The following is a 108,208-nucleotide window of genomic DNA, read 5'->3' as shown; positions in this document are numbered from 1 at the left end:
CAAAAAAAAATTGTTCCCCCAAAAACCTGTTAGGAGTACGTTTCAGGCAATTTAAAGTTGATTGGTAGTGACTTTTTTTTTGGTCCCTAACATTCATCGAGCTCTGGACTTAGTAATTTTTTTTTCGTTTTGGTAGTGACACCATTGTGTCAAAAAAAATGTGTTCCCCCAAAAACCTTTTAGGAGTACGTTTCAGGCAATTTAAAGTTGATTGGTAGTGACTGTTTTTTTTGGTCCCTAACATTCATCGAGCTCTGGTCTTAGTAATTTTTTTTCGTTTCGGTAGTGACACCATTGTGTCACTACCGAAACGAAGTTAAATCCGAAAAAATCACTAAGTGTGGAGGCCAAAAAAAAATGTTCCCCCAAAAACCTGTTAGGAGTACGTTTCAGGCAATTTAAAGTTGATTGGTAGTGACTTTTTGTTTTGGTCCCCAACATTCATCGAGCGCTGGACTTAGTAATTTTTTTTTCGTTTCGGTAGTGACACCATTGTGTCAAAAAAAAAATTGTTCCCCCAAAAACCTGTTAGGAGTACGTTTCAGGCAATTTAAAGTTGATTGGTAGTGACTTTTTTTTTGGTCCCTAACATTCATCGAGCTCTGGACTTAGTAATTTTTTTTTCGTTTCGGTAGTGACACCATTGTGTCAAAAAAAAATTGTTCCCCCAAAAACCTGTTAGGAGTACGTTTCAGGCAATTTAAAGTTGATTGGTAGTGACTTTTTTTTTGGTCCCTAACATTCACCGAAACGAAAAAAAAATTGTTCCCCCAAAAACCTGTTAGGAGTAAGTTTCAGGCACTTAGTAATTTTTTTTCCGTTTCGGTAGTGACACTACCGAAACGAAAAAAAAAAAAAAATCCCCCAAAAACCTGTTAGGAGTACGTTTCAGGCAATTTAAAGTTGATTGGTAGTGACTTTTTTTTTGGTCCCTAACATTCATCGAGCTCTGGACTTAGTAATTTTTTTTTCGTTTCGGTAGTGACACCATTGTGTCAAAAAAAAAATTGTTCCCCCAAAAACCTGTTAGGAGTACGTTTCAGGCAATTTAAAGTTGATTGGTAGTGACTTTTTTTTTGGTCCCTAACATTCATCGAGCTCTGGACTTAGTAATTTTTTTTTTCGTTTCGGTAGTGACACCATTGTGTCAAAAAAAAAAGTTGTTCCCCCAAAAACCTGTTAGGAGTACGTTTCAGGCAATTTAAGGCTTCGTCCACACGTACACGGGTATTTTCATAAACGCAGATATTTCGTTTTCGTTTTTGAAAACCTCCGCGTCTACACGGCCCTGTTTAAAAAAATCTCTCTGTCCACACGACAACGGCTAAACGTTAAACGACCCATGCAAAAACTCCGTTTACCGTGTCCACACGGGAACACATAGCCGGAGTTTTTAAAAATCTACACTGTGGCAGGAGTTTTCCAAAAGATGCGTTTACATGGAGCAAAAACGCGTTTGCGTGTGGACGAACCCCCCAAAACGCATATAAAAAGCTACGTTTATGAAAATACCCGTGTACGTGTGGACGAAGCCTAAAGTTGATTGGTAGTGACTTTTTTTTTGGGTCCCTAACATTCATCGAGCTCTGGACTTAGTCATTTTTTTTCCGTTTCGGTAGTGACACTACCGAAACGAAAAAAAAATTGTTCCCCAAAAAACCTGTTAGGAGTACGTTTCAGGCAATTTAAAGTTGATTGGTAGTGACTTTTTTTTTGGTCCCTAACATTTATCGAGCTCTGGACTTAGTACATTTTTTTCCGTTTCGGTAGTGACACTACCGAAACGAAAAAAAAATTGTTCCCCCAAAAACCTGTTAGGATTACGTTTCAGGCAATTTAAAGTTGATTGGTAGTGACTTTTTTTTTGGTCCCTAACATTCATCGAGCTCTGGACTTAGTACATTTTTTTCCATTTCGGTAGTGACACTACCGAAACGAAAAATAAAAAAAATCCCCCAAAAACCTGTTAGGAGTACGTTCAGGCAATTTAAAGTTGATTGGTAGTGACTTTTTTTTTGGTCCCTAACATTCATCGAGCTCTGGACTTAGTAAAAATGTTTCCGTTTCGGTAGTGACACTACCGAAACGAAAAAAAAATTGTTCCCCCAAAAACCTGTTAGGATTACGTTTCAGGCAATTTAAAGTTGATTGGTAGTGACTTTTTTTTTGGTCCCTAACATTCATCGAGCTCTGGACTTAGTACATTTTTTTCCATTTCGGTAGTGACGCTACCGAAACGAAAAATAAAAAAAATCCCCCAAAAACCTGTTAGGAGTACGTTTCAGGCAATTTAAAGTTGATTGGTAGTGACTTTTTTTTTGGTCCCTAACATTCATCGAGCTCTGGACTTATTAAAACTTTTTCCGTTTCGGTAGTGACACTACCGAAACGAAAAAAGAATTGTTCCCCCAAAAACCTGTTAGGAGTACGTTTCAGTTAATTTAAAGTTGATTGGTAGTGACTTTTTTTTTGGTCCCTAACATTCATCGAGCTCTGGACTTAGTAAATATTTTTCCGTTTCGGTAGTGACACTACCGAAACGAAAAAAAAATTGTTCCCCCAAAAACCTGTTAGGAGTACGTTTCAGGCAATTTAAAATTGATTGGTAGTGACTTTTTTTTTGGTCCCTAACATTCATCGAGCTCTGGACTTAGTACATTTTTTTCCGTTTCGGTAGTGACGCTACCGAAACGAAAAAAAAAAAAAAATCCCCCAAAAACCTGTTAGGAGTACGTTTCAGGCAATTTAAAGTTGATTGGTAGTGACTTTTTTGGTAGCACTTTACAATAATGACCCGTTATAAAGCATTTATAAACGTTTATAAGTAGTTTGTAGACTATTAACAAATCATTAACAACCTGTTTGTTGACATTCGTAAATGATTACTAAAACCTTTATAACTACAGTTACAAATCATTTGTAAAGTATTAGTAAGTAGTGAACTATTCATGAATAAGCCATTTATATACATCTGCAAAATATTATTAAATCATTTGTAACGACCCATTCTAAAGCATTTATAAACGTTTATAAGCAGTTTGTAGACTTTTAACAAATCATTAACAACCTGTTTATTGACATTCGTAAATGATTACTAAAACCTTTATAACTACGGTTACAAATCATCTATAAAGGTATTAGTAACTATGCATGAATAAGCCATGTATAATACATCTGTAAATGATTATTAAATCATTTGTAACTGATGTTACATAATATATACAAGCTATTGGTAGCTTGTTCATGTTTAACATATGCTTTGTTAAACATTCCTTAAGTATCTATAAATCCTTAATACATGTTATTATGTGCCCTATAGTAAAGTGAAGACAGTTCATCATTTACAACTGTCTGTTAATGTGTTTGTTCATGATTAACATGCTTTGTAAAACATTCCTAAAATATCTATAAATCCTTTGTACATGTTATTATGTGCCCTACAGTAAAGGGAAGACAGTTCATCATTTATCTGTTAATGTGGACTTTCTCCTTACCTGTTGCAAACTACCTGGCTTTCATGAATGCAGACACCAAACAATTACTAGAATTATCATTCATGTTAAGCAAATGATGCGTAAGACATTCGTAAAGAGTATGTAAACCATTTGTGGTGTTAGGGACCAAAAAAGTCACTACAAAGTACTACCAATCAACTCTAAATTGCCTGAAACGTACTCCTAACAGGTTTTTGGGGGGACGATTTTGGCCTCCACACTTAGTGATTATTTCGGATTTAACTTTCATTTCGGTGGTGACCAACTTTCGTTTCGGTAGTTTGATTACAAAATGTAAGTTGTGTAAAAAATAATCTGACTATACTAAGTTGTTATTTGTTTGTTTAAGTCAGGCTATACTCTACTCAGAGTCATAAGTTTACAAAATGTACTAAAGTACAGTGAACGTCTGTGCGGTTTGTCTTCATCACTGAAAATAACGTACATGTAAACTGATGTCATGTGCAGTTGGGGTGAAGAAACACAACCATTTCACTCCTAATAATACCTATTTGATTTAACATCCTGACTTGCTGCTGGAGCTGAGGCTTGAACCTGTTACCTGCGGCTCACTAGTTAGTGACTCTATCCATTCACCTACAGCTGTTTCCTTGGAATCTGTGGTTCTGAAACGTTTTGTTGTCAACCCCCCAAATTGACATGTATTTGGGCAGTGGACCCCAATGTGAAAAGATGTAGTGTCAGGGCCCCCCATGAAAAAGATTTATATTTATGCTGTAACACTTTTTTTTTAAAGTTATTTGTCTTGTTTGTTGTTCAAGTCAAAGCACCAGGAAGGCTGTACTTGTCAGCCATCTGTTAGCTCAATGGGTTGAGACGCAGTATTCATGATCCAGAGGCCATGAGTTCAAATCCCATTGATGTCTTTCCTGTGATTATTTCCTTTGCAGACTGGTTTCCAGAAGATCAACTGAAAACTACCAGGAAGGCTATATTTGTCATCCAACTGTTAGCTCAATGGGTTGAGATGCAGTATACATGATCCAGAGGCCATGAGTTCAAATCCCATTGATGTCTTTCCTATGATTCTTTCCTTTGCAGACTGGCTTCCAGAAGATCAACTGAAAACTACCAGGAAGGCTGTACTTGTCAGCCATCTGTTAGCTCAATGGGTTGAGACGCAGTATTCATGATCCAGAGGCCATGAGTTCAAATCCCATTGATGTCTTTCCTATGATTCTTTCCTTTGCAGACTGGCTTCCAGAAGATCAACTGAAAACTACCAGGAAGGCTGTACTTGTCAGCCATCTGTTAGCTCAATGGGTTGAGACGCAGTATACATGATCCAGAGGCCATGAGTTCAAATCCCACTGGTGTCTTTACTGTGATGCTTTCCTTTGCAGACTAACTTCTAGAAAAACAAGTTAAAACCACCAGGAAACCTGTAACTCTCAGCCAACAGCTTAGCTCAACTGGTAGAGCGTCTGTCCAATAACATGACTTGACTTGACTTGAGTGGGTTCGATTCCCACTCGAGTCAAGTGTCCCCGGTAACTTAGGGCAACGGATAAATTGACTGATATCCTTAGTGATGCTTCCCTTTGCAGACTAACTTCTAGAAAAACAAGTTAAAACCACCAGAAAACCTGTAACTCTCAGCCAACAGCATAGCTCAACTGGTAGAGCGTCTGTCCAATAACATGACTTGACTTGACGAAGGATATCGAAGGATATCAGTCAATTTATCCGTTGCCCCAAGTTACCGGGGACACTTGACTCGAGTGGGAATCGAACCCACTCAAGTCAAGTCAAGTCAAGTCATGTTATTGGACAGACGCTCTACCAGTTGAGCTATGCTGTTGGCTGAGAGTTACAGGTTTTCTGGTGGTTTTAACTTGTTTTTCTAGAAGTTAGTCTGCAAAGGGAAGCATCACTAAGGATATCAGTCAATTTATCCGTTGCCCTAAGTTACCGGGGACACTTGACTCGAGTGGGAATCGAACCCACTCAAGTCAAGTCAAGTCATGTTATTGGACAGACGCTCTACCAGTTGAGCTAAGCTGTTGACTGAGAGTTACAGGTTTCCTGGTGGTTTTAACTTGTTTTTCTAGAAGTTAGTCTGCAAAGGGAAGCATCACTAAGGATATCAGTCAATTTATCCGTTGCCCTAAGTTACCGGGGACACTTGACTCGAGTGGGAATCGAACCCACTCAAGTCAAGTCAAGTCATGTTATTGGACAGACGCTCTACCAGTTGAGCTAAGCTGTTGACTGAGAGTTACAGGTTTCCTGGTGGTTTTAACTTGTTTTTCTAGAAGTTAGTCTGCAAAGGAAAGCATCACAGTAAAGACACCAGTGGGATTTGAACTCATGGCCTCTGGATCATGTATACTGCGTCTCAACCCATTGAGCTAACAGATGGCTGACAAGTACAGCCTTCCTGGTAGTTTTCAGTTGATCTTCTGGAAGCCAGTCTGCAAAGGAAAGAATCATAGGAAAGACATCAATGGGATTTTAACTCATGGCCTCTGGATCATGAATACTACGTCTCAACCCATTGAGCTAACAGATGGCTGACAAGTACAGCCTTCCTGGTAGTTTTCAGTTGATCTTCTGGAAGCCAGTCTGCAAAGGAAAGAATCATAGGAAAGACATCAATGGGATTTGAACTCATGGCCTCTGGATCATGTATACTGCGTCTCAATCCATTGAGCTAACAGTTGGATGACAAATATAGCCTTCCAGGTAGTTTTCAGTTGATCTTCTGGAAGCCAGTCTGCAAAGGAAAGAATCATAGGAAAGACATCAATGGGATTTGAACTCATGGCCTCTGGATCATGAGTACTGCGTCTCAACCCATTGAGCTAACAGATGGCTGACAAGTACAGCCTTCCTGGTGCTTTGACTTGAACAACAAACAAGACAAATAACTTTTAAAAAAATGTGTTACAGCATAAATATAAATCTTTTTCATGGGGGACCCTGACACTACATCTTTTCACATTGGGGTCCACTGCCCAAATACATGTCAATTTGGGGGGTTGACAACAAAACATTTCAGAACTACAGATTCCAAGGAAACAGCTGTAGGTGAATGGATAGAGTCACTGACTAGTGAGCCGCAGGTAACAGGTTCAAGCCTCAGCTCCAGCAGCAAGTCAGGGTGTCAAATCAAATAGGTATTATTAGGAGTGAAATGGTTGTGTTTCTTCACCCCAACTGCACATGACATCAGTTTACATGTACGTTATTTTCAGTGATGAAGACAAACCGCACAGACGTTCACTGTACTTTAGTACATTTTGTAAACTTATGACTCTGAGTAGAGTATAGCCTGACTTAAACAAACAAATAACAACTTAGTATAGTCAGATTATTTTTTACACAACTTACATTTTGTAATCAAACTACCGAAACGAAAGTTGGTCACCACCGAAACGAAAGTTAAATCCGAAATAATCACTAAGTGTGGAGGCCAAAATCGTCCCCCCAAAAACCTGTTAGGAGTACGTTTCAGGCAATTTAGAGTTGATTGGTAGTACTTTGTAGTGACATTTTTGGTCCCTAACACCACAAATGGTTTACATACTCTTTACGAATGTCTTACGCATCATTTGCTTAACATGAATGATAATTCTAGTAATTGTTTGGTGTCTGCATTCATGAAAGCCAGGTAGTTTGCAACAGGTAAGGAGAAAGTCCACATTAACAGACAGTCATAAATGATGAACTGTCTTCACTTTACTGTAGGGCACATAATAACATGTACAAAGGATTTATAGATATTTTAGGAATGTTTTACAAAGCATGTTAAACATGAACAAACACATTAACAGACAGTTGTAAATGATGAACTGTCTTCACTTTACTATAGGGCACATAATAACATGTACTAAGGATTTATAGATACTTTAGGAATGTTTAACAAAGCATATGTTAAACATGAACAAGCTACCAATAGCTTGTATATATTATGTAACATCAGTTACAAATGATTTAATAATCATTTACAGATGTATTATACATGGCTTATTCATGAATAGTTACTAATATCTTTATAGATGAATTTTTTTCCCCGTTTCGGTAGTGACGAAAAGTGACGAGTGACGAAAACAGAAAAAAAATTGTTCCCCCAAAAACCTGTTAGGAGCACGTTTCAGGCAATTTAAAGCTGATTGGTAGTGATTTTTTTGTGAATTTTTTTTTTCCATTTCGGTAGTGACGAAAAGTGACGAGTGACGAAAACAGAAAAAAAATTGTTCCCCCAAAAACCTGTTAGGAGCACGTTTCAGGCAATTTAAAGCTGATTGGTAGTGATTTTTTTGTGAATTTTTTTTCCGTTTCGGTAGTGACGAAAAGTGACGAGTGACGAAAACAGAAAAAAAATTGTTCCCCCAATAACCTGTTAGGAGCACGTTTCAGGCAATTTAAAGCTGATTGGTAGTGATTTTTTTGTGAATTTTTTTTCCCGTTTCGGTAGTGACGAAAAGTGACGAGTGATGAAAACAGAAAAAACATTGTTCCCCCAAAAACCTGTTAGGAGCACGTTTCAGGCAATTTAAAGCTGATAGACCAATTATTTGTTTACTAACATTGAGCCTGGACGCACAGGTGATTGTTTCACGCAATCAATTCCCAACCTGTTTCGGGGTGCACTGGTTTCAGCACACCCCAACCCCCTCTTGTGTGTGTTGGCTAGTGAGACGCGTCCTAACGAGACCTGATATAATGGGTTTCGTTGCGCGCATACTGGCTGCGTGCAGCCAGTGTGACGTCGTCTGTTAAGGGGTCTATAGGTAGTGATTTTTTTGTGATTTTTTTTTTCCGTTTCGGTAGTGACGACTAGTGACGAGTGACAAACAGAAAAAAAATTGTTCCCCCAAAAACCTGTTAGGAGCACGTTTCAGGCAATTTAAAGCTGATTGGTAGTGATTTTTTTGTGATTTTTTTTTTCCGTTTCGGTAGTGACGAAAAGTGACGAGTGATGAAAACAGAAAAAAACATTGTTCCCCCAAAAACCTGTTAGGAGCACGTTTCAGGCAATTTAAAGCTGATTGGTAGTGTTTTTTTTGTGAATTTTTTTTTCCGTTTCGGTAGTGACGAAAAGTGACGAGTGGCGAAAACAGAAAAAATATTGTTCCCCAAAAAACCTGTTAGGAGCACGTTTCAGGCAATTTAAAGCTGATTGGTAGTGATTTTTTTGTGAATTTTATTTTCCGTTTCGGTAGTGACGAAAAGTGACGAGTGACGAAAACAGAAAAAAAAATGTTCCCCCAAAAACCTGTTAGGAGCACGTTTCAGGCAATTTAAAGCTGATTGGTAGTGATTTTTTTGTGATTTTTTTTCCCCGTTTCGGTAGTGACGAAAAGTGACGAGTGGCGAAAACAGAAAAAATATTGTTCCCCAAAAAACCTGTTAGGAGCACGTTTCAGGCAATTTAAAGCTGATTGGTAGTGATTTTTTTGTGAATTTTATTTTCCGTTTCGGTAGTGACGAAAAGTGACGAGTGACGAAAACAGAAAAAAAAATGTTCCCCCAAAAACCTGTTAGGAGCACGTTTCAGGCAATTTAAAGCTGATTGGTAGTGATTTTTTTGTGAATTTTTTTTTTCCATTTCGGTAGTGACGAAAAGTGACGAGTGACGAAAACAGAAAAAAATGTGTTCCCCCAAAAACCTGTTAGGAGCACGTTTCAGGCAATTTAAAGCTGATTGGTAGTGATTTTTCTGTGAATTTTTTTTCCCGTTTCGGTAGTGACGAAAAGTGACGAGTGACGAAAACAGAAAAAAAAATGTTCCCCCAAAAACCTGTTAGGAGCACGTTTCAGGCAATTTAAAGCTGATTGGTAGTGATTTTTCTGTGATTTTTTTTTCCCGTTTCGGTAGTGACGAAAAGTGACGAGTGACGAAAACAGAAAAAAAATTGTTCCCCCAAAAACCTGTTAGGAGCACGTTTCAGGCAATTTAAAGCTGATTGGTAGTGATTTTTTTGTGAATTTTTTTTTTCCATTTCGGTAGTGACGAAAAGTGACGAGTGACGAAAACAGAAAAAAAATTGTTCCCCCAAAAACCTGTTAGGAGCACGTTTCAGGCAATTTAAAGCTGATTGGTAGTGATTTTTTTGTGAATTTTTTTTCCGTTTCGGTAGTGACGAAAAGTGACGAGTGACGAAAACAGAAAAAAAATTGTTCCCCCAATAACCTGTTAGGAGCACGTTTCAGGCAATTTAAAGCTGATTGGTAGTGATTTTTTTGTGAATTTTTTTTCCCGTTTCGGTAGTGACGAAAAGTGACGAGTGATGAAAACAGAAAAAACATTGTTCCCCCAAAAACCTGTTAGGAGCACGTTTCAGGCAATTTAAAGCTGATTGGTAGTGATTTTTTTGTGATTTTTTTTTTCCGTTTCGGTAGTGACGACTAGTGACGAGTGACAAACAGAAAAAAAATTGTTCCCCCAAAAACCTGTTAGGAGCACGTTTCAGGCAATTTAAAGCTGATTGGTAGTGATTTTTTTGTGATTTTTTTTTTCCGTTTCGGTAGTGACGAAAAGTGACGAGTGATGAAAACAGAAAAAAACATTGTTCCCCCAAAAACCTGTTAGGAGCACGTTTCAGGCAATTTAAAGCTGATTGGTAGTGTTTTTTTTGTGAATTTTTTTTTCCGTTTCGGTAGTGACGAAAAGTGACGAGTGGCGAAAACAGAAAAAATATTGTTCCCCAAAAAACCTGTTAGGAGCACGTTTCAGGCAATTTAAAGCTGATTGGTAGTGATTTTTTTGTGAATTTTATTTTCCGTTTCGGTAGTGACGAAAAGTGACGAGTGACGAAAACAGAAAAAAAAATGTTCCCCCAAAAACCTGTTAGGAGCACGTTTCAGGCAATTTAAAGCTGATTGGTAGTGATTTTTTTGTGATTTTTTTTCCCCGTTTCGGTAGTGACGAAAAGTGACGAGTGGCGAAAACAGAAAAAATATTGTTCCCCAAAAAACCTGTTAGGAGCACGTTTCAGGCAATTTAAAGCTGATTGGTAGTGATTTTTTTGTGAATTTTATTTTCCGTTTCGGTAGTGACGAAAAGTGACGAGTGACGAAAACAGAAAAAAAAATGTTCCCCCAAAAACCTGTTAGGAGCACGTTTCAGGCAATTTAAAGCTGATTGGTAGTGATTTTTTTGTGAATTTTTTTTTTCCATTTCGGTAGTGACGAAAAGTGACGAGTGACGAAAACAGAAAAAAATGTGTTCCCCCAAAAACCTGTTAGGAGCACGTTTCAGGCAATTTAAAGCTGATTGGTAGTGATTTTTCTGTGAATTTTTTTTCCCGTTTCGGTAGTGACGAAAAGTGACGAGTGACGAAAACAGAAAAAAAAATGTTCCCCCAAAAACCTGTTAGGAGCACGTTTCAGGCAATTTAAAGCTGATTGGTAGTGATTTTTCTGTGATTTTTTTTTCCCGTTTCGGTAGTGACGAAAAGTGACGAGTGACGAAAACAGAAAAAAAATTGTTCCCCCAAAAACCTGTTAGGAGCACGTTTCAGGCAATTTAAAGCTGATTGGTAGTGATTTTTTTGTGATTTTTTTTTTCCGTTTCGGTAGTGACGAAAAGTGACGAGTGACGAAAACAGAAAAAAAAATTGTTCCCCCAAAAACCTGTTAGGAGCACGTTTCAGGCAATTTAAAGCTGATTGGTAGTGATTTTTTTGTGAATTTTTTTTTCCGTTTCGGTAGTGACGAAAAGTGACGAGTGACGAAAACAGAAACAAAAATTGTTCCCCCAAAAACCTGTTAGGAGCATGTTTCAGGCAATTTAAAGCTGATTGGTAGTGATTTTTTTGTGATTTTTTTTTTCCGTTTCGGTAGTGACGAAAAGTGACGAGTGATGAAAACAGAAAAAAACATTGTTCCCCCAAAAACCTGTTAGGAGCACGTTTCAGGCAATTTAAAGCTGATTGGTAGTGATTTTTTTGTGAATTTTTTTTTCCGTTTCGGTAGTGACGAAAAGTGACGAGTGACGAAAACAGGAAAAAAAATGTTCCCCCAAAAACCTGTTAGGAGCACGTTTCAGGCAATTTAAAGCTGATTGGTAGTGATTTATTTTTTTTCCCGTTTCGGTAGTGACGAAAAGTGACGAGTGACGAAAACAGAAAAAAAAATTGTTCCCCCAAAAACCTGTTAGGAGCACGTTTCAGGCAATTTAAAGCTGATTGGTAGTGATTTTTCTGTGATTTTTTTTTCCCGTTTCGGTAGTGACGAAAAGTGACGAGTGACGAAAACAGAAAAAAAATTGTTCCCCCAAAAACCTGTTAGGAGCACGTTTCAGGCAATTTAAAGCTGATTGGTAGTGATTTTTTTGTGATTTTTTTTTTTCGTTTCGGTAGTGACGAAAAGTGACGAGTGACGAAAACAGAAAAAAAAATTGTTCCCCCAAAAACCTGTTAGGAGCACGTTTCAGGCAATTTAAAGCTGATTGGTAGTGATTTTTTTGTGAATTTTTTTTTCCGTTTCGGTAGTGACGAAAAGTGACGAGTGACGAAAACAGAAAAAAAAATTGTACCCCCAAAAACCTGTTAGGAGCACGTTTCAGGCAATTTAAAGCTGATTGGTAGTGATTTTTTTGTGAATTATTTTTTCCGTTTCGATAGTGACGAAAAGTGACGAGTGACGAAAACAGAAAAAAAATTGTTCCCCCAAAAACCTGTTAGGAGCACGTTTCAGGCTATTTAAAGCTGATTGGTGGTGACTTTTTTGTGAATTATTTTTTTCCGTTTCGGTAGTGACGAAAAGTGACGAGTGACGAAAACAGAAAAAAAATTGTTCCCCCAAAAACCTGTTAGGAGCACGTTTCAGGCAATTTAAAGCTGATTGGTAGTGATTTTTTTGTGTTTTTATTTTTCCGTTTCGGTAGTGACGAAAAGTGACGAGTGACGAAAACAGAGAAAAAAATGTTCCCCCAAAAACCTGTTAGGAGCACGTTTCAGGCAATTTAAAGCTGATTGGTAGTGATTTTTTTGCGATTTTTTTTTTCCGTTTCGGTAGTGACGAAAAGTGACGAGTGACGAAAACAGAAAAAATATTGTTCCCCCAAAAACCTGTTAGGAGCACGTTTCAGGCAATTTAAAGCTGATTGGTAGTGATTTTTTTGTGAATTTTATTTTCCGTTTCGGTAGTGACGAAAAGTGACGAGTGACGAAAACAGAAAAAAAAATGTTCCCCCAAAAACCTGTTAGGAGCACGTTTCAGGCAATTTAAAGCTGATTGGTAGTGATTTTTTTGTGATTTTTTTTTTTCGTTTCGGTAGTGACGAAAAGTGACGAGTGACGAAAACAGAAAAAAAATTGTTCCCCCAAAAACCTGTTAGGAGCACGTTTCAGGCAATTTAAAGCTGATTGGTAGTGATTTTTTTGTGATTTTTTTTTTCCGTTTCGGTAGTGACGAAAAGTGAAGAGTGACGAAAACAGAAAAAAATTTGTTCCCCCAAAAACCTGTTAGGAGCACGTTTCAGGCAATTTAAAGCTGATTGGTAGTGATTTTTTTGTGATTTTTTTTTTCCGTTTCGGTAGTGACGAAAAGTGACGAGTGACGAAAACAGAAAAAAAAATGTTCCCCCAAAAACCTGTTAGGAGCAATGATGAAAGAAGACATTGCACATCAATTTAGAACAATCTCAATATGAGCTCCCTTTATTTATTTTTTACATTTCAGCATTGATGGGGTCAATATTGTATGTGAGACAGGTCCTGGTCCACTCAGGCAGGAGTTCACAGAATTTCCAACAGTTTAGAAGAAGTCCAGTTGAAAGATCAATGAGGTCACCAACCAAAAAAGCACTGTCATCATCCGTTTTTTCTATTCGGCTATTATGAGCTATAAAATTATAATTTAAAGCAGCACTATGTAACCTTTTAACAAGTATATAGCATATTATGTCCCACAAAATTATAAAGTTACATGTTAATGCAATAACAACTACGTTACTATGTACTTTATAGGGGAGACAATGAGTTTCATCCTGGCATTTGCCAAGGCACCAAGGCAGAACTACCAGTCAAAGCGAAGACTGGCCAATCACTGCGCGTCCTTGCCGGACATGCTTGCAGAGAAGTCAAAGACGTTGGCAAATATGTTATTTGTGTCCAAAGTGGCCACTGATACCCCGAACTACATAGTGCTGCTTTAATATACTGTAGACACAATCAACAGTATTATAAATTAACATCCTCCAGCATCTGAGAAGTGGATCTCAGCCGAGTTGAATTTAGGCATCTGAAGTGGAGCCCGACAGAAATGTATGTAGTCGACCCAGCAGAGTTGAATTTAGCAGTCTATGTGAAGTGGATCCCAGCAGCGTTGAATGCATGGAGCAGTCTGGAGATGAAGAAACATTGACATGAGTGCATGAAATAAAAAAAATATGATGTGATCATGTTGTACCTAACGTTAATAAGTACAAATAAATCAGGTTAAATGAGAAAAGGTTGCTGTTAGACTTCATAGAAAACACCTGAGGTAATGAATACGTTAATGCAGCCAAAGGAGGGGTTGAAATTAATCCAGAAATCCATATCACCTGATACTGCCTCAAATTAAAATAAATCAACTGAGTTATTTGTCTGCCAGACACGATTAATGTGAAGGGGAGGTCAATCACACTTACACCATGAAGTCATCAATGTCCATTGAACGAGCTCTCTTCTCACTGAAGTCTGCCTCCTGCAGAACGCTCTCAATCTTCCGAGTAATGCTGAAATCTGCTGGGATTTCCTGGTAATTATAAAAACAATTATAGCTTTTTAGAAGAATTGTTACATACTAGACCATACCCGGTCGACGCATCCGTGGGGGGATATGCGCACATGATCTGGCAACCCGGGAGGCAGTTCGTCCCATAGCTGGGCAGCCCCGTAACCATGGCGACATTCTTTGACACAAAAGCGCTAATAAGAAGCTGAGATTTGACGAAATTGAAAAACGGGCTTCACAGTTAAGTTCAGATGGTAATGGTCAATGGCTGTGTGCAAAATCAGAGCAATTGGTCCAGCCACTGAGGAGAACCGGGTAGCTTCACCTACTCACTCACCACTACAAACGGACAGAGGTTACTAGAATTATAGTAGGATAGTAGGATGACCAGAAGAAGAAATAAAATAGAGCAGAATTAATGTAAAAAATGGCAATAAGACTGAACAGAAAGAGTCGATTTGATCTTGAGCGAACCAGCTAGTGAATAAATGGAACTGAAAAAGTGTTTGGTGTTGATGTAAGAGAAGCTCAGGTGTCGCTTGTTTACTTACCACGGTGTGCAATGAACAGTAGATTCTATAGTTCTTCTCCAACAGCTGTTCGACTGCGGTAGATCTGCAAAGTCAAACACAATCCTATGTTAACTCCAATCCTATGTTAACTCCCTCCGTGTGGCTGGTATTTGGGATTTGTGACAACTTCAGACAAATTCTTACTTGAAAGCTGCGTTGAGCGTTTTGTTCTTTCTCACAAAGGCGATTCTCACCAGGCCGTCCCACTCCTGTTGGTGGGGAAGAAAAAAATATTTAAAAAGTGATTTCTGTCTGTACTGAGCTGGTCTGTGATTCAGCTGTATAAAACCGTGTCCTTTTTGTCTTCCCTTCAATGAGCCCTCAATTTCTGATGTACAATAAGTGAGCCTGTATGGTCCTCAGCAAGTTAACCACTTAAGCACTCTTCGTATGACATATTTGAATGTGTGAATGTGTATACATTTTATCTACCATCTCACAATGAATTGGTTACATTTTCTTTTTCCCGCCTATAATGACAATAAGAAGCCAGGGTTAAAATAGTGAATGCAGCCACTGTCATTTCTACTGCAATACTGCATATCAACAAAAACAAATGATCATGACTTTTGCTAAATATCCAGAATGCAATCCATGCTACAACACGCAAGCATTTTTCCATTTTCAGAAGATGGGAGTAATGCAAACGTTTGAATCAAAGAGGTCTTCCAATATATGATTTGATGCGGTCCTGACTGCGATTGTACGAAGCACCACAACAGATGCTCTCTGAAACATCTTCCCTTCTAGAAAGAAAAATACTGAACCTTATTGTGATATGGATTGCATTGATCACAATCAACATTTTTTTCTATACAGTTGTGACACCCTAATAGTTACTAAGCCTGGAAATAAAGGCTCACCTGAAAGTTGATTGGAGGAGGAGGATTCTTTGGTTCTATTCTGACGACACTCGACTCCACTTTAGGAGGAGGACGGAAGTTATTCTTCCCCACCTGAACAGAAGAAAAAAAACAGCCATTTTAAGACGCAAAACTCAAACTCAACTCGCAGTCCAGTCAGGCCAAAAATCTGTGGTTAAAGCACATCCTACAGTGGCTAAAATAACTAGTATCTAACAGTTATACTGACCTTCATGAGGTGGTCAACACGGGCCAGAAGCTGTGTGTTAATAGATAATCGACAGTATAGTTTGTCTCCCGGCTTGGCAACTAGTCGCATAGCAAACTCCCTCTGAAACATCAACACTGCACACCTGAAAAACAATAAATAGAACATGAGGAACTGAATACTATCTACTACTATACTGTATCTCGGTGTGACTACAGTCTCTGTTGTCTGTTCTGCAGTCCTGTTATGAGGCCTGCATGTCCATGTACCATGTCAATAGTTGTTACTGTTAATCTTTCAAATTTCATTTTGTCTCTACACCAAACTTAAATTATGCCTGTGTCAGTGTTTCTGAGATCAGTAATGAGATTAGTAATAGTCTTGTCCAGCCTCTGTATATTTCTTACCGGAAAAACGGTCTGTGTAGAAGCAGCTTGAAGACAAACGGTGATGAAATCTGCACAAGAGATGTTTTTATATTAAACCATATACCAGGACCTCATCTACAATGGAACAGGAGTAGTTTTCACTTGGTAACTGTACCTGGTAAGGCAAATTGGCCACACAGATGTCAAAGAATGGTAGATCTGTTTTCAATACGTCTCCTACCAATATCTGCAGTTTAGCCTGCAAGGGTCTGTTGGAAGACAAACAATACATGGTCAGTAAGTGCACTGAGAGTAGTCATATAAGACTTTTGAAATTACAGTCACTGAACAAGGCATTTTACAGAAAAGCAAAATAAAACATAAAATCAGCCAGCAAAAAGAAAGGACAAATAAAAGCATTGCATTGGGGGATATAATGCCATAATCAGCATGTTTATTAGCCAAGTATGTTCAAACACAAAGAATTTTACTTGGTGCATTACTCAAACATAGAAGGAAAAGAAGAGTATAAAATGGTATGGCATAATAAAAAAGTAAAAATATTTTGGACTCAGGTAAGAGTGGGCAATCTGACAAGCGGGCGCACTCCCATGAAACTGTCATGTTGTTTGTGCTCGTCTCGGGCACACGTCCACTGTCAGAGTTGAACCATGTTGAACTTTGTTCTACCCGACACATAGAAAGTAACACATCTATTCACATGAGGGGCACAGTGCGACCCTGCAGATCCAAGCAGGTACGCAGATGTAGTGCCGTTCCCCATGTTAAAAAGCCCTTAACAGTCCAATGTTCTATAATCCAATGATATATTATTCTAATTTCAATGTTTGTATGTATTTTGCACTGTATTTGCATTTTCTTTATTGTATGCAGTCAATTGTGAGTCTCATGGACTTTAACTGCATTTACAAAAAAAAAAGTCTATATGCATACATATATTGTGATACTGTAACATAAATCCTATGATCATATGATAAAATAAAAATACCCACGTGCACTGTACTCTCTTCTGAAGCTCAGCTACCAGTCTGGTGTCCAACTCACAAGCCACCACCTTAATAAAACAAAATTAAATTAGCTCAAATAAATATTTGCAGTGGGACAGCTAAGAACTTGAAGATATGATGTTTTTTTTTTTCTAAAGATTATTTTTCACTTGTTCTCACCTTCTTCACTTTCTCCAACAGCTTAACTGTCATGTTTCCAGTACCAGGTCCAACCTCCAGACACACATCTGTTGGCCTGAGAGCGGCCTGCAAAGAACACCACAACTCATTATACTCAAATAATCCTGACTCGGATGTCTAAATCACTGTTTCCCAAACAGTGGGTCGGGACCCATTTGTGAGTCGCAGATCCATTTTCATGGGTCTCGAGTGAATATCCTTCACTCACGTAAAGTTGAAATTCAAACATTTTCCCCCAAAAAATGTATTAATAAAATAAAAATAATCTAAGAAATTCCCTAAATTAGAAAACAAAAGGTTTAAGAAGTAGTGAAAACAGCAGATCTGAAAGCTCGGAACGCGGCACGAAGCGACGCGTTGTAGATCTTGTAGATCTGCTATTTTCACTAGTTTGGGTACCGGGCAAATGTCCAATTTCTCTTTTGGGTCTTGAGCTAAAATGTTTGGGAATGCAAGAACAAGAAGATGGGTTTGCATGATGCCTCACAAACACATCAATAATGGAAAACACCAACCTTCTCTATGATTCCGTTGACAACCAGTGGATTCTTGAGGATGTGCTGGCCAATGCCAGTGTTAAACATGATCCCTGCAACACAAACATGTACTGAGACTCTACAAGATACAGGTGTAGTAACTTCATAAATAATAACAATATACATAACATTTAAGCAAAGTCTTCAATAATCCCTTAAGAGAACATTAACCACATAAGAACCATTCTATACAACGTTGTCCCGTGGAAACGGCAGCTCTATAAACTTGTAGATCTGCTAGATCTTAGCTATTTGTGCCATTTTTGGACATGCCCAAATGCTCGATAACCCCCATCGCCTTGGGCAGAGGTCTTCAACAGGGGGTGCGGGACTCCGGTCACCAGATAAATCGACCCAGGACAATTCGCCCAGCCGCGAATTTGAGTCAGCTCGACCCGACCTGACCGGGTCGAATTGTCCTGGGTCGCTGAGGGAGATGTATATTTAAGTAGTATCTCTGTGTAACCCCTAGAGGGTAGTAGAGTACAAGGTGACGGTGGTGAGGTCCTGGCCAGCTTTGGGAATGCACTGCGCTTGTAAACCTAGAATAAATAAGAAGGATGGATTACAGGGGCGTGCTGGGGGCGTGTCCCAGCGTAGTACCGGGGTATTGCACATGCGCAGTAAAATCCTGCCTGAACATACAAAAAGGCTCAGTAGATGGCAGCGTGTGACCCTTAAACGGTAGTGTTTGTTTTGTGTCACTTCAGTAGCCACGGAGACCTGCTGAAGATCTTTATTTGCTGAAATTAAATGTTAATATGGCCAAAACAAGTAGGCCTATTTAGTGCCATAATAGGCACAATTGTGTGGCATATCACTGAATGAATATTAGCCCAAACTTGGATACGGGGGTTTATGTCACTTTGTTGTTGTTCTTTATAACTATGTAAGTCATTTAGTCCACTTGTGTATTAGAATTACAAACCTCCAGCTGTTTAGGTGCTGAGTGGAGAGAACAACAAACACACACCTCGACCGACTGAGAAGGGATCCTGGGGGTTTTTATGTAGCGCCTCTGCTGGAACACTCCGTCGTGCACTTCCTGATAACACTGCGCATGTGCAATACCCCGGTACTACGCTGGGACACGCCCCCAGCACGCCCCTGTAATCCATCCTTCTTATTTATTCTAGTTGTAAACCCGGAAGTAGAGACGCACTGTGATTGGCCAGTAGTCACTTTGAGTGGCAGTTGGGGCAAACGCAGTCCTCACCAAAAATATTTACTATTCTGTCCCTATCGGTACATAACTCGGACGGCGCTGATTCGACTAGCAGACCATCGGCTGGTCGTTGCGGGCACTCGCGCCTGGAGGCGCTCGGGCGCAACTCCTCAGCCTCAAGGTCTGCTGAGTCGGCGCGCCTCCGTCATGGTCCAAAACTGGGAGTCTAATGATTAGCGAGGTGTCTATCTCAATGGCTGTGCTTGAAAGCCTTTGGGCTTGTTTCACCCTGACAGACAAATAATAATTGTTTGGTAAATCAATGTACATGTTATTATGTCTCTGTCTCTGTCTCTCTCTCTCGCGGTCCGGGTCGAATTGTCCGGTCCAACGGGTCGAAAGCGGGTCGACCTGACCGGGTCGAATTGTCCTGGGTCGATTTATCTGGTGACCTGGACTCCTAAGCGTCCTCAAGAGTTACTACAGGGGGGGTCACCAAATCTTTTTGCGAACGTGGAAGGAGGCGCGCCTCCGCCCAAGTGGAGCTTACTATGAAAGTCTGCTCGGCTTGTGTGTGTGTGTGTGTGTGTGTGTGTCTGTCTGTCTGTCTGTGTGCAGTGCACTGCCTGGGTGCGGCCGACAGAGGGCGCCAGAGTGCAGCTACAGTCAAAACACAAACACACACACACACAGAGTCCGTAAATACACAATATTTTCGAGCTGCGTTCGCTTCCAGCGTTCGCGCGTCTTACTTGTGAGTGATACGCTGTTTTTCTTTACACTAACTACTTGAACCCTAGCATCCCTATTCTGGGAAGAACTTACGCCAAAACAGGTCTACAAGCTCACAGTCACAACGCCTCGTGCTGAGCTTGTAGATCGGCTATTTTCGGCAAAGAGGTTTGGTGTAGAGGGGGAAAAGCACAGATCAAGTACAAAGTGAAAGGTCAAGTTTACTAAGTATTGACAGTTTGGGTGGTTAAATGTCGGAAAATACACATTAACATGAATCCAACACTGATGACAGTGCTGTCAAACAAGGCTATGAAGCCATCTATGAAATCTATGAAAAAGTTTAACCTATTCTGCAACACAATTGTAGCAGCTTTGGATCAAGAAGACTCTCATAGATGTATTTTATCGAGTCTGAATTTTACTTTCGTATCTATTCTATGATATGTCGAAATCAATCAAATACATATGATATTCTTGATCCAAGGCTACAATGTAGTTGGGGTCCCTGCTTCATCTCTCCCTCAGCTAAGGCCATGGTTCTCAAAGTGGGGTCCGGGGACCCCCAGGGGTACTTGAGGGGGTTCCAGGGGGTCCGCAGCTAAATGATGGACAGGAACCAAATGGACCCTTATGGGTCATTTGTACACTCTCAGAGTTAAGTTAACATTGATTTTACAATGTGAATTGGGGTCCCAGAGGTATAAATGCCATTAAATGGGGGTCCGTAGCCTAATAATGCATGTCAAACTGGGGGTCCTTGCAATTAAAATGGTTGAGAATCACTGCTAGAGAGCCGTAAAAACCTTCTCTTATTGGGGTCCCTGGCTTATCTTTTCAAGTGGGGGTCCGCGAGGTAATAAGTGTCAATTAGGGGGTCCTTGACATGAAAAAGTTTGAGAACCACTGAGCTAAGGGGTCCATGACCTGAAAAACGTTGAAGACCCCTGCTATAGGATAGGGTGTTGTTTACGATCGTAAACAAACAACCCCCATATCGACCCAATGTGAGGTGAGTTTAGTTCAAGATTTAGTAGTCATCAGTTATTTGTAGTGGATATGGATATAATACATACATAATCACATTAAATACATTATTATGGACCAGCTTGTGTGTTAAAGCAGCTGTTGATAGTTAGCTCAGGTTAGCAGAGCTATAGTAAACATAGTACAACGTTACCTTGCTTCTTCACCTCCTTGTGTTGTCTACTTCTCTTCTCTGCTTTGACCTTCGGCATCTTTTAAACTCGGTATCACTGCAGGTTAATGTTGAAAATTATTGAATGAAGGCAGTTATTGTTATTTCTGTACAAGAGACACACGTGCAAATTTCACTCTTCTTCTTCTTCTGTGGTGACGTAAACAGGATGTGCGGGTCTTCTCCTTCTTCTATGGAGTTTAAACGCAACTTGCACATCAGTGTTGCATTACTGCCACCCTCTGGAGATGTTTAACTTTTATGGTCCAGTCAGTCAGATATTTCACTGTATGTTCTCTTCAGAAAGGTGGTCAAATCAAAGGGTCAAATACTTCCTGCCTTGTCCATTTTCTTCTACTACACCAACGATTCTCAACCCGTCAACATTTATTGTGTTTAATTTTTGTAAATAATTAACTTTAGTTTTACAATGGAAGTGAATAGTGGTCAGATCGGGCTAAGACATACATCATAAATACAACATAGATGACAGTTGTCTCTGACTGGCCACATGACGTCTGAGACTTGCTAATCCAAAACACCATGGTTTGCCACTAGAGAAAGCATTTGCTGTTGTCAAGAGATGACCTTTCTGCTCTGAGCTTTGTCATATTAATGCAGATGTGGAATAAATCTTGTTAACACGTGCCTGAACAGCTAGAAGAGATTAATTTAGAGGAGACAACTTTCACAGAACAAATGAATGGACTATTGCAGTGATCCTGCAAGAACAAAGACACTTACTGTGAATGTTTTTTGTTTGTTTGTTCATGACATATTCTTGTTTAGCTGCAGCATGTCATGGAAAATGTACACTTGTTTCTTGAGTTGATTTTTAATCTTTGCTTCGTTGAATTGTGTAATTAATGAGGTTCAGAGAAAAGGTACATAAATAAGCACTGCTGCTACCTGAGGAAGTTAACACTCAAAATGTGTTGGTGTATATAGCTGTTCTTGTACCTGAAATCCTAATCAAAACGCAGTAAAGGGGGTGTATTTAAGCATGTTAATAAATTAGTGTTATTTGGCATTGTACAGCGGTTTCCTTTCTATTATTTTCACAATCTTCACATTTTACCCAGCTGTTAACCATATATTGAGTTTGTTAAAAAAAAGAAAAAACAATTATACATACTTTGGCATTACATTTTCCACTCTGTACTAATTAAAGCGTGATGTCATGAAAACGTGAACTCCAGATTACATGAATACATCGACTTTCAAGCTTTTCAGTTTAAACATCCATTTGATTCACATTCACATAAATATCCCTTGAAAGGCTTACAGTGGACTATACACAATATACAAATGCATGATTTTTCATTTGACAATGCTTCACATGACAAAGAGGGTAATAAATCTTCTTGCAATAAACTAACAGCAATTATTGTGTTTCAGTGACAAATTTTCAAGTATAACAAAAGGCATTGAATATTGCAGCTAAAACAATCTATACAAGATCATTTCACAGAAACTGATCCACAATAATGAAAGCTACGATGAAAGTTAAGACCTAGGACTGCCTTTTTTCCTCAAACATACAATTTGCTTGGGATTAATGTGTTGACATTGTGTAATTGATTAATTACCTCCCAAGCTGCCAATTTACATGTTCAGTGGATACAAAGGTTACAATCAGTCATTTCCTGATTTGGTAAAAACAAGGCCTTTGTGGACCAAAACGGAATAAAAAGTAGCCAGTGGAATGCATGAGGTGGGAACCACGCTTGCGTGAGGCGGGAACCACGTTTCCATTACCAATTTGAGGAGATGCTTCATACCAGTGTTGGTGAGTATATACTGTATGTACACGGTTACATGCCTCCAGAAGTCTTGGAGCACCATCTCCCATAAGCTTAAATCTGGTGTTTTGCAGCGTTTCATGGGATTCTACTGGTCCTGCCCATAAAGATGTGCCATTGAATTGATCAATGTCAAAGTCCAATAAAGCAACCATTTGTCTCGTTGTGAATTGAATAGTTTACAATGTTCACCTGAAACCTTTTAGTTTAGCCTATTGCAAGTGGCTAATCCATAAGAGAAACTCCACAAGGTTTCACATGGCCAAACTCAAACTCGAGCCCCCCGTCATGCAGGCTGCGCTCATTGGCATTGTCAAAGCTGTTTTTTCCATGGATCTGTTTGAGATGCTTGCGGAGGACGGGCTTATGAGCAAACACCATGTCACAGTAGTTACAGCGGTGGGGCTTATCACCACTGTGCAGGTTCAGATGGTCCAGCAAGGAGCACTTCTGGGTGAATGTCTTTCCACAGATCTTACATTGGAAAGGTTTGATTCCCGCGTGGACACGCATGTGACGGTGCAAGTTGCCCTTCTGCGTGAAGGTCTTGCCGCACAAGAGGCACATGAACAGCTTGTGCATCTTCAGGTGGTTGGCATAGTTCTCTAGCTGTCTGAAAACGCGAGCGCACTTGGGACACTGGTGGTACCACTGCAGGGGTTTGTCATAGCCCCTCTGGTGACTGCCACCCTGCGTGACGTGTTTTCCTGTGGGAGGGGACGCGGGAGGAGGGCTGAGCGGGAACCCCGACATGGGTGGCATTGTCATGTCACCGGCACGAGTGTCCACGGTGGAATTGATCAGCGAGTGCTGGGGTTCGGGTGAATGTAGAGCAGCCGGGGAGCTGCTGGGGAAATGACCGGAAATCGAGTTTTCCGATAAATCGTTCACAGATTCTACCTTTACTATGGTGATGCCACTGTCCACTGCATCCCGGCGGATGCGTCTGCTCTGAGTTGGGGGAGGTGTTTTGGGCTGTATGATCACATCATCATCGTCGCCATCATCATCGTCATCATTGTCACAGTCATCCTCCACCTGCTCCACCAGCCGTTCCTTCTCATCCTGATGGACAGTCTGTGTCTGAGAAGGACACTCCTGCTCTTGCTGGCAGGGCTGAGAGGAAAAACCCTCCTCCTTCCTCCTCCTCTCGCTCTCTTCCCCCATCCTCCCCCTGTCGGCCTCCTCCCCCACCTCCAGCGGGCGTGGTGGGGGTTGCGGCTTGATGAACTTGCTAAGGGCCTGGGTACACTGCTCCACAATGTGGCCCATCTGGAGGAAGCTGGCCACGGTCAGGTAATGAACCAGCTCCAGCTCGGGGAACTCCAGCTGGCCCGTGTAGCAGGACAGCAGCAGCTGTCTTCCCACCTCCGCCTCCTGGATCATGGAGATCTGCACCTCCCCGGAGTCCTGCTGCAGCATGAACTGGTCCCTCAGGAAGGAGGAGCCCGCCGCGAAGACCACCTTGTGACCGGGAACCTCCAGCTCGTTGACGTGCACCGTGACGTCACAGAAGCGCCGCTGGAGACGAAGGAGGTTCATTTTCTGCAGCATCGAGTCGCCAAATGTGGGGAAGCGGAACTGGAGAATCACCTGGTTCTGGTCCATGATGGTGGGGCGTTCGGCGGTCCACACCTGTTCAGCACAAATGCAGCACGTGTATTATCTTATTGGACTGCTGGCAGTAGCAACCTTCAATACCAGACACCTCCAATATTGATGGTGGACTACTTTTAACCCATTAAGACCTGAGGCCGATTCTACAAATGTCTCCTAAATCCTAACAGTTTTCTGAAAAACCTATGTTGCTATATCAGTGGTGAATAAAACTTTTTCATGTCAAGGACCCCCAAAACTATATGTATTTGGCCGCCAACCCCCATCTCAAAGTATTTTGTTCCAGGGACCCCCAGAAGAAAAGATTTGAGTTAAAAATGTTATATATAAATAATAAATATATTAAAAAATGTGCACAAATGTTCACGATTTTTCAAAATACTATGAGCTTGTAGATCTGCTATTTTTGAATAGCAAAAATCGAAAATGGCATAGATGCTTTCCTGGTAAAAAAAATCAGTGTAAACAAAAAAAATATAGAAGTGTTTTATTTTCATAAACTAGATTATTTTCAGACTTTCCAGCAGTTATACTGTGTGTGCGTCAAGCTAGTAGGCTGTACAATGTAGAGGTAACAATACAATGGTGGTGCACCATACAGTAGCATGACTGACATGACTGACGACCATTTAGGCTTACAACTCTAATATAGACTGAAAACGTTGTTAATGCATTGCTTTAAAAGTCTAGCAATTATTTAATGGAGACTGGAGACCATTATTACAAGCACGATTTACATAAATAATTCCTTGCATAAGAATTGGATGGAACTGCTGCTGCCATTCGTTCAGCTATGAAGTTATAAGTAACGATGGAGTTATTTATATAAAAACAGTTTTAGAACATGTTTTTAGATCAAAGCCTTTCACTTTCCTGGCCTTTGTAATGAAGACCATAAAGTCATAATAATCCATAAGGATGCTATGAACCGCCTCGGATAGAAACAGTCTAACGTTATTATATGCGGCTGCGTAACTATATATTATATTATATATCTACGACATTATTATTACAATTATGGTCATGTATTTTCACTTGAGACTAGATGTGATAACAAGTTATATTTTACCCGATTTTCCCCTATTTAAGGCAGAATATCTCGTCGATATGGAGTGGTTGTTGCTCCGGAAGAGTAAGTTATTCCCATTTAAAGGGACAGTCAACGGATTTTCTTTCTTTATCCTCTTGTTTTTAGTTTTTAGTTTTTATCACAAAAATCTCTTACAAAGTTTACAGGCTAGATACGAAACAAGATTCATTTATTATGAAACGCGCGCGCACGCACGCACGCACGCACGCACACGCACGCACACACACACACACACACACACACACACACACACACACACACACACACAGAGAACAAGCACAGAAGATACACAAATATACACTCAACTTGACCAGAGGTCAGAATGTCAACGTGTAACCAAAGTACAAACAAATTAGCTATTTGTCAGACTTATAAGATAATACATTATATAAATTCATTCAATTTGTTACAATTGTATAAGCACAGATGTGCATGATAATAGAAACATACAAAAGAAGTCTTCAACACATTTTTATATGGGACATTGAATTTAGTCTGAGATTGACAGAAAAAATCTGCATAATATATAAGCGTATGATGAGAACAGGTTCGCAAACGCAAGACCTGAATCCCTTCAATACATTTTCATCTGAAAGTCCAAGTAATGCAGATGCAAAACTAAGATCTTCATTTACAACTGCAGTCCACCATCTGGTGGTATGGCAGCGAGTGCAGGAGGTTTTGGTCACCATGAGCGACATGGGAGCACTGTCCAGCTTCCAGCTTGGCTAACTTAACAGAATCAGTAGAATATTTTGTCCCCAATAAGATCTCCAACAAAGATCTCCTGGTGCTTGTCAAGTCCACATGCATCATAGAACAGATGAAACAGGTGGGTGAGGTGGCTTGGACATGTGCTGATTATGCCAACATCAACCAGGTGTTGAAGGTTGTCCTTCAATGTACCCCACAAGGCAAGATTTATTGATTGATTGAATACTTTATTGGACATAAATGTAAACAGCACGAGGTACAGTCAGACATTTGAACTAAAAGGATAACACAATAAAGTCCTGCGGACTTGTTTCCATTGTGGTCCTATGTATTCAATTAATCAACATAGCATAAAAATAACACCAAAATACAATATCATCAACAAATATAAAACACTATATGTACCAAGTAGAAGAAGGGGGGGAAAGAAAAAAAAAACTGTAGGCAGTGAATGCCATCACCTTTCTATGGGAAAAGTGAGTTTACCTCCAATTTTGGCCTCCTGAAAGATGTATTTTCAGGCCTGTTTTGAAGGAAGCCAGTGATCCACATTTTTTAAGGGATGGTGTCAGGGCATTCCACACTTTGGTGGCAGTGCAGTAGAAAGATAGTTTACCCATGTTTGTTCTATTGGTGGTTGTTACCAGATCGTTGTTGTCGCTCCCTCTAGTATTGTGTATTGTTTTGGGAGGTCTGAAGCTTAGTCTTTAGTGACATTGGGATGTTGGAGAACCAAGAGGTGCAAGCATAGTCAAAGTGGCATTGAATGAGGGCTCCGGCAAGAGTCCCGAGAGCACTTTTGTTGCCAAAGAAGTCCACATGGAGAAGAAAAAAATGGGAGTTTCATGTGAGTCCAAGGCCATGGACCGTGCTGGGTAGCTACCTTATGCTCCTCTCAGAGTGTTTTCAGTATGTATTAGGCGAGATGGCGGTGTCAGGCCTTCTTAAAAAACCTGGAAGACAAGGTACAAGATCACCAGGAGATGAACTAACATTATATAACATGTGTTTAACATATGTGTATTCCTGTGCGTACAGTACAGGTGGAGGGTGGTGGTATAAATAATATTTACAGATCAATAAATATCTGATCCTATCTGGTAATACATAGTGTAATAAAGCATATGCAAAACAAATAGGCAAACCCGTTTTAACAATACAAAACAATAGATTTTTTTTACTACAGTTTACTAAGGTCGGTCGACAGACAGACAGACATTACATACAGTACAGACAGACAGACTTACCAGATGTAGGTATATCCACCAAAAACCACCAAGGCAATCAGTCCTATTGATCCAGCAGCTGACAGAGATGACACCCTCATTACATAAGATGTACCTGGAACAAGAACCAAAATACATAAGTCTAATTTCTCATATCTACTCATGTTCATTTCCATTGATTGCATTTCAGATCTATGCAGATATACTTTCATGTTTTTTGTAAAATATGTTCATAGATTTTGAAAACAAAATTCATCCATGTAATTCAAAGAAACACTTCTTAGTGTTGACCTACTTAATATATAATATTTCATACAACAGAAAGGTTTACTTATATTTTGGAAGAAAACTTCCCAAATATGCGTACCTCTTACTTTAGCCCAAAGAACACAAGAACTTTTAAAAGCCTAGGAGAGAGAGAAGGTAAACATAATATTATACAGTAGGTAGTTTAATGACAATGTCTTAACCGTTTAACTGGGGATGTCATTTTCATTCTATAAAATCATTTACAGTGAAATCAAGAACAATTTTTATTAAAAAATATTGGACCAACCCTTTTCCATTGACTGACAGCTCTTAAGATGATGTAATAGTCCCTGCCATGCTCCAGTGGAGCATTGTAGAAGCCATCATAGTAGAGACCATCTCCCACAGTGAAGTTCATTTCTTTTCCAACATGTCTGATGTGGAACTGGGCAGTGACATACTGCGCTTGGTACTTCCTTTTGTTGGAGAAATCCGGGCTCCCAGGGGCTTTACAGTCAAAAACCATAGTACCCTCAACTGACAGCACAAACACCTGGTACAAACTGAGAAAAATAAATAATGTCTTAGATTCACAAATCAAAATCACGGATACAAGCGGACGATATTAGTTTCTCAGGAGGGTCGTCACCAATATTTTAAATATGTTTTTATTAGCACATGCATTCCATACATTCTATAGGGCTGGACCACACATGGACAAATGACATCATCAAATTGCGATGGGCGTTGTCCCCCTTGAGTAAAAGATGAATTATTTCTAAAATAAATAAAATATCGAAGGTGTTTTTAATTTAATTCTTTTGTTATACAGGGAAATTATAATGTATTAACCCACTGAGACCTGAAGCCGATTCTACATGTCTCCTAAATCTCAACAGTATTCTGAAAAACGTATGTTTCTATATCAGTGGTGCTCAATCTTTTTCATGTCAAGGACCCCCAAAATTATATGCATTTGGCCGCGGAACCCCATCAAAATATTTTGTTCCAGGGACCCCCAGAAGCAAAGATTTGAGTTAAAAATGTGCGCTTTAAAAAAATATATATTCAGAAGATTTGCACACATTTTCACGATTTGTCAAAAATAGCAGATCTACAAGCTCGTAGCGCGGCACTCGGTGCCGCGCTATGAGCTTGTATATCTGCTATTTTTGAATAGCCAAAGTGTAAAATAATACTTTTTAGCTCAAATCAAAAAATTACACAGTGCCAGGTCAAGGCATAGGGGTTAAGGCATATAAGGCCAGGGATATTAGCCAGGTATCCTTTTAACATCAAAATAATTGTATAGAGTAAGGTCGCCTCAAGAAAGTCAGAAATCTTGTGTCAGAAATCTTCAGGGTTACCTGATTGGGTCCTGTGTGCTGGGGGATCTGTACAGCCTTAACATAGGCGATGGAGTTTCAAATTCTTCATATGATATAACTGGTGCTCTGGGTACTGGAATGAAAGGAAAAGAAGCAAAACGGCCCAAGAGGGTGTTTGGTCATGTCAGCAGAAATAATGTAGCTATAAGCTAAAAAATAAGGAAATGAGTCGGAACAAAACAAAGTAGAACATTGTATACCATGTAAGCTCGTATTAGCTGTGGCTACAGTTGTGAACTTTGCAGAGAGTGCAGTGATGGAGATGGTATAGTTTGTGACAGGCAGGAGATTAAGACAGAGGTCCAACTGGTCGGCCCTGGAGCTGAGAAGGCGCTTCCTCTTATCGTGAAATGATCTCTGATACTCTCTGGAGCCCATGTATATCACCTGTTCCACATAAAGGGTCAGTTTATGGTGCCAGACAGTGACGCTTAGGAGAGTCAAGTCAAATCAAACACATGTCATACACAAAAACACTTCAAAAACTAAATACAAAAGCACATACAAAAAAACATTAAGTGCAAAAGAGTACAAATATGCAAGAGAAAGGCTCCGCAAACACCTATTCATAAATAAATCCAATAAAGTTCTGACTTACTGTATAATCTTCTGTATCCTCATTATATTTCTCTGCTTTCCACCTCAGACACTTCTCATTAAAAATAATCAAGTCATTGATTGCTGGCTTGATTTCTGTAAGATATAAGAACATTACTTTTTAAAATAATTTCAATCATTTTGTTAAATCATTTTTGTAAAGAGGCGAGCTGATCGACTTTGCAATGGAGCACTAACATGCTCTTACCCATTGGATTTATCATTATGTGACAAGAATTGTTACAGTATTGTGTTTACATTATTTTATTGCTATTTTCTCATGTTGCTGCTATGTTGAGGAGTCAAACCACAAGAATTTGGAGATCTCCGATTGTGGCTACGCAAAACAGTTGGTAGCACCTGGCCGCATGTATGGCCAGTTGGCCATAAAGGTGCTTTTATTTCTTGATTTACTATTTTCCCCACTCACCTATACATCTCAAAGTGGCCTCCTGCCATTTCCCAGTGCTTCCGCACACAGAGAAGTTACTGCCCCTCCAGCTGTGGTGGCCATGAACACACTGATGCATCACCACGCTCCTGTTGTGCCACACCACCTCTGAGTTGGCAAGGAACGGCGCTGGACCACACTTGGCTTGGAAAACATTGGAAAAATGGAAAAAATGTGATAATCAAATCATGACTGAATCTTTTAATTTAGATATTGATTAATTGATTGATTGATTGATTGATTCATGTATTCATTCATTCAGTCATTCATTTAATTAATTTGATGAAAGCAAATTAATAACCCTCTTAAGTACTTTACTACTGCTCTACAGTGTGGAGAGAATGTAAGCAAATCACCAAATAATGCACTAAAACCATATCTTAAACTTTAATGTAATTTCAATACATATTCATGTCCATTGTGTTCAATTAGTATCCTGTGTCTTCCAATGCAACAAATAAATCCTTCATCTGGTGATAATCAACACATCTCAGTCTCAACATGTCTCACAACATAAAGTTAGTGTTCACTCCATACTTAGAAGACTCTATTTCTACTCTAGAGAACAGAGACAATTCAAATTTGGTGCACATTACCCCAAAAAGAAGTATGCTGGGCAAATTTGTGGCGATTGTGAGCTTTCTACCATGTAAAGGCTAAAGGACCATAGCTGTCAATAAGGCATGAGATGAATCACATTAAAAAATCAGAGGAAAATAAATTACTTTTTATAGACCATCTTTTGAATCAAATTCAGTTTGAGATATGGTTACTATACCTTTGCATTTTATAGACACTTCACCCCATTTTCCTGACAATGAACATGTTGAAATATTATGTCCACTCTCATGGTAAAATCCGTCCATACACTCATATAAAACCACGCTTCCCGGTCTGCTGGACTGGTCCCACAGCAGGTTAGTTAGAGGAAGGGTTAGTGGGGAGCCACAGCTTATCTCTGCATGTAGAAATGAGTTTGCCTATAGGTTATTAACATGGACAGACATACCACATGTACCATGTTTGTCCATTTAATGGTAATTAGAATTTGCACCTTCGCACCACAGGTCAATATCCTCCCAGAATCCATCTTTTCCACACACAGAGTCATTTTTGACACTTGTGGTGTAATGTCCTTCATCACATTGGTAATAGACCACACTACCAATGTGTGATTTGTTGTTCCATAGAACTTTAGCATGTGGTTTAAATACAGGTTTGCCACATTTAATTTCTAAAACAAAAAACAGTCACAAGTCATTCTTATTGTATGATTATAACTACTACCATAATGTTACGCATATTGAAGTAAAAGTTATAATTAAGGCTAAGCTATAACACAATCCTTCCATTTGATTGTCAAATACTTAATCTGTTTCAAGAAAAAACAATCCATGAAGGTCCATGAATCTTAACCCTCATGGACAAATATTAGGTTTAATAACATTATCACCTTCACAGAGCATAGAGGCCAAATCCCACTCTCCACTGGCAGAGCAAATTGACACATTTTCTTTTCCAATGCTGCGATATCCAGAGTTACACTGATAAAACACCTGAGAACCCACTGAGATGTTTTTATCCCACACCATAACCGAGTTAGAGATGGCAGGAGGCTCACCGCAGACCACTTCTACAGCCATGGAAAAATGATATTTCAGCATAACCAAATTAACATCTTCCATGTTTTGGCATCAACTCATTCATGCACAAGTTAAGTATTGCATATTGTGTTTGTACATGAATCAATGTTGCTCATAATTTGTCAATCCGATGAAGATTGTTGACACAACTGTGCAGAGAACGCTAGTCCTCTAGCCCACTAGTCCAAGAGAAACTATGCACTATGAATATCATTTATCTAGATCCAAAATGTTCAGCTAATCATGGATTCACATTAAAACCACAGCGTGGTCTAGTGGTTAGATTGACTGTCCTATAGTAGAAAGGTCTCAGATTCAGTCTCCAATGTATCCTGTGTGAACATATACTTGAGCAATATAGTTTGAAAATCATTATTTTTGTAAATTGTAAATTACTCATCACACATTATTTGCAAAGAGCAGAGAGAACGTTTGTGTTTCCACATTTCGGAATAAAGTGTTACCTTTGCATGAGATGTTTGGCTTTGTCCAATAACCATTTATTGTGCACAGCGAGATACTGTTTCCTTCCTCATTATAAAATCCAGGTTTACAGTAGTAAGACACCAAGGCTCCTGGAGTGTAGCTGCCATTCCATACTTGCCCAGTGTGAGGCAGTATAGGATGATCCCCACATAATATCTCTAAAACAGTGAAAGATCAGCAGAAATATGCATCATTTGAAACAACTCCAGTGCAACATCTTGAGATTAAATCCCTAAAACAGCTTCTAAACCTTCAGATAATTGTAGGGTTGTTTTAATTACCTTGACATGATAGTGTCGGCTGGGTCCAATAACCACTTTCATTACATACTAACAGGTTATTTCCTCCCTTGTTATAAAAGCCCTTTTTACAGTGATACTGCACAGTGCTTCCAGGGGTTGAGCTGCCATTCCACACCTGTTCAGTAGATTCAATGACAGGGGGACTCCCACACAAAATCTCTACAAGAAAATAATTTGCCACATGCACCACAGCAAGATCATTTCAAGACCAATTCAATTTACTTCAACCAACGGAGGAACAGAGGGAGAGGGTTTTCTCCAGAAATGTGTTAAATCTGTATATGACTGTACACTCTGTCACTGTTGTTAAAATCTGCTACTTTTAATTGCCTCATTTTATTAATTTGTCCTTCAACCATGCACCTTTTGTACATATGTTATTACGTCTGCTGCTATCTGCACTGCCTCATCCCACTGCTCTTTTTACCACAAGCATGTCGATATCTGATCAGTTATCATGTTTCTTTTTTCTTTCTCTATCTCTTTCCACCTTTCTTGAAACCACAATCACTGAACTTGTACGGCTATTATTTTCACCCACTTCTTTTACATCTATAAACCTGCGTTGTGACAATAAAGTTGAGTTGAGAAAGCCATTGCCATAAAATTATCTTTAGTCTATTCTGTGATCTAAGTATTGAGTGAAGACTTTATAAAGCCCAAAATGCAGAAGCAGGGATCTTAACCACCTTATTCAACCCCAAAAATAACGTATTTTCTATCAAATACATTTATTTATTTTTGTCCTTCCTGAGCCAATAATTTGATGACCGGCAGAGCCTCAAAGAGTCTACATTGGGTCTCCTACCAGAGACTTCGCCGTTCATCAAATTATTCGCTTAGGAATGCAACAAAAACTGAAAAATCTCCATGATTTTTTCTTTTTGTGAACTACTCCTTTAACCATTAAGGTCACTGCTTCTGCACTCTCCCGTGCCTCTGTCTGCAGTCATTGTAAATTGTTCAAGATAAGAGCAGAAGCTAAATATATAGAATTAAACTATTATTATGTGACTTGCAGTGTCACTGGACATTTTGAATTGGGTGAATTTAAAGTGAATTGACCACAACCCTGTTAATATTCTTCAATAAACATAATGACCATACCTTCACAGAGCACAGATGCCTGCTCCCACTGTCCAGTAGGAGTGCAGATGGAGAGGTTGGTCCCACCCACATTGCGATATCCAGGGTTACACTGATAAACCACCTCTGAGCCCATTTTTGAGGTTTTATTCCACAAAATCTTTGAGTGAGGGATTGCAGGAGGTGGGCCACATTCAACCTCTGGGGGCAAAGAAAGCAGTGACATGGAGAAGAATACCAACATTTAAACATTCTGGTTGAAAAGCTATAGGACTTGATCCCTGTCAAAACTCCATTGTAATATTTTCATTTATTCATTTTCTTTGTAGTTTTCTTCACCCTTCCTAGTTGCTTCAGCAAACATAAACTTCTCAATTGTTGTCAAACTTTTTTCCCTTCACTTCTCTTTTCTTTCACATTGAGAGTACTTTGCTTCATCGCTCTAACGCTCTTGCGTCATCCTGAGTTGCACCCATCTTTCACACTTCTTGCACCACCCTGAGTTGCACCCATCTTTCACACTTCTTGCACCTCCCTGAGAACAGCTGAGGGAGGTGCAACAAACAGCAGCTGCAACATGCCCAAACACCTCTTGCACTGAAAGGAGCCATAGCATGTCCTCCATCGATAACTATTATTAAATGTTATCTAGAAAATACTCTTAAAACATTGTATCATAACTTATCGCAGCCACCTGAAGTGGTACCAATTCTGGGCTGGCATATGGACTATAAAGTACATTTTTTACGTTGTATGGCGGTGTTGCTCGCCAACTATTTTAAGTGAATGTCACCATCGTGCAACAAAGTATAAATTAAGCTCAAGGCTGCCATGGTTTGGTGTTTTATTATTCCTACAACTCAATGGCACTAACAAAGCCATGATTCAGAGTTTCATTTCCAAGTTGAAAAAAAAATGAAAAAAGTGTGAATGAAAGCTCAGGGGGGTGGGGTTTCCCACGCCTTGAGTATGAAGTAAGAGAAAAATGGCCACCGTGTGAATATAATCAATTGCCGTATTTTACGTTACCTTCACAAACTAAGGTTGGGCCATTCCATGATCCATTGCCTCCACACACAGAGGAGTTATCTCCTCTGCTCCACAGAAATCCATCATCACACCCAAATGATGCTACACTGCCATAAATGGTCCCTGTGGCTGACAGCAGCATTGTGTCCTTTACTGGTTGAGGCTGGCCACAGTCAATGACTGAAGGAAAAGGACAAATGAGTAGAAAACAGTACAGTTTCAAAGTGGGCAACGAAACTCATTGACAAGTCCCCTGGCTGTGGTGGAAAGTGGGTTCCATTATTCTCCAGTTACTGAGCTCATTTCACCAGTAGAATGTTTTATCAACCAAATGAACGTTTACTGTAAAATAGCATACAGAAGAAGTTGAAAAGGGAACAGTGTTGCATAGAGTATTTTTCTGACAGCTACTTTGTGGTAGGACAAATCTGATTCCAAATAATTTAGCACAAACACACACATTTTATTTTAAGATGACTGCATAGAATATTAAGTGAGTGCATTGAGTGATTTATTTAATTAGGATAAGAGTTAAATATCTCTATAATCTGATAGCAATCATTGTTATTAGATTGTATGTTCAGTAATAGGTTTAGCTGTCTCTCTAGCTCTTTAGTAAACAGAAAATCAGGTCGGGATACCAGTTATATCCAATAAGGAGAAGGTGAAATTGGAATTATTGACACAAAGACAAAGTTTTATCTGGAAAATAAAATGGAAGCTGATAAATGGGTACTCTCTCTTGATTGGATGAAATTGGCAACAGACCTTGAACAAATACACTATAGCAATGCTAACTATGAGAATATACAGTACAGTTTCAACCTTTTCCACAAAAAACTTTTATTTTAAACAAAAGATATCGCTTGTACTACTTTTAAACTGACTTGAACAAGACACCAGTTGGACATTTAAACACATTTGTGTAATCCATTAATTATAATATAATATAATACCATAGCTTGCCTTACCTTTGCAGGAGGCCTTGTCTCGCTGCGGGTGGAAGGGCTCAGTTCCCTGGTCCACACGGTACCCCACCTGGCAGCGGCACTCAAACCCACCATCGAGGTTTGTACACTGACCTCCCTCTCCACAGACCCAAGGGATCCTGCACTCATCCACATCTGCACAACCAAAATGAATGACCATGGTTACAATGGGCCAACCAGTACATACTGTACACTACAGCAGTGGTTCCCAAACGTTTTACCTCAAGACCCAAAAGAGAAATTTGACATCTCCCCGGGACCCAAACTAGTGAAAATAGCAGATCTACAAGCTCAAACTTGAACCTCTTTGTCATTTTTATATTACTAGACTGTTATCATGGTGAGTTTTGTCATTGTTTATTTTGCTTGTGTTGAGATTTCAGTTGTGAGATTTTAATATATTTTATACACATGACACCAATACTTTTGTACTTTTACTCAAGTCAGTTTTGAATTCCGGACTTTTACTTGTAACAGAGTGTTCTACATTGGAGTATTGATACTTTTACTTAAATGAGTACTTTTATTCTCTACTCACCCTGGCAGTGAGTTCCATCATTTGGGATGAAGACGTTCATGTTGTTGGTGGGGCTGTATCCAGCCAGGCAGGTGCAGTAGTAGCTGCCGTACGTGTTGTGACAGGAGGTGTGCTGCCCACAGATCTTACTGGCTCCTATCTGACATTCATCCTTGTCTGGGAAAAGAAACAACCATTTGATTTGATTTGATTTTTTACACCTTAGTACAGGGGTCTTCAACAGGGGCTCCGGGGACCCCTAGGGGGTACTCAGAGTTACTACAGGGAGGCCACCAAATCCCTATTCTGAGGAGAACTTTAGCCAAAAATAGCAGATCTACAACCTCACAACGCCTCGCGATGCGGGGCGTTGTGAGGTGATAGATCAGCTATTTTCGGCAAAGAGGTTTGGTGTAGAGGGCAAAAAAAGAGCAGACTAAGTACAGAGTGAAAGGTCAAGTTTAGTAAGTATTGACGGTTTAAGTGGTTAAATCGTGAAAATACACTTTAACATCCAACACAACACTGATGATAGTGCTATCAAACAAGTCTATGAAATCTATGAAAAAGTTGAATCAGCAACACAATACATATACGTATATAGTGGGGGTCCCTGCTTCATCTCTCTCTCAGCTAGGGGGTCCTTGGGTTGAAAAACATTGAAGACCCTTGCCTTAGTATATAGATGTCAAAATACCTTTGAAACATGTCTGATCAAGTGCTTGGCAGTGTGATTTCTTGAGCAGGATTGGGGTAATATAATTGTGAATATACTTTTGATTCACCATTTGAAACTTCAGTTCACAATCACAGTGAAACCATAATCTCTGTAATTGCTAAGCAAAATAAATTAGGAGGAATTTGTGTTGGTGACATTGATGCAAACGCATATTGGTTATCGAAAATGCTAATGCCACATGAAAAATAATTATTTAAAAAGTCCTCTACCTTGACAGAAGGTTCTTCCATTTCCAACAAAGCCATACATGCAGTTGCAAACTTTCCCAGAGCCGTCAGACTTGTCATCACATGTGGCATTGGCATGGCATGTAGCACACACATCTAGGACCTGGCCCATTGCCTGCATGTCTGAAAGAACACAGAATTAGTACAGACACACATACACAAAATCAGTGCTTCTTCTGGTGCAGGACTTGGCATTGCCTTGCAATACTTTGCCTCATTTGTAAATGACCCTTACATGCTTTCTGTGTTTATTATTGCCTGTGTGATACGGTATCAAACACTAAACTAACTTCCATTATAAACCTATGAATGCAATATTTTCTTTTGTTTATAATTGTTGTACAATGTATATATTAAAAAATATTCGCATATAAGAGTCGCAAATAAATATCCCTATTTTTTGTTTCTTATTATTTCTAAAGATTTTCAAAGATTAAAACAAATATATATTCAGTTTTTCATATCAAACTAATTCTACATTTTTTCTAAATAATAATAATAAATAATTATGACATTTTAAAAATTAAAATGTATAAATAATAATAAAGAGAATAATACATTTTGGAAAGTAAGCCTCCCAAAATGTTGTACTTCATAATTAATTCATAGTGAAATTCTCACCAAGAATGGAACAGAGCAGAAAACCCACGACGATGGCCAAGGTTCGACGGTCCATGGTCACAGTGTCTTCCTCTTCAGCATAGCATCCCAGACACAACCTCTTGATCTTCATCCTTCTTTCTTGATGACGTTTGATAGCCAGGATTGAGGGGAGGGGAAAAGAGGGGAAAGGAAGGGTGGGGAACTGCACCCATGAACTCACAGAGGTCACCCACAAATTCCCGCTTTCACTATGTTTTTTTTTTCTTCTTCCTCTTCTGTTTTTTGGCACCGTTAGTTTGTGGCTTTGCCTGTCATCCGCTGACACATTCAGTTATACTTCAGATGTGTTGATGATAGACTTGTGTTGATGATATACTCTCGGTCATCACACTCTGGTAAACTGCATACTCATGCTGCGCTGGCTGATAAGGGCTATATTTGTCCCCCATAAACCTGCCTGGGTGCGTTCTGAAAGGCTGTGACTTGTTTTTGACAAAAAGAAGTTTCACACAACAAGTGTTAATGGCGGTACATATTGATATGGGTTATTGACCTGTCTTGTTTAAAATGAATAAAAATATTTATCATTGCTCAACAAGGCATATTGAAAACTGTGTGTTTAATTTGGTGAATTTAACACACAAGCTTACATCAGATACACCCTTTGTGGTATAGCGATTATACATGTACAGTATGTTAACATTTGCCCATACGACTGATGACAAAATACAACAGACTGAACAAATGTTGTGCGTTATGAAAGCTGCCATGTACCATACCTTCATTTTGCTTCTCTCTCTACACAGTAATCTTATGTTCCAACTGTCTCAAAAAGCGCTTCATGGTGTCAATAAGGTCAAATTAGTACATTTGGCTCAGTTCCTCGCCGTTGCTTTATAAAACCCAGAAACAGACAGCCCTCCACATCCTATATTGAGTCACTGCTAAGTGGACCAGACAGTATGTTGGTGTGGTTTGGGAGGGGGAGATAAGTGTGGTGGGCTGCTATCTCGCTGCGCACTAGGGCTGCAACTGAGGTCTTTGTCAGAACCCCCAGCTCACACTACCGCCTGCTGGAAGGGACTGATAGAAGACTGCTGCAAAAGGTCTTGGGCAGTAGTTACCATCGCATATGACAGTGGTTCTCAACCTGTGGGTCGGGACCCCCAGGGGGGTCCCACGTGATTTTTTTTTGGGGGGGGGGTCCCCAGATGACGGTGATGTGACAATTTAAGGACTTTTAATACCAAATAAATAAGAAAGGCAAGAAAAATACCATTACTGCATCAAAAGCAATCAACAAACTAAACTAAACTGGTCAAACATTTGCCAAATTGTCAAATATAAGAAAGAGGCAAACATTTAGAAAATAGAAAAAGCTTACAACGCATGGCGTTGCGAGACGTTGTGAGCTTGTAGAACTGCTATTTTCCCAATATTTATCTGTGGAACCGAGTCAAATTAAATGTAATGCCTCAACTCCTACATTCCAAGTGTATGTCAGGCTGGGGGATCCCCAGTTCAAATATGATTATTTTGGGGGGTCGCGGCCTGAAAAGGTTGAGAACCACCGGCACATGAGACGTGCCGTCATGTTGGAGGAATGACTACCAAAGGAAGTATTGTAATGTTATTATAACACCCATTGTATAATAGCAGCATAATACCCATTAAGCCACTTGAGGCTGATAAGGATACAAATTGAGATTGTAGGGAACCTAGTCAATAAATTAAGTGGCTATTTTTTATTTTGTTGTATTTAATCACTTTGCATTATCACCAAGTCATTCAAAAGCCTCACTAAGATCATAGTAATAAAAAGGTACATGCAACCATTAAAAAACCTTTACGTGAGACTTTAAAGGAGTAGTTCACCCAAAACATTACTTATTTTCTATCAATTACACACCCCATGAAGCCTTGAATTCATGGAGATTGTTTGTTTTTTGTCGCATTCCTGAGCCAATAATTTGATGACCGGGTCATCGGTCAGTAGGAGTCAGACTCAGTAGGAGACTCTTTGAGTCTCTACCGGTGATCACATTATTGGCTTAGGAATGCGACAAAAATGAAAAAATATCCATGAATTCAAGGCCTCATGGGGAGTATAATTGATAGAAAACACATATTGTTTTGGGTGAACTACTCCTTTAAGTCTATAGTTTAGGTTTTCTTGAAAATGTATCTCATTTTACAGAAGAGTTTGAGAAGAATTTGAGTTGTTAAGTCGTAAACCTGAATGTGAAAATATTAAAACAATCACATAAATGTGTTAGAAAACACTAACTCTGAGCTTGGATGAAAAGGTCTGTTGCAACGATATTACAGTAGAATTCGTCACGTATACATGAACACATAATTGAAATGATTTGCCCAAAAGTCACAAAAAGATAAGCACATCACCTATACACAATTTCATAATAAGCAGAGATTCTTATTAAAGCATGAAATCACACTGGCATTTACAAAAGGTACTTCAACAACAAATTATTGCTTATGTCAGCTGATTTACAGACTGAACTTTTGTGTTTTGTCTTGTTTTGTTTATGATGGATTACAGTATGTCCAAACCAATGGCAGTGTAGTGCTTCGGTGGTGAAAGAACACTTTGATAAATTAAAAGGTGGATACACTGCTTGTTGCAGGGGTTGAATGTACTGTCTGAGCATCTTTCTGTACAGAATAGTTGCTGCTGAACTAGCGGCGAGTCACCCTGCCTCCTATATCACATCCTGTGGTGGGACATAAAGCTATAGACAGAAATAGGACTGAAGCGAGTGAACCTAATCATGTCTGGGGTATCTTTGGCTATGAGGGTCATAGAATGGTACAAAAACAGCAGTGCTCTTCTTTTCCGGGCGTGGCCCCTGCCTCTTCGGTGGGAGGGGCCTCGGCGGGGACCGGCGTCTCGTCTTTAAAGTCAGTCAGCGAACCGCTGGAGGTGGTGAACAGCCTCCCGCACACCAGGTCCGCCGCTTTCCCGTCCATCGACATCGACACGTCCGTCACCGTCTTCTCCCTCAGGGACATGTCTTCGTCGTCATCGTCGTCGATCAGCACAAATTCCTTGATGTAAACCAGCCCAGAGGCCCCTCCCCCTGCCATCATCCCACGAAAGCTGGGGCTCCCCTCTGACTCGTTGATAGTGTGGGCATCCACAAAGGTCAACGTTGAGGTTTCCGTCAGGGTCTCGTGGGGGTCAGTGGAGGTGTCCTCTGCGCCAGAGTAAGCCTGGCTGCTGGAGTCCAGCATCCATGAGGAGTCCTTGGCAGAATTCTGGTCTATGAGGTTCTCCCGTTGGCTTTTTCCATTAGAGGTTATGTGTGACGCACAAGACACCTTGCCTTTACTGGCAACCTCGTACCTCATGGTGTGTGAGCGAGTCTCCATGGTGCAGGTATTGTGTGGATACATCAGTCATTGTAGGCCTGCGTTCTGCTGCCCCCTGCTGGGGAGAAGTAGATTAGTTAGTGGGCTTCCCTGTTCCTTGGTTAGTGCCCATGCATTGCTCTCTTCTGCTGAACTTGATCAGGGTAGAAAAGGAAAAGAAAAGAAAAAAAACATTATTTCATATATTTTGCTACAGGGAAAACTGCTACTAGCTCCTCTTTTGCCCTCCAGAAAGATGAGTTTTTAGGGCTGTTTTGAATGCCCAGCGAACTGCATTTTTAGAGGGATGGGGTTAGACTATTCCATACCTTGGTGGCTGTGATGTAGAAGGAGAATTTGCCCATGTTTGTTTTATGGGTGGGTGGTACCAGATTGTTGTTTACGCTCCCTCTAGTTTCGTGACTGTGGGTGTCACTAACTTTTTCGCATTTACAATTTTGAAGACCAGTCCCATTTTTTGTTGTTTAACCCTGTCTTCCACCCTGAGCCAGCCTAATATAAGCTGGCAAAGTGAGTGGGAGAGAGGTGGGTCATGGGTCCCAGTCCGAGAAGTAGTCGAATCAGTTTGTTTTGGGAGGTTTGAAGCTTAGTCTTCAGTGACACTGAGGTGTTGGAGTACCAAGAGGAGCAAGTATAGTCAAAAAGGGGCTGAATCAGGGCCCCTGAGAGGGTCCTGAGGGCCTGAGGGTTGACAAAATAGGAAACTCTGCCCATAAATCTGGTTCTCTGGTTTACTCCTTTGAACACCTTTGTTGCCATGCTTTCACCTGTCAGGTATCTGTCAAGAATACATCTCTTCTTTGCTAGAGATGATTGTGTCATCGACTTTGACCTTGAAGTCATTTACCTTCATTTTACTGAGAGAATGTTTGGTCCCAAAGAGAATGGATTCAGTTTTCCCAAGGTGCAGTGACAGTTTGTTATCGGTAAGTCAGGTACGGATTTTTGAGAGTTCAGAGCTGAGAGCTTCCTCAACTTGCAACTTGTCCTCACCCGAGATCAGGAGTGCCAAGTCATCTGCGAACAGGAACAGTTTGCAGTTACAGGCAGCATTCATGTCGTTAATGTATAGAAGGAACAGTAACAGCCCTAGAATGCTGCCTTGAGGAACCCCGCAGCTCACCGGGAGGGATGAGGACATGGTTCCGTTGATGTCAACCACTTGTTCTCTACCCTCCAAGTAAGATCTCATCCAATTAGTGACATGCAATCAAAACCAATCGCCTTCAGCTTATCAAGTAGAATTGAGTGGTTTACAGTGTCAAACGCCTTTTGGAGGTCCAGCATGACCATGCCGCAGTATTTGCCCGAGTCTACCTCACGCTTGATGTAGTCGGTCAAATACAGTAGGCATGTGTCAGTGGAGTGGTATGTTCTGAAGCCCGATTGGAATTCAAACAACAGTTTACGCTCGCTGAGGTAGCTGTTGATTTGTTCTTGGATTAATCGCTCTATGACCTTTGAGATGGAACAAAGGATGGAAACAGGCCTATAGTTGCCAGGGTCTAGTTTGCTTCCTTTTTTATATAGAGGGATTACTCTTGCCAACTTGAATTCTTGTGGGACGTGACACTGACTGATGGATAAGTTTGTAATGTGGGCTACTATGGGAGCAATAGAGACCGCTGCATCTCTGAGGAATCTGGTGGGGATGTTGTCAAGGCCGGTGGCCTTGTTTGGCTGTAGGGCGAGGAGTTTGTTTTGCACTGAAAGTGGTTTAAAGCTATGATTTATCATGACATTAGCTTGTGCTTGTTGAGTTTTGGAATAGAGATCTGACTTTTCGCAAAATATTGACTTGTGTATAAATGAAAACATGAATTGAATATTGTACCATCAAAGCAACTGCGCCAGGTCAAATGTGTGCTGTAAAGTTACTTTCATGAAAACTGTTTTTAAACTGCAGAGTAGTGAAGAGAGTACATGCTGCTATTTAGGATCTACCTTTTAGAATACCGTAAATAAATCAAGCTGCTCCTTTAAAATAAAAACGAAAATAACTTCAAATTCCCAAAGGAGCAGCAAAGATGTCTTCTAGAGTGAAGTAGGCGGAGAAGGGGGGGGTTACTCTCACTCTCTCTCCCACCCATCCTCATTCCATCTCTGTCTCTCTGCACCACACACAGTCGCACGCACGCACGCACGCACGCACGCACGCACTCACGCACGCACGCACGCACGCACGCACGTAAACTGTGAATTACATGTATGAATGAATCTTGTAGCTCTCAGAACATTCACTCTAAATTTTGCAAAGACACATCAGATGTTCTCAATGCACTCTTAACATGACCTATTGTAATAGAAGCTTTTACTACTGCTGTGAAAGCAGAAACATAATTTTAACCATTTGTTTAAAACAAAATACAAATTTAAGATCTTTAAACAACAATATCCACTCATGTAACAATGTCATTTGCTGAATTTGCATCATACTGACAAAAATACTGCTCCTCAACCGTGGCCCTAACGGACTACTGTTTTAGTCAGTTTTTTTCTTCCTCATTTCCTCTCCTTTCCAGTTGGCTCTCCTGGGGGAGCCCCACTTTTGAAAATCTGTGAGGACTATAATCATGACTTATGAAAAAGAAGACATTTGCCAATTCAGACGCCCTCGAAGGACTGTAATACCATTTACAGTAGTAACACCCCTGTTCCACTTGACTAATTCCTATGCATGACAGAATCAGGGCCCCATAAATGAATAATGGCACAAATGTACATGCTCACGAACCCCTGGTGGATGAGGAACAATAGATGAAAAATGGATTCCGGTTAAACACTGTTAAAACTTTTTGTTTGGTCGTTACTATGTGCACATCTTGTCATTGTGCCAAAACTAACAGCAAATTTTACAGTGATAGAGGCAGAACTTAATTAGAGAATGTTGGTCTAAGCTGACCCTTGCATTTGAAAAGAAACAATTAAATGTATTCTGAACTCCAATCGATATTTATATTTTCTTTATCACCTGAACTTATATTCATGATCACATCAAACTGTGGCAGTAGTTAAATTCTGCAATGGAGGAAATTAACAGCAAGGTAAAGAGTTGGTGTTTGGTGTTCCCATGATTATTATTATCTGTCACCACCATTTTATATTAATTGCATATAACAACTATCTTGACAATATAGTGTGGCCCATTGTAGTACCGTATGGTAGTATACTCCCAAGTAGCTCTAATCTGAACCATACAATTTAGAAATGCACAAAAACAAAATCAACTGATTTTCCTTTCAGGTCAGATTTAAAAAGTCATATCTGACATAAAGTATAATAAAATCAGTGTTATTACTATCCATTATATTCCTCTCCACAACACCATACTGAAAAAGTCACTGTATGAAATATGTGTTCCTAATATTCCAAACAATATCACAGAATTATATCAGAGATAAATGCTTACCAATAGATGATGCCTTCCACATGCAGCAGATAGAAGTGGGTTTCAGTCATGTAGATCCCATGATACAGCTGATCAACATAGCAAGCAGCCGTATGAATTCAGAAACCCTGCTGACTTTTCTGGTGATGTAGATTTCTACACAAACAGAGACGCTTTTCTTCACTTCCAACCCCAGTCCCTACCTACCCCCCACCCAATAAGTGTCCCCTCCCTCTCTCCCACCCACCCACCCACCCATTCCTCCTGTCCTTACATCTCACAATTTCCAAACACAACATTGACACATGGAGGGAGTAATGGGACGCTACATGGCGATCGCTCGCACGAAACCAATACAGCGAGGTTAATTGGATGTAGCACTTAAATCAGGGAAGGGGCTGTTAATTGCTTTCAAGTGATTTCAGGGATATGGGCACGTATGTCATCTCCAATTGGGGTTCACCTCAACTAATTTCTCTATACATTTCCTGTCTGGGGAAATGCATTGTGTATGAAATGTGTAATGTGATGTTTGATTTGACAATAGAGGTTGCAGGACATAGTATTTCCTTCACTCTTTGTACATGTAAGAACATCTAGAACCATCTTCCTCTTTGAAATGTCTGATTCTGTGCAAGGAAGCGTGAAAAGCCCCTTCTCTTAGCACCGTGTCACTGAATGTACTGTAGTACAATAAATAATACAGAAGAAAAGACTTTCACATACATGAAAGCTGTAAAACAGGAATATCAAAGGAATCAAATATTCAGAAGCCTCCGGTCCCTGTAAGGACTTGTCTCATAAAGTACACTGTGTGACATGGCATAAGACATGATGATAATACAGCTATATGGAATATACTGTACAATACACAAGCCAATTCATAAGAAACACAAGAAATTAGACAAAATAATATATTTTTACAGTATTTCTGATAATGCAATGTACAGCATTTTGCAGCAGAGAATATGAATTCAGAATGTCATATTATAATAAAAAATATGTATTATATTTTAACCGTTTTTGAACATAGCAGTAATACCCGACATATAATTTACTGTAATTATGGTTGTAATGGTAAACTGGAACGAAACACAACCAGTAAAGCCCAGTTACTGAGCCATACTGGAATTAACAGTGAAGCTGAAACTCATCTTTGATTAATCAGAAACAACTCATTTTAAAATGTTCCCCGATATAACGGTGAATAAAATGATGAATATTAATCAAGCCCTATTGATGAATCCAGTCATGTTAGGTAACCTGGTTTTGTGTTGCTCCATTTGGAAAGTTAGTTGGGAAGAAGACAGACCCTCATCTGGTGTGGTCCCCCAGAAAGTGATCTCCACCTTGCCGGGTACTGACAGGGGCTCCTTAAACTGGGCTGTGACAGAGATGGGGGCTCTGATGGCTCCGGTCCCTGATAAAATGAATTAAACAGGTGTTTAACTTAAAATACATGAGTTATGGGTTCAAAAAACAAAGATGATAGGGGAGGGAAATGTAGAACATCCATTTTTTTTGATAATCAGCAGATTATATTAAAGATCAAATTTAACATTTGGACATTTCATAATATCTTTAATATAGACCCTGTCAATAAAGATAATTTAGTAACTGTAAAACAGCCTTAAAGGACAACTTTAGTTTTTTAGAACCAAGGTTTATATTTTAGCTTGTAATTAAAGTAAACTAGAAAAAGTGCTCCTCGGAGCACAACTCTCCGCTGTTGGGAATGTTGGGAATGTTCTATCTGTATAAGTGTCCTATCCGTCCTGTCTGTATAAGTGTCCTATCCCTCCTGTCTGTATAAGTGTCCTATCCGTCCTGTCTGTGTAAGTGTCCTATCCGTCCTGTCTGTGTAAGTGTCCTATCCAATTGTTACAGTATCCATTGTAGCCATTTCTTAACCATTTCGTGATTGTTCCTGTCTTACCTCACTCTTACCAGACTTGTGTTGGGAATGTTGGGAATGTTCTAATTCTTATGTTCTAACTGTCCTATCCATCCTGTCTGTATAAGTGTCCGATCCGTCCTGTCTGTATAAGTGTCCTATCCGTCTGTATAAGTGTCCTATCCGTCTTGTCTGTATAAGTGTCCTATTCGTCCTGTCTATGTAAGTGTCCTATCCCTCCTGTCTGTGTAAGTGTCCTATCCCTCCTGTCTGTATAAGTGTCCTATCCGTCCTGTCTGTATACTGTACAGTAAGTGTCCCATCCGTCCTGTCTGTATACTGTAAGTGTCCTATCCGTCCTGTCTGTGTAAGTGTCATATCCCTCCTGTCTATGTAAGTGTCCTATCCGTCCTGTCTGTGTAAGTGTTCTATCCGTCCTGTCTGTATAAGTGTCCTATCCGTCCTGTCTGCGTACTGTAAGTGTCCTATCCGTCTGTGTAAGTGTCATATCCCTCCTGTCTATATAAGTGTCCTATCTGTCCTATCTGCCAATTATGTATCAGCCATGCAGCCATTTCGTGATGGTTCCTGTCTTACCTCACTTTGACGGCGGCAAAGCCGCCGTCAAAGTGACGCCATGTATTTATACAGTATTTCACCGTATTGTCACGTGTCACGTGAGGCTTGACCAATCGGTGTGTCATATTTAGAAAGTGAAAACAAAACTCTCCTGCGGAGAGTAATAAAAGATGAGTGTCATTTTTAGCGGCGCTAGCCGCTCTATACCTTTAGGTATAGAGCCGCTCTATACCTTTAGGTATAGAGCGGATATTAGCCCTCTATACCTGGCTTTTGCGTCAACGTTCTGATTGGTCAGGCTCGCCAAGGTTCTGATTGGTCAGGTCCGTCAACGTTCTGATTGGTCAGGCCCGTCGAGGTTCTGATTGGTCAGGTCCGTCAACGTTCTGATTGGTCAGGCCCGTCGAGGTTCTGATTGGTCAGGTCCGTCAACGTTCTGATTGGTCAGGCCCGTCAAGGTTCTGATTGGTCAGGCCCGTCAAGGTTCTGATTGGTCAGGCCCGTCAAGGTTCTATTTAGTGCCACTGGAAGCCTTGAAATAAATTTACAGAGATTTAATATTGTTTCTCTAGTATTTCTCTGTGTGTACGTATGTCCGTGTCTATGTCCAGGTGTATGTCCATCCTTATGTTCGTCCTCTGTATTCTTATTAACTGGGGTATAAACTAATATTGATATTATATATTAGATATTAATATTGAAACACATATCTATGACAAAATATATCAAAGGCGCCGCTACCTTCACACAGGTGTGATTTTTTTGTTCATTTACTGCTTTCTATAGTTTTAGCAATTTTTGCGATATTTTTTACAGTGCGCGGGGGCATTCTGTCCGGTGGCTAAATATGCCTTTTTTACTCAATAAAAAAGGTCCTGTGGTCTTTGATGGCCAGATGTGAGTTATTGGGGGCTAGAAGAGCTACTGTAAATAATAATAAAGAAAACACCGGGTTATTGTGTCAAAAAAGACATAATTAGCCACCGGACAGAATGCCCCCGCCCACTGTAAAAAAAGATCGCGAAAATTGCTAAAACTATAGAAAGCAATACATTTTAAAAATGTAACACTCATCTTTTATTTACTTTAATTACAATCTAAAACATAAACCTTGGTTGTAAAAAAAACAAAGTTGTCCTTTAATGCCACGCACACAAGAACTGTTCGAACCAGCTTCATATTTATAGTATATTTTAAGTGAACAGCAGGTGCAAGCTTTTCAGCATCCAAGACAACACTTCCATTGGTGTGTGGAGTATTATTCCTGCACCAACCAGCAAGAGCATACACTAGTAGTACCTGTGTGCACAGTATCTGCAAACAATGGTAAGGTTGTGTACCTTTGTGTTTCTCTATTTCAGCCAGGCAGACAGCCAGCATCCAAACACTGGGAGAGCTCCAGCATCTGTAGCCAAAGAGTCTGGCTGGTATTGTGAGGAGGTAGTGTGGGAGGTAGTCGAGGAAGGACCAGACACCTGTCAGCCCTGCTATTCCAGGCACTCTCATCTCCACCCTCTTCACATTGCCTGAGTCGGGCCATTCTGTCAAAACAAAGAGGACATACACTCTACTACTTTCTCTTTCTTCCTACATGATTTAATCCACTTTGAACCTGGCATTTCTATTTTGGGGCTTGCCATTATCCTGTAGGATGTGAACATAAATTCTTTTCACAATTTGCAAAAATGGCCATTGTAAAAGCTCACAATGCGTTGCATCGTGTTGTGAGCTTGTGTATCGGCTATTTTCGCTATTCATCATACAACCGCCCCCATCATGGATAATTTAATTTTATTTATTTTATATTCTCTGCAATGTTTTGTCATATATATGCTTTTCTGTTGACATTTTTGGAAGGGAAATTCTTATACAAGCTTGTGACTTTATTTTGAACAAAAACTTGGTATTTTGTGTGATGTTAAAAAAAAACTGTTTAAATTATTTCCTCACTGTGTTACTTTGATTACTTTATTATGATTGACTACTGGACAACTAAGCTAAGCTAAAACAGGAGCATTCATATGTAGTGGTTATGACTTAATTCTCTCCACTCCTGCACACCCCTGGTGGCCTTGAGTCGAGTAAAGTAGATAAAGCAAAGTAGAGAAAGTAGTGGCAAATAGAATGACATGGGGTGCCATTATATTTACCACTACTTGACTTTCTCTGCCTTCGCTCTCTCCGTAAAATAAAAGTGCTAAAGTTGAACTCATAAGTATGATTCATTCATTTAGAGATTTGTAACACTTTCACCAAACAAAATTGTTTGTTTTTTATATATATATTAATTTCTATTCTAAAATAACAACTCCTTGTTTATAATCCTGCCTTTGGATGAATACATTCTGTGCTGAATATAACTCACTCTCACTGTCCTCCTTCAGTAAGGGTCTGGTGTCTTTGTGGAACTTGTTTGTGGACAGAAGTGTCACTACGCTCTCCCACACTGGCTGACTGGACCGGGAAGAGGCAGAAAGGAAGACATCTACCTCGACACCGCCATCAACAGCCTGGTACCCCAGGACTCGGACTTGCAGTGTGAACGGACCCTTCTTCAGTTCATCAATTGGCTGCAGGGTTTTCAAGCTCTGGCGCACACGGATTAGACCTAGTTAATCAATAAAATAGAATGGGAAGATAATACAAAAGAAGCTTTCATTGTTGCTCATACATTATGCTAAATTTGTCTCAAGATTCTGGTACACCAGGCACCAGAACAATACTACAGAGCATATTTGAACATCTTCCAGACTCAGTTCATATGTACAAAAAAATTGCCCTTTACTTACAAAAGTGCAAAAAGTTACATTGTGAAATAAAGTGACACAGAGAGTGCACTTGCACTTTTGTAAGTAAGGGACAATTTTTTGCTAAAGAGCCCCAGTTTTCATCTTTCAGTGTGCGGGCCCCTTCTTTTTGTTTATGGACTTTCATGATGGCCTCTCGCACCTGTTTCCAGCCCTATAGCAAAGCCTTGAGTTTAGAGTGCAAACTTCCCTATCTCTTTCAATTAATTAAGTAAGCAGGACAGGTGGTATGTTTCAGTAGACACCTTACCTGTTGGACTCAACCTGAAGTTGTCATCACAGAGGACCATGAGTAGCAGGCGCTGACAGAGAGCTTCAGGGAAACACAGTGGGATGTCTCTGTATTCACTGTCGGGGTAATCCCAGCCATAACCTGCTGCATCACACCACCGCCTCAGCTGCGGAATCTCAAGCCTTGAAATTGGAGTAGGATTTAGTTCATTTTCAGGTTTAACAGAACATAGCATGTGACAAAAAACCACACATTAACACAAAGGGTAAACCTAGAGAAAATGCAAGTTTGCGCAAGGTAGCCTGTAATCCGAATGCAACAAAAGGGAAAAGCTCTTTGGAAGAGCGTTCAAGTAAAGTCAACCAAAGAACAAGATTTCTATTCAGGATTTCCTCAGTGGTCAGTAGGAACACACTGAGGACACTAGCTGGATCACTCATCCAATGTCACTATGACTATGCATGCACCTCATGGTACCATAGCACCACAAAGGCATTAAAAACAAAGCTTCAGACCTCTCAAAACAAACTGGTCAGGTTACTACTTGGCCTCACACCCAGAACTCATCTAACCCCCAATATTTTTGCTAGGGTGGGATGGCTCAGGGAAGAGGACAGACAGAGTACAGCAATTTGCATTGGGCCTGGTCTACAAGATACACAAGGAAAATACCCATGTACCTGTCAGACTACTTCAATAACGTGAGAGACACACTCATGCACAACACCATAGGGAGCTCCACTGATCTCATTCAACCCAGATTCGGCACAAACATGGGGTCAAATTCGTTCTACAGTTATGCCACCAAAATGTGGAATGCCCTTCCAACAAACATCAAAAAGTGTGACTCCTTATAGCCTCCTTCAAAACCGCCATAAAAGAGCACCTGTCTGCAAATTGTAACTGGTCCTAGAAAAGCCCTCTAAGCTTAACACCAGAAATGAGCCCTCCCTCCCAATGTTTACTGTGAGGTGCCCAGATGTCCCTAGTGCCCACTTATCCTGTATCCTGCTGTACATGCACGTTCATTACTAGAGCTACTAGTGTTGATTATGCTTTATTATTGTATGTCTTAAAGAATTGAATACACAGGACCACAATGGAAACAGGCTTTTTGTGTTAAATCCTTTTAACAATCATTGTATAATCGTACCTCTGTAATTGTTGCAATATAGTAATATCAATGAATCAATAAATCAATCAAACAATCATCTTACCGACAGTTGAGGACAGTGTAAGCCACTTCACACATGTCATGTCCATGTCTTGTGTACAACAGACCTGTTCTCCTCCTACAGGTGGCTTTGGTCAAGTATTTGATGACCAGATACACCGAGCTTGGAAGCGTTTGACTGTTGTTGTAAACCACGTTACTTTTTAGCAGCTTATGAGCACAGTAAATGTGCTTATAGAATAAATAAACGGAACATGCAGCGAGCGACACAATAACGCTGCTCCGTGCATTATTACATCCCATAGTATATAACGCTGCCATGTTATTGTGTTGACTAATGAGCAGCAACAATACGGCACGTGTCTTGGGACAAACAAAGTACGTTCGCCTAATACCCAACTCAGACAAAACGAATCAACTTTACATGTGATCGACTCTGATCCATTGAGTGACATATCTGGAGTGCCGACTGCCGAGAGGAATAATCCTCTCAATGAGCTAATCTAGTGCAACCTTTCTCTCGGTTGGCACTGCCGGTCTAATCAATGTCCTAAAGTGGAAGAATGCACAGCCTCTCACTTATACCTTTTACTTAGGAACACTAGTGCAGCACCTTAAACTCCATAAACTAAATTTAAAATGTGGCATTTTAAATTTAGTTTATGAAGTTTAAGGTGCAGATAAATGTCTGACATGTGGCAACCTTTCCTGGTCTTTGTTAAAACTATAAATACTGTAAATGTAAATACTGTATAAGCTTTAAATATTAGTGGCACACTTCCCAAATATATATAGCAATATGCCCTCAACTAAAAAAAAATATATATATATGTCCTTGTCTGTCCTTTTCTCACCTATATTTGTAAATACATTTCTTCTCCTCCCCTATCTTTGTAGTTGAATGAAAACTCAAAAAAACTAAATAAACAGTGTGTATTGTATTATGTCACCGGTATGCAATAAAATCCTGACGTTTTACAGACTAATAGGCAGTCTGAAGTTTCTAGATTCCAGTTTTCCAGATTCTTTATATGTACACACACAGAAAGAGAGAGAGAGAGAGAGAGAGAGAGAGAGAGAGAGAGAGAGAGAGAGAGAGAGAGAGAGAGAGAGACTGAGAGAGAGAGAGACTGAGAGAGAGAGAGAGAGAGAGAGAGAGAGATAGAGAGACTTGTTTTAGTTTAAAGAGCATTGCATGTTTGCTTGAATAACAAAAGCAAATAGGCATTTCAACATATTTTTTATTCAACAATGAAACTGTAAATGCATTAATTTTGTCTGAAAAATGTAACCATCCCAAATAGCCGTAGGCACTTATTTTGAATGGCTGCCTGGGCTGCACTGTCACTGTACATATAGGACTGAACGAGACATTGCAAAAAGGAGTGATTTATAGACTTCTGATCATGCCGACTTAAAACTCTGTACAATATGTATTCATTTCTGTGTGTGTACATGTCTTCTTTATGCACGGGTGTTCCTGAGGTCACACAAATATTCTTCGCCGTCAGCGCGTGGTTTTGTCTGCTAACTTCCAGTCATGTCATCTTCACTCAACCAAACAGCAGCAGCAGTACGATAACGACAGTATTCACTCCTATCAAGGGCACTGTAGAGGAAGACACATGGAAAAAGTGATGGTAAGCAAGGATGTTGGGCTGGCAGTTCTGAAGACCACAGCACAGCTGTTATGAAGTTTTTAAGTTGGTGCAAATTAATCCAAGACCAGTCTTAAAGTCTTAAAAAATTACTTTATTTCTAACGATTAGTAGAAATAAAGTCGATTAGTCTCCATGGGGTGACTAATCGATAGAAAAAAAGTCATTTTGGAGGTGAACTATTCCTTTGAAGTCAGGACAAGACATTACAAAACAAGACAGCCTTCAACTGTGAGCTGTACTATATTTCTTTATACATGAGCATGACATGCAAACAAGACACAGACAAATAAGTTCTTAATCTTGAATTAATAAAAACCACAGAAAAACACTGTCTGTGTAAACATTTTTACACAGTAAAAAATGTTTGCTTTAAAAAATATATATATTCAAAGATTTGCAAACATTTTTTCAAAAATAGCTAATTTTTGAAAAGCCAAAGTATAAAATACTGGTTTAAGTGGTTACACAGATGCGTTCCCGGTCTTAATGGGTTAAGCATGGTTTTAAAAGTCCCTAGGGTGGGGGCAGCTTTGATTCTCAAAGGGAGTTTGTTCCACAACTTGGGTGCCAAGTACACAGCAAAGGCACAGTCACCCGTCCTTACTGTGCTAGACCACATGGTGTCTTCATGTACAACTGACTGTCAGGTCTGAGTGGCCTGGTGCTGGGAGATATAAGTCTATAAGAAGAGTTCTAAGAGAGGTGAGACATAACTTACTATATGTACTAAGAAATAATGTATTGTACATTTCCTAATGAGATCGTGTTAAGGTGTGTGTGTGTGTGTGTGTGTGTGTGTGTGTGTGTGTGTGTGTGTGTGTGTGTGTGAGAGAGAAAACAACATACCTCTCATGACTGTTCTGACAGAACGGATAAGGTTCATGAGTTGAACTCTGATGCCCGGTTCATCGCCAAATCCTCCAACACTTTGGTCCACACCCCAGCCAACTAAGATGGAAGGAGACATGGAAAATAATCAGCATGATAAATAGTCGTACAAGTACCTACAGTAGGCCTAAACATGATTATTATAGTGACAATTTTAGCAATATGTTGAATGAAAATGTGAGGAAACATGAAATTTGATCAGCCACCATGTGAATGTGAACAATACAACATTTGTGACAACTTGTTTTAGCAATTTGGAAAATTCCTTACTTTTTTCCATACACAAGCATTTCATTATATACTGTATTGTAATTCTGATTTTGCTCTACCAAAACACATTCAAAAAGGTGTGTGATCGCTGGTCCTAGTTACTAGTTACTATGTAGATTTGAATTATTACAAAACACTTCAGCCCTATATACATTTTGGCCTATATGTATGCAGCCCTACATTTTGGCCACTTGAAAATAGCAGCTCACAATGTATTGTGAGCTTGTAGATCTGCTATTTTCAAGAGATTTTTATACATTTGAAAACTAGTGAAATGGGACATTCTGCATAATGAGTACTTTCTACTTTTGCTACTTGATGCCAACACCTGTGTACTTTTACTCAAGTAAATATCAAATTGCAGACTTTTACTTAGTAACAGAGTATATCTACAATGCAGTATCAATAGGTTTACTCAAATAAAAAAAAATTGTACTTTTCCCACCACTGCTACATCCATCATCAGTTGAGTTTCTAGACCATTGGTTCTCAAAGTGGGGTCCGGGGACCCCCAGGGGTCCTTGAGGGAGTTCCAGGGGGTCCCCAGCTAAATGATAGATTAGGCACCAAATGGACCCTTATGGGTTTGTAACTCTGAGTGTACAAATGGAACCCATTTGTACACTCTCAGAGTTAAATTAACATTGATTTTACAATATGAATTGGGGTCCCAGAGAAATAAATGCCATTAAATGGGGGTCCGTAGCCCTAATGCATGTCAAACTGCAGGGGTCCTTCAAATTAAAATGGTTGAGAATCACTGCTAGAAAGCCGTAAAAATCTTCTCTTATGGGGGTCCCTGCTCATCTTTTGAAATGGGGGTCCACGGGCTAATAAGTGTCAATTTGGGGGTCCTTGACATGAAAAAGTTTGAGAACCACTGTTCTAGACCACAAGCTAGCGTCACGTTAGCTTAACTTTAGAAGATTTCAGCAAAGCACTTCAGGCATTATATCACGTTCTACGAATAGGTACTTACTTTTGCTAAGAAACCTCTCTTCGTGCAACACAGCAACGGCGTTTACACACAGAATGGCCGCCTGGATAAGAGAATATAACGTAAAAGCCATGATGATGATGATGATGAAGGGCTCTTAGCAACTGGAAAAAGAGCCTCTGTTATTTTCTTCTGACGTGTAGTGTACGGCAACTGGCGAGGGACAACTCTAACTGGAACCGCGTTCTATGGTTGCGACCTACAGTCTATGGTTGGGACTTACGTCGGTAGACTAGACCAGTGCTTCTCAATCTTTTCAGGTCGTGTGACCCCCCAAAATAATCATATTTGAACTGGGACCCCCCAAAAGAATCCCCCCTTATTTCACAATTGTTATGCCAATGTTTCACCAGTTTTATTGTATAGTTTAGTTTGTTGATTACTATTGATGATACAGTAATGGTCTTTTTTGTTGTAGTTTTTAGGTATTAAATTGTCATTTTACTGTCATCTGGGGGCCCCCCCAAAATCATGTGGGGACTGACATGCTCTAGTCTAGTGGTTGAGAACCACTGGACTAGACCAGCGGTTCTCAACCTATAATTTTTGGGGGGTCCCCAGATGACAGTGAAGTGACAATTTAAGGACTTTTAAGACCTTTTTAATACCTCAAAGAAAAGGAAAAAATACCATTACTGTATCAAAAGTAATCAACAAACTGCACTGAGAAACTGGTCAAACATTGGCCAAATTGTCAAATAAGAGGCAAGAATATGAAAACAGCTGATCTATAAGTGAGCTTGTAGATCAGATATTTTCACAATATTTATCTGTGGGAAGTCAGTCAAACTAAATGTATTGCCTCAACGTCAAATATGATAATGGAGGGAGGGGGGGGGGGCACGGACTGAAAAGATTGAGAACCACTGGAGTAGACGGGCAATGGTTCTCAAAGTGGGGTCCGGGGACACCAAGAGGTTCTTAGGGAGGTTCCAGGGGGTCCTAGGGCAAAACATTATTTTTTGCTGATCTACATGCTTGTAGATCCATTTTAGAAAAAATATGGAAAAGTTGTAACACTTGAATCCTATGGGGATTACGGAAAATTAAAATCTTTAAATAACTTGTAATAGGTACAATTGTGAGTCAAAGTGGTTGAGTGTGTATATAATTATAGGAGTGTCACCACTAGTTACCTGTGATACCATTGAGTTAGTGCTGCAGGCGTCCATATTTGGGCATTGTGGTGTAGGCTCGACGTCACTGGGTGATGCGGACGTCCATGCTTGGGCTTTCGGGTGGCGATGTCACATACAGATGTACTGTATGTTCATGTTCTGGTACCAGTGGTACACAGCTTCTGGTCCCCAAGCATTGGGGGGAAACCTAGAGGAATTCTTCACTTTCATTTTTTATATACCGGTAGGGAATTAATAAAAAAGAAAAGATTAAAGAAAAGCAACTACTGGTCCTTTATCCCATTCCACCATTAATCTACGTGCATGCCTTAAGGTACATTCTGTATTTAAAATGGACACAAAGCCAGAATCATCATGAGAATAAAAATCTTTATTAGTGTTTTATGAAGTCTGCATAATATGCCACACGCCTGAGAAGCTTATGGTCAGAAAAAAAAAACTGCTCTATCAATAACCGCCCTCTACTGGTAAAACAACTGCGACATCTACTGTACTGACTTGCTTTGCAAAAAGATTACTGTTAAATACACACATACTGTACTACTGTTATGTATATGTACGTCGTCTGGTCCACGTCAGATTTGTAATGCATTTTTTTTTCTTTTCACATTCATATGTTGTAGGCCAAAGATAAAAGAATGTAACACTGGACCCTAAACACATGGTTCAGTCCCCCAAAATCCAAACTCCACTAGGTGCACTTAAAGTACAATCACTAGTGCTGTAAGGTAAACAAATGTATTACATCAATATAAAGGAGGTTTGGGGAAGAAAAAAAAAAGGAAAAGAAAAAAACAGATGTAAAAAACAAAAAAACACTTGCAACAGCCACGTAATGACGAGAATGGCATACTGCAAGCTAGTTTAAGTCTTTGTTTAACATACAGTATAGACAGGAACGAATACAATACACACATTTAAAACACAGGATGTCCCAGTGTGCAGACTCATTCGCTCTTCCTTTCTGGTATAAGATTCTGGAATACTGCCATGTTTCTGTAACATTTTAAAGCCAATTGTATCTGCTTCACCTTTACCCGCTTATCTAAGCACCAAAAGGCGTCAAGAGGTCAAATGAGCCGTTATTCCACTAACGTTTTTTTTTTTTTTTCTTTAAGTGAAGAGATGAATGACTATGAAAATTCTCACAACATGCCTCTGGAATCATTAAAACCATAGGAAGGAAAGCAGATTTGGGGTTACAGGCAAATCAACCATTTTGTGTACTTTAAATGCACCAGATTTATTTTTGAAAGATAAAAAGTAATAAGATAAAAAACAGGCTACATCATGTGGGGCAGTGATTTTTCTTACCAAGACAAAGGGCTTTCATTGGGAATTGGATTCAAGCTGAACCTTTTTGAGTAAAACAGGAATGATCCATGGTCTCCATGTCACTTTAAAAACAGCTGTGGTCTTGAAAATATTACTTTAATAAAAAGTGAAGGACAGAAAATCTTAAGTATATTTATATATAAAAATACATGAGAATACAAAAAAGTAGCAAAAGAAAGGGGATATAGGTTAAAAACAATATAGAATGAAATTCATTGATGCCTTCAATTTCTCCCGGTGAGAGACTTTTTTTTTTTTTTTTTTTAAGACGCTTCACCTCGGAGAGCTCCAGGACTCCCAGTGTCGTGTCAAAAACTAAACGAAAAAGAAAAAAAAATCCTTTCTAACAGCTTGATATTTTCTGGTCCCTGCCCAGTGCACCCAGCAAACCTAGGCCCAAGTCTCATTAGCTTCTAAATCCACTTTCTGTAAGGGGGTGCAAATCAAACCAACCTAGGACACGGAAGAGTGCCGTGTAATGACTAAGAAGTAAACTACAGCCAGGCCAATTATAGCGGTTCGTTTAGGGTTTTTGCTGATTCTTTTCTTGCCAACATTCCTATTTGTCCATTAAGAGGTGTGTCTTATAACGACACACGTCAAAGAGTTGAAAAAATAAAATAAAGGAGAGGGTGAGGGGTTGTTTGGGCAATGGGTGAAATCATTTTGGGAATTAATTTCGTAAATACAATGTGGCGTTGTCCCCTTAGAGGGGATCGGCCACCAAGGCCATCATTCTAACCAAGCCAACTCCCCCCCAGACAAAAACATGGGTCCAAGTTTCCCAGAGAAAAGTAAACTTAGGTTCAGAACAATGGTTGGGGTGAACCAAAATAAATTTCATTTTAGCATTCAAGCTTGTGTTACTCATACAAGCAATATCCAATACTGAGAAACTATTCACAGATATTTTTGGTTATTTCCCCCTGCTTCCTGGACTAAAAACCAATATACATTTCATTTGTACCACAAATAGATCTAATATTAAGGATTTGGGGAAAAGCAATTTAACAAGGTGCATGACATAGATGGGTAACAAAGTGCCAAATTCTATACTGAAAAGTCTATGTATTGATGTGTATATGTGCGGGCGTGTGTGTGTGCGTGTGTGTGTGTGTGTGTGTGTGTGTGTGTGTGTGTGTGTGTGTGTGTGTGTGTGGGTGTGTTTGTGTGGGTCTCCATACGTATGCTTGAGAGTGTGAACGTGTAAAGTTAAAACTGGGAGTGGAACTGGGCCACAAATACTATGAAGTTATGTACAGAAATTCATTCTGTGGGGTTTCTATTTTTTCATGATAGGACTCACAAGTTTAAGAATTCATGATCTTTGTAAATAGGCTGACGTTGTTTGGGTAGTTCCTTAAGCCATTTAGGACATACTGGAACAGCGCACAGACGGGGAGCCCATCTGGGTCAGAACCTTGTCCAGCCACTGCAAGGGTCCATTCAAATGCAGCTCAATCCAGCAAGGAGTGCTTGTGACAGTCTGCCGCCTGAGAGACAAAAAGATAAAAAGTGTTGTTACTTCTGCCGCCTGTGTGCCCTGGTTCACACCATTCTTTGTTAAGCTGCTGGAGTGGATTTATTATTTTATTTCTTGAAGGAATGTTTTTGGGAGTAAATGTTAACCCATTCAATCCGGGAACGCATCTGTGTCACTTTAGATTTCTTTGGCAATTAAAAAATAGCAGATATACAAGCGTGGCACTCGCAGATATACAAGCGTGGCACTCGTGTGCCACAAACTTTATATTATATATTCTAATATTATACTATATATTCTTTGTTGCTATATCAGTGGTGCTCCAACTTTTCCATGTCAAGGACCCCCAAAATGATATGTATTTGGCCACGGACCCCCCCCCATCTCAAAATATGTTCCAGGGACCACCAGAAGCACAGATCGGAGTTACAAATATTTGCTTTAAAACATATATTCAAAGATTTGCGCACATTTTCACGTTTTTTGTCTCCAAAAATAGCAGGTCTGCAAGCTCATAGCTCTATTAGCTTGTATGCATCTGCTATTTTTGAATAACCAAATAAATCTAAAATGACACAGATGCGTTCCCGGTCTTAAAGGGTTAAACAACAAAATGCAGGGTCCATATGAATGATATCCAATCCATCATAGTGACAGAGAACATAATGTTTGCTCAGCATTGCCATGCTCACCTGTACTCAGCTCCCCAGCCTTTGACGAAGCTCATACGGATTGTGCACATCCTGGTGAGCTGGTAGACAGCTTCAAAGCCCTGGTTGACTGACTGAGCCAGCAGAGCAGCAAACTCTTGGTTGTTGAAGATCTTCAAGTTACAACCTTAGGGAACAGGGGAGGGTCAGTGGGTCAGACATAGTTGTTGTGAGTTGTCCCTGTGACATTTCTTTTTTGTTCAAATATGTATATACTACCAGTGCTTTAAATAACTTCATTACTGCCGTCAACCAGCAGGTGTCCTACTTAGCACTCCTGACAATGGGTTATAGAGTAGACAGACAATCGTATACTACATGTAAGAAAGGGTGGATTTTGTGTGCGTGTCCAGAATAAGGCTGGCTATCGAAATTAGAATTTCTTGGCACCAAAATGAAAGCATCAGAACTACTCTGTATCGAGAGGGGCATCCAAACCATTTGCACTGATTTTTTAAATATATATGCACATTTATTTCCTGTGTTTGTACTCAAATCGGAAAAAGTAGTAGTAGTTCTGGAACCGGTATTTGATTTTATTTTTTTTACAATACCCAGCCCTTCCAGAACACTTTCCTGGCAGACCAGTTGTCCAATTGTCTCAAATAAAAGATCTGGTCTTTGAACCGCCTACTTTTGTTACTTTTAGCTTTGTCAGCAATTGTTCAGTCTACAGGAATATTACATTTTTGCCACTAGGGTGGCCAGAGCCATTGAGAAGTTTTACCATCTCTGTTCACTCCATCAGCCCACAAATGTAGCAATTCTTCCATCTCAATGGCTCTGGAATTGTATACATCACTTGCCTGTATCCAGACCATAGACTCCGCCCACTCCACTGAGTGGACTGCTTCAGTCTCATCAGGCTAAAACATTTCTTTATTTTCATCAATGTCCGACATACATTAATATAATGTATCTTGGACATTTTGACACTGAGGCGACAGAGCCTTCTTTCTTCTCCTACTCTCATTACCTGAGAAGTCAAATGACTCCTTTATGACTGGACAGGGCCGGATTACCCTCCGTGGTGCTCAGGGCTTCGAACCGTTTTGTCTTATTAGTATTGTTGCGCTGATAGGCAAGCAAGTTGTCTGACACAAGTTAATGTGTGGAATGATTTAATTCCAAAAATGCCAATGGCCAATCTGCCTTTGGGGACAAACTGCTGCTCACGCTCAATAAAGTCATTCCAAGTATTCGGTTTCTGGCATTCATGTTTACTGTTATGTTATCATTATTTATGTTAGGCTATTTTGTGCTCTGCGCATTCATTTTCTTTACATCCCCATCATGAATAACACACTTTCTGTAGACACAGCCACTTAGACATTATGGAGCTGTAATGTAAAATTGAAGGAAATATAATAATGTTAAACAGACCATGATGCGGAGATACTTTTGCACCAATCATCATAAAACATTAATTACAAAAAAAAAAAATCCCATGCCCCCCTAGATAGGTGCACAATGCCAGTTTGCCTACTATAAACTCTAGCGACCACAACACTAAGATTCTAAATGTAAATATATGGGGGACGGAACAACTGCAGTGGCTGCAACGAAGTCACCACCTAAGCCAAATAGTGAGCCAGAGAAATGCTATTCAGTGATTGTTATGTCAACTTTTCCACCGGTTACCTGGAGGTATTTTGCAGACTGTTGCAGGGTGCCATCCATACCGCTGGTTGCAGTTTGGACTCTGGACAAAGATGGCGCTATCGCTCAGACATTCAGCAAATACTTCCCCGCCAATGTAATAAAGCCTTACTCCTCTTCCTGTGAACAAAAACAGAAATACACATCACACTCCTGTTTCATACAAAAGTTATGCAAATCTTTTTAATAAATGTTTTTACCCTCCTGTTTTCTTAACGCTTAACTGTTACGTAAACAAGAAGTCCTGTCCGCTGCCTGGAGTATACAAATAATATAAGACATTTATTTGAGGCGATATTTCAAACAAACTTACTTCAACATCCAATAGTCTAATGATGATTAGTTAGGTTAAAGTAACCGTGTATCATCGCATTTTGTATACTTTGTGTGGAATTGACTTGTGAGCCTAGTAGCATTCTTCCAAATCCATCTTTATTTAATTGATTAGTTTAATTAACTTCTTCAGGGTCTTCAATGTTTTTCAGGCCATGGACCCCTTAGTTGAGAGCGAGCCTTCCATGCATCTTGATAAGAGGCTTTCAAAGCTAGCTCACCATATTTAGCTGATCGTCTCATCAATATCTGTTGCCCTTTGAGATTACTTGAAACTAGCTTGGAAGTATTCCACCAGTTTTTAGTCCCTATGGGTTGCCTCCAAATGATTCATTTGACAGCACTATTGTCACCAATACACTGCTGTGTGTAAATGAAATGTTTTTTATTTGTTTACACATCGTCTATGCTAATATGTCGGATTCATGTTAATTTGTATATTCACACATGACATTTTTTGGAGAGAAACCCCCTCCCCACACAAAAAAACTTTCCTATCACAAAGACACACTCTATAGTAACTCGGAGGACACCTAGGGATCCCGGACCCCCTGTTGAAGATCCATGGCTGAGAACAAAACTGCTATGGTGCGTTTTGCAAATCATACAGTAGTGTAGGCTAGTACACATAGGCTTGTGAAACTATCTCAGACTGACATTACTTGGTTACTACTTTAAGTTTTGCAATCTATGGGTAGAAACTAATGACAAAAAGTAAAAAGAGAAGTATGTCCATGTCCAAAAAGTGAGGAAATAATCATCAAAAGACTTTGAATGATTACTTACTACATAATAGTAAAAAGAAATAAACGGCGCGCATGTACATGTACAATACAAGGACTAACTTAATCCTAAAAGTAGTAATTCACAAAGTGCTGCGTGTGCAAAATTATTGGATATCTAAAAGATTCACAAGATTTAATCGGACAAATAATGGATGTTTCAGAATGCCCCACATGAAAAACCACTTAAGTAGACTCTCATAATAAATAATTTAACATCCAAGCTTTTATTTTACTAGAGGTTCGGGCCCTCACATCTAGAGCCCATATATGGAGCTGACTGATTTGTTTGCGCCTGATGCCGTGACACCTACGTCACACCGCCAATCCGACCAATATGTCTGAGTCATAGTGTACGGGGCTTTGTCAGAGTACCCGATGTACCAGTCAGACTGTGTCCCTTTTGTGCTCTTATATGGAGATCTCTGCATCCGTCTGTTCCTGAAGTCATTAATATATGGCCAAACCCTGTATACTGGCATGCCCATATATGGGCATATTGGGTGGATTGGTGGTTCTGGAAAACTGGATATCCATATATGCCTTTTGCCTAAAATATGGACATATCGGTCGGATCTGCGGTTCTGGACAACCACTAATCTAAACGACTCGGCAGCAGGCTCCGCACTCCCTTCGAGTCATTGCCGCTGCGTGCGCCGAGTTTGACGTTGGTCGGTCCCATATGCACGTGACCATATATGGGCATAGTGGTCGGATCAGTGGACTCAAGACAACCGGATCTCCATATATGCCTATATACGGGTTAGTTTATGGTTATGTCTGAGTCATGGTGACATGCGTATACATGGGCGTATTGGGTTTGTTTATGGTTATGTCAGAGTGACTCAGACATAACCGTGGTTAATTCCGTGCAGAATATAGGAAGAAGATTCCAGTGAGCATTGTGCTTGATGTAATGAACCAAATTCCGCTTGCAACATTACAGCAAATGTTGCTGGACAGCTCATGCCAGTGTTACACATTGGGATTTCATGCAGCCTTTGCCTCTGATGAAAGCTGAAATTGCAAAGCAGTGACCACTAGAGTCACCAACTTCGGTAAGGCACCAAGTTTGGCATAACTAACAACAAATACAATTTGCAGAAATGAAACTTTGGTCACGTTATATTCCTAACTCGTGACTGTGCTTAACAAAGCCAGGCAAGTTCAATTAGGGACTGTGTTTCTTTCTGTGTAAGAGAGATGGACTATATATTCACTTTATGTTAGTTGCGGGGAAGGAAAAAAAAAGGGGGGGGGGGGCTCATGGACTAAATAGCCCACACAATATTTCTGAACGTAAAGACTGCCAGTCCACATCTGGCTTTGAGTTAGAGATGTACTAATCCAATTTGTATCCTTCCCAATACCGAGTACCGATCCAATACCAGTGTGCAATATAAACAAATAGGACAGTGGTTCTAAAAGTGGGGTCCGGGGACCATCGGAGTTCCTTGAGGGGGTTCCAATGAACCCTTACAGATATGTAACTCTGAGAGTCTAAGTTTGTACACTCTCAAGAGTTATGGGGGTCCTTGAAATTAAAAGTTTTGAGAACCACTGATCTAGGAATAAATGGAAAATGCCATTAATAATTGTTAATGTGCAGCTACAATTATAATGTAAATAGTTCAGAAAGAGTATAAACCAGTTGCAACATCAACTGAAGGAATCAAAATATGACTCTAAATGAAATATCATCATGTTATAAATTACGTGGTGTAGGAGTGGCATACTAGCCGATACCAATACCAGCATTATAGGTGTCAGCTTTTCCGATACTGGTATCGGTATTGCAACAACTCTACTTTTGAGTATCACATACGCCCAATGGCCCCGGAGTCGTTTTCTACTTCAGTACCTATGTGCCTCCGGGTCATCTCCACGGTGGCATTACGGTTGACGTTGGACAGCAGCCCGAGGCAGAAGCGCTCCGAGTTGGAGGGGTCTGTGAAGCCATCCACCGTCAGTGAGGGCTGTGAGGCGTGGAAGGTCTCTCCCACACGCTGGTTCAGCTCGTAATAGGCTATTGAGCACCAGAAGGCTGGCTCAGAATAGGTCACCGGCTGTAGGTCTGAAACGGGACATTATACAAGTTCATATCGTTCCTTTGGATTAAACTCCCCCCCCCCCCCCATTGCATTATCAATTTTGTTTTCCACTATTACAGACGATAATCATATTGATAATACTGTCAAGATTTCACTTTAACACTCGCTGTTAGTCAACACATTAAAGCAAAAACAATGTCAACATGTGGTTCCATCAATTTATCAAGACTGAATGACAATTAGTCCTCATTCATTTTTAACATCAAACAATATATCTTCAATATCATGCAAAATAAGTGGGATTAGCTCAGCTCTCTGTCTGCAGTAGAGTTAGACTTATAATGAGCCAACTGTGCATATCTTACCCATGCTGTGATTAACAGGGGACAAGGTGCTGGGGGACAGCTCTGCTGGAGAACCTGACAGGGACAGGATACAGGAAGTTAACCATTTGAGCTGATTTATAGAGGATGCTTTACTATGAGTCTCGACTTGGAGAAAGAAAGTCTGAAAGGCAATGGGAATAACAAGAAACCGACAGGGAGTGTCTAGTCTAGGGTACCTGTGTCCATACTTTGATTCATCTGTTGATCGCTTGCCTCCCCATCCTCACTGATGTAGCCAGGTGGCGGGGTTTCTAGAGAACAAACACAACAACTTATTCACTGTGGCATCAATGTAACATAATAAAATGATAAATGAAGAACATGGTTATTGAACTGATTGTTATTAGGGATGGGACTTAAGGGATAGTTCACCTGAATAATTCATTTTTTTTCCTATCGATTAGTCACCCCATGGAGACTTGAATTTATGGATATTTTTTTGTTTTAATAATTTGATGGCCAGCAGACCGGTAGGCAGTGGTTCCAGTAGGAGACACGGTCATCAAATTATTGGCTTAGGAATGCGATAAAAACATAACCATGAATAATGTCCATGAATTCAAGTCTTCATGGGGTGACTAATCGATAGGGAAGAAAATGGCAATGGCATTTTGGGGGGGAACTATCTCTTTAACCCATTGAGACCTGAAGCCGATTCTACATGTCTCCTAAATCCCAACAGTTTTCTGAAAAACGTATGTTTCTATATCAGTGGTGCTCAATCTTTTTCATGTCAAGGACCCCCAAAATTATATGTATTTGGCCGCGGACCCCCATCAAAATATTTTGTTCCAGGGACCCCCAGAAGCAAAGATTTGAGTTAAAAATGTTCGCTGTAAAAATATATATATATATTCAAAGATTTGCACACATTTTCACGATTTTTCAAAAATAGCAGATATACAAGCTCATAGCGCGGCACCGCCCAAAGTGTAAAATAATGCTTTTTATCTCAAATCTAAAAATGACACAGTTCCAGGTCTTAATGGGTTAAGTACTAACCAACTAGTCTAAAAACAAAGATGACAAACACATATTTCCATGCTGAGCCCCCTTTATCCTCCTTGGCCCCAACATACTTCCATCTCAGATAACCATGCATCACCGTCGTGCTCCTCTGCTGCCATGTAAGCTCCACTTAGCAGATTTCGCAGCAGACTGTATTCTTTAAAGACTTCAATGCAAAGTGCCCCCACACTTTAGACAATTTGGGACACGCACATTTCAGTTGCTGCCGTCTCCACCATCTACTGTATGTGGTCATCATTTTTACCCTTTTCTCTCCTCCCAATTTAGTCCCTATGCCAATTAACCCTCGAACCCTAAACACCTAGACAGGTACTTTAGCCTTGTGCCACCCAAACACCCACGCAATTCTTCTCTTCTAGTGCATCACCCAACCTTTAATGCGATTAGTCATGAAGTCATCCTAAACCCTGCATGAAATTGGACTAACCTGGTATGTAGTTGTTAGGAGGTTCAATTCCTGCAGGAAAGTTTGTGTTCTCAGGTATGGAATGAGTGTAGTCATCAAGCGGTGGTAGCTCTGTCAGAACTTCCGAGTGTCTTGGCACAAGAACGGGAGGCAGCACTGCAGAATCAAATACAGAGAAAAGTTGAAATTACATTTTAAGCCGTTATGGGACACCAGTATGTAGAGTGGCATAGGATTAGCTCAATAGAACAAGCTACTAAATTACCAATATTACAAAGAAACAGTAAGAACATCAAGGTGAAGAACCACAGTGCCGCTAATGTATATTAAATGTTACACATCTTCCTGTGACCCAACAATGATTACCAATGCCGGCCTTACACCAAATTACTTTTCAAGCAATTTGACAGTGAGACAATTTTCCCATGTCGGAATAAAAGCACAGGAGTTCTGCTAGATTTGTTTAACGTGCTTTCGTCATCTCTAGTCGATTGTTAAGTGTTAAGGTAAGGTTGTCATGAAGCTCATTCTGAGCGGTAAAAAGTCATACATTTTCTCATCTCGGGGTTCCACTCAAATCAAGCATGTTTAATTTCATTCAAGTCTTTAGTCGTGGTTCATGTGGGGTTCAATAACGTGTCGTGAGTATTGTCAACCACCAATGGGTGTCGTGCACTCTCTCCACCACCACATAGGAGACAACAAACATGATATTTTCTGTGTAACAGACAGCCTACTTGCCAAAAGCAATAGTCATGCCCTTTTGCTACACAGACAAATCTGGAGTGTTAACTTAACAATGAAAGTGCAAAAATGTATGCTTTCCCATCCACCTTTACACTTTCAGAGCTCAATTATGACTCTGTATTTTAGTGTGTACGTACAATACTAAAGGCCAGACCACACTAGACATGTTAACTTGCCTGTAGTGTAGATATAAGAGGGTGTAAGACCTTTTTCTTTTTTGTCTTCAAGTGGGTAATAGATGTGAAAAGGTTGTCAGACGACGTTAATCTTTAAAGTCTTCAAGTGTATGGTAGATGTGAGAGGGTGTCAGGCGCTAGTCTTTAAAGTCTTCTAGTGTATGGTAAGATGTGAAAGGAGGCTCAGACAAGGTTCAAAGTCTTCTATGCGGTAGGCATAATGTTTAGCAAGATTATGTGGCGACATTGTTTTATTCAATGAACAACAAGTCATTAAGTTAAGCATTTTAAGAGCGCAACGTAGATGGACAACAGAGTACAACAAGATGGCATACAAAAAGAGAACCTAGTATCGCAACAGCTTGCATAATTTCTATATGGTGCTATGTAATTATGAGCACAGATGAAGGGTTGCCACAGGACAAGGTGGTGTTCATGTGGGTAAAGTTTATGATTATGGTTGCAGTTGCTGCGAGAGGTCTCTTGTGGGGAGGAGAGAGACAGAATGCTGCTTTAGAGTACCTATGAACATCCTTATGAAGCCATGTACGGAACAGCTAACATTCAACACTTCAGGCTAATGGGGTTAAGCTTTAGGACCTGGATCACAATCATTACAGGCAACCAGTAACACCTGACCCAAAATATATTCTTTCGATCCTATAACAATAATTTGCCATTTCACATGAAACAGGACTGCTGACTTCCCTCTATGTGATACTGGGTGGTAAACAACAGGGTGTTTCAACCAGCAGGTAACATACGTTTACAATTTACATCATTTAGAACTATGGCTACAATCAGCCACTGTGAGACGTTTTGAGGAGACAGAAAGAGAGAAGCAGAAAAAGATGTACAGAACCTCTTTTTCCCCCCTCCCATCAAAATGTCTACCATAAAATACAACCACCATTTGATATTATTTACGATCCGTGTTAATTCAACTCAGAGAGTACAAGTGGAACCAAATGGACCCTTCCACTTGTACACTATCAGAGTTACAGACCCAGAAGGGTTCATTTTGTTCCTAACCATCAATCATTTAGCTGGGAAACCCCTCAAGGAACCCTGGGGCTCCCCAGACTCCACACTGAATGCCATAAAACACCACTTTAAAGCTACAATTCGTTCGTTTTGTGTCTCTCCTCCTGAAAGATAGGAAATTGCAACTATGTCCGAACTACGATAAAAATGGCAGCGAATCTAGCATCCAATTTGGTGTGCCGCCTGCATCAAATAACTTTACTGACATTGTCAACCACTAGGTGTTTTACCCAACACCAGGGTCTGACTTTCTCAATAGAAGAGTAGGGAGATCACCTCCAACCAAAACTGCAGATGTGTTAGGTAGTGTATTGTCATGCTCTACCATACAGATTAGTTAAAATAACATTTTATTCACTAAAATAGGTCCCGATTTGTAGCTTTAAAGCCATCATATGCACCATCCAGCGGGGGGGGGGGGACAAACGTTCTGGTGCTTGTTAATGGCGTAGTGGTTCCGTTGCTCACTTCCAGAACCACACAAATCCCTGCAGGTCTACAAGACAACAACCAAAAGTATATGGCAGCTCACCTGGGGTCTCCACCCTCTGGTAGTGGTAAGGATTGATGCACACCTCATCCTTCTTGAGGTGGAAGGCGTATTCACAGGCCTCAATGGCGCGTAGCTCATGGTGGCTGTGCAGGTCAGGCCATCGCCACAGGCGGCAGTAGATGACATGGGGAAGCCCCTTCCTGTGGGAGACCTGCAGGCGCCCGTCCAGGGATCTGATAGGATACCAACCAGAAAGCGGCGGTGAGAGATTTGGGGAGGCAAACAGGGAGCGAAATGTTGGATAAGATGTATGAAGTGGCCAGATTAGTCGAATAGGTGGGGTGACGAGAATGAGAAGCAAAAAACGTTCTCATGTTCCCCTCACCCAACACCGCAAAATGACAACTTTCCCACATCAAAGTTGTATGCAACACCATACAATAGGTTGAGGAGGATAGTCACCTGGTTTGGTCAGGGTAGCTGTATAGGCCTGAGGTATCCCACTGTTCTATCGTATTTGGAGTACTCAGTCCCCATATTTCAGAGCAATTGCTGTGCACAGAGAAAACAACAAAAACAAAACAAAAAAACAAATGATAAACATGGGACATGGATCATTCAGAAGTATATCAGTATGGGTAATGTGAACATTAAAAGGCCTCTTTTATTGGAGTCTCAGGAAGAAAAAGACATCAAATTCATTTTCATCTGAGAAATGAAGGATGGGATACTTCAAATAAGAGAAGCCTTTTTTTGACAGAATTAAGGAGGGGAGAAAAAAAAACATAAAATGGCATTCAATAACACACAATGAGACTGTTGGTGAGACAAAGAACATTCTTAAACAATTGTGGCATTGTATTTAAATACAATTCTTTTTACTACAGCCGTGTATGTCGGTGAACTTATCTGGAGACGTTCAAACAAACACTGAAGAAGACACTCAAAGGGAGAAAAGAAAGGGGGCAACCTTGGAAAGAAACTACCTTTCCGTTTTCCAGCATTCTCAAAACTTCACAAGAAAATGGTCGGAAAACAAAAAACAAATAAAATGGAATGAAGACGAATGACGTAAGAGTTGCTTCTGAAGACCAGCACAATAATAGACTGCATTGGTAACGCTAAAGACTATAGCATGTAATTTGCCTTATTAACTGAAGTGGGATCTCAACTACCCTTCAAAACCACATTATCTTCAGTTCCTGACAGCATAGCAAACTATGTTGCAAGATTTTAGTTTTTGTTTATAATACAACCGTACTTCTAAATGACAGCCGGTTACCTGCAAAGCTGCTAGATAAACTCAACAGTCACAAACATAAATTTGGCGGGTTGTAATTTCCCACCCTAAAAAAAATTGCAACTTCTCCCTCCCTCTAAGGTGCGGAAATCCTTTACTACTCGAGTGAGATCTGCAAGGGAAAAGCATTTCATTCACATCGAGCCAGCCATCATTTCTGTACAAAAACAGGAGAACTCTCAGGCGATAACGGCCAGGCGACTATCTATAGACATCCAAACAACTGACGTGGTTGTTGGCAGCTCATCAGTGAAGAACGATACTGTTAACACACCATGTTCCCAGAGAACATGAGTCTAGGGCATCAAGGCTGACTGGCTGATAACATCCTCACTGATCCCTTGTAATGTCTGCCACCCATGAAATGAATATACTTGATATCAGCTTAACTGTCAGCACTGTGACTTTTCAGTTTTTAATTCCCAATAAACTTCTTATTTTTATTCCTAACGGGACACCGAGCTTTCCCCCTGGATCACATACTTGAATAAAAGCACATCTTCACGCCGATTTCACAATCTGAGCAGCTGTGGAAAACTGGGCCTAGAAATCAAAGTGATCTGTGCTTTGGCATTCCATGCTTGTTCTGAACTACGTCTCAAACAAGAACGTTACTTTGCATAAACATGTGAAACACAGGTGAATCAAGTGCTAGACCAACGTGGTGGCAGTTGTTTCTGAGTATCTAACACGGGCAGCTCCTGATGTGCATAAAACAAAACGTTCTAGTCCTTAACGTGACCATTACTCCACCATCGTGCGGCCTACCTGGGGATGGTGACACACTTGGTGTTACAGTTCTGTGTGGTGATGGCTTTCTCCAGCTCATCAAGCTGGCCAGTCTTCTTCAGCTTCTTCACCAGGCTCTTCACTGCCTTTTCACACCACTTCTCCTCTTGGCCATTCTGCTCTCCTCCGCCTGCTCCACCCGGCCCGCTGGCAGACTTCTTCCAGCCCAGCAGCCTCTTTACCACCGGCGGAGTGAAGGGCAGGATGGAGGACATCTTGGTCGGGAGGGTAGCCGAGGGTCTCTTCAGCCTGAGAGCTCAGAACACACTCGCACACACAGAAGCAGAGGGGACCTGGAGGAGGCACAGATTTGGGCCCTTGCTCTGGGGTGGCCCCACTCTACTGACCCAAGGAGTCACAGGTTGGAAGCCAGGGCAAGCAGTTTTAAGACAGAGAAACCTTTGGAGAAAATCAAAACACATAAAAAGCATACAATTACAAACAAATTCACAGTTCATAGCAGTCATCATAGCTAGACATGCTGCCAAGTTCAACATCACAATAATAAACACACATGAAAAAAGGAATGTGAATTATTTTTCTAATGCTGAAGCAAAATAGTAGTATTGATGCTCACTGTAAACGTTTCATAAGACCTGTGTGTTATGGAAACAAACTTGAGCATTCGACAATTGAACGAGCAGACAGAGACAGTCCACTTTCCTGTCACAAATTATAACCTTTAACGTGTAGCTTTAGATGGCAAAACTTACGAAGTTGACCAACACAACAGGGTGTGCCTGAGAGTGTGTTGTTGTTGCATTCGTGAATAATACAGGCAAAACAAAACACCATTATAAGCCATCAATTAGCTGCGGAGAGAATTATAGCTCGTAATGGAAATCAATCGGAATTGATTTGATTCACAACACAGGAGTATTTATGACAGCTAACAGTTACAGTAGCTATAATAGCTTCGTAGTGTGTGTGTGTGTGTGTGTGTGTGTGTGTGTGTGTGTGTGTGTGTGTGTGTGTGTGTGTGTGTGTGTGTGTGTGTGTGTGTGTGTGTGTTGCAGGGCCGGCTATTAGGGCTCCAATATACTTCGTTGCGCGTGTGGTGTCGCGCTCCGAATATATAGCAGATCTACAAGCTCACAACGCGTCGCGCTGCGACGCGTTGTGAGCTTGTAGATCTGCTATATATATTCGGGTGCGCGACACCGGCGCGCAACCACGTATATCGACTCCGGGTTGTAGAGGAGGGGGGGCCTTGCTTTGCTTTCACTAGCTACAGCCGCTTTGCATTGTCAATACAGTTGCAGAATAAACGCCGAAATGGAGTCTTTACGTTTTTTTTTATTTCTACATGACCTATAAAATCACAATTATTAAAAAGCTATCAAACAATATCCCCGAGTGGGCTTGCGGGGGGGGGTCCCTCTATCTTCTCCAGGCCAGTTAGCCTAACGTTAGCCCGTTAGCTTGTTATCAGAAATCCTTTTGTTGTGATCCCAGAAAAAAAAACTGCTTTGCGCAACAATCAAGTGGCTCGCGCTACTTGGAGGCTAACTAACGTTAGCTGAGCAAAATAAAAAGTCAGCTTCACCACTATTATTACACAAGGAAATTAGATTATTTAACATCTTACAAATCAGCTGTCCCGTGTCAGGAACACCCTTTAGACGTTTAAAAGTGTCTCTGAAACAAACGCGCGCCTCCTAAAAGAACAGAAAAACGAGTTCACATCTTGAACTGTTCCACAAAACTGAGTCCCCGTCGCTAGCTGCTATGCTAGCTGCTATGTTAGCTAGCTAGCTGCTAATGCTAACACACACACAAAACAACACGCACCAAAGTCGTGAAAACAACCCAACAGCGTTGCAATAGTTACCCCAGTTATTAGCCTCCCGAATTCCACTTTTCGCAGGAAAAGATGTGCACAGCAGCTCAACAGACGCCCTGTTTCTGGCATAAAGATATAATGAACGGTTTTCTAATGGCAGCAGGAATTATTTGACAAGGAGGCTTGTTGGGCTTTTCTCTGAAGCTGCTACTGTTGCTACTAGTTAGCCTCGTTAGCAGCGTTGCCAGGTTCTGAGAGAGAGACAAGCAACCAGGTCTATGAAAACAAACCCAAAAGAAGCATATGGGTTACATGAGCACTTTAAACCTGCATGCATCGGCTATTATGAAGAAAATGTGAAACATTTGGAATATTTTTGAAACATTTTAACAACACAAATGGGGGGTCCCTGGCACAACATATTTTCAGATGGGGGGGTCTGTGGACAAATACATATTCATTTTGGGGTCCTTGACATGAAAATGTTTGAGAACCACTGGTTTAAAAAACATTAGGTAACAAGTCCCAAAGAAATGCAACCCGCCGCAACAACCAATATTTACAAGCGACATGACAGAAAAACAAGCACAAAGTCGCTTATAATAAAGGGACATGGCAACCTTACTCGTTAGGTAGACCCGGAACCAAACACTCAGATAAACATGCTGGGCGACATCACAGAATATGAGTCCCACCCTTACTCTAAATTGATTGGACAAACCGAAGCAGAACTACGAAGTGGGACGCACGGGATTGGTATGTTTTCGTGACAATCCATAATGTTTATTTGACAGCATGGTTTTTGTATCTGTCATCGGGAGATAGTTTGAGTCCAAATCAATTTAAAAAGCACACATCAATAATGTTTCCGTTAATTAATTAATGCTTTAAAACTGGTAAATACATGTTTGTATTCAATTGGTGACAAGAATACAATTAAAACCTGGATGCTGCAGATATGAAGATAGAGAGACAGAGACTAATGTTCTAAATGGTTTAGAATCTAAACCGTTCCTAAACGTTTTAGCTCGCGACCCTAAAGAGTCCCCCCATGACCCAAACTAGTGAAAATAGCAGATCTACAAGCTCACAACGTGTGGCATTGCAATAATATTGTTAATCGCAATAATTTTTGCCACACACAATCGTGACATGCAATTTTCATATAGTCCCAGCCTACTTCTTAAACATTTGTTTTCAAATTGATGGAATTTCTTAGATTTTTGGCATTTATTTATGAAATTAATTTACTGGCTACCCATCAAAATGGACCTGCGACCCACAAATGGGTCCCGACCCACTGTTTGGGAACCACTGTTCTAAACCTTGTTTTCTCGTTTCTCTCTCTCTCTCTCTCTCTCTCTCTCTCTCTCTCTCTCTCTCTCTCTCTCTCTCTCTCTCTCTCTCTCTCTCTCTCTGACCTTTCTTATTCATCCCTCTAACGACATATGACTCTGTCATAACGACAGAGACTGATGTATACCTGTCAGGCGTTCATTGCTCTAATTGCTCTTCCCCCAAATCATCCAAGTCCAATTAGTGTATTGGTCTCACCTGGTACCACTATAAATGCTTCAGGCCAACATTTGGTCGATTTTTATTCATCTGTAGCCATGGTTGTATGGCTGCTTCTTTGTGTTGTGACAGTCCAACTAGGGCCCTCCCAAGGTGAGCCAGGTTTAACAAGGAAAAGTTACTTACACCCATTGTAATCAGCATTGTAATCATTGTTCTGAATTAAAAGTAAATTGATATATTATCTCCACTTGGAGATAAAGTACATCTCGTCAGTTGAAACCTTGCATAATTTTAATGTCGTGATTAAAAAAACACTCACAATAATCATATCGCAGACATTTTAATTCATTGTGATTGTCCTCCGTCATAATCATCGTGACATGTCATTTTCATATCGTCCCATCCCTAATATGTCTTTGTCCATCAATTTGTGTCAGCTGGACGGCCTCCATTGTTGAAGTGCCCCCTGGGGTTTAGGATGTGCACAGATGGCTTGGACTGTGTCCCCTATAGACATGTGTGTGATGGAGAAAGTGACTGCAGTGATGGATCGGATGAAGAAGGCTGTGCAGAGGCATGCACTGCAGGTACTGGTTGTGTCTCAATGATGTAAAACAGGGCCGGGGTTCCCAAACTTTACAGTTTGAGATCCGAAAGATAAGCTCGGTGTCTCCCTGCATGGGACCCAAACAGGACCCTTACAGAATTACATTATGAATAGCCTACTTAAGCCCTATATTTATAAAATAGTGAAAATAGCCAATCTATAAGCTCCCAACGTGTCGTAATGTGTTGTGAGCCTGTAGATTGGCTATTTTCACATATATTTATTTTACATTTTCTTAAATTCTTTTGAACATTTTTTATTTTTGGAAATCTTTTGAAATAATAATTATTAAAACAGTGTAGGAAACGTAAACTGATGATTGGGATTGGGAAACATACACTGATCTAGAGCATGGTTAAGTACACTGCTGGATGATATAGTATTTCTTACTTTTTATGTCTGGTTTAATCCTGCTTTGGTGCCACATAGGTGGCGCCTGCTGCTCGGAAGACTGGTACACATAGCTCCACAAAGTTTACATGCATAATCACAGAAGGGGAATACATGGCATTAAATTTGTTATGCCTGTATTTGATTGACAACCTGTCTCAGAAGTCCTGGTTATCCAGGGGTATTAAAACACTGAATTTGGGGAACCTGGTGGTGCAGCCAACTTAGCCAAGCACTAACCCATCATGCTCCATGAGATTCATGAGGACTAGAGCACAAATCTGACTTCATGTCTCCCCCTTCTCTGCCCCCAGTTTCCTGTCTCCGTACATTCTAAATAAAGAAGAAGAAAAATTACACTGCCAATAACACTGAATTTACTATTTTCAAATTCCATCTCAAATGTTTGGTCAAAACTATGGCGCATATATTCAACGTACAAAATGTCTCATTCTGTGGTTTCATATGGGTTTTGAGAATGAGATGTTAAGGTATTCCAATGTGACAAAGTTGAAGTGTTCCGAAATGGCAGTCAACATAACCCCGTCCGTCGTTGTCCAGGAGGAAGCCCCCCAGCTGTTAGTGCTGATGCATGTCGTTCTCTTTTTTCACAAAGAGGAAACGACATGTGTTCCCTTCCTAATGTCAACCTCACAGGCCTGCGGGTCGTCCCTTTGGCCTTTTTGTTGTTGTTATAAACATAGAATATGTACTGGAAGATTTTGTTCTGCTCCTCCTTGTACGTTGTGTATCGAATTCTGAACATTCCCACAGTGAAACCAGAAGCACTGTACTGTATATGGACATTTTCAACTACTGTAAATGTCTCCTTCCAAAAAGGCCAGTTCCAGTGTTCCCATGGGAAGAAGTGTATCGACCAGAAACAGGTGTGCGATGGCGAGTCCCAGTGTCAGGACCGCTCTGATGAACTGAGCTGTACGAAGCACACAGAGGACTGTACTCACCAGTGTGACAACAAGAGACTCTGTCTCCCAGACAAGCTCATCTGCGATGGGGAGAAGAACTGTGTGGACGGCAGTGACGAGGCCAACTGTGGTGGGTTTTAATCATCTGTTGATAGGGTTGTAGGGTTATAAGCCTAGAGAGACGGGAACCCGGTGTCGACCCAGGGTCTGATACGAATCCGGGTCTGTGCACTAAACTCAGCCACCAGACAAACTTATTATACTCACCAAAAATAACAGATTGTTGGTGAGCAACACCATAGTTGGACAAAATGTATAAATTATGCTTTAGTTTGTCTCTTCAGTGATGAAATGGGGGAACATCTGCAAGGGGTTTAAAGGAACAAATAAGGGAAATGGTCTAGCATAAAATTGCAGGAAATAACTCATTCAAATGTCAAATGTCCTCTTTCAGTAGTGAGGAAATACAGAATAAATGTGTTACTGAGGGAGAATTTCAAAACGATTGGTTGATCAGACACAGATTTAACTCTACTTTAAATGGCATAAGCTGCTAGATCCTACAAATATGTCGGTCATCAAATCTGAAAACCGTGCTTCTCCCCTTCTTGCTCATCATAGTTATTGTTTAACTTATCCATCACCCACACTGCACAAAATGACACTGGCATCAAGTCCATATAAATAACAACAGTCCCTCTCACTTATCCATGGCTCTTGGATAGGGATTAAAGAAGAAGAGAAGAAAGCTGATGCCATCACCGCAGGACCTTTCACCTCCAGGTCCAGTCGCCCCAACATGGCGTCTGAGTCCATCAAATGTAACCTGGGCTCCAAACCCTGCACAGACCTGACGGAGTGTGTCCATAACAGCCATGTATGTGACGGAGAAGCAGACTGCATAGATGGTTCAGATGAGGAAGGGTGCTCAACATCATGTGAAACTGGTAAATGGTGATGGTGTGGGGAGGGGACTGGTTGTTCTGCTGATACCCTTTTATACAGAGACCTATAATGATAGGCAAACATTTCCAATATTTTCATATTTTCTATTTTTGGACTAACTGGACTAATTAGACTAACTAATAGTCCAATAATGATGCACACGAAGGCCAAAATTAGTGTCCAGACAGTATTACTGTGATCATCAATTTGAATGTTCAGCATTTGGCATTAATGTGACTTTACTGTCCTCTAGTGAATTTGATTGCTCACTGCAATTGCTTTATTCTCATACCAGTGTCACTGTATCAACCAGTTAGAATAACGGTTCTATGGTCTTCAAAACAGATGCATCACCATCAGTCACCCTGACGAAGGCTTTTTGCCGAAACATGTTTGTACTTACTTTTTCCACGCATATGCCAATTTAGAATAAACACTTTTAAAATATTTTCTACAAGAGTGCTACTGTATGGTCAATTATTTAGTTTTTCTGGTCGTCGCATTTGAACATGTTTGAAACTGTTCGCATCGGATGTGCCCAAAACGGGACACAAATTTGAAAGTGGTTAAATCAACCTTTTTAATATTATTGTACCTGCCCCTAGATATCTGGGCCCCTGGCCAGTGGCCACTTGCCCAAAAGCCCATTGTATAATGGGCTTTTGGGCCAGTTCTGCCCATCTCCTAACACTGTCTGTGATTCTCAGGCCAGTTCCAGTGTGCCCATGGGAAAAAGTGCATTGACCAGAGGCAGCTATGTGACGGTGTGTCGCAGTGTCAGGATCGTTCTGATGAGTTGAGCTGTACCAAGCGCTTGGAGGGCTGTTCTCATCAGTGTGACGAAGGCAGTCGGTGCCTGCCTGACAACCTTCTCTGTGACGGAGAAAAGGACTGTATGGATGGCAGTGATGAGGCCAACTGTGGTAAGTTGTTTTCCCTGCCGACTTGTTTCCCATTTGAGTATTTGGAACCCACTTTTTTAAGTGGTCCTTCACAGGAATCATATTTATTATGTAACCATGTACCTGTCCCACCTACCTTCTATCACACATAGCTGACGAGGGCTGTGGTGCTAGTGAGTTTAAGTGCACCAGTGGCCAGTGTATCTCGGCCAGCCTGCACTGCGATGGGCATCCAGACTGCAAGGATCGTTCAGACGAGGAGGGCTGCACCAAGCTGCCAGTCTGCAACAGCAAACAGCGCTGTCCCCAGAGCAAAGAGTGTCTAGTACCAGAATGGATCTGTGATGGAGACCAGGACTGCAAAGACGGTTCTGATGAGAAGGTACAGAAGGTGTAAAAATGCAAATAAAAGTATATATTTTTTTTCACTGTTAGTAAAGATAAAGATATGGAACTCGCAATCCCAGTGCACATTCATCAAAATGCGCTGAAATCAACCATTGCCTAACATTTTGTAGGATTGGGTGTTTGTTTGTTTTCATAACGAGTGAGCTTTCCAAGTATTTTTCTTAGAGGAGTAGTTCACCCAAAATATGACTTATTTTCTATCAATTACTCACCCCATGAAGCCTTGAATTCATGAATGCAGGTCATTTGAGTCTCCTACTGGACAGTCCGCCGGTCATCAACTTATTTGCTAAGGAATGCAACAAAAACAAAAAATCTCCATGAATTCAAGGCTTAATGGGGTGTGTAATGGATAGAAAATAAGTAATTGTTTGGGTGAACTACTCCTTTAAGCAAAGGACATCAACAGAGGAAGCACAAATGTGACTGCTCTGGAAAAACAATTCCAAGCCAGCAGGGAAACATGAAATTCCATTTGTGGAGTTTTAATCAGTACACCATAAATGGATGCCACTTGAACAGCAATTGTAACATCGGAGATTTTGTCTACTATTAATGACTCCTCCAGGACTGTCCTGTGACTCCATTGACTTGTGGACACTTCCAATGGTCCTGTGCCTCCAAAACAAAGTGTGTTCCTGTAGCCTGGAGATGTGATGGCATCCAAGACTGTGATGATGGCAGCGACGAGACACAGTGTGAGTCATGATTGCATATACGAAATCAGGAAAATATGATTTGGCCAAATGAGGAAGAATCAAAACCCTAAGCAGTTTAGAAATTAATCTCAAAATACAAAAACTGAATCAAAATGGCAACCTGACTGAATTTGGTACTAAGAAATCTAAGAATCTCTTAATTATTATTTAATTCAATGATACAACTCGATATAGATTCAATGATATCATATGCTGTACCATGGTCATAATATTGTATACTTAACCCATTAAAACCGGGAAAGAATCTATAATTTTAGATTTATTTGGCTATTCAAAATAGCAGATATACAAGCTCACAGCAAGCTTGTAGATCTGTTATTTTAGAAAAATCTTGAAAGGTTGTGCAAATCTTTGAATATAGACATTTTTGAAAGCGACCATTTTTAACTAAAATCTTTGCTTCTGGGGCTCCCTGGAACAAAATATTTTGAGATTGGTGTCCGTGGCCAAATACTTATAATTTTAGGGGTCCTTGACATGAAAAAAAATTGAGAACCACTGATATAGAAACATAGTTTTCCCAGAAAACTGTTAGGAATTTGTAGACTCTGCCTCAGGTCTTGATGCGTTAACTGTGGGTTTGACCCCAGGTGGAACGGCAACATGCAGTCCTTACCAATTCCAGTGCGGCAGCGCGGAGTGTTTGGACATGGCCCTGGTGTGCAACACTGTGAACGACTGTGCCGACGGCTCTGATGAGGGAGGGAGCTGCGAGACCAGGTGTCTGGCCCAGGACGCTGCCCGCTGTTCTCAGACCTGCTATAGTACACCACAAGGACTGGTGAGACGCCTACATCTCTGTAATGATTTGCTTTATTGATTTTTACAGCGTGGCTCTAAGAGCTAGCAGTCTGTAAGAGGGTCTGTCGATATTTTTGTTTGTCACGTTATCAGTATGAGTGAATGCTAATGTACTGTATGATAAGCTGGCTAAATAAAGGATGTACATCACTTTAGTATAGTATGTGATCATTACAGTATGCAGAATAGATACTGTAGGTCTGTCCCCACAATGTGTAATGTTTCTACTCTGCTCTGATACACATGTTTGATCTGTGCCATGCAGAGGTGTGGATGTGAAGCTGGCTTCAGGCTCCTGCAGGATGGACTGACCTGTGTTGAAAGAGTTGATGATGAGTGTGAAGGCCAAGGAATCTGCAGTCACATGTGCATCAACACGCCAGGCTCATACCACTGTCAGTGCCACCCAGGCTATGTCATGGAGGTGGACGGACATCACTGCAAAATCACGGGTGATTGGTTGTATATTGATAATTATGCTGATGACTAATGTGTTGAAATCGTAGCACACGATGTGGCTGTACTGTGGCTTAAAATGAGACACTGATGGTATGTCCTGTGGATTGTTTCTGGGGATTTTGGTGTCCTGAGGTGGTGTTCTCCTTTTTTGAGGACACAACACAAATCACCGTTGAGTTGTATTGCATGTGTTTTGGGAGAAGTACAAGCAAGACCTAACTAAGCTTGTGTGCCTGGCTGACTACAACTCAGGTCTCTTCATCCCCATCCTCTTCCAGGTGAGCCTTTCTTGCTGTCCTCAGTCCAGACGGGCCTCTTCCTCTATGGATTACGCAGTGGCAGTCTGGATGTGCTGCAATCTACTGCAAAGAAGCCCATACTCTCTGTGGACTATGACTGGAAGGAGCGGAAGGCCTTCTGGGTCAGTATGGACTCAGAGGGTATCGGGTGGTCCTCATTAGACCATAAGACCAAAGGCACGCTCATCAGAGGTTTGTGCAACAATTGTGCTGCATTGATAGTTGGAACTTAAACTGCCTTGAACTTTTTATGTACAGTATAGGTTGTAAATGAGGAAACTGCATGGCATAAGCATGCGCAACGGTAACACTATTGCGTATTGATGGCACAAAAAGCAGTTGGGTACACAATGGCTGCTGTTGCGTTCCATCATGGTACAGTGTCTGACCACTAACCCACTTGGCTCTTCTTTCCTTGTCATTCCATAGGTGTCAGGGCTGATTCTGTAGCTGTGGACTGGCTGGGCAGAAACCTGTACTGGATTGATGGAGTCAGCAGTCAGATCATCGCTGTCGGACTGACCAAAGCCACCAACAAAGCTCCGCAGTACTGCATTATCCTGGACGAAGACTTGGAACAGCCTCGCTCACTGGCCCTGCTGCCACAGAAGGGGTTGGTGTAATATGGTGTCAACCCATTAAGACCTGAGGCTGATGCTACAAATTACTTCTAAATCGGTTGCTATATCAGTGGTTTTCAAACTTTTTCATGTCAAGGATCCCCAAAATGTCCGCCGACCCCCATCTCAAAATGTTTTGTTCCAGGGAACCCCAGAAGTAAAGATTTGAGTTAAATGCGACGCGCTATGAGCTTGTATATGTGCTATTTTTGAATAGCCAATGCTTTTTAGCTCATTATAAAATGACAAAGATGCTTTCCCGGTCTTAATGGGTTAAAGCCAAGTGGAATCCATTCCAAAACAATATTTAAAAGATTTATCAGATCAAAGCATAACTGATGAATCGCTTAAGCCCTATATATGTTATGAGACTGTCTGGTTTTCTTACTTTTTGTTTTCTTTTGGCCCCAGGTTGATGTTCTGGACAGAGATTGGGAATGAGGTGAAGATTGAGCGCGCAGGGATGGATGGATCAGAGAGACGGGCAGTGGTCACCACAAGCCTTGGTTGGCCATGTGGCGTGGCTGTCGACTTCCTGTCGGATCGGGTCTACTGGACAGATGAGAGGTTGGGGGCGATAGGATCAGCTACATTGGATGGAGAGGACATTCAGGTACAAGCAAATTGTTTTTTTTTCCTCTAGTGTTTGTCCTATTTTAGGATTTTGATTTCAATTTTCTCCTAATCTTGTATAACCACTTTGAACCTGGTGTCCCTATTTTTGGCATGTCATTGTACTCACAGCGCATCGATGCGTTGTGAGTTTGTAGATCCGCTCGGGCTTACTATTTTTATTACTGTCGTACGACGAGGTATAAACGGGGCTTGTTGGATAATCATAATTGATCTGTTGGTGTCCTGCATGTCATGTAACACTCCCACTCCCATAAACAGATCCTACAGATGAAGGAGATGACCAAGCCATTTTCTGTGTCGGTCTTCAATGACCAGCTCTACTGGTCCGATGCCAAAAGGAGGACTGTGCAGGTCGCCGACAAAATCACAGGCAAAAACCATCAGATCCTCTTCAAAAGGCCCAGACAGCCTTTTGGCATTAAGGCAAGACAATATAATAAAGCACAATGTGTGGAAAACTGGGAACATTTTAGCTTTATTTGTTCCATAAAATGTAAGGCAACAGATAAGGGACAACTTCAGATATTTACTCATCCATATATAATCCCTATATAGACGATATGCATTCAACATGCCCCACTCTCAAATAATTTACACCTGTTGTTTTCAGATCATCCACCCGTTGCTCCAGAGGGGTCCAGAGAACCCGTGTGAGAACATGCAGTGCTCTCACCTGTGCGTTCTGACTCCAGGGCTCCAGGCCGTGTGCAAGTGTCCCCCTGGACTCCTGTTGACTGACGATGCCCTCACCTGTTCCAACATGGTCAACTCTGCATTTCTGCTGCTGCTCTCTCCATCCACTGTCACACAGGTACAGTAGTGCCACAATGTTTTGTTTCAACAAAATTAAATTAATTAAAATTATTTTTATAAGAATGAAATACTAATAATTGTATTGTGAGCAAGCTCTGTGGAACTGAATGGAAGGTGTACAAATGTGAAAGGTTGGGTGGATGTCTAGTTTTCCGTCATCATGGAAATTGTACAAAACGTTTAACGTACAGTATATAATAGAATTATAATATAGAATTACATACAGCAATTAATTTGAATGTGTAAAAATAAAACTATTATAAGAGCTGCACATTTCTCCAGATAAAGGTGCATGCTCTTGTCATTTAGACATGTGCTATTGTATCATGACAAATTAACAAATATATTGACAAAATACAGAAAATGAAGTTGAACTTTCTCTCAATTTGAAAAGCATTGTCTTCACAGATCCACCTGCAGGGCCTGCACACAGGAGTAGAGCTGAACGGTTGGCCAGAGCATCTAGCCATGCAGTTGCCCAACGTCAACCAGGCGGCCATCTTTGACTACGGCATGCGCGACCACACCCTGTTCGTGACGGACTGCGGCACGACCTCGCTAAGCCTCTTCAAGTTGAAGATGACCACGCTGACTCCCCGCGGCCAGCTGCTCAAACTCCTGGCAGACACGCTCACGGCCATGGCCCTGGACTGGACGACGGGTAACGTCTACTGGAGTAGCAAGAACCAGCCTCGGTTGCACGTCACCTCCGCTACCGGTGCACATACCGCTGTCCTGATCAAGGACGGCATTGGCAGTCTCGAGTCAACTGCTGTTCATCCACCGAGTGGGAGGATTTGTTTTGTCAACAAGGGTGCGCACGGCAAAGGCCCCCTGGCAACAGTAGAGTGCGCTCACATGGATGGTTCTCACCGATATGTGGTGAGGCAGGAAGCTGTCTCACCCACGTCCCTGGTCTTCTCCAATGAAGGGGAAGAGATCTACTGGGCTGATAACGGTAAGGATTTTCTTCGTTTGATTGAGGGGGTGGTGGAGGAGTTGTCATGTCATCACTGAAATTAAGATTTTTTTTTCTTTCCCCTCAGGCCCTGGTGTTATTAGTTCTGTCAAAGTTGATGGTTCTGGATACAAAGAGTTCAAGGCTGGTGATGGCCTGGCTGCCTTGGCTTTAAGTGATGACATGCTGCTTTGGGTGACCAGTGGCGGTAAGGATACTGTCTATATGTATAGGAGTTCAATTAGAATTCTGGGAACAATAATAACATGCTAGATCCCTAATTTATTCAAAACATGGGATGAACCCAAGAGCCCAGGCTTATTGTGGCCCTCAATAATGCTATGGTTTTCAGAATCTTGTTTTTTTTGTACACATTACTATCATATCAATATTAGGATCCTGTGATCATTCTAAATACAAATATGACATTAATAGCTTTGTAGCTCTGTGCTGACACAGTACCCACATTGGAGCCATGCCATTGATTAGTTGTTTTTTTTACTAATCAATACAAAGTGGTAATTTCTCATTTAACAATTAGCCTAAATGATGCCCTTTCTTTCAGATAAGACTAGGCTGTGGTTCAGAGCTGAACAGCAGCAGAAAAACAAGATGTGGTTTGAGGTCAGCACATCTGTGGTCAGCTTGAAGGCTTACAGCAAGGCTTCGCAAATGGGTATGTGAGGAGTCTACACACAAGACCACCTGAAAGACATTGCATAGTGTCAATGATTCTTTTGATGTGTATTTGATGTGCATGGAGCATGGAGGGTTATCACAACAAGATATTTCAGATAATATCTGAAATATGACTGATGTGGTCAGTAAAAGTATTCATTATGGAAAATTGCAAAAATGTGCATTCAAATATCTTTGTGGTTGTCTGAACTTCATGAGTGTGTTGTCCCCTCTGGAGGACCAGCTCATCTGGCAATTAACCCACTAAGGCTTACAATAAACGCCAGCAAATAATTATACTGAGTGGGTGACAAAAGCAGATGATATGTAATTTGCTGACATCCTGTTAATGTCTCACATCAGGTTCCAATCAGTGCTCGATAAACAATGGCAACTGCCACCATTTGTGTCTGGCCAACCCAGGTGGTCGGACATGCAAGTGTGCTCATGACCACATCTTGATGAATGGCACCCACTGCGCCCCACAGCAGAGCTGCCCTGCTGGTAGTAGGCTATGTCTGGATGGTGTCTCGTGTCTTCCTGCCGAAAAGTTCTGTAGCGGTCATGTGGATTGTCCAGACCACTCGGATGAGAATTGTAAGTTATTAGGTGATCTGACAGAATAGGTGATCAGATAGTTACTTTTATAGATAACTGCTGGATAAAGGTGTTTGCATACATTTTAAAATGAGATGTAGCATTATATTACACAAATGATTCTAATGACACATTACATAAAGGTGTGCGTTCCTCGAATGAAAAATGCGATATCCATTCCTTGTCTCAGGTGTCCTTCAGAAACGGGGGTTAGGAGCCATGGCTGTTGCTCCCACCAAGCCTCGAAGCTCCCCTCCTTCTCCATCTGAACCCCCTATCCTTCACAGCCCACTCACTACCAACTCTACCCTGAACACCAGCATCCAGACCAAACCCCTGGAGGCCCAGGGCTGCAGCCAGAGTCACTGCAGTGGCCAAGGGCACTGTGTGGAGAGTGACGCTGGGGACACGAGCTGTGTATGTTCTCTGGGCTATTTTGGAGACTTCTGCCAGGACCACCTGCTGAAAACCATGCAGGGCCCCATCATCTATGGAACGGCGGGTCTGGTCACTGCGTTGGTAGTCATCGCCGTCCTGTGTGCGGTTTTTAAGAAGGGGAAGAACGCCAACATAAGGTGTTGCAGCTTTGTATTATTTAAAGGATTTTCTCATTCTGTGACTGGCAACAATAATACTGATGAAGAAGTTGTGCCACTGTGTTGCTGCTGTTTATTATATTTCATATTGCACAAGCAATCGATTCCTGTTAAAAGGGGTGTACATTAAGTGGTGTTTTTGTTAAAGAAAGGTTTTAGTTAACAATATAAAGCTCTATATTCTGATGGAGAATCCCACAAAGATAATTTATCACATTCAATTTTAGTATTGGAATGTTATCTGCTCATTTTATTTCATTACTTCCAGTTTTACTTGTTTATCCTGTATGAGTTCTCTCTCCTGATTTGATAGAATTGGTATCCTGACCTCAAATTGTATTTTCTATTTACTAAAGAGCTGGAGAGACTGAACAAACGCTATAGCAAATGATGATGATTACCATCAGAACATAGAGCTATTTAACACTTATTTTAGCAACAAAAAAAATCACTCGCATCCTTTAAATGTTATGATTTTGATTTAGCTTCTCTTTACACAGGGGAAAACATTCTACACGTAATCTTTGTTTTAATTACCCAGAATGTGTTTCCCCACAATATAAACCATTGTCTAAGATGGCATAGAAATTTCATACTACTTTTCCCAGGAGAGCTAGCCCAGTGGTGAAGGAAACCAGTATGACCGACCTTGAAAATAAAGCTGAGGCTGCACTAACGACACAACATGCTCGTACCAGGGAAACAGACAAGGCAGTAAGTCTGATATGCAGTGTTGGCTTGTAGATCTGCTATTTTGGCGTGTGGTGCCAAAAATGTATAAATTAAGCGGTATGCTAGCCTTTCCACAAACTATTATAACTTCTGCCACCCAGAAATGACTTTCTTTCTTTTCCTTTTGCAGGAAGCGGTGTCTTCTGTGGACTAAGACAAATTGATTTACTGAATGTTTGTTTGCATTAAATAAACATATTACATTTTCTATGGTCGTCTCGTCTGTGATGTTATTTTCAGTACGATGCACCCAGCAATTAGACCACCTACTGTGTATTTGCTTAGGTTGAGATTTTTATGGTTAAGAACCCAGAGGTGGGGACTTGGACTCGAGACTCGAGACTCGACTTGACTTGAAGTCCCGATTTTGAGGACTTAAGACTTGCTTGACCAAATCAAAAATAGACTTGGACTTGCTTGAGACTTGACTTGAGCCCTCTTGACTTGAAAATTCAAGTCTTTTCAAGTCACTTTCAAGTCACTTAAGCAAGCCAAAAATGTTTAAAAAGTGTGCATCAACTATAATGTTATTAGTCAGAAATCCCGGCCGTCAGTGACACCTAGTGTAGTGCTGCCAAAGCTGCTTATTTACCCTAACCTTTGGACAAAATTTGGTTTGTTTTTGGCTTGTTTTTGGAAGTCGGTTCGCTTCTTTCTCTCCCGATACTTGGCAACGCTGGCCCATGTTGCACGTTACCAAACAAACAACACACCGGCTTCACTCCTGCTGTTGCTGCTGGAACTGAAGCCAGGTGGAATAAAATGTCAACTCCAGCAGTTATAGATTTCGGTTTTAAAGATTACAAGGTGTAAAAGCAGTATGCAAGGCAAGACCTATACTTCACATTACTGCGTGCTAAGTGCAAAGTAACTAAGTACAATTTTGACTTATTTTTTACTTTACTGAAGTATTTGCAATTTTCAGTACTTTTACTTCTACATTATTTAGCAGACGCTTTTATCCAAAGCGACTTACAGTAAGTGCATTCAACATAGGTAGGGAACGAAACTACTAATCACCAGAAGTCAAAAACACGCAACCAAGAGTATACCTAGCGCTAAGGTAAAAGTGCAATATATCAGCTACCTACTTCTACTCAACTACATATGAGAGGCAGATATTAGCCTACTTTTACTCCACTACAATTATTTGAAAACTTTAGGTACCAATTACTTTGTAGATTTTGGTTATTAATACAAAACATACATTGACCACTTCAGCGCTATATACATTTCCTCTTCTACCCCGGATTTGAACGCGGTTTCCAGTGCAAGTGCTGAAATTTCACCATCGTGATAATAGAGCCTGCCTGCTTGATCAGAGGATACACTGAATTTGTGTCAGATCCTGTGTCTAGGTGAGACATGGCCTTTGACATTATCTAAATGTCTCAATAGAAGAGCAGGGAGACAAAATACAACCACCCTGATTGTATAAGTTATATTGTAGTAACATACTCTACCATACAGATTGTACAAAATTACATTATATTCATTAAAAAGGGCCCTTTTAAAACCTGTCCTCAAGGAGGAAATTAAAAGTACAGTATCTGCGTTCTGTTGGCCTGGAAGAACCCATGTTTTAAAACAAATGCAAATTGTGAAAAATGCTCATGATTTATGTAAATCTTTACATATCTTGAATTAACATTTTGACTTGTTTGGGACTCGAAACAAAAGGTTAGGACTTGTGTGGGACTCGAACCAAAATGCTAAGGACTTGTGTGGGACTCGAAACAAAAAGCTGAGGACTTGGGACTTGGCTGTGTTGACTTGGTCTTGATTCGGGACTTGAGAGCAAAGACTTGAGACTCGACTTGCAACATAGGGACTTTGTCCCACCTCTGTAAGAACCTGAATTACACTCTTCATTTGAATATCCCACAAATCACTGAATGCTTTGCTTTCTCAATCATGCAATGATTCATTTTGGTGGTTTACTGGTAAAATTAACTTGAGCTTTATGATGCCAAAATGAGTCATTGTCTCATTTTGTCAAAGATCATTCCCCTCCTATTGACAAATAATTGTTGATTGAAATAATGTTCTAATCGTCTTCATGGGTGTAACATGAGAGGGAATCTTGTCTTGAGATCTTATGCATTTATCACTGCTGATAAATGTATATAGCCAAGCTTTTTTAGGATAAACTTGCTTGCCAACTTGCTCCTCGTGACGTCCTTAAATTATTGCCTTAATTAGTGGCCGAGAGTGAAGAGAAAGATGGGAAATAAGGAGAGACTCTGGGAATGACATGCAGCAAAGGTCCACTGGGCTCAGGAATCGAACCCCGGGCTCTGTCGGGCATCATCAGAGCCTATAATATGTGTTGCGCGGTATCTACTATTGGCGACCCCATTCTATGAAACCGTGCACAAATCTTTAGTCCTACATCATAGATTCACCCAGTGGTGGAAAAAGTACTCTCATTTCTTATTGGCTAAAAATATCAATACTGCAATATAGAATACTCAATACGTTACAAGTTAAAGTCCGGAATGCAAAATTGACTTGAGTAAAAATATTTATAGTTCCTTTACATCACTGGATTCATCAGACGACTGACCAGGCTGGCCACAAATGAATCCCAAGATCCACATGATTGAATTTGTATACACTGTCTAAAAACTATAAGGGATTTTAAAAAAAGAAATTAAAGTGTGGTTGAGATGTTAACTTTTAGAAATGAGCTCTTGATATTTCACCATCATGTCTGATAAATCATTCACATCTTTGGGTAGACTAGTTGTTGTTCACATATTAAGCATTCCTGTGGACAAGGATCCTTTTCTTGGGTGTGACTCCACCACTCACCTCAGTCTAATAGCCCTCATGTCCCAGATTTTAATGACTTGTTTATTTCATTTGAGGAGCAGTTCTTCACCTGCTTTTAATCACACTGAAATCTCTCTGATAAAGCAGCCGTTCAACCGTACACTTGCAGTGTAGACTGAGTCGGAGCTTGATGGCTTTCTGCTTAAGGTATGCTGATGTTGAATTTCTTCTACCGCGACAGGTTTTGTTGTGAGTATTGATACCTTGCAGTGCAGCTACAATTAAACCGTTTTTTACAGTAACCACTAGCTACTTTTAGACTAGATACTTGATCAATTTAAAATTACAGAACTGAAAAACGTAATGCTAGTTACTGTACTGAATTTCAATGCAGTTGATGTTTTAGAGGTGTTTACACATTCAGTTGTATAAAAATAGTGATGTACTGTATACAACAAACAATACAGATTTTCTTCTACAGAAAGATGGCATTGATCAGGGCCGCTGTTGTTTTCTTGTTCTGCACTGAAGTATCCATCAGTTTTCCATTACAACGTATGCTCACTCCAGTAAGTAACAATTCAATCTTATTCAGATGTAGAATAAAGATGAATGTTATTCCACATTTGCCTTTTCCGTATTGGATTTAATTTCAACTTTTTTTGTTTAACCAGGTGTACTACAACTACTACCAGTTCAGGCCTACCTACTACATTCCAGTCTTTCGGGGCCCTCCAAAACCTCCGAAAACCAATAACCCAACAATCACGTCGCGCCCTAGAACCACCAATAACCCAACAGTCACCCCGCGCCCTGAAGAGGGTTGCGTGCACCCTCCCTGCGACAGTGGGAAATGCGATCACCAACCAGCTGCCGCGCCCATTTTCATTTTCCCAAGCAGCTCTGGTAAGGAGACACGAGTATTCCAGCTTCCTTCCAGCAACTATTCTGGCCAGACTGTTTTTGTATTTCCTGATGAAGAAGACCAAGACACAGTGGGGGGAGCTGGAGGAGGAGGGGGGAAGACTGGGGGGCAATCTGGAGTGCCCTTCTTTGTGTATCCAAATGAAGTGGCTAACACTATCGGCATCAACCAAGGTAATGAGGAAACATCTGGCCCCGGTAGCAGGGGCGATGCCATAGCTGGAGGGAACCATGGAGAGTCCATTCCTCCCTCCATGGTCGTCCTGCCAGGGGTCTTGGTTCGTGTTCCTGAGGGAGGAGAGTAGGTTTTGTGTGTGGGGTGGGGTGGGATAGATTTACAGTGGTTCTCAACCTTTTCAGGCCGTGAAACCCCAAAATGATCATATTTGAACTGGGGACCCCCCCCCCCCCCCACCATGACAAGCACTTGGAATGTAGGAGTTGAGGCATTCAATTTTGTTTTGACTCAGTTCCACAGATAAATATTGTGAAAATAGCCGATCTACAACCTCACAAACGCTTTTTTTTTGGCCTCTTATATTATTTGACAATTTGGCCAATGTTTGACCAGTTTGTATAGTATAGTTTGTTGATTACTTTTATGCAGTAGTGGTCTTTTTTATTTTATTATTTATTTTTTTTACGTTTAAAAAGCTCTTAAAAGTCACTTCACTGTCATCTGGGGACCTCCCAAATTTCATGTGGGTCCCCCCTAGGGGTCCCGACCCACAGGTTGAGAACCACTGGAATAGAAGACAGGCGTAGATGTTCCCTAATGTTCCTCATCTCAGTAACCGTACAGAAATTATCTCTCACCGGCTTCTACTACAGGTTCGGAAGAAACTATGTGAAAGTTACTGTAGTCTTAAACATAATCTGTTCGCCACTTAAGCCCTAAACTGTATATGCATGTATACTTTGTCGTACAATGAACAGAGAAAATAGCTGACAAGCAAGCCTGTAGATCGTCTATTTAATTATTTTTTCACCTATGACTTGCCCAAAAGAGGGATGCCAGGTTTAGAGTGGTTATAAGGTATGCAGAAATATTTACAGTCTACACACAGTATATTGTCATGGTGCTGCAGCTCTGACCCTTGCACTGTTGGTTGCTTCTGATCAGACTCTTCTCAATCTAAGATATTGAGAGCTTATTCTATTTTTTCATTGTTTCAGATTGTTTTGTCCATGAGACATTAAAGCTGCAATTCTGAACGTCCCGATTCTGTTCTATTTATTCTGTGAATGTCAGATTCCATGTCTATTTTGACAGGAGCACAGCGACAACTTCTCTCATATGGTCTGATTACAGCCAAAAAATAAATGTTTTGATCCCAGGAGGGAATAGATTGAGGGTTTTCTTTTCTTTTTGGGGATTTTGTTGTATAAACAAAATATAACAAGAATGTGTATTGTACAACATATGATACATTTTGTAATCTGTTCTTAATAAAGACATATTTGACAATTTATGCCCTGTATATTTTAATCAACTTGTATGGTATGTTAACACAATACAACTAGCACATCTGCAGTGGTTGGAGGTCATCCCACTCTTCCATTGAGAAATGTAGACCCTGGTGTCAGGTAGGATAGCTACTGTTTCTGCCTGAAGCTCACAATATCTCACCCAGTACTTGAGTCAAAGTATATTCCTGGTCAAATATTACTTGACTGCAAGTGAAAGGCGCTCTGTCAAATTTGTACTTGAGTTAAAGTACTGGAGTATTTGCTTTTAAAAAAAGACTTAAGTATTCAAAGGTACAAATTACAAAGTACATTTTCTTTTAATATCAATACATTGCTGTATTGAAATTTAGACATTTTCCACAAAAAGCTCAACGCTTGTAGATTGGCTATTTTCACTATATTTTTATTTCTCTTCTGCACTATAATTGCATGTTATTTTTACTTTAGTTTTATGCATCCTAATGTCATTGTATACGTGTGTCTCTTTTGCTTGATGTTCTGTGTAAAGCACACTGAATTGCCTTGTTGAAATGCGCTTTCCAAATAAAATTGCCGTGCCTTGGTTAATTGCCGTGGTTAATTCATAATGTACTTTTTGCCTAGAAATGTAGTGGAGTCAAAAGTACAATATTTGTATTTGAATTGTAGTGGAGTGAAAGTTATAAGTATACAAAAATACAAATACTCAAGTAAAGTACAGATATTTAAAAGACATTACTCAAGTACTTTGGTACTGTCCACACCCTGACCAAACAAGAATGCCTTATTGGAAGAGCATTAGAAATAGTTTCATGCGGGAGGCTCGGGTTCGAATCTTGGGTAGGAGATGAAAGTTATGGATTCCAGCTTTACATTTTACAATATTTTCAAGACTAAAACCGTGTCCCGAAAACTACTGTCACCACTTTTGCACCATTGACGAGCTATTTTCATTTTCAACTGGCTACTGGAGATAAAGTTCATGCCGTGTGAATATACTTTGGGGGCATATTAAATGAAATCAAGGAGAATAATGAACCGTGTGATCTCTAATTTATGCAAAGAAGCACAGACTTCCTCACAATGCTTTGTCATCTTGGTTGACAGTATTACGACTCCACTACAGGGCTTGGTATGATAACATGCACTTAAAGCGTCTAAACTCGGTTCCTCTTTCCATTGTTTACATCAAACCACAAAAACATGTTGACTGTCTTGACTGCACATCTGGTGCACTTGTCAATCATGCTCTATAATAATTTCTCAGCAGTCTCTCATTTCAGTGTGTCTGGGGTATTCATCAATTTAGTCTTAACTGGTAGAGTCTAGTTGGGAGTTAAGTGTATACTATATTACTATACGGAAGAGAACCAGCCGATGAATTATCATTGACATTTTGTTGTGCCCACACCTCTCTCTACTGGTATATAAAGAGATGGACTGAGTCAAAGGTCTTATCGTTCATGCAAGCCTCGGAACAAATTCAATAGCACATCTACCTCATTTTTGTTGATACAATTAATTTAGCCGTTAACATACCCTTCTTTATGCTGACGAGGGGTAAGGACTAGGAGATACTTGGGCTATCAAGGTAGGACTATTTGCTTGGAGGAGAAAGTTTCATTCGTAACCTATATACAGTATCTATTTTGATTGAAAATGTTCCCATATGTTTATTACTCCATACTAAAAGGATCTCTTTGTAAAAGAAGTTTCGAGATGGGTTGTAAATTGAATTAGTCTGTTTACTAATCTTTGTCTTGTATTTTGGAACAGAACTCTTAAGATGAGCTTAAGAAAACGGTTAAATTGTGTATTGTGTTTCTGGGATCATTTCAGCTGTCATTTAATTCTTTCAGCAAACGCAGAGAAGACGATGGATATCCTCAGGATCCTACTTTGTGCTTTCCTCATTGCAACTGCATTGTCAGCACCTGTAAGTGCTTTAACATTCCTGCAATCATGGTGTTCCTAGTGACGCAAAAACCTGTAAAAACATGTGCAAGATAAAGAGATGATTTCCAAACCATTATACCGGTTTTGAGAATACTTGGGGCTACCTTCAGATCATTATTCAGAATCGAGTCTATATAATCTGTATCATCTTGTCATACATAGATTTAAAGAAGCACTTCAATCATTCAACCTTCATATAAATGGTCCTCGCTAATGCTCGTAGGTGGGTTGAGAACAATTCAGAAACCTGCCTACCAATGACTACATCTGTAGACAGGTTTGCTGATTTAAAACAAGATTATAATAATTATTTTGATGCAAGAGTAATAGCATCTATTTCAGCATGCTAGTTTTCCAGGAAGAGAAACACTGTAGTTTCTTTCTATTGGCTTGGAATGCCCATCCATGTTACTGGTAGGCAGGTTTCTGAAATGTCAACACAGAGCCCACCCCCCAGAGTGAGTAATGATGAGGATTAGTGAGGAGGACCAATTATATGAAGATAAGGTTGCAAATGGATGAAGTGCTCCTTTAAGTTTCTTATCACACCATTCATTTGTTTTAAACAGGTGTGCCTGAATGGGGTTGGGGACTCATCAGACTCTGAGGCCGATTCATCCGAAGCATCGGAAGAGGCAGCCGCTAACGAGGAGCAGGAGCAGGCGGAGGAGGAGGTAGCGGAGGAAGAGCCACCACAGGAGGAGCCAGTGCAAGAGGAGCCACCACAGGAGGAGCCACCACCACAGATGACAGAAGCGCCGGCATTGGTGACAGAAGCGCCGGCATTGGTGACAGAAGCGCCGGCATTGGTGACAGAAGCGCCGGCATTGATGACAGAAGCGCCGGCATTGGTGACAGAGGCACCCAATGTCATGCTGGAGACCGCAGCCCCGGTCAATTACCTCCCCACTGCGGAACCTAATCCTGCTGCAATTGCGCTAGACAACCCATCGCCCCTGCCAGATGCTGTCGTCGTTGTTGAGGACCCACAAATCTCTACCGACATTGACCCATCGCAAGACTTGAGTATTTCACCAGCCTCTCCCCTCATAGACAATAGTCTATCTACAGGGCACACTTTGCCCTGTATGGACGGTTCACAAAACGCTGTTCTTCCAGAGCCTGAAGCTGCCTTAGATGTCCCTGGTACCGTGGTGGAGCCAATGCCAATCATCCTCGCCACAATCCCACAGGGAGGGACTCCTGCACCTCCCTTATCTCCAATCATGTATCATCACTACCAGACACCTCCGCCCACATCTGCCGTCACCGCCCAGTTCATGCCCGTAGCAACAGAAGTAGTGCCCAACGGTTTCCCTGTTTGTTTTACTATCCAGTTCACGACAGCTGCGTCTGCTCCCCCTCGGGGAGATGTTTAACAGCTGTAGCCTTAAAGCCATCAAAATGACATAAAATGCTTATTTTTGTGGCCGTCACATTTCATACTACTGTATGATTTATCAACAGGTCTTATATTTATATAGCAGTGTCATCTGGGGATAGTTCTAGTTTTAATTACACTTCATTGACATGGTCTGGACCATGTTATTGTTCTATAGCAGTTGACATGCTATACTTGTTTTGCTTTTGGATATATTATAATAGCACCTAATGCCAAAGAAAATTACTTATATGAATCTCTTTGTAAACAATTACTAACATGAGGGCAAGTATGTGTTTTTGTTACTTTCACATTTTCTCTAGCAGGGCGATAATTGTTGTGTTGAGGGGACACAGTGATTCTCAACAACCTCCTTGGCTGTGAACAGACTGGCAGCCTAAATCAAACTTATCCTGATTGGAATCAGATTGGTTTTCTCGAGTCTGAAAATTAAAAGACATCAGTCTCGAACCACATTCCTGAATGAAACTAGCAGATCTACAAGCTCACAATGAGTCGCATTGTGAGCTGTTAAGATCCAATTCTGGCAAGCACCACACATACGACCGAGTTTAAGTTAAGCATTACTCACGCCAGTGATGTTGCATTGTTACCACAGCAACCAATGCATAGGTCGACAATGTCTAAATGCACAAATCAATTGTTATCAACGGTGTGGAGTCAGTCCTAAAGATCAGATTTGAGAAACAGTCTGCCGGCTGAACAAAGCCCTGGAGACGATCTGTATGTAATTATGGAATTCTTGCACTAAGCAACAACACCTCAACTACCAGCTGAACTAAATGTATTGAAAAATGAAAATGTGTACATAAGTCATATTGGTGCCATCTCTTTAAGAGTATTAAAACAATTGAAATCACTGACATGTTTCATTGCAACAGTTTATTTGAGTTTATGGTACTTCAATAGCAACTTCCATCATTCATTATCATTGTAAAATGAAGTGCTCTTTCTAGTCCATTCAACAGGAATACAGCGGAGGACTGAATTTGATGGCAGACGACGGGAATACTAAACAGGACTTGCTCAGGCGATCTACGCTGTCTGTACAGTGTATTATCTTTAAACACATTCAACACTTGCATGGGTTCAAACAGCTCAAAATCCATTTAGTAGCCAATGCAATTATATATAAATTCATATAGGATCAAACAATGTTATGCCCTGATACCAGAGTTTCACAGACCAACACATTTCAACCATTTAACTTATCAGGGTCAAAGGTCGGAAGATACAGCCGCTGCATCAGATGGCTTTTGACAAATAGCCTAGCCATTAGGCTTTAGACAAAGAGCCTAACCAGGGTGGTTCTTCAGATGCACTGGTGACACACTCACTCAGAGATTTCATGAATTTATAGATAGATTTTATATTTATCTAATGATCTCTAAACAAGAGATAACATACAATCTCAACTTCCAGATGAAGCCCTACACAGGCGAAACGTTCCATTCCCAGATGAAGCCCAACACGGGCGAAACGGTGTCCCCTTCACGTTCCCTTTTTATTTATCTAATTATCTCGTTTTATATAAAACAAAAGATAACATTACAATCTCAACTTCCAGAAGTACAAAGATAGACACCTCTAAATTGTGCTCCCAGTACGTAATTTCATTGACTCTTTTCTGGTGCCATGCTGGCTGCTAGCTTTTGTCAATCGGGTGGTGAGAATATGAAGATTCACACCATTGTGGATGTATTTTCATAGTTGGATTGTTATATGATTGCGTATATGACTGCATGTATGACAAGCACATAATAGCATATCAACCAACCAGTAGCATTGCTATTTGGCCATGTTTTCAAAAACGTTCAAAAGTTTCCAAAAGTGAGCTTATATATCTGCTATTTTCGCTGTTTGACACTGTTGTACAATGAAGTATAAAATAGGACTTAAAGCATCCACTGTGTATATCTTTTTAACAGTCTCTCAAGCCAGACAACTATTCCACAAACTTTGAACACTACATAGTCTGTGATTACACCGCCTGAAAGCCACAAACGGAAGCAGTCTGTTCATAATTTCTGTTCACAAAATGATATTTGAAAATATATTTAAAATATCTTTTTGAATTTACATTTCTGCTAAGCAGCAAGCTATACATGCTTCCGACTAATGAAACCGTGACTGCTAAAATGAAGTGGTGGGAGGGAAGCAGACACCCGCTGTACTTTCTTTCGCCTTTTCAGCACTTCTGTATGACGGAAGCTTGAGATAATTATTTTTAATAACCATATAGCACATTAAGTTGTGCTTATAAGCAACAAAAGTTTAAATGGTGACATATGGCACGATTGGGTCTGTTGAGATTATTGAGGTTCAAAATGTTAACTGGAGGTGATATGGGGTCTTCATTGTAGAACGCTCCATTTAAAAATAGCCGCAACACACACTGTGTAAGACACAGCTAAAAACCTTAAACGAATGTAAATAATATAGCATATGTCATTGAGGTTTATCATTGAAGTTGGTGTAGGGGGGGTAAACTTAACATGGGTCACTATGGGTGGGGGCACCTGGTATTACCGAGGGTCACTGAGCTTGATGTTGCTGTTCTGGTTCGGTGTCCGTTTCTGCCTCGGACCCTGTGTCCGCCTCAGGTTCATTCTCCTGGATCTGCTGGTTGGGAGGAGGCTGCTGGATGAGACCTCCATCCTGGGCTGTGTTGTAGGAGCCACAGCCACCACATTTCATGCCCAGAACATGGAAAGGCACCGTGCAGTGAGCCTGGCAGTCGTTGCATATAATCTGCAGCAAAAGAGTATAATGGATTACATGTAATGGTCCCATATAGCCCATCCTCGTGTCCCATAGTGGCCAAAATGCAAATTGGCTCTGTGCAAAACTGTAGTCCAAGGTTTCCAGAAGGTAGCGTACCCGTTTCATGTTCTGGTTCAGTGTCTCATAGCTTTGTTTGATTGGCTTGGCAGCAGATTTGAACTCGAAACATAAATAACACCTTTATGTGTGGTTCCCGTTCATATCTGCTGCCGAGCTAATGAAATTAATCTATAGGAAAATTAACCGGTGCAGGAAACAGGTATGCCACCTTATGGAAACCTGGGACCAAGATAAACAATAGAAGAGCAAGTTAGTCCAACTGTCTTTTGCCTGAACCTCTAGTTTTTCAAAAATAGCAACAACATAATCGACACGCTGTGAGCTTGTAGATCGTCTATTTCGGAATAGCTGAAAAATACAATACGGCTTGGCTTAAGTGTTTGAACTGAGTTCTCAAAGTGTGGTCTGGGGACCCGCAAGGACCCCTGGGGGTCCCCAGATCACAATCTGAGAACCAGTTCTCCAACAGTATGCGGTGTAGGTCTATTTACAGATCCCCCACCCCATTGCTCAAAAGTATTGAGATTAAACATACATATCCAGTGGTTATTACTACAACATATATTTTCACTGTGACCATGATTGATTTATTAGGCTCCTCACTGGCAGGTGAGTCAGTACGATACACCAACAGTGACAACACAGAAATGTGTGTGGGGAGGAATTAATTGGCATAACAACTAAATTGGGTAGAAAAATAGGGTGAAATGATTGGCTACTCTAAATGTATATTGAAAAAATGCACACCTGCATCACAGTCCATTGCATGGACTTTGTAATGCATGTGCAACAAATTAATGCATTGAACATGGATTCATTCAGTCTCATTTGAAAAGAACAGCCTTCCATCAAACAGTAACAAAAACGTACTGGTCTAACTGTCATCCAGGGATCAGTGCTCGTGGGGTGTCATTTTAAGTGAGGTCTGTTCTCTACTAGGGCTGTACGATACGATCACGACTATTTCAACCTTTTGACTTGATTACGATTATTGAACGATTTTTTGGTACACCACCATAATACAGTGTTACGTGGTTAATCAGATGAATCGATTTAGTCGATTATAAACATTAAACAATCTATTCAACTTTTTTTCGTGTACATTTGTTGACATATACAAACAAGAGATTCTTGATTGACGTCGGATATCTTTTCCTTTAATTCCCACCCAGCCCTATTCCCTACCTTGACAGTAGCATCCTGGTATTCCGTAGGCATGGGAGACTGGGCAATCTCTATGTCTATCTCCTTCCATTGGCTCTCCATGCTCAAGGCAGAATGCATGCACAGCGGGCAGCGATATGCACTGTACGAAAACAATCAGCAGTTTCGTTATTTAGAGTTTTGTTATTTAGTACATCACACAATGAAGCGTCACTGTTCAATGTTCTTATTCCCTTTTTCATTTTGACCGAGTACTGTAGGTGTCATTACCCCCTTTTGACAAAGAGCTTAACCAGGGTGGTTCTTGAGGTGCACTGGTGACACACTCACTAAGCGATTTCACAAATGTATAGATAGATTTAATATTGATCTTGTTTTATATAAAACAAGAGATAACATTACAATCTCAACTTCCAGATGAAGCCATACATGGACGAAGCGTTGTTACCTTCCCATTCCCAGAAGAAGCCCTACACGGGCGAAACACTGTCCCCTTCACGTTCCATTTTTCTTCACTAGATTTAATATTTATCTAATTATCTCTTGTTCCCCCCCCAACCCCCCTGAATCAGACATTTAATTTTAGATTAGACTATTGCCCCGAAGGGAGATTTGGTTTTGAACAGGATCATTATTCATTTTAATCATTCAATTAACGTAATGAAAGTTACGTTATGAAACATACCCAGTTCTGAGCATGTCATCAAAGCATGTCCTGAAGAGGAAGCAAATAAAAAAATGTTATCGGTCAAAAATATGAACTGGTCACTTAAGTTATATAATGTAAATAGTTATATAAAAGGATACAACATGACACTCATTTAGACAAGATCCATTTATTTTATAACCCTTCCTTGTGAACCCCTAAATCTGACACCAGCAGTGTCACTAAATGGTGTATGTTAACTTAATGTGATATTAAACTATGTCCATGTGGTTCAAAACGCATATAAGAATATATCATCATTGTCTTACTTATGCAGAAGGTGGCCACATGGAAGAACATGGGCTCCAATTCTGGAAGTGTGAATGTCCTGCATTATGAAGAAAATCATACATTAAACCCAAATGAAAACAAACATTATGCCTACCCAAAACCTGGAGGTATCCCATAATACTCACCATGGTGAATCGCTTACCTCCATACATACAGGGCAGTTCTGTCTTGACACATTTTCAACACACTAAAATAAAACACAAAATGATGCATGATGTAATAAAGCAGAGAGAGTAATTATTTGTTCATAAAGATCAACATTATTTTTGGTATGTCACAAGCGGTAAGGAAGGAGATATCATTCACCTTGTGGTTTCCACGCAGATCGCTGGCTAAACACAGATTACACTTTTCACAGTGGAAATATTTCTCCCGTGGCCCAATCCTGCATAATGTCAAAGCCCAGTGTTACTTCATAGGTCATTTTTGTTAAGTAATAAAAAACAGTATGCACATGTGTATTGGAAGCCCACATGTTTCATCGCTGCCAACACTCCTGGATCGTCATTTCTTCTGGTTTTCTCCTGGATTTGGTATCAAACTCCCAAAATTCACCAGAAATTACATCTACTATGTTAAAAAGTTTCTGGGGGAGGACCGCCAGACCCCCCGGTTCAGGGGTGTGGTCAGTGCATGCCATCATACAGAGATACTAACTTTTAAGTAATGAATGGTTATTATTAAAGATGGGTCTTACATTGCTTCAGTCATCAAATCAATTTCTGTAGGCCTACTTTTTTAATGGATGAAATTGTACCCATTATTTTCCAATGCTAGTAAAGCAAGCCTGATAAAAGTATCAAAATCACAAAATTCACCAAAACACAGGACATTACTACTCTGTTAAAATTCGGGGGGAGGACCCCCAGACCCCCCCGCTAGCCACGCCCCCAACCAATCTCCTGGATTCTGACAGTCCAATGTTGGCAGCCCTGACATGTTTGTTCATGTTACGTCATGCAAACGTTTAGAAATGCTGTTGTTAAAATGTGACAGAAGTGCAATGTGTGAGGTGGAATGCTGGCAAGCGTGTGCACAACCAGCAACATGGCAGGTAAACAGTCATTGGATCTGGGACTCATTTCTATTATAAAAGGTGATATACAGCATGTCTGGTAGTGTCATATAGTCAACAGTGATTGGTGAACTTTGAAAGCCAACAGCCCTTAATAAATAAAAGGTACATGGATCTACTGCTCACCTGCAGATTCCACATGGTTGACAGTGATACTGTTTCTTGTCTTTGTCAAACAAGTGGCAGATATCACAGTAATACTCCCCAAACTCTACCTCACATTGCTGGCATGTTTGCTGCGCCTAGAAGAAAAAATAGTGATTAATAGAGGTTGTTGCCCATGCACGGGTTGAAGCTACGCAACGATGAAATGAAGAAGATAATGAAGGAAGGGAGAGAGAAATCTGATCAATCTGATTCTTCTGCCATTTCTTTAACAGTGACGTTTCAACTGTTCTCCACATTCCAAATATATTGGTATATATACATTGACAGCTTTAATCAAAAGATTTAGGTGAGGTCTGTCCTCTCTGATGTACTATATTTGATAATTGCACATTGTGGCGTCGAGTTACCTTGTGCTATCCACTATTCAACTCAAACTTCAATCTCATTTCAGAACAGCACTCTCAATATCTTCTCTTCCATGAAGACTGTGGTGCTATTGGTTAGCTGAGTGCATGTACCTGAGTGTGAAGCACTGTCCTGAGCTGAAAGAAAATCTATTACCTGCTGCAATGTGTGACAGCCCGCGCACTCCACCTCTTTGACACGGAAGCGGTCCATTTCATGATTCTCTTCTGCATCATGGCACAGTCTGCAGACATACAGTTTACCACAGCAGGGTGCCTATAACCGGGGAGAAAGAAATTAGGACTAGAGACATGAGCGAGAAAGAGTTGCCAATCAGATTGCGTGACCTCAAACTTCCGGAAACCGAACTTGTAGAAATTGGGTACAAGATTAAACAAGTTTATAATATACAATACAACACAGCAACCTGTTACGTTTGTTGATACTGCCATCTTGTTTAAGTGTTTAAATTGCATGTAGTACTTAGTTAATTCATGTCCTGATCGTTATAGATGAATAGTTCTGCAACCTTGCTCGTGTTATGTGCACCTTATAACAGTTGACTGGCGTTAAAGTTCAACTTGCAAGTTTTTCACGGATAGGACAAGAGTTGGACTTTCAACTTCTGTCGGCACATATATGATATATGTTTATAAATTATGTATGTGGTTACTTTTATAGTTTGTATAAATATGTGCCAGCTGTAGCACCATACTGATCAGTCCATATTTCAAGCCATGACATTTATTTTTACATGAATCTTTTAATCAATCGGGGAAACCCCATTAGATTTCGAGTCCAACACCTTAACCTCTCTTGCACTAAAATTCCTGACAGTTAGTTAACATTTCGGGCTTGGGGCACCTTTATTTTTGCATGTGTACATGTTTGGACAGGCTAGGAGCTGAAAGTCCCATTGGCAATAGGAAGAAGTGTCTACAACTCTCGTAGATTGAAAACGTCTAAATCATAAATACGTCTACGAGAGTTGTATTCTACAGCTAGTACCACTGTACTATTTGCAACTGTTTAAGGAAGTATTCAATCAAACAAACAAACAAACGAACAGACATCACAAGGCTTTCAACAGTACCTGTCCTCTGCCCCTCCCATTAACTCAATAACACACACTATTATTATATATATATACATGTGATCACGTGGCCTATGGTCCCTTCTTTTGGGCATGTTCTCGTATACCTGGCCGCTTGTTACTCTTGCAAAGCTGGCAACACTGTAGCTCGTTAGTTACTGTAGAGTATGACTGTAGCCAGTGTATATACACAGTCATGATTCTCAAAGAAACACTTTATTTCTCAGTTTATTTTTCGTCTATTAAAAAATAGCTCAACCAGGAGCTCACAACGCGTCTCATAATGTTATTAAAATCGTTCCAAATGAGGATTCACAGCCAAATACATATTGGGGGTCCATTGACATGAAAATGTCTGAATAGTTCATGAGAACCACTGTGCGGTGGTTAACTCTAAATGAGGGGTCTTCAACGTTTTCAGGCCAAGGACCCCCTAGCTGAGAGAGAGATGAAGCAGGGACCCCCTCAATGTAACTTCTTTTTTTTTGTTATTAAAGCTGCTCTTGTTTTTCCTCTACACCTACCTCTTTGCCAAAAATAGCCGACCTACAAGCTCACATCACAACGCCAGCTTGTAGATCTGCTATTTTTGGCTAAAGTTCTTCTCAGAAAAGGGATGCTAGGGTTTAAGTGGTTAATGTAAAAACAAAATCCTATCACACAAAGGTTTGGTTGACCCCTGTAGTAACTCTGAGGACCCCCTAGGGGTCCGGACCCCCTGTTGAAGACCCCTGCTCTAAATAACTCGTGCCTGCTGTCATGGCTAGTTTAGTTAGCTACTAACTAGTATCATTCTGCTGTTATGGCTGTTAGCCTAGAGAGCTACTAGTATTCTGCACACTGTGTCCCATGCGTGATTTCACGGGAAAGTACGTAGCACCTATACCCACCGCTATTCACTTACAACATGACGCACATTCAACTAAAGTGACACAATCCGACGAGATAAACTCACTTTTAATAAACAGCTGCGCACGTAGTGTTCACATCCAGCAGGGGAAGCCATTATTTCCCAGAATTTCCACAAGCACAACAGATCAGTTCACCAGCCCAGAGCACTTTACATTCTATGAGAGGTCAGTGACGGGAGAAAGAAGGCGTGTTTTTTTTCCCCATAAACCAATCACAGATCAACCAAGAGAAACGTCACCTTTTGACGGCGAACGTAAATGGACAAACATCATCATGGCGCTGGCGAATTTATTTGCACACACAAGCACGCACGCACGCGTGCGCACACACACACACACACACACACACACACACACACACACTCTCTCTCTCACACACACACACACACACACACACACACACACACACACACACACACACACACACACACACACACACACACACACCTTGGGGTCCCGACCCACTGTTAGTTGATGGTGGCATTAGAGGGCTAAGCAGTCGTGACTTTGTTTACAGGGAGTAGAAGACTAGACACAGCCCTTATGGACTCCTGTAGTGCAGGGGTCTTCAACGTTTTTTCAGCCCAAATTGCCAAGGACCCCTTAGCTGAGGGAGAGATGAAGCAGGGACCCCCACTATTGTATAAAATTATGTTGCAGATTAAACTTTTTCATATATTTCATAGATCGCTGCATAGACTTGTGTAGTTTTGTGTTGGATTGCATGTTAAAGTGTATTTCTTTTTTGTCTTAAACCCTCAATACTGGTCTGGCCCCTACACCAAACCTCTTTGCCGAAAATAGCCGATTTACAAGGTCATAATAACATATGCTTGGGGTGGAGGTCTAGGTTTCTAAGCTTTGTGGCAGGAACTATTGAAGTGTTGAATGTTGAGCTGTAGTCCACCAACAGCATACGCAAACATTAATTAACATAATAATTCATTATGTCCAATGCTGAACCTGCACATAATAACAATTTGCTATTTTACTAACACAATACAAGTACACAAAATGAGAAAAAAAAGCATAATTTGTTTTTTCTGTAATTTTATTCAAATTATTTAATAAAACAAATACTAAACAAACAGGAAGGTCTTAACATAAAAAAAGGTTAATCTGATAGAAAATCCTAAAACATTACAGTACGTTACAATATCAAAAGCAGAGCATTCAATCCAGTCCTAACTGTTTCTCTAGCTACTCTTCAATATCGTTTCATTCAGAAAATATATATCTTAGGGGGGGAAAAGTCCTTATTCAAAAAAACAACAATATAAAAGTCCATCGGTGATCATCAGTGGGTTTACGACTTTCTATGAGTTTCTATGAGCTAAAAGGCTTAATGAAACCCATGTCCATGGCTTTGACGAGGCATTGCCGTGCCACGTCGATCACGGGCTGCTTCCCGGCGTTGTCCGCCGCCTTGCCGATGATCGTCAGGATCTCTAGAAACTCGCATTCGATCAGCTTCTTGGCCAACTCTTCGTCGCCGGCGCTCAGCATGTTGTAGACGATGACCAGGCCACGGTGCTGCACTGCCGGGTGGTCGTGGAGACACAGCCTCTGCAGGATCTCCAGCCACTGTTGAGTCTGTTGAGGAAAGGAGAAAAGCTTTGTCACTCATTTGTCTATTTGCCATTATGTGTGTACAGCTGGAACACACCCCTGAACCCACCTGCTCATTTGCAGGTGACGCCCACCTTTGCATTGACTTTACATGTAATTGTTACACACGCCGGTTCTGTTGAACTTTAACCATTATTTTATTCTTTGGCTATTCAAAAATAGCAGATATAGAATTGGCACAAATCTTTGAATATATTTTAAAGCAAACATTTTTAACTCAAATATTTGCTTCTGGGGGTCCCTGGAACAAAATATGTTTATATGGGGGTCCGCGGCCAAATACACATAATTTTTGGGGTCCTTGACATGAAAAGGTCTTGGGTTAAGCACAACATAATGTAAATACGTACCACCAGTGTCAACTTTTTGCAGAGTTTCGGCTGTGCAGCAGTGAGCATGGCGATGGCACCGGATGCAGCTATCTGTAGCTTATGATCATCTTCACCACACAGCAGCACCAACAATTTCATTTTATCATTACCATCTTCCATGTAACGATCCTGGACCTGGAAAGCGCAAACACACATACACATACATCAAAGTTCAAGGTTTTTAAATAGTAAATGGTGCATTATGTTATCTGGTCGGGGTAGAGGATGAGTTTTGTGAGCTGGGAAAGACGGTGTCACAAATCATATTTGTGGGCTTATAGGTTTTCCCTTGGCCGACAGCCACGCATTACATGCCCCTGTGCTGACGGGGAACATTTTTACAGTATCTAAGTTTGCACATTATCCACTATTCCTGAAAGCTTACTGTCTCGTCTGTCTGTAACATTTAACATCTCATTGGAATTTGCTAAAGCCTTACGGAAGAACAACCATAATAATAAACAGACAGAAAACCAACCAAAACCTCTTAAAAGGTTGTTATTTTTGTTTCAGTCTTTTGGTTTTGAAACCTTAATAATGCTGATTACATCTATTTAGAAATAGGTAATCAGATTGTTGAGAGGCTTATAGTTTCCTTTCCTCCAGTCTCACCTCTTTGCAGGTAACCATGTTGCACATGCACTCGCAGGCCGCTTGTCTGATCTGGTCATGGTCTTCAAACATGTAGTTCTCAATCTCTGGCAGAGCCTTCTCCTTCACTATCTTCACTCTGAAGACAAAAACAAAACAACTCAATCAGTCACGGAAAACAAGAGAGGAAAGAAGAAAGCCCCAAGATCCACCAGAGTTTCCAATCAACTTGAACAGGGACTTGTCTTTCCTTTTGTGAAGTGCCAGGATGGAAAGGATGCGAAACAGTTTCTTTCCTCAGGCAAATAAGACTTTTGAACTCCAATCTCCCTACAAGATAGTATATGCACTTGAGAGGTATGCATTCCTATGCATTAGTTGAGATAAAGTTTTGATACTGTTTTTTTTTTCTATTTTCATCTAGTTTTCAGGATTTATTTATTTAGATTGATATTGAGTATTTTTCTGCACTATTTATTTTATTCTTTTATGAATTTCTGCTGTCTTTAACTAGGAGAAACATAACAAAATGACAAATAAAGCATCATGAGTGCATTCTTGTGATAAGTTATTTTACAGTATGTCTTGTTCATTTCAGTTCAGTTCAGTTCAGTTCAGTTCAGTTCAGTTCAGTTCAGTTCAGTTCAGTTTACCGGTAGTTCAGTTCAGTTCACAGGTCTCACCTCAGTTTCTCACTGAAACCAGCTAGATTAGTAAGGCTCTTCAAAGCTTCAAAGTTCTGCATTCCATCTCTATCTGTCTGCAGCAGGGAGACCAAAGGACGCACTACCTCATATACCTGTTGAAAGAGAGGGAGAAAGACCCAGTGAGACAGTGTGACAGAAAGAGACAGATAGATGGAGAGAGAGAGACAGAGGGGATAAGAGAGGAGAAAGTATAGAGACAAAGGGGCATTTAGAAACTATATTCTTCTAGAGGTTTTTATCCACTGTCCTTCCTCCAACACAGCTAGCTATTGTATTCTCACCCTCTCTCCAGGGAATGCGATCTCTGGGTTGGCAACGGCAGCAATCTTGGCAAGGGCATGGCTGGCCCTTATCTTTCCTACAGATGTCCCCTCTACGGCCAATGGAATCAGCGCCTGAGGGCAGAGCAATAAATGTATTAATAACATTGTTACTGATTTATTTGACAATTTGACCAATGTTTGACCAGTTTTTATTGTATAGTTTGTTGATTACTTATGATGCCGTAATGGTCTTTTAAAATTGAATTCATTTCTTTTTTAGGTATCAAAAATATCTTAAAAGTCCTTAAATTGTCACTTTACTGTCATCTGGGGACCCCCCAAAAAATTACCGTTTGAGAACAACTGATCTAGACATTTGTCACAAATTTAACATCTACCAAACAGTACCAATTATCAGTACCCAGCCACATGGTTGACTGTCTCTACAGCAGGGACATGTTAATATGTTACTAACTGTAACTCTGCAAAGCAAATTAATTTTGGGAAACGTTGTGACAATTATCGTTAGATGAAAAGTACACAGTAGGCTTTTAATGAGGCTAACTGGGTAAAACCGTAACGAACAAATGCAAACCAAAGTGGTTTGAGTATTCAGTGAGTCACTCGATCACATCTGATCACAAATCTTTGCTATGAACTGATACTTAGGTATAGACTCACACATCACTGTGTGTCATACAGACCTTTCCTCCACCTTGTGCAACAACGGTTCCACGGTCTTTAGCGTCCTCTGTCAAAGCCAGGAACACCCTGAGGTTTAAAATCAGACACTTGTATAAATATCTTTTGACATCACATTGTACTTGCAGCAGAAATGACCAGCTCTGTATTGAACCACACTGTTGTGTGTGCGTGTGCGTGTGCTGTGCGTGTGTGCGTGTGTGCGTGCGTGCGTGCGTGCGTGCGTAACACACTTCCAATCTCAACAAACCCATTTTGTCTCTGACATATAAACTGGGTGTTTCTGTGTACTTAACTGGTCCATAATATTACATATTGGTAAATATCTGATTGTATTGCTCTGATCCAATAGAAAACGGCTGCCTCCTCTCTCACCTGGCCAGCAGTTCCTTGGTCTGGTCGGTCAAGATGGATGTGTCTGCCTTCACCATGACAGCCAGAGCTGAGACCACTCCAGCCTTCAGGAGCCGTTTAACTCTCCTCTCAATGAAGTCCTTCTTGTCCTGGGGACACACAACAGAG

General features: G+C 40.6%; 8 protein-coding genes across 11 annotated transcripts in view; all 8 read right to left on the bottom strand.

Annotated features, from left to right (window-relative positions):
- Nucleotides 1-13,128: 13,128 nt before the first annotated feature.
- dimt1l (DIM1 dimethyladenosine transferase 1-like) lies at nucleotides 13,129-21,190 on the bottom strand. Its single transcript, XM_084054587.1, has 12 exons — nucleotides 21,019-21,190; nucleotides 17,921-17,994; nucleotides 17,385-17,471; nucleotides 17,211-17,272; nucleotides 16,373-16,466; nucleotides 16,237-16,286; nucleotides 15,851-15,974; nucleotides 15,622-15,714; nucleotides 14,903-14,967; nucleotides 14,738-14,801; nucleotides 14,101-14,207; nucleotides 13,129-13,811 (listed from the first exon to the last, which is right to left on the bottom strand). Exons 1-12 carry the CDS (start codon nucleotides 21,074-21,076, stop codon nucleotides 13,769-13,771), a joined length of 921 nt encoding a protein of 306 aa, XP_083910713.1. The 5' UTR covers nucleotides 21,077-21,190; the 3' UTR covers nucleotides 13,129-13,768.
- Nucleotides 21,191-21,627: 437 nt separating this feature from the next.
- Nucleotides 21,628-25,592, bottom strand: zbtb26 (zinc finger and BTB domain containing 26). Its single transcript, XM_084054715.1, has 2 exons — nucleotides 25,525-25,592; nucleotides 21,628-24,473 (listed from the first exon to the last, which is right to left on the bottom strand). The coding sequence occupies exon 2, from the start codon at nucleotides 24,444-24,446 to the stop codon at nucleotides 23,064-23,066; it is 1,383 nt and encodes a 460-aa protein (XP_083910841.1). The 5' UTR covers nucleotides 24,447-24,473; nucleotides 25,525-25,592; the 3' UTR covers nucleotides 21,628-23,063.
- Nucleotides 25,593-25,875: 283 nt separating this feature from the next.
- susd1 (sushi domain containing 1) lies at nucleotides 25,876-38,470 on the bottom strand. 3 transcript variants are annotated; one of them, XM_084054634.1, is made up of 19 exons: nucleotides 37,810-38,470; nucleotides 37,171-37,311; nucleotides 36,244-36,399; nucleotides 35,688-35,840; nucleotides 34,717-34,896; nucleotides 33,709-33,888; nucleotides 32,581-32,760; nucleotides 32,278-32,457; nucleotides 31,624-31,803; nucleotides 31,225-31,404; nucleotides 30,949-31,128; nucleotides 30,150-30,314; nucleotides 29,721-29,815; nucleotides 29,323-29,509; nucleotides 29,102-29,195; nucleotides 28,042-28,297; nucleotides 27,853-27,892; nucleotides 27,507-27,600; nucleotides 25,876-27,212 (listed from the first exon to the last, which is right to left on the bottom strand). In XM_084054634.1, the coding sequence occupies exons 1-19, from the start codon at nucleotides 37,919-37,921 to the stop codon at nucleotides 27,194-27,196; spliced, it is 2,772 nt and encodes a 923-aa protein (XP_083910760.1). In that variant the 5' UTR covers nucleotides 37,922-38,470; the 3' UTR covers nucleotides 25,876-27,193. The 3 variants fall into 3 exon arrangements, with proteins under 3 accessions (XP_083910760.1, XP_083910761.1, XP_083910762.1); XM_084054635.1 differs by lacking the exon at nucleotides 32,581-32,760; XM_084054636.1 differs by lacking the exons at nucleotides 30,949-31,128; nucleotides 31,225-31,404; nucleotides 31,624-31,803.
- A 2,673-nt stretch (nucleotides 38,471-41,143) lies between these two features.
- LOC311043085 (uncharacterized protein) lies at nucleotides 41,144-51,713 on the bottom strand. The gene is made up of 6 exons (XM_084054252.1): nucleotides 51,299-51,713; nucleotides 50,100-50,263; nucleotides 49,408-49,650; nucleotides 48,383-48,583; nucleotides 45,833-45,989; nucleotides 41,144-41,309 (listed from the first exon to the last, which is right to left on the bottom strand). The coding sequence occupies exons 1-6, from the start codon at nucleotides 51,574-51,576 to the stop codon at nucleotides 41,255-41,257; spliced, it is 1,098 nt and encodes a 365-aa protein (XP_083910378.1). The 5' UTR covers nucleotides 51,577-51,713; the 3' UTR covers nucleotides 41,144-41,254.
- A 765-nt stretch (nucleotides 51,714-52,478) lies between these two features.
- Nucleotides 52,479-55,202, bottom strand: ier3ip1 (immediate early response 3 interacting protein 1). Its single transcript, XM_084054320.1, has 3 exons — nucleotides 55,054-55,202; nucleotides 53,763-53,864; nucleotides 52,479-52,864 (listed from the first exon to the last, which is right to left on the bottom strand). The coding sequence occupies exons 1-3, from the start codon at nucleotides 55,142-55,144 to the stop codon at nucleotides 52,809-52,811; spliced, it is 249 nt and encodes an 82-aa protein (XP_083910446.1). The 5' UTR covers nucleotides 55,145-55,202; the 3' UTR covers nucleotides 52,479-52,808.
- A 1,357-nt stretch (nucleotides 55,203-56,559) lies between these two features.
- smad2 (SMAD family member 2) lies at nucleotides 56,560-72,939 on the bottom strand. 2 transcript variants are annotated; one of them, XM_084054992.1, is made up of 11 exons: nucleotides 72,765-72,939; nucleotides 70,913-71,332; nucleotides 69,307-69,396; nucleotides 68,884-69,077; nucleotides 66,406-66,540; nucleotides 65,126-65,200; nucleotides 64,929-64,982; nucleotides 64,374-64,586; nucleotides 61,380-61,517; nucleotides 59,721-59,865; nucleotides 56,560-59,038 (listed from the first exon to the last, which is right to left on the bottom strand). In XM_084054992.1, exons 2-11 carry the CDS (start codon nucleotides 71,146-71,148, stop codon nucleotides 58,915-58,917), a joined length of 1,404 nt encoding a protein of 467 aa, XP_083911118.1. In that variant the 5' UTR covers nucleotides 71,149-71,332; nucleotides 72,765-72,939; the 3' UTR covers nucleotides 56,560-58,914. The 2 variants fall into 2 exon arrangements, with proteins under 2 accessions (XP_083911118.1, XP_083911119.1); XM_084054993.1 differs by having other exon boundaries at nucleotides 65,138-65,200.
- A 22,697-nt stretch (nucleotides 72,940-95,636) lies between these two features.
- rchy1 (ring finger and CHY zinc finger domain containing 1) lies at nucleotides 95,637-103,586 on the bottom strand. Its single transcript, XM_084054859.1, has 9 exons — nucleotides 103,468-103,586; nucleotides 101,576-101,695; nucleotides 101,033-101,148; nucleotides 100,138-100,216; nucleotides 99,974-100,018; nucleotides 99,810-99,868; nucleotides 99,520-99,549; nucleotides 98,856-98,976; nucleotides 95,637-97,577 (listed from the first exon to the last, which is right to left on the bottom strand). The coding sequence occupies exons 1-9, from the start codon at nucleotides 103,516-103,518 to the stop codon at nucleotides 97,362-97,364; spliced, it is 837 nt and encodes a 278-aa protein (XP_083910985.1). The 5' UTR covers nucleotides 103,519-103,586; the 3' UTR covers nucleotides 95,637-97,361.
- Nucleotides 103,587-104,492: 906 nt separating this feature from the next.
- The window catches only part of unc45b (unc-45 myosin chaperone B), a 12,941-nt gene continuing 9,225 nt past the window's right edge, over nucleotides 104,493-108,208 (bottom strand). The window contains exons 14-20 of the mRNA XM_084055098.1: nucleotides 108,062-108,189; nucleotides 107,689-107,755; nucleotides 107,003-107,116; nucleotides 106,698-106,813; nucleotides 106,036-106,153; nucleotides 105,403-105,558; nucleotides 104,493-105,016 (exon numbers count right to left, since the gene is read on the bottom strand). Coding sequence (XP_083911224.1) covers nucleotides 104,750-105,016; nucleotides 105,403-105,558; nucleotides 106,036-106,153; nucleotides 106,698-106,813; nucleotides 107,003-107,116; nucleotides 107,689-107,755; nucleotides 108,062-108,189 — 966 coding nt within the window. The 3' untranslated portion in view covers nucleotides 104,493-104,749. The remainder of the gene's footprint in view (nucleotides 105,017-105,402; nucleotides 105,559-106,035; nucleotides 106,154-106,697; nucleotides 106,814-107,002; nucleotides 107,117-107,688; nucleotides 107,756-108,061; nucleotides 108,190-108,208) is intronic.

Source organism: Gymnoscopelus microlampas (genome assembly GCF_963454915.1).
Source record: "Gymnoscopelus microlampas genome assembly, chromosome: 4".
NCBI lineage: Eukaryota > Metazoa > Chordata > Actinopteri > Myctophiformes > Myctophidae > Gymnoscopelus > Gymnoscopelus microlampas.
Note: the sequence above shows the minus strand (reverse complement) of the source record. Positions and strands in the feature narration are given on the sequence as shown.

Coding starts and splice junctions, on each gene's coding strand:
- dimt1l (XM_084054587.1), bottom strand. CDS start 21,076: ATGCCGAAGGTCAAAGCAGAGAAGAGAAGTAGACAACACAAGGAGGTG. Junction 15,715..15,850: donor GTGTTGACCACCTCATGAAG/GTCAGTATAACT, acceptor TCTTCTGTTCAG/GTGGGGAAGAATAACTTCCG. Junction 14,968..15,621: donor CTCCTCCAATCAACTTTCAG/GTGAGCCTTTAT, acceptor CCCCACCAACAG/GAGTGGGACGGCCTGGTGAG.
- ier3ip1 (XM_084054320.1), bottom strand. CDS start 55,144: ATGGCTTTTACGTTATATTCTCTTATCCAGGCGGCCATTCTGTGTGTA. Junction 53,865..55,053: donor AGAGAGGTTTCTTAGCAAAA/GTAAGTACCTAT, acceptor CTTCCATCTTAG/TTGGCTGGGGTGTGGACCAA. Junction 52,865..53,762: donor TGTCAGAACAGTCATGAGAG/GTATGTTGTTTT, acceptor CTTCCTCTACAG/TGCCCTTGATAGGAGTGAAT.
- zbtb26 (XM_084054715.1), bottom strand. CDS start 24,446: ATGGACCAGAACCAGGTGATTCTCCAGTTCCGCTTCCCCACATTTGGC.
- smad2 (XM_084054992.1), bottom strand. CDS start 71,148: ATGTCCTCCATCCTGCCCTTCACTCCGCCGGTGGTAAAGAGGCTGCTG. Junction 69,078..69,306: donor AGCTACCCTGACCAAACCAG/GTGACTATCCTC, acceptor GTATCCTATCAG/ATCCCTGGACGGGCGCCTGC. Junction 65,201..66,405: donor TCCTAACAACTACATACCAG/GTTAGTCCAATT, acceptor TTTGTTCTCTAG/AAACCCCGCCACCTGGCTAC.
- rchy1 (XM_084054859.1), bottom strand. CDS start 103,518: ATGGCTTCCCCTGCTGGATGTGAACACTACGTGCGCAGCTGTTTATTA. Junction 100,217..101,032: donor CAACCATGTGGAATCTGCAG/GTGAGCAGTAGA, acceptor GACATTATGCAG/GATTGGGCCACGGGAGAAAT. Junction 98,977..99,519: donor GATGACATGCTCAGAACTGG/GTATGTTTCATA, acceptor GTTTTCGTACAG/TGCATATCGCTGCCCGCTGT.
- susd1 (XM_084054634.1), bottom strand. CDS start 37,921: ATGAAGATCAAGAGGTTGTGTCTGGGATGCTATGCTGAAGAGGAAGAC. Junction 30,315..30,948: donor AGTGTCTATAAAATGCAAAG/GTATAGTAACCA, acceptor ATGTTTTCCAAG/CCAAGTGTGGTCCAGCGCCG. Junction 29,816..30,149: donor GGCCACTTTGAGATGTATAG/GTGAGTGGGGAA, acceptor TATATCTTACAG/AAATCAAGCCAGCAATCAAT.
- LOC311043085 (XM_084054252.1), bottom strand. CDS start 51,576: ATGGCAGCGTTATATACTATGGGATGTAATAATGCACGGAGCAGCGTT. Junction 48,584..49,407: donor ACTGAAGGAGGACAGTGAGA/GTGAGTTATATT, acceptor TTGTTTTGACAG/AATGGCCCGACTCAGGCAAT. Junction 41,310..45,832: donor ATGGAGCAACACAAAACCAG/GTTACCTAACAT, acceptor GATCAAGTTCAG/CAGAAGAGAGCAATGCATGG.